The sequence below is a fragment of the Lutra lutra genome, chromosome 1, assembly GCF_902655055.1.
Source record: "Lutra lutra chromosome 1, mLutLut1.2, whole genome shotgun sequence".
NCBI lineage: Eukaryota > Metazoa > Chordata > Mammalia > Carnivora > Mustelidae > Lutra > Lutra lutra.
Genome location: NC_062278.1, coordinates 109,817,903 through 109,939,798, shown reverse-complemented (window position 1 = coordinate 109,939,798; position 121,896 = coordinate 109,817,903). Strand labels below are relative to the sequence as shown.

Sequence of the window (121,896 nt, the reverse complement as noted above, 5' to 3'; positions counted from 1 at the left end):
ATTTTTAAAAACATATAATGTATTATTAGCCCCAGGGGTACAGGTCTGTGAATTGCCAGGTTTACACTTCATAGCACTCACCATAACACATACCTTCCCCAATGTTCATAACCCAACCACCCTCTCCCTACCCCACTCCCCACAGCAACCCTCAGTTTGTTTTGTGAGATTAAGAGTCTCTTATGGTTTGTCTCCCTCCTGATCCAATCTTGTTCCATTTATTCCTTTCCTACCCCCCAAAACCCTCACGTTGCCTCTCAACTTCCTCATATCAGGGAGATCATATGATAATTGTCTTTCTCTGATTGACTTATTTCACTAAGCATAATACCCTCTAGTTCCATCCACATCATCACAAATGGCAAGATTTCATTTCTTTTGATGGCTGCATAGTATTCCATTGTGTATATATACCACATCTTCTTTATCCATTCATCTGTTGATGGACATCTAGGTTCTTTCCATAGTTTGGCTATTGTGGACATTGCTGCTATAAACATTCAGGTGCACGTGTCCCTTCAGATCACTACATTTGTATCTTTAGGGTAAATACCCAGCAGTGCGATTGCTGGGTCATAGGGCAGCTCTATTTTCAATTTTTTGAGGAACCTCCATACTGTTTTCCAGAGTGGTTGTACCAGCTTGCATTCCCACCAACAGTGTAGGAGGGTTCCCCTTTCTCCGCATCCTCGCTGGCATCTGTCGTTTCCTGACTTGTTAATCTTAGCCATTCTGACTGGTGTGAGGTGGTATCTCATTGTGGTTTTGATTTGTATTTCCCTGATGCCGAGTGATGTGGAGCACTTTTTCATGTGTCTGTTGGCCATCTGGATGTCTTCTTTGCAGAAATGTCTGTTCATTAGACAAAGAACTTCTAAATACTGACACTTACCTCTTTTTTTTTTTTTTTTAAGATTTTATTTATTTATTTGAGAGAGAAAGCGAGTAGAGGGCGGTGAGGAGCAGAGGGAGAGGGACAAGTAGACTCCGCCCTAAGCACGGGCCCAAAGCAGGGCTCAATCCCACCACCCTGACAACATGACCTGAGCCAAGATCAAAAGCCTTAACTGACTGAGCCACCCAGGTTCCCCCTGAGAGTAAAGGAACTCTTATAAAGCACAGATAACAAAAGAAGATGGGGAGTAAAGTGGGGATGGCAGCAGAGGACATAAGTCACCAAGAAGGAGAAACAGATGAAAAGAAGGAATACGTGTGGAGAAAAGACATCAGAAATACTAAACAAAAAGGAACCAACTCTGGGCCCAGGAGTCAGCGTGCCAAAGTCGGTCACCATGAGTTACACCATCATGTTTCACACTATAGCTATGGGGCCTGGGCCCCCAAGGACCTCCCTGTTCAACACAAGCTCCAAATTCCAGAATCATAGACTCCTAGAGCTAGAACAATTCCCTGCATGCATCTATCTGCCCCCACCCCCACCCCAGTCCCTTCACCGAGCCACTCAAGACATCCCAAAGTCCTGTCTCATGCTACACCAAGCTAATATCTGCTTCCCTGTGACATCAACCAGTTCTGTCCTCTACTATTTGGGGTTCAAATGATATTTCCTGGTGATTTGCTGATCAACTGAGACACATGCAATTTCTCCCACATAGGGACTCTGGAGCCTGCCAGCCTTAGAGCAGTGGATGTGGAGCTAATCTGGGCGGGGAGTCCTGAAGAGAAAAAGTCCTCAGAGCTGGTAGCAACTCAGTGGCAGCACAGGAGTGGGATAAAATCTCCATCCACCAAACAGAAATAGCATTACCTGGCAATGAATAGAGGTTCTAAGGGAAAAACTGTCCTTGAGCTGGGGTCAGAAGCAAAATACTCTATTGGAAAATTAAATATCATGGAACTGCTTGTTGAAAGATCAGAACACCTTCCCACCCATTAACTCGTGCTCCCCCCAAGTATCTTGCAGAACCAATAGCTCCCACAGGACCAGTGCTGGGTCCAGGACTCAAGCAGTGTACTCCAGTTTCCTTTGGTGTACCCTAACATTTCTTGGGCTATAAATGACAAAACAAGTGGCTTCTCTCTTTAAGATACACAACTAGAAACAGAAAAGAAGGTGGGCAAATTTTGACTTAAAAAAAATTTCCCCCCTAAAAATCCACATTGCATTCCCCAGGCAGGGGTGGGGGCAGCCCCACAGTTGGCTACCCTGAGACCCCCTTCACTAGGGGAGGGGCTCTCCTCTAACATTTGATGTTTTTCCTCCCTACCACGGTCACACGGGGTGAATGGCAGGGCACCCCAGCGTCCTGGGGAAGAGCAGAGAGCTGCCCAGCCTTCACAGAAGGGGGTAGAGGGAGCAGAGTGGGGAGAGAATTGCTTATTTATTTGTTTCCTGGAACACCCTGTTAAGAATCTCAGCAATTGCAGTTAGTGCCCGATCGTTTGGCAGGCAGAGTAGCTTCTCGCCGTTCCCAGCTGCACGGGATCTAATTCGCAAATGCACCATCTTGCATTCAATACTTAAATGGAAAACAAGCAGTCCCGGAAGGGAAGCAGGCGGTCTAACTCTGCAGGCCGGTTTCGGAGGGATTTACGTTTCTAGGTCGGTTGACTGGTTGGTGCCATCCCCGGAGAGGATTTCTTTGAGCTCCGACCCTCTCTCATCTCATCTCGGGTCCAGAACCCACTCTGGCGGACGTTGTAAACTGCAATTAAACAGGGGGAGCAAACGGAATTTGTTTGGGCCTTAGGCCTTGCCAGAATAAAATAGTAACTAAAATCTGTTTGAGAGCTCAGATTTTAAAGGGAGATACTGCTTATTCCTCCCCCAGTGGAAACCTGGTTAAAAGAAATTAAGGCCTCTCTTAAAGGTACCTAAGATTAGAGGGCTTGGTTTCCGTTTTCTGTGTTTCTGTGGGCCAAACGCCCAGGTCGGTCAGCGAGTTTCTTTCTGGGTGGAATGACGAATTTCTCTCGCCTGAATTCTAAAATGATAACTTTGCTTGGTACTGCAGCTGCGAACGTCTGGCGCCCAGTGGCCCATCCTGGCAGTGGCGTTGCGGGGCGGGGGTTGGGGGCGAGAAGCAGGGGTGAATGGAGACGTGGGAAGAGCCAAGCCTCGGTGAAAAGTTGGGAGAGCTGCGAGGAGGGAAGTAAACGCGACTCTTCGCGGCTTCGTCCCCTTTAAGTGCTTCACTGACTCAGCTAAGCTTCCCCCTCAGGTCGCGTTTTTTATGAATGAAAAACGTCCTTACATTCATTATATAAACAAGCCTGTGCTGATTGGCCAATGGCCCCCGGTGCATAAATTATGTAAAACAGACCCCTGAGGGGGTGGAGAGGGACGCGTTATTGACCAATGGGGGCTGGAGTTGATGGGGCGGCTTGGCTGGATTTGCCCGCAGACAGGGTAAACAAGACGTGATAGACAGGCGGAGGAGCTGCCTCGGGCCAATGAGAACCAGGCTGAGCTAGGACTGCTGGCCAATGGCGGCAGGCGGAGCAGCACGCCCCGGGGGGCCGGGCCAGCGCTCCAGCCTGGTTGGCAGCTGCGGCGCAGAGTCCAGCCGCTGGTGCGCAGAGCGGTTCAGCGTCCCCGGAGCGGTTCGGCCCAGCCATTCGCCCAGGCGCCCAGGCCCGGTGCGCGCGTGCGTGAGCGCGCCTGCGCCCCGGGGCCGCTGCAACGGGAGGAGAGCGGCTGCCTCAGGTGAGGGGGCGTCGAGGAGGCAGGGGGGCATCGAAGGGGGATGTCCAGTAACGGGTCCGAAGGGCCCAGCTGGCGAGAGTTCACTGGCTGATTCAGAATCCTCAAAGTCCGGGTGTACTTTCTATCTGGACTGAGCTCTCCACCCCCACCCCCGAGCGGGCTGCCCCCTCCTCTCGTGGCTCGCTTCGGTTCGGTTCTTGGGAGGCGTAGGGTGGGGGTGGCTAACGGTTCCGGAGCGCTCGGAGAGCGAGTTTCCGCACGTCGCGAGGAGGCGCGCCCGGGCGCGAGGTGCCGGGGCTCTCGGGTGGGGATGGGCGGGGGGGAGGGACGCTGAGTTGCGGGGCTTTACAATCTCTGGAGGTCTGAGAGCCCGGAGGAGACTTGGAGGCCCGCGAGAAGAGACGCCCGGCGAAGCTTTTCTGGTGGGGAGGAGGGGGCGGGAAGCAGCTTGAAGGGGAATATTTGAGAGGTGATGCCCCCACAAAGTACCAGGAAGGGTTAAGTGACACAGGCATGTGCAGCCTGAGGGTTTGAGGGTTGGCCAGGAACTTATGCAGGCCTTGCAAGTTTCAGATTGTGGAAAGTGGACACTCAATCCCCCAACTCCCACCCCCAGCAGCCTGAGGGCGTCAGGCTGCATCGCGATTCTCGAGAAATCGGGGAGCATCAGTGCAGCGGCCTGAGGATAGTGGGGGGAAAAGCGGGTGCGGGGTGGGGGTGGAGAGATGCTGGAGACTCTCGCTGGATTAGGCATCTGTCCGCATTTTCAGAGGAGAGGAGACCTCTGGGGGGAACCGAACTCCTGGTTGCGGAGGAGTGCCAAGGAGAGATGTTTGGATGTTTGGGGGTCGGGGGCCGGGGGCCGGGGGCCGGGGGCCGTTGCGGGTGGTTGGTAGCGCCCCGTGCCGCGGCTCGATTTTATGAATGTGGATGACTTTATGAATGAAGCGGGTTTCTTTCGTTGGCTCGCTGCTCCCTGCGGCTTTTTTTTTTTTTTTTCCTTTCCCTTTTTGTGAATGAAGCATTGAGCTTTCTTCCTAAATCGCTGGGGGTGAGGGGCCTGCGTCGGAGGCTGGGCGTGCGTTGGAAGTGGGGGCGGGGGCTCATCCAAAGGAGTTTTCATGAATGGGGAAGGCTGGGAATTGGGTGGAAGTGTGTCTTGTTTTGTGAATGGGGCCCAGCGCGAGGGATCCAGTTACAGACTTTACCTGATGTGGCGGCTGCGGCTCGCTCTTCCATTCATAAAACCAGGCCCGCTGCGCGCCGCGGGGGAGGGGCCTCTATCGCGCCGCTGCGCCGCGTTAAAGTTTTCCTGGGGGCACCGGGAAGGGGGGACCACAAAGGAAGTGGTTTAAACTCCTGTAAGGCTTTACAAAAAATTATACTTCGAACAAGATTTTCCTAGCCCTTGAACTCTGAGCGCTGCTTTAAAAATTCTCGATGCCCCTCCCTGGTTCGCTTATGGCAGCCTCTTTCTTTTATTTCATTTTTTAAAAAGGTATTATTGCTCTTCGTGGTGAAGTATCTTGCAACGTATTTCATCGTGAGATTCGGAAATATGTCCCCCTCCGATCTCTTCTCCGTTGTCCCTTTCCCCCTATAGACACTGACATAAATTCTAAGGTCACGATTTAATCTGACAGATTTTGAAGTCTACAGAGGACTCATTTTCATGGCCCTCAACTCACTGCCGACGTTTCTCAGATTTTGTGTACGGGTTAGTGACATTTGAGAAAGAGGCTTTATTCTGAACGTTTAGCGCTGTTTGGAAGGCATGCAGGCATGCCAGCGGGAGTGTTTTTCTAGGAAATTATGGACTGTGTACAGTTTTGCTCCTCTCCCTCTTTCTCTTTGACTTTGAAAATTTCTGACTAGTTGGGCCAGAGTGCTGAGAGGACCATGAAGGGTTTTCTTGTATCCTGCTCACTTAAGAAAAACAAGTTGCGTGGAATTGCCCACTGAGAAAAAGTTCCCTATTTAAAATTTGTATACAAGGTAAACAAAAGAATTATCTGCAAACATTTTGCTTTGTTTAGAGCTGCGTAAATGAAATTACTGTTTTCTCCATTTTGTTGATTTAACCGCATTTCTATTTGGAGAATGAAACAAAGGGTTCAGGAAGGTGGTACCTTCCTAAAATTGTTACTTATTCCTCTGAAATTAGAAAACGTTCCCTCCTGGGGCGCCTGGGTGGCTCAGTGGGTTAGGCCTCTGCCTTTGGCTCAGATCATGATCTCAGGGTCCTGGGATGGAGCCCCACATTGGCTCTCTGCTCAGCAGGGAGCCTGCTCCCCCTCCCCCGCCCCCACTCCATTTCTCTCTGCCTGCCTCTCTACCTACTTATGATCTCTGTTGGTCAAATAAATAAATAAAATCTTAAAAAAAAAAAAAAGAAAGAAAGAAAGAAAAGAAAAAAGAAAACATTCCCTCCTTTCCATTTTGACCTTCAACCTGTCTTCCCAGGCCCAAGACTTGACAGTGCTGAAATAAGTTTTAATATTTTTTTGCAAGTTTGGGGAAAATTGACTTCACTCTAAGAAACAAACTGAATTTTCTGTACATGGATCTTTTGCTTTTAATGCTTAAGATCTCTGGTAGAGATGCATTTAAAATCTGTGTGTTAGAATTTAGTTTCCTTGATTCATTACTTTTCATGGCTATTTTATTTATTTTAGAAGTTGGTGATATCACAGATAATCTCTGTAAGTTGCCATAGGAATATTTGTGACATTACAGACACTAGATCTGTTTGAACAGAAGAATTAGGTTTTAAAAGAGTGTTGTGTGAAAATTAGTATATCTCTGATCAATATATGCCTGGAACTATATATGGTATCTTACCACTGACCTACAAACTACTTTTAGAAACACTATGTATGTCAAATTTTTAATTGCCAATAATTTGGAAGGCTTAAACCCATTTTTCTACTTCCTGTCACTGTACTGTCAAAAATGAAATTATCTCTTAAAAAAAAAAGGAAGACCTAACATTATAAATGCCCTGGAGAATCTTCTATTGGAGAGAAACTTGAAATCACCCTTTTAAAATGACAAGAAGGAGTTTTGGTTTTGGTTTTTATAGGGAACAGACAATAACAAACTTACGATGTTAATGATTAGAGAGAGGGGGAAGGACAGCTAGGTAAATGGATTTGACACTAAGTACACTATGAACTTATGATGTCCTTAATCAGGCACACCTTTAGTCTGTAAATCTTACACTCTGAGTGGGCTTTAAGTACCTCAGAGAAAGGTAGTGATTTTGCACAGGCCCTAAAAAAAGAGCAGTAAAAATTATTTCATTTCTCCTTTTCCCCTCTCAGTTAAAATCTCCCAAATTCCTATTACAGGAGGACCCCTTTCCCCCCAGAAAGTACTCAATGCTGAAACCTTTCAAAGTGATATTCGAGGCATTGGAAACACCATGGATGGGTTTTATGATCAGCAAGTCCCTTTTATGGTCCCAGGGGTAAGTTTATGTGGCTTTGGTTTGTTTTGTTCTCCCTCTTCAAATATGAATCTTCTCATTGGTTTAGTAGCACAATCCCCTTTGGCCCCTTTATTACCCTTGAGCCTTCACTGTGTCTTGGCCTCTTTCAGAAATCTCGATCAGAGGAATGTAGAGGGCGGCCTGTGATTGACAGAAAGAGGAAGTTTTTGGACACGGATCTGGCCCATGATTCTGAAGGTAGTGAAGCTTTCCCTTTGGTCTGTGGCTTCTTCAAATGGTCCCCTGTGAGAGCCACATGTAGACTCACCCTCCCTGTTCTCCCCAGCACAGGAGTTCTCATTCTGGTGTCTTCTGTTTTCAATTCCAGAGCTGTTTCAGGATCTCAGTCAACTTCAAGAGGCTTGGTTAGCTGAAGGCAAGTTTCTTGGCTGTCCGATTTTCCATATAAAACATTTCACTGTGCTTTGTAATAAAACTTAAAGGTCTAAAATAAAAATCTCTTTTCCAGCACAAGTTCCTGATGATGAACAATTTGTCCCAGATTTCCAGTCTGATAACTGTAAGTACCTTTCTGGGGGTGGCACGTTTGTTCCGAAAACGTTTGGTCTTGGAACATCCATGTCTGGAAGACTCTTTTCAGCCATTGCCAGTGTATTTGGACAGTGGAATGCATTTAGTTTCTTTTAATAATTCAGAGTTAACCCCCAAAACTTTTGTTTCATTCCTTATTGGAGTTATTTCTAAAATGCTTTTATTCCTTTGCAGGTAAGATTTACTGAACATAATTTCATCCTAAATTTCTTTTTGCCTAAGAATATTGCAAGCCTTCAAGCTCAGAATTATCAATCAACTGACATCATATATATAAGATGTTGGACTTAACATCCATTAACCAGACATTATTTTATGGCATTTTTTTGGTTTGTTTTATAAATTAATTCCTTGATGCAGATCATGAGTCTGACATTTTTTTCTCTTTTAAAGGTGCAGAAAATAGTTAATGGAAGATTCCAGTTAATTGTGGCCTCACCCAACATGTTGTCAATTTTGTTTCTACTTCTAAGTTGACACAGGGTGGTCACCGTGTGACCTGATTGACTCTTATTTTTCGTATAGTTCAGGACTTATCTTTCAGAGAGGAGTCTAAACTTACTCTTCGAATGTTCGTGAAGGGCCCCTATCACTGTGTTAATAAACGCAGTGGGAAGCTCAAAAGATGGCTCTCGGTGCTGGCAAGGGCATGGTTAGCTTTGTGCTGATCTTTCCGGGCTGTCCTCAACAGGTTTGGGAGCTTCTATGGTCCAGGCAGAGCTATCAAGGACAAAGCTGGCTGATGAAATGTGAGCAGCACAGGGCAGCTCTAGAGAGCATTAGTCACTGGCGAGTGAGCAGGTTTAAAGAGAGGCCTGGAGAAAATGCTGCCTCTCTTGAGGGTTGCATCATAGAGAAATTCATGTCTCTTAGTCATAGTTTATAATAGCAAGCACCTGAGCCAGGCAAGGATTCGATTTCTCATTTTGCACCAACAAATTCTTCCCTGCTTTTAGTGTGGTGTGTGTGTGTGTTTATGTGTGTATATGTGTGTAAATGCCACGGGAGAGAGAGGGTTCTTTGTATCTAAGCTGGCTATTCGAAATTATTAGATAAAAGACCAGAGGTACCAGCTAAACATTCTTTAATGCACCCTGTTCAAGGCACAATGCCATGAAATTTAAAAGAGAGTAAACTCTAACCCGCAGATGCGTACTTACCTTAGCGATGTCAGAGCTCGCTATAGTTTTTCTATAGGAAGGGGCATGCATGTTAATTATTGCCCTTTGATTGCTTTCAAGTGTTTGGGAAGGTTGCCACTAAAAGGCTAAATAAAGATAACCCAAATATTGTGTGTGCGTGCGTGCGTGTGTGTATGTCCGTGTGTGTGTGTGTGTGTGTGTGTGTGTGTGTGTGTGTGTGTGTGTTGCAAGATAAAAGGATTTGTAATCCCACTTTGTTCTGTGTTGACAACTGGGCCCAGCCTTTCCCGTTTCTGCTCAGAGCAGCATAAACCGCAGTCTGCTTGGGAGGTGGCTTTCTTGGCAGAAGTTCTTTGAAATGCTTTTATGACACTTTTGTTTGTTTCTCTGTAACCCAAAGAGTTAAGAGGGAGTTGAGATGACTGCATTCAAATTGATTTCATGTGCTGAAGCAAAGGTATGCTCATTAGAGAAAGATGTCAGTAAACAAGATTTATATTTGAGATGAGAGATGTTTATCTGCAGGAATAGGCTAAAGTGAAGGAATCAATAAATGTGTTTTGGCTCCTTAGAAATAATTCCCACTCAGCCAATAGAATGTGCTAAATTCTTCAATTAAATTGCTATACCTACCTAAAATGGAGATGCTTTGAGAGGTTTCTGCTTACCAAGTGGGATGTGTTTTTTACTTTTGTTTGCTTTTTGCCTTAACTTCTTAAGGTTGAGCTTTTCTGTTCTTTAAGGATGAAACAGATGGTGGAGTAGCCTCAAAAGGTGTTTTAATAATTCTCTCCCCTTCTCTGACTCTTATTTCGGGAGATGGAGCTTTAAGAAGGAGGGCTTCAAGCAGATCAGCTTGCCTTAGAAGTTAAGTAAGAGTACAAGGTTGGGGTGGGATGTTCTTGAGCTGTTCGCCTTTCCTGTTGTTTGCGACTGGTTTGACTGCAGTTGTGACTGACAGTGGAGATGGAGGGGGTGCTGGGCAGACTTCTCTGGGAGCACCTCTCACAGCCTTGGATTGAGGATCAGCTTTGACTGCAGTCACCTTCTGGAAGAGCCCATGATTATTCTAGGGGAGGAGGAGAAACTCATTCAAATTTAATAAAACCTTATGAGTTGATTTGAATCAGCCAATCAGTGAACTGTAAACCAAACTGCACTTGCCCAGTAAAGTAAACCTTTTCCCTATAGTAGCAAAAGCATTTGTAACAAATATTCTTCTGTGGCCTGCCACACTGATTATACTTGGTCCTTTTAAGATGATTTGATTAATTTTCCTGTGTGTGTGTGTGTGTGTGTGTGTGTGTGTGTGTGAGGGAGGGTGCAAAGGCAGAGAGAGAGAGTGTGTGTGGGAGGGTGCAAAGGCAGAGAGAGTCTGTGTGTGTGTGTGTGTGTGTGTGTGTGTGTGTGTGTATGGGAGAAAAAGAAATACTAAGTGATGTGGTAATTTTTATTTTAGAATGTCAGTTTTGAAGATTATGGCTTACTTTTTTCAGTAAGTGCTATGAGCTCAGCTTCTAAAGAGATTATGTTTTGTAAGTTTTCCAGATTTGGGTTCCTACCCAGAGGCATCTATCCATAAGTGTGATTTGAATAAATGAAACCATTGTCCTTGTAAGTCTTAGAGAAATGTTCAGCTTACTTCTAGCTACATAGACTTCACCTTACCTCACAAATACAGACATTAGCAAAGTATCCCCCCATCTGGAAACTCTTAAAGATCAAATTCAAGGCAACAGAAAGTGCAACCTATAGACGATAGAGGTTCTGCCGATGCCCCCCATTGTCCTCTGATCCTGAGAAGTAACCTTGAAGTCCTAGATTGTTTGGGCTGCAGGTCCCTTGTAGACATAGCCTTCCTAACCCCTTCATTTTACAGAAGGGATAATATAAGGTCCAGATAACTGGAGAGACTGACTGGTAGTTTGGGGCAAAGGGGAGGGGTTAGGTGAAATGAGAAAAAGAAATTATAAAATATTATCCTTACAAAAGCTCTCACAGAGCTGCAGGGCTGGGGGGTATCGGCACATGCAGGTGTGGTCCAGGCTCTCCCTAACGATTCCAAAAACCTAGAGCCAGCCCTCAGAAAAGACTTAGGGAGACTATAGGCCACCCAATTTGACACCTCAGTTCTCTTCATTCCGTGATCCTGAAAAACTTATTAAATATCTTGGTGCTTTGAGTTTTTCCATCTAGGATTTGGAAGAGATCTATAAAACAGAAAAATTATAAAACTGACATCTTTCCTATAAGACACACTAGTGTACATACAGACAAGACTTATCTGTATACATCCTGTATAATATAAATAAGTTTGTGTACATATATATCCATATAAATGTGCGTATAGCTAAATACGTCTGTTAACACAGAGCTGCATACCTGGAATCTGGGTCAGTGGTTAGATGTGTATACGTTTTTACTGTACGTTTTCATAGAATTAACTATAAATCAAAACCATGGATAAGATTGGAACTCAAAGTGCTTAGGTTTGGGGAGGGGGAGCTTACATTAATTTTTCTGGACTGACTTGGCACTTAAGGGTATTACTAGATTTTAGGATATATCAATAGTATTTTTTAAATGCAAATTTCAGTTCTAATTTTCTTTTAATTACACTCATTTGTTTGAATTGTAATATTGTGAATGTTTACCTGTCAGCATCTTGAATAACAAAAATATTTTATAGTGGGGAAAAGGCTTGATAAAAATCTTATTTTAAAACCATGGCCTCCATAGCAAATATAATTTAGAGAACTGTTTGAAGATCCAAATGACCTCATTTTCCCCTTGAAGTGTTCTTTTTTAGATCTGTGTTTCAAAAAGAATGGACCGATCAGAGGAAGTACAAGTAATTTCCTAAGGACTGGCTAATTAACTGATAAAATCGACTTCTCATAAATACATTGTAGTAGGTAGCTCAGGAAAAAGGCAGCCCTTGAGCCTAAAACACATTGATCTTAATCCTGTTTTAATATGAAATTATTCAACTGGACTTTTTTTTTTTTTTTTTTTTTAACTACATGTGAAGTTGATAGAGTAGAGACAGAGCCTTCCTTTTGGAGAGTGAATGCACATCATTTGGGGCCCATTTGGAGCAAAACTCTTAAGTTTACTTGCTCTGTGGTCTTGGACCATTTCTACTTGAAAAGATGGTCCCTACGTCTTTTTGTTTGGAAGCTAAGAAAGTAACAGTAGGCACTTTAAGCACTTGGAAAATGAGAGATGTGGGGGACTCAAAGCTATCAGTTTGTCCTTTTTGGGAGCCAGAAGTTTGGAAGGTAGAAGACAGGAGTGTTGGGGGTGGGGGGATGTGGAGGGAAGAGGTCATGTGACTCCAGGCTACAGTGTATCTTTCAGAGTCTTTGTTCTAGCCCACTACCTTTCCACAGAGAGGGTGCTAAGCGACTGGAAATCCTTCCTGTTTTGATAGCCTCTAAGATCCTTAGACCAGACTCTTAAGGATCCAAGACCTAGAGTCCCCATTTATCTAAGAGAGCCATATGTTCACAAGAAATCTATTTTCTCTGACTTTAATTCAGTTAGGCTTATTAAAAACAATGACTTTTTCTCTTCCTCTTTGATGTCTTTCTGCTCTTAGCCCTCTAATAAAACCCAGTAACCTTTCCAGTCCTTTGTGTTTGGCAAGAACTTGGGACGGGGAATTACATGTGTGTCTGCCCCAGGCACATCACTTATGTAAATTCCAGAGCTAACAAAATCCTGGTATCCTTTGAGAAATTACCATCTACCCTGTTTTCAGCATTCTTCTAGTTTTATAAGATTAAGATATGGGCCGCACGACAGAGCTGCAGATTTGTATTATCTGCCATTTCTACCATCTAGGGGTATCATTGTTTTCATTCCAGTCTCAGGAAAACTGTTCGTGGTGGTAGGCTTGGGTGGGGTGTGTGATTCTCTACCAAGGGACTGTAGCCTCCACATGTGACTCGAGTTTTAATGGCGGTAAAGTAGAACCAGCCTCAGAGGCTGACAGCCCCCTCTCGGGCGCACGGCTGCCCTTGAGGCAGCTTGGGCCCCATCTGTGCCCTGGCACACAGTGCTTCTCCACTTGGAATCCAAGGAGCTCAGAGTCTTGTCATGTTGCAGCTCCCAGCTCTTGGACAAGTGCCAGGCTTGCTGCTGCCAGTACCGGATTAGGTTGCTTTTTTAAAAATTCATTTTGTGAACTCATCAAGCTCATTTAACAGAGGCTTTGGTCGTCAGTTTCTATCATTGTCCCAGCCCTCTAAGAGGCTAGGCTTAAAGGAGGGGCAAAATACTAGGTCCCCAGTGTATATGCGGGTGGGCGCAAATGAGAGAGAGAGAGAGAGAGAGAGAGAGTGTGTGTGTGTGTGTGTGTGTGTAACCACAATGTAAGTACTCCTTTAGGCTTGGCAAGGGAGTAGCAGCTCTTCTTAAGGGAAGAGCCCCCACAAAGCAAACAAAGGGGGGCTCCCCTGCCCAGAATGAGGAAACCTCAGGGGAAGGTTGCAGGATAGGGTGCAAAGACTCCAGGGAGCAGGGTAAGATCTAGCTCTTAAGAGACCAGGAGTTTGCCACTGGTCTGAAGAGCGGCCAAGGCATTGAATGGAGGTTCTGTGGTCAGAAAAGCTGTAGAGAAAAGCATCCCGTGTTGCCCTCCGAGTTCACTAGTGTGGGGGAGGGGGCTGGGAAGGCGAAGAGAAGAGGTAGAGAGGAGATATTTGAAAATAGCCAAATATGTTCTGAAAAAAGGAAACCACCCAAGAGCTGATTTATCTTGTGGATTTGATTTTCACAAAGTAGGATGCTTTTCTTGAAATAAACTCTGGCTGTCAGACTGGCTTCATCAGATCTTCAGGGTAATTATTGAAGATTTGGGGAAAAAAATCTCTAAGAAACCAAACTAGGTTTTAGCCTTGTACTTTGCGTTGTCCTTGGAGTGGATTGCACCCGCCAACCCCAAGATATCCGTGCTCTTCCCTTTTGATGTCTCTTGGGCATGGGCGGGGGTGGGGGGGGTGGGGAGGATTATAAACCTTTCAAGCCGGATGTGAAGCCAGGAAAGGAACTGTGAAGCTGTTCAATAGGTAGCTCGCACCCTACCCCCCCCCCCTGCAGCCAGAGAATCTAGTAGTGTCTCCGGAGACCCTCTCCCTTGAGGAGGATGCCAGGTGGCTCCCCATGTAGCTACTGGCAGTGAATGGAAAAGCAGAGTCTGGAAAGGCTGACTTCCATAGAGAGCTGTCCTCTAATGCTAACCAGCTTGTCTGGGGGCAGGAGAAATACCAGTGAAGTCTTTTCTCTCAGCTGGTAGCTACAGTCGGATTCCGAACGGGGCAACGCAAGGTAGTTCGCCTTTCCCTCTTTTGCCGGCGGGCACTTGCCGACCTTACTTGGAGCCCACTTGCCCATCCTTGCGGATTTCAGCCAGGGTCTTGGCCTTCTGAATCTCAGGGAGGGAGCAGAGCAGGCAGGCGCCTGCAGTGTCTGAATTTCTTACATAAACACAGCGCACTGGGCGAGCAAGCGTCCCTGCGGCGACAGCTGGGCTCTGCTCCGTCCGCCCCAGCGAGCTGAGCTGCCTAGTCCCCCTCTTGCCTGAATGGAGCATTCCAAATTGGTTGTGAATGGAGGGCGGGGCTCCCTTGCAGACTTTTTCAATGAATAACCAGACCCTATTGTGCAGCCTGTGGAAAAACAAGCAACTCAAACAACACTGGGACTGTTAGAAATATGCTTGTGATTGGCAGCTTGGAGAACCTCCAAAATTAGTTTCCTTTGGCTTCCCTGCTGCTCCCAGTTCTCCGAGCCTGGGCTTAATGAGCCTGGGCTTAATGGGGTTCCAGTTTTCTTTTAAGTGCTGGCTTTAACCCTGCAACTGCCGGATGGATGGTCTGGGCTTCAGAGGCAGAGCTGCGCCTGACCACGGAGGCCAGTCCCCTCTCTTTTCCTCCCGTTTTAACTGGAGCTGTCTGAAGGGGCTGCTAACAGAAGAGGGTGGTGTAGCTTTCCTGGATAGAGGGGTGTTGAGACTCGATCTGAGGATATTAGCCTTTTATCTCCCACTTGCTTGCCGCGGGGCTGGAGCTCTCGCTCCCAGTGAAGGTTCCGGTCTGCTCTTTGCGGCTCGCTCCAGCCTTGACTGTGGGCCTGGGGATCGGGTGTTCTCTGCAGCGCCGGGATCTCTTGGCGAGGCATACATTTTGACTCGGCAATGACAAAGCTGTAATTTCCCTACTCCTTGGCCTTCTCTGTCCTGTTTAATTTCCCACTGTGGTCGGATACATGTCATTTTAAAATGATACTTCCCAGACTTACTCAGCTACAGGGGAGCCTTGCTCTGGCTGTGACCCTTCTCCAGCACAGATGCCTGGCCCCCTCCAGTGAACATCCCAGGAAGTACCAGAAAGAACCCTGCCTCTGAACAAACCCAAAACCAGAGCGGCCTCCTCACCCCAGATGAGGCCAGGTTCTAGGGGGACTCTTGCCTCAGCCATATCCCCTCTAGACACCGTCCACCATCTTGGCCAACAGCTCAGAGAGCACCCCCAGAGGGCCGCATGGGCTAGACCAGGGCCATGGGATAAACATGAAAAGGACAATCCATTAAAAAAGTGAAACAAAACTTAATACTGATTCAGTGCAGCTTCCTCGGGGGTTTTAAAGAGCTCTTTCGAGTGCCTCCTCCTCCTCACACCTGGAATGAGGCTCTTTGCATTTGTGTTTCACTAGAAGGTGTTTTTATTCCCCTGAAATGTTTCCTTTGCTATAAATTGGGCCTGCAAGAATGTCTTCCTTTCCTTATTTAAAAAAACAAAAAACAAAAAACAGGCCTGGGCAGATTGTTCTTTTGTGAGAGAGTTTGAAGCCTCTCAGGAGGTGACCCTAGAGAGCAGCCCTGTAAGAGGATGCTGGCATTTGTGCTTTTTCAGAGGGGCTGAGGACAACTTCAGCTTCCCGAAACACTTTCAGTTGAGTGCCTGGAAAGGTTTTGTGACTCCCTGAAAGGGCACTTAATGAGGGTCCTTTATACTTTTCTCAGAGGAAAGGTAGATTCAAGGAAAGGATGTGTCTTCTATGGGGGCTGCCCTGCCCACAGTGAAGACCAGATCCTGGAATGCCTATCCCAAGTGTCCAAATCAGACTCTTAATGGGGGAGTAACTTAGTGATGGCTTCCCTGTGCCTGTGCCTGTGCCCAGGGAGTCCTCATGTCAGAAGATTTTTACCCTTCAACTCCCTTTTCCTTTTTTTCCCTCTTCATGGAATTTCTTGAGGATTGAGGAGAAAGCCGCAATGGGCTTTAATGTCATTTCTATTTTGATAAGTATTAAACTTTGCCCCTGCTTCCCAATGTACATTCTTGTTAAAACAGGAAACAATCTCTCGAAAAGCAGAGAACCCCCGTGTTCTGTTTCTTTATCTCTGCTGCAGCCCTAGCGCCGGGGCTCTGCAAACTGCCAGTACTTGGTGAGTATTTTGCATACATACCCCATTCTCTTGTCAGATTCCCTTCCCACCCCATCTTTCAGCAGCCCCCAGCAGCAGCTTCTAACTGCTCAGAGAAACAGAGGATCTCAAAAGCAGAGTTCTGAGAGTCCTTGGGATGACTTTAGAGATGCATAGGAAAAAACTAGGTAGGACTAGTTCTCATTTTCTGATTTCTCCTTTAAGCACATATACAAGCCAAGTGTTCCTAGGCTGCATTTAGACTTTGTGCAGCTAATGCTATGTTTCCCAGTCAGACTGCATGTGCTAGAGAACAAGTCACGGTGTAGACACCCTTGACACATTTGCCGAGTTTCTGCTTTTAGGAGAAGGAGGGCCAGAAATAGAGGAATGGTTCTCAGAGAAGCTGATTTCCCTAATTTCTCTAGAGTTTGGATTTTTCTCCTGTCAGATTTTAAGTTCGAAGATAAAATTTTCCACAGTGCTTAAGTCCTGTTTCAAGTATCATTAACACCTTTCTTTAATGCTAGTTCAGATGAAATCACATAAATTGGGAATAAATTATAGGAACGGTGTTAAAGAAGGCTTAGTTTTGCACTTTTTTTCCCCATTCAGGAAAAACGCCCTGTTTCCTCTTTTCTTGACAGTGTGTTCCCGCTGTGAGCAGCCCTTCACGGTATAATCTGTGGTTGACGTAAGGCCCACAGGAAAGGAAGCCATCCTGTCCTCTCTACCGCAGAGGCTCTCTTTTTAGACCTGTTTCTCACGAGTGGAAATCAAACAAATGGTTGTCTATCATATTGGTGAAAGTTGAATACTAAAATTCTTGGAGCAGCTGCCCCAGGAAAGGAATTAGTATGAATAATGCTCAGATTTTCCTTTTGGGGTAAGCAGGCCAGTCAGTCACCGTTTCATCCTCCTAGTCTCTTCAGCTTGAAAGTAACCAAACGCCCCAGGTAGAAACCTGCTTTCTGGGCTGTGGGTCTAAAAAGACCCACCTAGGGGTAGTCAAAATGGGGTGGTTCTTTCAAAGCCAGAAAGACCACTTATTTTTATCTTGACTCTCCTCTGAGTCAGCTCTCTGTACTCGCACAACCCTTTTCCTTCACTGTCCAAGGCTCTGGTTTCGCCAATAGCCCACAAATTTGGGGATATGACACACTGATGCAATTAGATATATTCGTTCTGTACAAAATATTTTGGTGGAAGAACCCCATCTCAGTTAATACACAAGCCCTACCTCAGTCAACATGGGACTGGTACTTTTCGAAGCTTGTCCTCTCTTAATTTCTACCTCTTCTAATCAAGGCCTCTGGGTTTCCATTTTCAAATTCTAAAGTAATAATCCTAAGTTGTTAGGATAAATGAGTCTTTGAAGAAAAGAAACTGCACAGATCCAAGCCATTTCAAAAATAATACTGAGGTGTGGAGAGTGTGAACTCAAACTAAATCTGAGACTAGTTTATCTGGGTCAAAAAAAAAAGAAAAAACAAAAAAAAACCTCTCTGCTGCCATTGGCATTAAATTATCTTCCTGATTTGATAACAGAGGTTTTCTGTTTGGAAATCACTACTCAAAAGATTTGCGATTTTGTGCTGAGAACAAGGAGGAGCTGTTCTGGGATAGACCCTTGTTCTTACCCACACTTCCCCATCTGTGAGTCAGGACATCCCTGATTCAGTACTTCCGTCCAAAGTGGGCTCCTTTTACCGACATGACCACTTCTTTTAAGGAGGATTCATACAAAGAATCTCTTTCCTTCTCTTTTAGCCAGACTTAGAATAGAACCCTTCAGAAATCATCTGTGTCATTATTGTTAGTACTGATGGAGTTTAAAGAAAGGGCAAGGTCAATATCCCAAATTCTATTTAGAAACTCTCTTCCTACTTGATGAACAAGAAAAGACAGGACTCGCCAACTTTTTTCCCCTGGCAGACTTGCTACTGGACAGCCCGTGAGGACTCTTGCTTCTAAGGCCTACCAACAGGCATGTTATTACCCTGAGTTCTCCCCAGGGCCCATGCAGCCTTTGGAGGTGGGCAACAGCTTCCAGCCCCTCACGACAGAAGAGGCAAATAGCCTTGAGGACCACTTTGGCTCATCCTAGCAAAAGCTGTTCCCTCACCCCCACCCCATCTCTCCTTTAGAGCCTGAATGTCATCCTTCACTTGGATCACATTTTCTCCTCTCTGGAGGGGGAGTAAAGAGGTAGGGAAAGCCTTGAGCCCCCCTGGAGGCAGAGGTACTCCCCCCACCCATATTCTGAGTGGTCAGCTTGTGTGGTACTAGCCCACCTCTTGGGTTACAGTTGTGTATTACACAATGACCTCCCAAACTGATATTCATGGGCAAAATTGAGTTTTTCATCTTTGACCAGCAGTATTTCAGCTGGTGATTTGATTCTGGGATACCATGTGCTGGTTCTGCCCGCCAGCTGCTGCCTTTGCTGGAGGAGACAGTGGAAGAGGGGAAAGGGGAGGGAGGAAATTGTTTGTGGGATGTTGTCATCACTGAGCTGAGCCTAGCAGAGGCAAACCTCCAAATCATCCCATTCCCGTCCTCATTACATGAAGTCACTAGATGATGCAAACATTATAGTTCAAATAATATGATCCTAGCAGTCTAAGAGAACTCCCAATAAAGCTCTTTCCTGTAAAGTATAACCCCTTGTCAGGTCAGTCACAGAGAAATGTCAGTCGTTTTGTAACTGGTTTTTCTCTTTTCCTGCTTTTACCCTTGTCAGAAGGGCTTTGTTGGAGGGGGCGGGGGCTGTCTACCAGAAGTTTCCACCAGGGGCCCCCTCGAGCTCGAACTACAGATGTGCTCTGGCATCTTTGAAGTTGGATTTCTCTGTTGTCAAATCTATCTCGTATCTATTCCACATTACAGGGAGCAGTAAGGGTATACAGTGTCCTAACACTGGCCCTATACAAGACAAAATTTAGAAACTCTACTTTCCCGAGCCAGTGTGAGCATTACGACACCTTGTCGTTGCTCCAGTGGCAATCCTAGATACAGCCGGCATCTCCCCAGAGAAGGCAAGTTTCTACGAGCTCAGTAAATATGGATGGCCCAGCCTAAACCCATGTCGCCGTAAGCTCCAGACCATAGCAAAGATTTAGGGTTATCCAAGGTAAACAGAAAATGGAAGAGGCTTCCAGAGCACGGCTTCAGGGTTTCAACTGCTTCATGCTATCAATTCCGTTGTCTAATTTAAAACCCAGGTGGGAGAAATTCTATCAATAACTCTCATTCCTGTATCCTGGGAGGAATTCTACTGCCTTTGCAGGTGGCCACTTAGAGATATTTCAGATACCACTTTTCACTAATGCTATTTATACATTTTCAGAGTTGGGCCAGTGCTTTTCTAAGCTCCTTTTCCTTCCCTTTAATTTCTAACTCTTGTATTCAAGGCCTTTGGGTTGCCATTTTCAGAAGTCTGAAGTAATCTGATGTCCCCACTAACCGTGTTTCTCTGCCACCCCAGTCACGAACTGAGAGTGGGCTCTCGAGACGTAGTCCTCACCCCATCTTGCAAGTAAGTGCCTTTCCCATGTAACAGGAGCTCACCAGCATGATCCCTGGGCCTGTGTCCTCGAAAACGTTGCCAGCTCTTGATTTCCAAATACTTAGTATAACCTCATCTATCCTACGGCAAAAAGAAGGTTATCTTCTTCCCTCACCTCTCTTCCTTTCCGAGACTCAGTTCCCTGGTTATTCTTTCAGTCTGGTATTCCCCAGGCCATGTTCATGCAGGGTCAGAAGACTTGAATCTCACTTTTGGATTGGTCCTTTCCGAATGCCAGCGTAACCCCAACCCTATTTGTTGGATCTGCCTTTTCCCATAGTCCACGTCTTGATAGCAAGGTCAAAGTCTTTTTTTCTTGAGCTTATTATATTACCCCAAGTTTCTAGCTCTAAATCATGAAAAATAAAGCGGGTTTTTGTTGTTGTTGTTGTTGTTGTTGTTGGGTTTTGTTTTGTTTTTGTTTTTGGCTTTTTTGGGTCCACACTCTGATTCCTGAAGCCTCTCTTTTGCTGACTATAGGTTTTTTCCTCTGCATAGAAGAAATCTGATTCCTGAAGCCAGATGTTCTGGGAACTAGCTTTATCAGTTCCTAATTTGGCTCTTGTGGTACTTATTGTAGAGAAGATAATATTGGCCGTCTAGGAAGGGCTTCTAGAATTGTTCATTGATGAATTCTGCTACCTCAGGGTTGATTCTGTACCCTGGGGCCCAGAAATATACCACCAGGGAGATGATACTCAGTCCCTTGGTCCCCGACTAGCAGCAAGATAAGTAGGAAAAAATAACCTGGAGTAAACAACACCGTAAACCCCCACCCCTACCACCGTGATTAATCACCAATCTAAAATCCTGAATATTGCCACCATGCCAATCCTAAAGAGAACTTTCCCTTTACCTTCTGATACCAAATCTATCCCAGGGAGGAAGCCTTGCATTCTCCATGTAGGACTCTGTCCAGGACAAATGAAGCTGTTCCTGCAGAGACTGCAGAAGGAGTCTGCCCTGAAATCCTAGTCCCTGTGTGCGTGTGCTCACCTAGGTGTTGGCCGTGCCGGCGTTTGTCATATCTCCCATGAGTTGTGTAGAGAACCTTGATTCCACACCAGAGTCCTGCTGACATCCTTGATTCCCAAAAACACAAATGCACAGGGGGTTCTCCAAGCCAGCATCCCTTTAAAACACAACTTAGGGCTTTCGTCTGCATTTCTAGCTGGTCCAGCTGGGTTAGCTGGTTTGGTCCATTGACACTGTCCTTTCAGACACTTTGTGCCTTTTTTCCCTAATGCTCTGAGCACCGAAAGCCAAGGCCACCCATTTCAAGCTGTTTCTCCTGGCTCTGCTCAGCCTTTATAGACAGAAGGAGCCAAACCAGCTGTGTAGAAAGAAAGAGAACAAAAGAGAACCTCAAGGAAGAGGACTTTAATTCTTTTTTATTCTGCCAATCTTCACAGATTGGTGATGACTACACTGTGTCCTCTTGAGGATTGGGGGGATAAAATCTAAGGAGTTGTCCAGCTGTTCTGGTAATGTTCTAAACCTGTTGCGCATTTATATTTACAAGGGTAGACATTCTCCATCTTTTCCCAAGAATGCTTTGTGGTCTTGAGTTGGGCATATGTTTTAGTTTCTGTTATGTGTGTATTGATATGTATGTGGAATTACTGATAGATTTTACTTTTGTTAACGTATTGTACTTGTGTAATTACTGTCTTTTTACCCAGACAATGGTGAAGGTGGCCATGGGCCATAGTCATGATGGTAGCAGTGGCGATTTTCATTTTGCCCTCTCTTGGGTGTTCCTTTCTCCTTTCTAAGTGGACCAGGGCCAAAAAGTATTTGAGAACCACTGGCTTAGATGTTAGAATGTGACCAACATTTGTCTTTGTGTAATTTTAGTTCCTGGAGCTGTATTATCCAAACATGGTAAAGGATAAACAGGATAGTACCCTTCCAATTTGGTAATGAGCCAGGGGTGACTTTTTACTTGTGTGAATGCATGGTTTTGAAGTTCTTAGCACATCTACTTTTGACCTGTTAGTTAACCATAAGTTAAAGGCATTTTTTCCCTCCAAGTATCTCAGAGGAGATGGAATATATCTGTCTGATTTATTTATTTATTTATTTAAGATTTACTTATTAGAGAGAGCACAGTGGGCAGGGGCAGAGGGGGGAGGGAAAGAGAGAATCCCAAACAGACTCCCTAGTGAGCACGGAGCCCAACATGGGGCTTGGTCTCCTGACCCTGAGATCATGACCTGAGCTGAAATCAAGAGTCAGACAGTCAACTGACTAACCCAGGCACCCCCTTATTGATTGATTTCTAAAACATATTCCTATATTTGCTTCATTTCTCTGTGTATAGATTATTTTTTTCTTTCTCAACCATTCAAAAGCAAGTTGCAGACATGAATTTCACCTCTAAGTACTTTAGTGTGTATCTCCAAAGATTAAGGATATTCTACATAGCCTAGGAAAATTAATTTTTATACAGTAATATTCAGAATTCCCCAGTTGTCCCCCAAATGTCTTTTATAGCTGATATTAATATTGTTTTTGATCTAGATTCAATTAAGAATCCCATTTGCATTTATTGTTACCTTTTATCTTCTTTACAACACTCTGTCCTTTTTTTCCCCCATAACATTGACCTTTTCTTGAAGGGTCCTAGACATTTGTTTTGGGAGGGTACTTTTTAAAAAGATTTTATTTATTTGAAAGGAAGAGAACAGAGGTGTGTGTGTGCATGGAGGGGGAGGGGGAGGGAGAAGGAGAGGGAATCTGAAGCAGACTCCATCCTAAGCATGGAGCCTAACGCAGGGCTTGATCTCACGAGAGATCAGGACCTGAGCCACCCAAGTGCCCCTGGGGCGCTACATTTTTAAAGGATACATAGAAATGCAAACAACACACAAAAATGCTGGCCTTAGGCCCAGAAATGTCCTATGTTGCTGATTCCCTTACTCTTCTATCCATGTTATTGCACTGACCTTAAAATACTAGTATAAAAGAACAGTGAGTCAGATGAGATATTTAGGTCAGAGATAGTTTGCGCATGTTTGAGGAGAGGGCTTTTGAGGGAATCATTAAAATTTTTTTAGCACAGCTTACTAAATAGTTGATTTTACTATTTATGGGTGATTTTTCACTATATTCAATGTTTTAAATTTACGCTTAGCAAGGTTAGCTGTGTCAGATATTAAAGAAAACAGCACATTCTCCCATACCTCCTCCAATTCTGCTTTTAGAACTTGTGCCCCCTAACTACATTTGATAACATTTCAAATTTTTATTTTTGGAAACTCTTGCCAGGCAGAATTAATGTTAACTGTTCAAATGGGTTTGAGCATGTTTCTTATTTGGTTTGGAAATCCAAGAGGCGTCTCCTTTTCCAGATGCTCTTTTAAGTGCCAGAACCTATCCACTTTATCTCCCTCGAACCTTCTTGGTTCCCAGAACAGAGTATTATCTCCTGTCCTTGTCATTCACTAGTAGTGCTATAGCAATTACAAAGAATATTGAAACATTAGGAATATATTTTATGCTTGAAATGAATTTTTAATCTACTCAGCCCTAAAATAAAGACCTATTTCTGACCTCTTCTGGTAATAAGGTAGAACTTAAAAAATAAGCCTCGTTCTCTCTACTTCTTTTTTCTTACTAACTGGCTGTTTGCACTTTTCTCAGAATTTGTCCAAAAAAGGCCAGAGCTAAGGAAAGGCAGCAGTACATTGGAAAGTAGGCCTGTTGGCTTTGTTGTGCTCTTCAAACCACAGGTCCCAAGGGATACTACATCTGGTGACTTAAAGCCCTCTGGTCTTTGCCTAGTGGGGCACTCTGACAAGTTAAGGGTACATGAGGAGAGAAGAGATTACACCTGCTCTTCCCGGTGACTTCTTTGGTTCATTTTACATCCTGTTTATATTCCCGTGTCCTTCTGCTTGATGGTTTCCCCCTGCCTTCTTTCCTCGTGCTCTACTCACTGCCATAACCAAAGAATAATACGGGCAGATGTCTCGGGCTCTCCCACCCCCCCACTCTTGAACTAAACAGTACGTATTTCCTTACTATGGAGGGACATGAGGTGAGATGGTAGTGGTCTAAGAAAGGAACAGTGCCTAAAGTTGGGGCAAAGGGAATAGTAAAGCTTAAGAATAGACCTTCACTGTAGGACTATCACTCCGGAATCTCGAGAAGTCTCTGGCCACGACTACCTACATTTCACATTCAGGAGTGCTATGAGAAGCTCTAGAGACATAGGCTGGCCACCTAAGACGTAGCCTCATGGACATGCCATTTGGAAGCAGGTGTTGGGGTTCTGGCCAACTTTGTCATGACACACAGCTTTCTGTGTAAAGTAAGAAGATCATGTCTGTCGAGTGTGACCACATAAGGTCCTCCCCCCCAGGGCAGGCCTGCACAACTCATTTGGAAAAGAGGAGTCTGCTCCAGATGAAGGTATTGAAACTGAGGAAGGGAGAGGAAAATCCCAAAACAAAACCTGAGCAATGACCATCGACAGGAAAGTAGGCAAATCCTGTGTGTGAAGTGGGAGAAATAATGATGGGCTTAGTCTTTCTCCCTCTCAGACTGCAGTATCACTGATCAGCAATTTCTTTAATGCTCAACAACTACATGAATGCTATATGTATTCACAACAAAGTTAGTGGCAAATTGAAACTCTGATGACTATGGGGACACCGAAGGAAAGCCTTATTAGAGGAGGTGGGTTTTGTCTTAGTAAAAAAAAAATCCTTTTAAATCAAACCGTCGTTCATCATAACATTCAACAAAAGTGTTTTCCTTTGTTTTGATCGTATGTGCTGTAATAGTGAGGTTCACTGCCAGCACTGGCATGGGGTACTGCCTTGGACAGAGTCCACAAGCCTGTACTTGTGGGCAGGAAACAGATTTTGTCAGCAGAGGGAATTATTACTTCTCTTGAATAGGCCAGTTTGTCTATTTTTTCTATTTCAAAACAATTGGGTTATTTCTTTGGAAGACTGTTTCTATACCATCAAAGAAGAAAGATTTTCTAAAATTTGAGAATTCTTAATAAGTATTAACTCAATGATGCTATTGAGCAGGGCTGCTTGCTTTAAAAATGAGAAACTTGGGCTCCCTTCAGCAGCACATATACTAAAATTGGAATGATACAGAGAAGATTAGCATGGCTCCTGCTCAAGGATGACACGCAAATTTGTGGAGTGTTCCATAGTTTTCCCAAAATAACCATGTATCTTAACGATACTGGAATTAAACTAAAAAACTTAATACAAAAACAGAGAAACTTGACTGATATGATGTATAGATCATAAAGCTTCACAAACTGTACAAGCATTTGGATCAAGACCCAGAACTTACCAGAGCACAAGAAGACTCCTTATGCCCCCTGAACAGGCACTACCCTCAGGGTAACCTCCATTCTGACTTTAAACACCATCTATTAGTTTCCTGTCCTTTTGAATGTTACATAAATGGACTTACACAGTATGTACTCTTTTGTGTCTGGCTTTTACTAAGCGTATTTGTGAGATTCCATGTTGGTCAATGTAATTGGGGTGTCTTTATTCTCATTTCTGTGTAGTGCTGAGATTTAGTTTGGGGTTGCAATGAGCCTGTAGATAAATTTGGGAAGAATTCATATCGCTATAATGTTAAGCTTTCTAAATGATGAACATGATATATCCTTCCATATATTGAGAGTTCTTTTATTTTCTTGTGTTTTATAGTTTTCAGTTTAGGCATCTTACGTGTCTTTTATTAGATGTGCTCCTAGGCATTTGATGTCATTTGTTGCTATTGTAAATTTATTTTTTAAATTTCACATGTATACAGAAATGGTTCTTTTTTGTATTAGGCTTATAGCCATTGGTCTTGGTAAGTTAGTTAACTGATTCCTATATTTGGAGGATACTTTTGTATTTTCTACATACCAAATCAGGCCATCTTTGAATAATGACAGTTATATTTCTCCTTTTCTAATCCATTTGCCTTGTATTTATTTTTCTTGCCTTATTGCATTGGCTAAGATCGGGGCTGATTTTAAATTATTTGTTTATTTATCTATCGGGGAGAGAGAGAGAGAGAGCACAAGCAGGGGGAGCAGCAAACAGAGGGAGAGGGAGAAGCAGGCTCCCTGCTGAGCAAGGAGCCTGATGTGGGACTTGATCCCAGGAACCTGGGATCATGCCCTGAGACAATAGTAGATGCTTAATCAACTGAGCCACCCAGGAGTCCCTCAGGCTTGATTTTTGTGTCAGATAGAAAAATCTCCCAAAGAGTTCCCTAATAAGAAAACCAACTATAAAGTTAAGTTGATTGATCTGTGAACATAATATCTAGATTTAAAATGGTGTTATGGTGGTCTACAAAGCAATATATTGTACTTTGTGGTACACATTCATAGATACAGACTTAAATCTGGTTAAACAGGAATTCTTGTCTTTCCTACCCCTGACAAGCAGAGACTCTCATAGTGTATGGATCCTTAACAGAGTTTTTGAAGTTCAGTAAGAGTCCACATAGCTCACTCAAAGTATTCTTGCCTCACAGGTGGCATTGAGAGGGAATTGTCTAGAAGCACTTTCAGGAGAGGCAGAGAGATGGTATCCATGGCCATAAGGTGGGATCTGGCCAGTCAGTGACCGGCTGTGGAAGATACCAGGTCTTCAAATTCCTATGGCTGTCTTAATAAGCAGAAAATATTGGTCAGCTGGATTATAGAAGGGAGGGGAGATCTTTTAGGTGGAATGGGTGGCAAGGACTGATAAGAAGTAAAGGCTACTGCAGTCAAGAGATGTTGGTTCGAGGTAGGGGTGAAAGAGGGATCTTGGGCATTTTGGTGGCCTAGGGACAAGAAAGGTATAAGTTGGGTGGATGCAGGTGTATCAGGTGTGTCTCCCGCTGGAGACTGCAGAGTAAACTTGAGGGTAGAGACCCTGAGAGCTGGCAAAAAGTATTCTTCTGCTCTCTTCTCTGGTGGTGTCTTTCTTCTCTCTCTTCCCCCATTTCTTTTAATACTTTTTGAATTTAGTCTTTTTCTTGCAGATTCTCTCACGAGGCAATATGGTAGAGTCACTAAGCACTGTTTAAGTAGGAATCTTGACCACTTACAGCTAAGAGACTATGCCAGATTACTTACCTTTTTGAGCCTGGGTTTTCTATCCTATGAAAAGGAGATACTAGAAGTAGCTTTTTCATTGTGTTGGGAAGATGGACTAAAATAATGTATGTAAGAGCAACTTATCACAAAGTAAATGCTAACGGGTGTGTCTGGCTGCCTCTTTCTTGTCTGGCTACCTTGTTCTTTTCCAGAGGTTTTAGTACTTAATTCATTTTTTTCTTTGTTCTAGAGTACTTTCTCTCCACCAGGTGTAATGTGATATTTTTGTTTTTGTTGGGAAAAAAAAAAGTTTCATGTCCTCTATTTTTAGTGTACAAAGTGGGTGAGCAAAATGTCTCCCATTTCTGTCAGTACCGTTGATTACTGAAATGACAGAAACACTTGCTTTCTTTCCCCTCTAATAGCAGCTCCAAGACCTTGAGCAATTACTTTAATTCCTTTGGGCCTCACAGTCCTTATAAATGTAGGGCTCTGAATGAAGAGGACTGTGGGGTCTTGGTCTAACTGTAAGTGCATCTAAGAGATGATGCTAGAAGTCAGATTCCTCACTAAATTGTGCATGCCATGAAAAAGGGGCCATGACTGTTGGGCATACATCCTGTCCCCAGCATCTCCAAGATGCCTGGCCCATTGAAGATGCTCAGTGAGTGGGTGAATGGATGAATGAATGAATGAATGGTATCTTTACGACAGCAAAGGTTGTCTGTATTCAGCGGGGATTATTGGGCCCATTTTCTGTAACTCTGAGCTTAAACTCAAAATTTCTAATTGTAGAAAATGTTTATCCGCTTACATAGTCAACTCTTTCAGCATTTCTTTGCCAACTTCCTCAGGAGTTCGTGACCTTTCTTCTTTCCAGTACGTCGCCATGCTTTGTAGTCCTAGGTCTCTGTCATCATTTAGGAAGTTGCCTGTGCGAAGTTAAATACTCTATTTTTGAAAGCACAGTGTGTAATTACACAACATCATAGCACCATCTGTAAGGTGCTGTGCCATTTTCTGTATTTCTCAAGGCAGCATCACATATCTCATTTTACAAAGGAGGGAGCAGACTGAAAGCAAGGAGCAGTCCTTGGGCTTCTAAGTCCCTGCTTTAAATACACCACTATCTCTGACTAATGCATGCCATAATTAGGTTCCTTCACACATCCTCTGGCCCAGCAGTCCCTTTGGAGAGCTGAGCCTCCTTCCTTACCACTCCAACGGCCCCTAATGATTGTCTTTTCACTGACCTGTGGAACTTTCAATTCTTCTTCTGGCCATGTTCTACTTTCTTCTCTCTCTTTGCAGTGTTTCATTCCTGGGGAAAACATATTTATGACTAACACTGCCTTGCCTTGTAGGGTAGAAGCGGTCCCAGCCTTCAAGGTTAAGAATTAATTGGAAACAATCAGTCACTCATTGTCTTAGTTCATTCAGGCTGCTGTAACAAAATACCACAGACAGGATAACATATAAACAACAGACACTTATTTTGAAAGTTTTGGAGGCTGGAAGTTTGAGATCAGGGTGCCAGTATGGGCAGGTGAAGGCTCTCTTCTCGTTTTGTCCTCACATATCTCTGCCCTCATAACCTAATCACCTCCCAAAGCACACACCCCCCCCCCCGCCAATACCATCACACTGGGGATTAGGATTTCAACATATAAATTTGGAGGGGGACACAAACATTCAGACCATAGCACTCACCAGATATTTCTTGAACTCCTCCTTTGTGTAGAGAACAGAAGATTCCAGGTATAAGACAGTTTGGGGGGTAGTAGAAGATGCCATTTTACTTTAGAGGCAAAATGATAGGTTACATACTAAGAGTACTGTGTAGATCTGAAGAAATCAGGACATCAGGCTTAGCTGTCAGTTTAGGTTCTCTTTCAAAATGGGTATATGCTCTTCCTGAAGCCATTAGAAAAGTGTTTCCTTCCGGACAACTTTGGCTTACCCTCTGGAGTTAGTCTTGTCAGCAGAACTGGTAACTTTTTAAATAATTCTGTGAAAATGTCAATACGTTTCCAAAACCTGAAATAGGAAAATTGAGTGATACCATAAATTTTTAACTTTCTAAATGTAGTTTAGTAAAGTCATGATGATAAAGGATTTTCTTTAGATAAAGAAAAGTAGACTTTTCAAGGACATGTAACTTGTGTTTACACCAGGGCATCTCAACCTTCCCTCATGATTTTTCCAAAACTTTTATGGCAGAAGGCTAATGAGAGGAGAGGCAATGACAAAGCGACCGTGCTGAGAACCACCAGAATACCACTGCATTGGAGAAGTGCTTTTCTGTGTCAAGTTGTCTGACTCTCCCTTTTCATGTACTAAAAACATTCTCACAACAACAAGCTTAGCCATTTTCTGTGTCTGAATGTCTGAAAACATTTGATAACAATTGAGGGTTGCTGCCATGATGTCACCATCAAAAAATCACGAGAGCGACTCTAATGACTTCTAAATATAGTCTTCCAGTTCCGAACTTATTGCATGTATTTAGGAAAAGCAGTTGGCATTATGTAGGAAAGGAATTATAAAAACCTGTCCTTTCCAGTCAGTCACTGGCAGGACTTTGCTTTATAAACTTGTCATCTGTGATAGAGTCATCTGTTGCATTTGTTCACTTTGGAGACCTGAACTTGGGGTTGTAGATGGCACCTGAGCAAGATTGTTCAGTCTTCTCAGCAGAAAACAGATGATCGTTTCATTAATTCTGCCTGGTATCATCACTAAGAATGAACTAAGCTCCTGAAAGTGTTCTAGGGGCGAGCACTGAGTCAGACCTCAATTTTGGTGGGATACCAGGGCAGTGATGGTGGTTAGCTATCTAATGAGACCTTTGATAGGGTGGAGAGTTGCTAGCACAAAACTTAACTCGCCTCTCTCCCACCCTTCATGAGAGCTGGACTGGGAGCAGCAATCCTAACTCATAAGGAACAAACAGCCCCCGTGGTGTAGCGTCTTTTAGAGTTTGTCCTTCTACTTTGGGTAAAATGCCCTCACTAAAATGAGTCAGCTCCTAGATGAGACAGAAAAGGCAAACCTGGTTTTATTTTGTTTCATTTTGCTACCCTGTAAGTCACCTTGATTTGAAAAACTTTGCCCTCTCGGAATCACATAAGGAATATGCACTTGATTTCCGAACGTTACGCAAGAGCTCTGTGTACTGTTTCATCAGTTTTGGAGAAGTAATTGGCACTTATATGAAACGATTGGTTATGAAAACCTACCCACAGGGGTTGGTCTGTAGGAAAGGCACAGAGCAGACATAAGCACAAAGGTTTCCAGGTCTTGTTCTTACGCAGTTAGCCTTAGCTAGGTTGAGGTTTGGTCCATTGTTGTATGTCTTTGCTCTTAAAATTTTTGAAATGCCTTTAAAGCTCAGTATTTCTTACTCAGAGCTGATATTTAGAGCTGCTTGAGGAAGGACTTTTAAAAAGTCAAATATTTAATTTATATGCCTCTGAATAAGAAATATACTTACCAGAGCAGTTTCAAGCCTTTGGTAAGTTAATGTGTACTGTCTCCCAGTGTATCTATGGCTGTTTTGTTCCTTTTGGAAACAGATTTCTTCCATCTCTGCAACCCTTGGTATTCTGTCGCACCTGCATTTTTCTGGACGAACCATCCCCTGCAGGAATTTTAAGGAAGTAGACCCAACACCACAGATATGGGGGAATAAAGACACGGCTAATTAAAAGTGTCAGATGATGACTTCCTACTTGAAAGAGCTTTTCATTGGTTTTAGATGGAAGGCTCTGTGTTTCAGCGTTTGGCTTTCCCCCGCATGTGACTTGATGTGACTTCCAAGAACCATCCACTGGTGACAGGGGTTACAGAAGGAAAGCATTGTGCTTGCTGTTAATCAGCTATCCTCTCTCTGCCTCCCCCCCACTCCTGGGCCCCAACCCTCTTCTGATTGCAGTGGTGCTTCACGCCCCACCTCCAACCAAGATCAAACGGGAGCTGCACAGCCCCTCCTCGGAGCTGTCATCCTGCAGCCACGAGCAGGCTCTCGGTGCTAACTATGGAGAAAAGTGCCTCTACAGCTATTGGTAAGTGGACCCAGAGAAGGGCCGGCCGGAAAGGAGCCCCCCGGCCAGCTACTTCAAGGACCCTTAGCAGACACTTAGAGTAGAGCTCAGAGTCGCCTCTCATGGCGATGTCGTCCTCTAGGTGGGGGCTGGTACAAACGGGGGCCTTTGTGCTGCACATGAAAAGCTAAACCGTGAAACAGGCTCTGCAGGGGAACTGAGCGCAGGGGGTGCTGAGCCCTCCTGAGGGAAAGAACCCTGAATACTGGGATATTTGATCTGGGGCTTCTAGGGAGGGAATATATACTTCTTCAAGTCTATCATATGTTAATGTGAACTTTAAGCACCAAAGAAGTAATCTTCAAATCAGAATATATGAAAAAGTCCCTGTGCCTGTGCCCTTTACTTAAGAATATCCAGGCCCCAGGAATGAAGCTTTAATTTTAAATCAGTCTTTGCTCTAGAAGATAAACACAGATCTGCCTGGGAAAGGGGGAGAAGAGTCGTTAACTCAAGCGATGTTATGGCAGAAATGTATCTTCCACAGAGAACCTAATTCCTGGGGACGCTGGAGTCCTCGGGAGAGGGGGCCAGAAACCCCCCAGGGCACAAACTCTGCCCCCCCCATCCATCCCTACACATGGCATATATGGAGAGTGCTTTTAGAAGGGGGAAAAAGGAAACCGGAAACAGAGGCTAAAATTATCGTTGAGAAGAATCACTAGAAGTGTTAAACAAGTCTCTGTGACGCAGTGTGTTTGTCACTTTTCAGAGGTACAAATATTCCCTGGGGGCTGCCAGCAATTTAACTATGTTAATGCTGTCATTTCCTGGCAATGTGGCCTGCCACCCAGCCTAGTTGTCCTGCCAGACCAGCGGCCAGGCTAATGCCTTCATCGTGGCTTAATGGTTCCTTCTCTCTTTCTGTTTACAGTGCCTATGATCGGAAGCCTCCCTCTGGGTTCAAGCCATTAACTCCTCCCACCACCCCCCTGTCACCTACCCATCAGAACTCCCTGTTCCCCCCACCCCAGGCAACTCTGCCCACCTCTGCACATGCCCCTGCAGCGGGCCCAGTACCAGGTGTGGGCCCCGCCCCCGCCCCTCACTCGCTTCCTGAACCTGGACCACAGCAGCAAACCTTTGCGGTCCCCCGGCCACCACATCAGCCCCTGCAGATGCCAAAGATGATGCCTGAAAACCAGTATCCATCAGAACAGAGGTGGGTGCTGATCTGGGCTTCTTTCACTGCCTTCATCCCCTCCCTTGCGCCAGGAGAAAGGAAGCAGTTAGTCGTGTTTCCCAGGGACCTATAACATTCTCATGGCATTGAGGCGTCTTGCGAGGTAAGACAAATGACAGGAATGTGACCCATCTATATAGCACCCTGTTCTTGAGGTACTCCAGGTGATTTATGAAGTAGATAAAGGAGAGATCGTTAGTACCATCCCCCCATTATGGAGGTTGAAGACTGACGGAACCAGGTTATACAATCTGTTGACCCTCACTGAGGGCTGTGGCTTCTCACTGGATACTCCTTGCTAGCACTGAACCCTGGTTTATGCTACCCACAAATACTTAATTAACATTTTACTCACGTACTAGGGAGGATTGCTAAATTACAAAACATATTATCACTCATCTGATTTTAACATATTTTAACAGGGAATTAACTAAAGACATTGTTTGTAATTACCTACTTTGGAGATAGAAATCTTATGGTTTCACTCCAGGTAGGTCCTATGTTCAATAAGGAAATTGAGACATCAGGAATAACTTGCCCAAAGTCTTTCATTCATCAAATAAACTGAAGTGGAAAGGGAACCTACTCGAAAAACACCAAACTTAACATCTTAGGTCCCAGCCTTGTAAATCCATTATCTGGGTATTCTAGAATTTTGGTTGCCTGTGGCCTTCCTTTATATAGGGTGTTCTGGAGACCCATCTTTTTATTTCAAGTCTCTCTAGACATATAGGTAGGGAGTTGTCAGTGATGTTACCAAGGGTCTCAAGATGGTGACTGGTATTTCCTTCCTCGCTTTCTTGTTCTGCCCTCCCTGGGTGTGGGGCCAAGGGGCGGGAGAGGGAGGATGTAGGAGTATACCTTCCTCAGGCTTGGTCCAACCCACATACATCCCAGGATTTACTCAGAGGTCACTTTATTTCTAGATGAAACTCTGAAAAGAAAGCAGACATTCTTGTCTGATTCTTTTTTTTTTTTTTAAGATTTTATTTATTTATTTGACAGACAGAGATTACAAATAGCCAGAGAGACAGACAGAGAGAGAGAGTAGGAAGCAGGCTCCCCGCTGAGCAGAGAGCCTGATGCGGGGCTTGATCCCAGGACCCTGAGATCATGACCTGAACCGAAGGCAGAGGCTTTAACTCACTGAGCCACCCAGGTGCCCCTCTTGTCTGATTCTGATTCCCTTTCCCCCTTGCTGTGAAAGTCACCATAAAGAACTACATAATTTGGCTGGTTAGTCGTTATTCCCCTAGTGAGGCCAAGAGCCATGAACACCAATGATACATAGGTCCCAAGAGGCAAACACTGACTCAAGTGTCTCAATAGCGGGCCTTGGTTTCAATAGGGAGCTCATCTGAAGGAGATAGCTACCACTAAGCTTTGCCAGTTTATTACCTTGTTAACAGCCTTGTACTTCTTCAGGAGAATTCAGAAATTGGATTTTCATGTGAAAATTCCAGGTTGGGAGACGCCTGGGTGGCTCAGTTGGTTAAGCAGCTGCCTTCGGCTTAGGTCATGATTCCCAGCATCCTGGGATCCTGTCCCACATTGGGCTCCTTGCTCGGTGGGGAGCCTGCTTCTCCCTCTGCCTCTGCCTGCCATTCTGTCTGCCTGTGCTCGCTCTCTCTCCTTCTCTCTGACAAATAAATAAAATCTTTAAAAAAAAAAAAAAAACAAAGAAAATTCCAGGTTGTGTGGGTTTTGTTTTGTTTTAAGTTGGCAACTAATTCAAATTGAAAACAACAGCAACATTTTGCAGACTAAACAAAACTTCTTGGGGCAAAATTACTCTGCAAGGCTGCCAGTTTGTGCACTTAGGCCTGGATAGCATTTTTATTTCTAAAGTTTTTTTAGTTTTGTGTTTTTTAAACAGTATCTTCCCGATTTTCTGCAGGCGTCATTAATTGAGGAGGAGGGATGAAGGAGGTCATATATTTGGTATTTGAAATACTTAACAAACCTTGTATTTGTTATATCATGTGTAAAGGAAAATTATTTCATGTTCAGTCTCTTTTATTCATAGTTCCCCCTCAATCCTGTTTCTTATCCAGAGGGCTTGTTTAAGGAGAATGTTTGTCCTCTCGCAGCCCTGGCAGACAGGAAGCCTTAGTCTCCATGGTGAAATAGGTTTGTCCCAGGCTACCCAGCCCTCTGTCCCCCAAAAGGGGAGGTTTGATCCCTGAGATACAGGAGTATCTGCCCTCAGGTGTCCAGAGAGAGAGAGAGAGGCAGGAACCAGAAACCAGGTATTTTTGGGGAGGATTCCTCCCTGATGTCTGCCTGTGTATCTTAGACTTACTTCCCCTACACTCTGCCATTGGGACTGTGGATCTAAAATAAAAAGACCCCACACACACTGGGCTGATACAGAGGTCCTTGGGAGAACTGGGGTGAAGGACAAAGTCCTAAATTGATAAAATAAGAGCAACACTGGGACATGCAGTCTTCTACCCTAAGGCACTGTAGCTACCAGGTTGCGAGTGTACAGGAGTTCCCACAGGGGCTCATTAAAAATGCAGATTCCTGGGGCGCCTGGGTGGCTCAGTGGGTTAAGCCGCTGCCTTCGGCTCAGGTCATGATCTCAGGGTCCTGGGATCGAGTCCCACATCGGGCTCTCTGCTCAGCAAGAAGCCTGCTTCCCTCTCTCTCTCTCTCTACCTTCCTCTCTGTCTACTTGTGATCTCTCTCTGTCAAATAAAAAAAAAAAAAAAAAAAAAAAAAGTTTAAAAAATGCAGATTCCTTCCTTGGCCCCAGATTTTGAGTTGGTGGGTCTGGGGCGTGGCCTGGATATTTTAGTGTCACACTTTGAGAAAACATGATCCAGCTGTTTCTTCTACCCCCATCCTTACTCCAGCCCCCGTTTTTCTTTTTTTTTTTTTTTTTTAATTTTTTTTTACTTATTTATTTGACAGAGATCACAAGTAGGCAAAGAGGCAGGCAGAGGGGCGGGGGGGAGCAGGCTCCCCGCCGAGCAGAGAGCCCGATGTGGGGCTCGATCTCAGGACCCTGAGATCATGACCTGGGCTGAAGGCAGAGGCTTAATCCACTGAGCCACCCGGGTGCCCCCAGCCCCCCTTTTTCTTAAGCATCAAATACCCAGTACTCTGAATTTTGTTTTTATTGCCCTTATCAGTTCTTAATGATGGTATCCGTGTGATATTTGGGTGATGTAAATTATATCAAAAACATGACAGGGGCGCCTGGGAGGCTCAGTTGGTTGGACGACTGCCTTCGGCTCAGGTCATGATCCTGGAGTCCCGGGATCAAGTCCCGCATCGGGCTCCCAGCTCCACGGGGAGTCTGCTTCTCTCTCTGACCTTCTCCTCGCTCATGCTCTCTCTCACTGTCTCTCTCTCAAATAAATAAATAAAATCTTTAAAAAAAAAATGACAAATTATTTTGCTTATAGATAATAGAGAGCACACAGAAAATGAGGCAAACTAAAATCCCTACTGATTTTGTAAAAGTCATAGTAATTGCACTTGTGTATGATAACAAACTTCATAATCCCACCTTTCATAACGATTATGCCTGCCTAAAATGGAGCAGATCATTTTTTTTGGTAACTGGAGTTTGTTCTTTGATTTATTTTTAAAAGAAAAATTAAATTTTTATTTAATTACAATCTAAGAATATTACTTCAAAAAATAACCCCCTAACAAAATATATGGTATTTTGTAAGATATGAGATATGAAGGAAATACATCCTTTTTTTTTTTTAAGATTTTACTTATTTATTTGAGAGAAAGACAGAGCATGAGCGGAGGAGGGGCAGAGGGAGAGAGATAAGCAGACTGTCTGGTGAGGGTGGGGCCTCACATGGTGCCCCGATCCTAGGAACCTGAGATCATCATCCTTAAGTTGGATGCTTAACCAACTGAGCCACCCAGGCACCTGGGCAAATAGTCTCGGTTGAGCTTTTTAACAATCCTCTAACCAAAGCAGAGTAAAAAAACCTATTCCACAGATAAGAGTATCAGGCCTCAGAACAGCTAAGGGACTTCCTAATGGTCACATAGCCAACTACAAGGGCCTACATTTAGAAACAAAGCACACACTGTTTGTTTTGGTTATGATTTGGTTGCGGGGAGGGGAGGTTGCTAACATTCTCTTAAACTACCAGAACTCTCTCCTTATTTTAAATTACAAAAGCCTACTAAATTCCTATTTTACTTGTCTAAACTCATGTTGTGACAGTTACCTTATTTGTATTGCTCACAGTATGCCTTATTTCTGCAGTTGAATAAACTTTCTGAGGTTTAAAAACCATGACTAGAACCTTCTCAGCCCAGTTTCTTACTTGTCCTCAGTGTATGTTTATTGACAGTGCTAGTAGTTTGTGAGGATTATGCTTTAAACAAATAAAATATAATCTATTCAAAAGTACATTCTTAATGTTCCATATAATCTTACTATATAATTTTTCACAACTCATAAGTTATTCTTAGAAGATAAATACTGTGTTTGGAAGCCATGATTTATATTCGTGATTTCCTCCCCCTCAAGGAGGGGGGGGAGAACTAACATGTAATTTGGCATGTTGAGACATGTTCCATTTATCCTTAAAGACCAGCTGTTCCTTAAAGAGGAGGCGTGTTTTTTCATCCAGCCATCCCAATCTCAAAAGATTTTTCATCATGTTGCTTATGTTTACATGGGCTGAGTGGAGGAATTTAGAAAATGTTCCTATGTTATATCCATCGTACTGGCTAGGTATGATTTTGTCTTTTGTTTTACCATTTCTCATTACATCTCGAGTTGAGGTAGTCCCCACAATTCAACTGAAGAGGCTCCACTAGGAAATTTTTCATCTAAAAATCTTGGAATACACTGCTCTCTCACTCAGCATCAAGAGGCAGATCGCAAGAAATGACAACATTTAAGACAGTACTTCTGGTGGAAAAAAATCCTCTGCTTCTTGATGTTCCCCGAGGGATCAGTATTGTCATAGGCTGTCCTGCTGAATTGATAGAATAGAATGTCGCAGAGTCATCAAGAAAGGGTCAGTTATGCGAATCACCTAACCTGTTTGAGAAAATTCTCTCCCTCAGTGGTTATGATCCAGTCTTCAAAGCTTAAAGGAATGAGCTTACGTTTTATGGAACTGGGATTTGATAGATAACTATTCATTCCCTAAAGATGCTGTACAGATTAAGAGATTTAATAAACTCAAGGCTTTTTGTTGTTTCTACTTCCTCCCTTAAAGTCCATCCCCAATAAATTGCTGTTCATTTTTGTCCTTCAGATTTTGTAGTTTTTAGAGAGGGAAGAACCTGACTGTGAGTCATATTTGTAGCCTGGCCTGGAATGAAGTGAATATGTCTGACGCATCTCCTCTCCACGCACTGCTGTTAATAGCATGTTACGTATGGCAGCACCAATTCACTTTGGGATCTGAGACTGAGTTTCGGAGATGCTTAATAGAACCTTCTTTGACAGACTGGCTGATGTACTTCTGATGGTTAGAGTGGGGGGTGTTTTAGTTTTTTGTTTTTTTTTTTTTAGATTTTTATTTATTTATTTGACAGACAGAGATCACAAGTAGGCAGAGAGGCAGGCAGAGAGAGAGGGGAAAGAGGCTCCCCTCTGAGCAGAGAGCCTGACGTGGGGCTCGATCCCAGGACCCTGAGATCATGACCTGAGCCGAAGGCAGAGGCTCACTGAGCCACCCAGGCACCCCAGTGTTTTAGTTTTGAATCTTAAGAGGGATCGTTTTTAGCATTTCACCATGTTTACCCTAGTTATTTTGTCACTTTGTGTCGAGTTAAAGGAAATTTCCTCCTATTCCTAGTATACTCAGAGTTTTTAATATGAATGGATATTGAATTTTATCAAACATTTTTTCTGTCCATGGACATCATCAACTGAATTTTCTCCTTCCATTTAATGTAGTGAGTTACATTGGTTTATATATGAAACCAGCCTTGTATTCGTGTGCTAAACCTAACTTACTTGGTATGTGTTACCTTTTCTGCATTGCTGGACTTTTTATTCTAATACATATTGAGGACTTTTGCATCTGTATTTATAATTTTTTTCTTTTTTTCTTATATTATCCTTGTTGGGTGTTAGCACTGAAGTTATTCTCATCAAAGGAGTTGGGGGGTGGGGTGTCCTCCTTTTTATGTATACCAGAATAGTTCATGTGAAATTGGAATTCTTTATTCCTTGAATTTTTGGAAGAATTTACCAGTAAAACCATTTGGGCCTGATATTTTCTTTGTGGGCAGATTTTTAATTACCGGTTAAGCATCTTCACTTCTCTGGTCTTGCTCTGAATTTCTATTTAGTTCAGTGAATTTAGTAAATTACTTTTTCTGGGAATTTTTCCATTCTGTCTGAGTTTTAAAATTAATTGCCATAAAATCTCTAGTTAGTCCTTGGCAGACAATATCATTTTTCTTTTCAACAAATTGACAATCGGTTTTGCTCATCCTCTCTATGAGATGTTTTCTTTTTCATTGATTTCTCCCAGCTCTTACTAAAATCTTTTATTCTTTCTACTTCCTTGCATTGTTTTTCATTTCCTAAGTGCTTTGGTTTGATTCACTTGTTACTTTTTTTAGCTTTTTTTTTCTTTCTAGTATAACATGTAAGCAAATAAAACTTCTCCTAAGGCTGGGGTCACCAGATACTCCATTTGTCCCAGGTCACTTACAGTTTATGCCTAATCAAAGTTATTGCTCGTGGCTTTCCTTTTTACTCCCCCAAATGTCCTGATTTGTACAATCAGTTACTTGATTTCCCTACCCAAGTCCTGCTTTAGCTGCATCCCTGAAGTTCTGATTTAAATTAAAATTCTGATTTGATTTAAAACCTCAGTTCTAAGTGTTTTCTATTTTTTCTCTCAATCCTGCAGTTCTTTAAAAATATAGTTCTTAATTTCCAAACATATGGGAGTTTTCTAGCTGTCTGGACTATATGATTTTTATTTAAATATCATCAAGAGAGTATAGTAGTTACAGAAACAGTATAGGCTCTGGAGTTGGGCCTGGGATTGAATCCCACCTCTGCTACTTCCTATCTACATGACCTCAGGCAGACACTTAACTTTGTCTAAGCTTTGGTTTCTTTGTCTGAAAACGGTAGAAGGGTAGTTCCTTGCCACATAGAATCATCGGGCGGATTAAATGACATCATACTGGCACAGAGAAGGGGCTCAGTAAATGCTAGCTCTTGTGACACTGTTTAAAGATAGTTTTCACATTCCATAAAGGAATATTCCTAAAATGATGCAGATACCACAGCTTAGAAACTTCTGTTGCTTCATTGGTTAAGGGTAAGTTCTTACCGTGTGAATCTCCCTTTATCCCTAATCTTTTCATCATCAGACGCATTAGTGTTGTACATATAAAGCTAACACTCTCACCACCTGATATTCTGAGGACATCCTGTATTTCCATCCTTGTCCTTCTTCTGTGTTTGATGTTAGGAAATCAGACAACATCTAGGCCTTTAAAGGACATATTTTGTTCCTCATCTATCAATGTTTTATCACAGTTTAGATGGGCCAAATTTGAGTTGCGGCAGTGCTGACAGACCTCGCAGAGCCTTGAGAGCTTTTTCAGAGTTCTGTGGTGTGCTTTTAGGGAGTGTTCAAGTTTTGTTTGGTAACAGCATCTGGCTCTTGGTATATGGCAGGAAAGTAAACGTTAGTATGAAATAAATGTGAATAAAAATCAGCATTTTTATTCTGAGTGAGTGGATATCGGGTAGGCAACTAGTGGACTCTTTTTATGTGTGCATGGTAGTTTTCTCCCGATTCTTTAAGATCTCCCCATACAGTTGTGTAACTTCTGAATTTTGCTTGTTGGGGGGAGAGGAGGTGGGGGAGGATTTGGGGCAGTTGATGGTGGTGTTTGAAAGTAATGTAAGGTGGGGCACCTGGGTGGCTCAGTGGGTTAAGCCTCTGCCTTCGGCTCAGATCATGATCTCAGGGTCCTGGGATCAAGTCCATATTGGGCACTCTGCTTGGCAGGGAGCCTGCTTCCTCCTCTCTCTCTCTCAGCCTGCCTCTCTGCCTACTTGTGATCTCTGTCTGTCAAATAAATTAAAAATTTTTAAAAATATTGTTTAAAAAAAAAAAAAAAGAAAGTAATGTAAGGAGAACTTAACAGCTAGCCGGGCCCTGTTTCATGCATTAGCTTTTGTAATCTTTACAACAAGACTTTGGATGGGTATCCTGGTCATCCTTACTTTATTGACAAGGAAAATGACGCTCAGAGCAGTTACATAACTCACCTAAGGTCACACAGCCAGTAAGTGGTAAAGATTGGATTTCAGCCCGGAATCTTCTGCCTTCACAGCCACAGCCTCTTATCCGGCTCTGCTGCTTCCCTGTTCTACCTTCTCTTAGCCTTAATGGAAACATTAAGGACATGGTGTTGGTTTCCTGGCCAATTTTATGTCTCATCTCCCAGCTGACCTCTGGACCACAGCTACTTTACCTGGTACCCATAGCCACTGTGTAGCCTTCGTCAAATCCACACTTTTCTCCTTTCGTCCTCCAAGCATTGTGTTTACTCTGTGTGTTGGCAGCAGAAACCGAAAAGGAAATGCAGAAAAAGCATCTAACGGTTTTCATAACGTAAACCAAATGTTGGTAGCGTGGGTGAGCTCTTGGGAGGAAAGGCGCTATATAAATCTGACAAATAAATAAATAACTGGTTCTTTAAATAAACTGGCACCGAAAGAGCCTTCATCCGTCACCTATGGAATTAAACTCACTCAAAAGTCAGAAATCTTTTGCTCCCCAGCTGTGAGTTCACTACGGCCACCACGGAGGAGTTCTGCTGGGATGGCGGTGTGGGAGGAAGAAGGGAGGGGGGTGAGCAGGAGAAGGGGCTTGTGAGGAACCAAGCAGCTCCTCCACTGAGCATGATTGCCTGCCTCAGTAAACAGGAGACATCCTTGTCAGAGCTGTATTATATATACAACACATTCTTAGATACTTCAAAAGGATTGCGGAAAGGGGAAAGGGGTTCAAATGAAGGTCAGTGAGTAAAGTTCACAGAATGTATTTTGAGGACAAGAACTTTACTAATCTCTGCGAATAAAACCCATTATCAGCAGCAAGCTCTGAGAGACTGTTTCTCCAAGTATGTTGGTTTTGTGACCTACCCTTAAGATCCCCCTTGCCATGCCACTCCCTCAAAACAAACCAGGACTGAACCATCCCAATTATAGACTCTCTCCTGCAGATCCCAGGCCTCTAAGCTCCATGCACCCTTGAAGTGGGGCTTGGGGGAGGGACAGGGGCTGCTGGCTGGTACCCATATGGAAGTACCTTTTCCTGAAGGGGCCACACCAGGCTGACTCTAGAGTTTCATCCTGGAAGGTGAGAAGCTAGGCACCCGGAGGAAGTGAAGGACTTGGGCCTGCCAGCTGCAGAGGCTCTGGTTACAGAACTAAGCAGTTCTGTGCCCTCTCAGAGCCATCAAAGGAAGTGATTTGTGGAGGTTACCTTTGAAGGTGCTAAGATGGTGGCGGAGCGGAGAGCGTGTGGAGGATGGGTGCCTTTGTTCCTGTTCCTTCCTGCGGGTGTAAGGCTTGGTACTTTATAAAAATAAGGCCTTGAGAATATCTTCGTCTTTCTTTTCTGCCCACTTCTTCAGAATTCTCTTCAAAAATTCAGGTTTGCAGTGTGCTGCTGCTGCCTGTATTCTAAATGTCAAGCCTAAACCCGGGTTTCAAATTTACACTTCTTCAAAGACCATGGAAGGGTTTCCTTAAATAACAGCAACCTTGAAAATCCGCATTCCTGATGAAGTTCCACTGTAATGCATTCAGCACCACAGTGAAAGGCTCTCAGCCCACCGAACCTTCTACAGTTGGTACAACTTGTGTAATACATTGACCAGGCAGATTCCAAGGCCTTTGGCGTCTGGGATAAAAGAATGAGCGTATGTAAAATTGTTTGGTGATCTTCATGTTGGGGCATGATCTTACTGCGCTGCTTTTGGTAAGGTAGTAAAGATTCCCACAGAGGGAGTGCCATGCTAAACTCTGATCTTAACAATGTTTTATCTGCATCCAACTCTTCAGTTAAAGATTTTAAATCTTGATATTCTAGAAATCTGTTGGCCACCTGTTGCCACAGATTGATTCAAATCAAATTCAAATTATTTTATGAAAACTATTCATAGGAGTCAAGCTATAATTAGAGTAAGACCTTAATATTACAGGATTCTGTTGTTGATTTTAAATAACCTATTGGAATTCGTTGTTGTGAACAGGTTATTTCTGAACCTGAACCTCAGCTCTTGCTTTCTGTCTGAGGGCATATATTCACAAATGCTTTTCCTTATACACAGAGATGAGTGCCTTACACATATTTCCTGGATGGAGACCTCACCTTGACGGTTACCATCTCTGACTTCTAAACCCATCCTCCTGAAGTCTGGTAGTGCTTACAGCGGGGGTGCAAACTGTACTTTGTAGGCATGATTTTTATTTCGTCATTCCAGTAGCATTATGATGCAGAATACACCCCCATGTTACAGGCGAGGAAACTGAAGCCAAGAAAATTTACCGTCTATCATTTTCCCTTTCACTATACTGCCCTTCCAAAAGAGAAAGGCAGTTGGCACACTTCCGGATTTTTCTGACAGCTCAAGGATATTAATGCTACTCAGTTAATAACAAAAGGCTTTTATTGCTCTGTCTTATCATAAAGTAGTGTATATTTATTAAACTGTAGATGAGCAAATCCCCTAATATCATAACCAACCAAAGATAAGCAGTATTCACATTTATATAAGTATGCAGATCTCCAAGGTTTGTATGACACCATACTTTTTTTTCATAATTTTTATTTTTGCCAAAATCTGATGCTCTTTGGAACTATTTCACAATACGTCAAAAATCTCTTTCCAGGTTCTTACATATTTGTGTATTGCATCATATTCGATTGTTGCTTTCAACTCAGTTGCTGTATCACAATGTGTTTATTAGCCAGTTTCCTTGTTGGAGGCTTGTACTGGTGGCTGTCCTTGTAGCTAGATCTCATCATATCTATGATTTCAGTGCTTTTTGTGTACCAGGCACAGTTCTGTTAACCACCTGTTCATCCTCCAAGTAATCAGGACAAACCTTTCTCTCTTAGTACTTTTTTGATCACTGATGAAATTGAACTGCTTTTTTGTTGACGATCATTAGTATTTCTTCTTTATTTATGTCTGTTACCAATTTTTTTCTACTGGGATAGTCATTCTCCACTGATTTTTAAAAACTGTTTGTTGTCAACAGTATTAACATTGCTGTACCTATGAGAGACTTTTCCCCAGCTTGTTTGGTTTTTGTTTTTGATGTTTTCTGACTGTTAGAGACATTCTCCTCAGTTTGTTTTCTTTTGATTTTGTTTCTGATGTTTTTTGACCTGTAGAAATTTATGCAATGAAGAATATCCATATTTATCTTGACGATTTCCATTGTTGGTATGATGCATAGAAAGCTTTTCCCTCACTCCAAGATCATATGTTTCCACATATATTTTCTCTGCCATTAAGATTTCACATTGAGGGGCTCCTGGGTGGCTCAGTGGGTTAAGCCTCTGCCTTTGGCTCAGGTCATGATCTCAGGGTCCTGGGATTGAGCCCTGCATTGGGCTCTCTGCTCAGCAGGGAGCCTGCATCCCCCTCTCTCTGTCTGCCTCTCTGCCTACTTATGATTTCTCTCTCTGTCAAATAAATAAATAAAATCTTTAAAAAAAAAAAGGTTTCACATCTTGAATCTTGAATCCATTTGAAATTTATTTTGACATGTGGTATAAAACAGGGACCTCTCTCCCCCCGCCCCTAAACACACACTAATTTGAAATGCTAACTTTACAAGTAGTAAATTTTGGATTATACCTCAGTTTTTTACTTTTCTTTCAATTCCTTTGATATGCCTATCTTTCATTCCTTGTATTGCTGTTTTCATTACTGCAGTTTTGGAAAATTTGTGAATATCTAATATATCATCATTTCTTTTAAAAAATTATTTAATATTTTAAATAAAATTTTAGAATCATTTTATCAAGTTTATTGGGAAGTCATTGCTTTAAAAAAATAATTGTTAACAAACGAATAGCTTCAAAGTCCTAAATATTTTCTCTTTAATTAAGTTTTCTTTCTTTTCCTCAGAAAATAGTTTTAAGGTTTTATTCTTATATGGCCTACACATTTCCTGATTATTTCTAGAGATTTTCTGTTTTTTATTGCTATTATGAGTGGTTTTCTTAAATTACATTTTCTAACTGATCAGTCTGTACTCTTTGGTCTTTAAAATTTAATTCAATCTACAGGTAAAAGAAGGAATGAACTAGTAAATATATGTATATGTTAGTCATATTTGCAAATAAGTGGTCGTATATATTTAGACACATAATCTGGCCCAACTGTACAGATGGACTGTGTGAAATAAATGTGTGTGGGAGACAAGAGGCTATGTGTCATTGCTTTGATTGTTTTGTTTTGTTTTGTTTTGTTTTTTGCCACTCCCTGACTCAAGAGGTCTGAACTATGCCATATAATTTGGGGAAGAGGGTAAAATGTTCAGATAAGCATTAATAAGTGCTTTGCAAATAATTTCATTTATCTGAACTTCTAATTCCTATGCTAAATCAGAGGAGGCATATATCATGTTCTTAGTTAAAAACTATAACTACTTTCTTCTTACAGATTTCAGAGACAACTGTCTGAACCCTGCCACCCCTTCCCTCCTCAATCAGGAGTTCCTGGAGATACTCGCCCCAATTACCACCGGCAAATGTCAGAACCTATTGTCCCTGCAGCTCCCCCACCCCCTCAGGGATTCAAACAAGAATACCATGATCCGCTCTATGAACATGGGGTCCCAGGCATGCCAGGCCCCCCAGCACATGGGTTCCAGTCACCAATGGGAATCAAGCAGGAGCCCCGCGATTACTGCGTTGATTCAGGTTAGCATAAAATCATGCCATTCCTTTCTTCGTTCTCTCATTTATCTGTCTGGCTGTTATTGTCTTCTGTGTGTGCAGCTTTAGGGAATAGCTTTACTAAAAATCGCCCTCAAAGAACTTAGGAGCTAGTAAAGCAGACTTTATGCACAACTGAGTATAAAACCAAACAGAAAAGCCATCCCATGGTAGGAAAGGCAGTAGGCGTTGAGAGGTGGTGGGGAGAACACCTCTGAATCCAAGCCTAAAGATCCAGTCATGGTGATGCCCTTTTTTAAGATCATAGGATCCCTGGACCTAGGAAATAACCATTTCTGCATTTTAGTCCTTGCCCCTAGCCTTATGGCTTTCCTTTTGAATACAGTAGACTCACCAACTCCCAATATGGGCATAAGGAAGAGAGTCTACACGTAGGATGGAATTCTTTCTATTATTGAAATGAATGGTATTTTGAGAAAGCACCTGGTATGTCATGACTATATAGGGTGCTGGGTACACCATGGAGAAGGCTGTCTTGTTGATTGCTTCTTGGGATTCACTGCCCTATTGCATTGCTTTCACCTGGGAAAGTTCCTGGTGTCCTTCAGAGGCTGTTGGTTTATGCAGGGAGAGGGCACCTGTTGTCTATTTGTGGGTTACCTCTTGTCTAGAAATGTAAGCACATCAAGAAGTTTAAGCTGTACTTGGGGGCTCTCCCCCCACCACCACACACACTCATTCACTAACTATGTATCTTCTAGGCCTGGCATATAAAGTGACATCATTAGGGGAAAGAAGAGTTGGAATTTTGCAGTTTGCACATTTTGAAACTGTTTCCTCCTCTTCTCTTCCTCTTCTTTCAGAAATTACTTAAACTTCTTTAGTCTTTTCTTGCAGTTGGTGCTAAAGGAGTTTGAGGGTGGTAGGTAGGCTTTCAGCCTTTTCTATGGGTGCTTTTCTTGAAGAACCTGGGGGAGAAGTGGGGCAGTACGTATTTGAACGACTTTTGCAAATGGAATAGGATATACAGTTTGTTCTTGGCCTTCTGGGAGATAATATATAGATTGCTCAATTCAGGCAGAAATGGATTATGGGAAAGGCTGGGAAGTAGACAGAAGGGAGACATCTGTTGCTTTATGATATTAAAAAAATTACCAAGTGTATGTATAGGTATTGATAGCTTGTAAAATTCCCACTGGCACTCCTCCTGAAGACTTTGATGTATTTTTCTCAGGAACAGGCATGACCAGCAACATTTTTCCTTTGGGATTGACATTTTAATCCATCCTGGCGAGTTTTTCACCCCACCCCACTCCCTTAAAGCAAGACACTCAGCAGATGTTACCATATCTGCAACTCATGTGCCCCACATGGGCACAACTCAACCTACCAGCCTTCCTCTCAGTGGACATCTTGGTAACCCGACGCTCGAAGAAGAGCTCACTTGAGCACAGGTTTCATTCCAACACTTCCAACATGGGGAAATGTACGTGCAAATGGCAGGTTCCCCCCTCCCCTCCTGCCAGCTCTTGTACTGGCTTCCTAACCTCCAATCCCCAAATCTCTTTGGCCCAGAAAGCACCCTCATACATTGGAGCAGAATTGGATGTGACTGTCAGCTGTAAAGGGGAGTAAATTGGGAAATATGTAAAGCACCCCTCATCCCAGTCTAACCCCTAGAGCCTCTGAGTCAGTAGAGACAGAAGGCCAAGCTTGGCCTTTTGAAAGCCAAGTTTCTTTTTCTACCATTAACTCTCTCCCCAGAGTTTGGTGCTAACTAATTTCTAAGATGAACAAGTTATGAGAATAAAGCATTATTTTTTCCTACTCATTCTTTTGATGAGGAGCCAAGAGTCCTACTTTCAGGTGGTGGGTGATGGTGTTGCCCATGTTGTCTGTTAGGGTGACAACTCTCTCCCAGGTCAAGACAAGAAGGACATGACCTGGGAGCAGGAGACGGTCTAGGGGGCTTTACCACAGGGCTGCAGGTCAAGAGATGTGCTGACTTACCTGCAGAAACTACTGACGGAGTGTATGTCTGTTTTTCTTTCAGAAGTGCCTAACTGCCAGTCGTCCTACATCAGAGGGGGGTATTTCTCCAGCAGCCATGAAGGTAAGTAACTTTTTAAAAAAGAATATTCAAGCAAGCTGAAAATTGTTCAGCTTCCACACTAAGATTTGGGATCATAGATAGGTTAAACCTTTCTTGAGTCATGAAAATGAGAACTCATTCACAGTAACCTTCAGTCATTCTGCAGCATGGTCCTGAACGCAGTGAAGGCCACCATCATTTTCAATAGTAATGACTCTAACTTTTCAGAGTTCATGAGATAATATGAAGAAAAAAATAAACCAATAAACCAAATAAAATTTCCATCCAAGGAGGTGTATCTAGCGGTATATAACATTACCAGCCTGAATGAGCACTTGGGAACTGTGTGACGACTTGAGATGGTAGGTTTAGGACTTCTTCTCTGAACACTGAAACAGGGAAGGGTTTTTTTTTCTTAGAACATTTTCCCCAGAAGTAGGTCTTATGTTTTGTCATATACATCTCTCCTTAAATACCCCAGAGACGTCTGATTCCCCAAAGCCATGGCATCAGCTTCACCTGGGATCTGTTGGAAAGGCAGGTTCTCAGGAACCCCCCCATCCACCTACTGCCTTAGAGGCTCCAGGAGCCCAGCACTCCGTGTGGTGACATACCTTCCACGTGGTCCTGATGCTTGCTCTGGTTTTAGAACTATTATAGCACTGAGAGTTGCAGCTTTGGCTGCACGTTAGGGAGCTTTCAAAACTTTTGGTGTCTGGGCTTCACCCAGATCAAGTAAATCAGAAATTCTGGGGTGGGTCTTAGGCAGTAGTTCTTCTTAAAGGTCCCCAGGTGATTCCAATGTGTATCCTAGGAGGATTGAAAAGCTAATGAGGCAGTACTAGGAAGCACCTGCTCGTTTGTGTCATGATTGGTTCACAAGCGTGTTCTCTATGGGGAGCTGCTTCCCACTGACCTGGAGAGAGGCGAGACCCAGTGGGGTTGCACGGGGTGCCCGAGAATAGTGCCCGAGAATATTCGGAGTGCATGTCCAGCCCTGGGAAGGAAGGGCCATCTACCGGACCTCTGACTGCGATAGATCGGCACAGCTGTGCGAGGTTTTCTTCCAGGTTCCTGAATGTTTCTGCAGCAGGCAAACTGGGAGGGGGTAGGGAAGAGAGGGAGGAAAACATTTTGCATAATTACAACATTTAGGAAGGAGCATGCTCTTAAAGGAAATATTTTTAGTAAAGCATTGGGCTGCTTACTACACACAGAATATCTGGCGAGTTTGTGTGTCTTCCCCCTACTCTCTTCCATTCCTCTCCCTGACCCCCCACGCGGCAGAGAAGCTAGTTTCAAAGAGACCCGAATTCTTAATTGCTCTAAATTACCGTGATGTGGCTTCTCCTTCCTTCTTCTAGAGGCTTGACCACGGATGCCAGTTAGTGAAACAAGTGCTTCTGATTGGCATCTGTGATTACTAAGATAGCCATCCTGCCTTAACATTCGTTCACCTGGAATCTCTGCACAGCGGGTGAATCTTTCATTTCCACTGGGCTCCTCAAATAGGTTCTTCCTTCCTGCCACCTTTGAGTGGTGGGATGGTTGTGGCCACAACTGCTGTAACTGCTGGGGCAAATTCAACTGACTTAATTTCACATAAGCCAACAACATCTTGCAGATGTTTAGAGAACCTCGTGGGGCAGCGACTAGAAACCGCAGATACACTGAAATGACACTCACTGGCAGGCCCTCATCTGATTGGTTTGAAAGCCAAACCTAGAATTTCATTTAGGTTTACCTTTTTTCTCCCTGTATACAGTGAATGTACTATCCTTACAGATAATACAAGTTTGACAGATGTGTAAATTTCGAAGAGTTTCCTCATAATGGCTTTATAATAAGGCCATTAAAACATCACTGGAGTATCAGAATCCAGAGGGAAAGTCAGGAAATTTATAGCTTCCTGGCAGCCAAGGCAGAAAGAAAGAAAGAAAGAGAGAAAGGAAAGAAAGGAAAGAAAGAAAAGAAAGAAAGGGAAAAATAGAAAGAAAGGAGGGAGGGAGAGAAAGCAGGGAGAGAAAGAAAAGAAGGAAGGAAGGGAGAAAGAAAAGGAAGAAAGAAAGGGAGAAGGAAGAAACATGAGGAGGGATTATGTAATTCTTATTGATAATAAAAAGTATAACAGTTTGTCATAAAAGTCAATTTCCTGGTACCAGATTGGAAAATAAATTTATCATAGGATTCACTGAAACCCTGACTTAAAAGCAAGTATTGTGTTCTTAAATCTTTTTTTAATGGAGATTCTTTCATATTTATTCAAATATTTGTTGAGCACTTATTATGTATAAGGCAATATGAGATTACAACGTTATTCAGGACATGTTCTTTATCCTCAAGGAATTTAGAACCCTTGAGAGATACTATGAGCTAAAGCTCTCACATTATCCAGTTAATTTCTTTTTTTCGGAGGGCGTGAGGGAGACAGAATCTTCAGGCCCAATCTCACAACCCTGAGATCATGACCTGAGCCAAAATGAAGAGTCGGACACTTAACCAACTGAGCCACTCGGGCCCCTCTACCGTTAATTTCTTAATAGTACTCATCACAATGTACAGTTACTATCTTTATCTTTTTAACTATCATTTATTGTACACTTATGTGCCAGGCACTACTCTTGACACCAAGGTAAAAAGATACACAGATCAATATAACAGAGTATATATTAATAACCCATATTCTCACACAACTAATTCTCATACAGTTAGCATCTTCCCCTGTCTGCAAATGAGGAAGCTGGAGCACAGAGAGGTCACACAGCGAATCCAGGTTCGTTAGTCCGGCTCCATGGCCGACGTTCTATAATGCTCCCCACTACCCCAAGTCTCACTTTTCTTTCCCAATAGTCTCCTGCCTTTGGGATACAAGCTCCATGAGAGCAAGCACCAAGTCTCTGTTCTTCTTGTTACCCACCCTCTTCTAGCACAGTGCCTGGCATAAATATTTATTGGATTAAATAATAAATAAATGTCAATAAAATATACTAATAAATAAATGTCAGTAAAATAGACTTCCTTTGATATCGTGCGGCAAACCAAGAAATAGTGCTTCGGGCTGAGAAAATATAAATGAGTAGCACACACCCTAAGATAATCTCAGTCTCTTCCAAGGTGGGCAGTGCTTTCCCAGTCCCAGGCCTTTTAAATACAGCACTGGTCCTGCCAAGAAGAACTTGATCTTGGCCGATTGTGAAGAAAGAACAGATTATTTTCTGGCGTCTTTACCCGTGAACTTTTCAAGTCCTAGCAAATCCTTCTCAAAATCTCATGCTAGTCATTCACCGCAGCGCAGGCTCGCAGCATCTCCCCACCGCACACCTGCCATGCACATACCCGACACACGCACACCCCCCCTGTACTGCCCACCCAGCTGGACAGAGCAGGGCACATGGCTGAGCTCACGGAAGCTGCCAGGACTCTCTGCAGAGGAGTGTGCTGGAAGGGGAGCAGGGCTGGCATGCTCACCCCTGAGAAACAGGCTTGGCCACAGGGGGGGAATGTGGTCCCATCAAGCCTATTAACTGACTTTGATTTGAACCACTGATCTTGTCAGGGTGCCTGGTGACGTGACTGGGTGGTCAGCACAGAAGGCGCACATTCTGGATTGAGAGTGCTGGCCATCCTTCCCTCTCCTTGACCCCTTTCACTTTTTGCCCTCCCTTCCTTTCATTTCCACTTACACTTGTTGAGCCCATCAGTTCCCCTTTTTTGACCTCTGGTTTGTTAACTCTATGATGAACAAGTTTTTATTGCTAGGAAGTCTCTTCAGATTTCTTCCATTATGTCTAGTGATAATACTTCCAGCTTGCTTTTAAATTTATTGCTGGTCACAATCCTCCACAGGCCCAAGTCTTTATTCATTTTGGCAGCGTTGTCCACCCTCCAAGCTCTTTCATAATTGAATGAGGTACACGGGCAGCCTCAACAAGTCCTGGGAAAGGTTGAAATTAATATTTGCTAAAAGGAAAATAGCAAGACTATGTACAGATCAACCAAATCCTCCCAGGTAGGCCAACTGAAATAGATGAGTTATCTTTTCAGATATAAAAGCTTAGTCACGGCAACACTGACCTGTACAGACCTTATAACAAGATGTGAAGGAACTTACTGGTGACTCAGCACTTCCCTGAAGTCTTAGCTCGAGTAGGAGGAATCGATGCTTCTCTGACTGAGGCATCAGAACACCAATGCCTAGTCCTTCTGAAGCCCTGTCAGATCTAGTCTGGCAAACATATGGCAATTAGTAGGGCTTAGGACCTGAAATAGCAGAATTCCATTTTAGTCCTTAAAACCAGAGTTTTAGTAGGATACAGATAGAATTTGTTAAGCAACATGTTCATTCTTTTTAAATTTTCCTTCAGGTTTTTCATATGAAAAAGATCCCCGGTTGTACTTTGACGACACTTGTGTTGTTCCTGAGAGACTGGAAGGTAAGTAGCTCCTCCAGTTTGTTGCTAAGCCAGAATGTCAACGATATCAGAGCCCCTCAATCTTGTGAATGCCAGGTTGGCATTCATAACTCCTTCATGCCCAAATTGTCCAAGAAACCTAAGACTAAACTATTGCATGTATATCCTCATCCCAAATAGGCAAAGTCAAACAAGAGCCCACCATGTATCGGGAGGGGCCCCCTTACCAGAGGCGAGGTTCTCTTCAGCTGTGGCAGTTCCTGGTTACCCTGCTTGATGACCCGGCCAATGCCCACTTCATTGCCTGGACGGGCCGTGGCATGGAGTTTAAGCTGATAGAACCTGAGGAGGTAAGCACCGGTGCCAGGCTTGGGTGATGTTTGATTGGTTGATGATGAAAACAATGATGATGATGTCTGCTCTTGTTCAGTTCTCAACGGAAGCTTCTTACTGTGTTAAGGATGCTCTTCTCATTCAGATTCTGATCCGGCCAGTGGATTTGGCAGTTCTTTTCCTGTTACTAGGACAAGTTACAATTCGGGGACAGGCAAAGTTCTCCACTGTAGAAAACACAAGAAGTATTAGTGACGTGTCTGTAAAATCGGAAGAGTGGGGCCACAAAGACTTGCATCCAGAGAGCATCTGTTTTCCATCTCGAAAAGTCTTTTTCAAGTGTTGTTTCAGTGATACCAATATGTTGGTGATACCAACTTGTGTTGGTGTGGGTCCTCATTTGTCACAGGCTATATTTGAGGTTACGTTAACATATTGTATGACTTTGTGGTAATATCAGATGCAACTACAATACAACAGATTGTATATTTCAAATGACTCTACCCTAGAGAAATAAAATGATCAGAAATGAGTCATTCTTGTGGGCTTAGATATTTCTTAAGTATATTATGTGGCATCACAATAGTTGAGAGGTAGCCCAAACCTTCATTATCCTAATAGAAAAAGAAACACTATTACTATTTGTTTGCCCAGAACTATTGACAGAAAGGCCTATAGACAGCATCAGTATCATTTCTTCAATGGGGAAAATCTACAGAACCCCTTTCCTGAATATCACATAGGGAAGTAAATTAAATCATGTTCTCAGTTTGGCATATTCCAAAGGGGTTGATTTTAAATTCTATTTGATTTAGACTCTAGAGAAATTATAAATGGGGGGGGGAAAAACTCCTGAAAATCTGATACAGGCTTCTTCTGGTAGCTTATACCTAGGCATTATACATTAAACCAGCAGAGCAAAAGCTATCTTTGGGTTGGATGTAAATGAAATGGCAACAGTCCTCTTAGCAGGCATTTGAGCAAGAATGGCGGTTTTAGATGTTGTTTAACTCCAGGGCTCACCTCGGCACACCAAAGGGATCAGTTGGCCTGGGGGTCAACAGCAGGAAATAGCCACTTGGCACTTGGTTTGAAAGAAGAAAATGGTCTGAAAGTTAAGATGAGAAAAGGAGACTATGTGGATTGGAAATGTCTCAAGAATCCTGGCTAGTAGGAGGGTAAGGAAGGCTTCACTGAAGGCAGTTATAGAAGAAGGATCTGTGGTGTTCCCTGTCTTGCGTCTTTCATAAAAATGAAAGAATGTCGCCATCTCCCGTTGTCACCCATTTCTGTTAAGACTGAGTCTCCCTTCAAAGCCGGAGTTTGGTACTCCTGTGTTTCTCGGAAGGTTTTCCTGGAGCAAGTCAGGTGGAAAATGGAGGCATGCCCAAGAGCCATCTGCCCTAAGGCTCTTCCTTCTAACCTGGACTGGTTGACTGGATGCTTGAAGAAAGCATGTTGCCTGGACTCACCGAGGCTTGGGACAAGCAAGTCTCTGTCTATCATGGGGGCTGTCCTTACTGATTTATCTCATTTCACAAACAGGAGCTTTTATTCCTTTATTGCCACTGCCTTGGGCCTGACCACAGGCTGTGCTGTTGAAGGTGAACCTGGCTATGACCCTCTGAAAGCCGTTATTGAATCTTTGGCTCTCCTACCAGCTGGAAAGACAATGATGAACCAATGGTAAAAGGCTCCTGCTTTCATACTTCTTAGAGAAACTAACAGTCCAAAATGCTCATAAATGCCAAGTAGCCAAGTCACACGAGAGGCCTCTTGTGGCTTTGCGCCTCCCTCAGCTGACAGGACGGCTTCGTTTCTGCAGGAATCCTTCTTTCCACCCCACCCTGAAATCCCCTGGTGCTCCACGAGCTCTGAGTGATCCACTTTCTGATGTTCCAGAACCACTTCTGTTCCGTGTGCACACTCTGGCCTCGGGACACGCAGCGAGCAGCGTTGGCTGAGCTCTTTCCCTCCCGGTTGTGTTAACTTCACCATCCCCACTCTTTGTTAAAGCCGGGAAGATACCAACTCCTCGAGAAAGCGGGAAGACGTTGTCATGGGGGGAGCTTGAAGGGTGAAGCGGAGGAGGAAGCTGTTTGGGACGTAATTGTAGGCAGCTGTGTGGCTGAGTAGTGCACTCTGGGTAATTATCCATAATATCCATTACACTGTGCATGGAAATTGTGGTTTTAGAGCTGCGTTTTGGCAGGCCCCCTAATCAAATGTCTTTTGATAGTCATCCAGCTTAGCACCCTCTCAATTATGACTGACTCGGCTTTAATCTGGAGCCATTTTAACTGTGAATCTGCATTAATGAATATTTTGGGGGGTAGGGTTGTTTGTTGAACATGTGGCAGATAACTGATGCCATGGGGAGGTTTAAAAGGATGGGCTTCGAGAAAGAGCTGCTCCCCGTGCTGTGGCTTGCTGTCTCTTGAAGAGGGAGGAAGAGAAATGTGAGGGGTTTTTTTAACTCTTTCGGCCTCTGTCCTCAAGATGTGTGTGATCAAAGTAATGAATGGGAAAATGACAGAAAGAGCTGCTAACAAGCTCTTGCCTGCTCCCCTTCCCCCAGAAATGGGGCAGCCCTCATTTCCAGCAGCTTGCCGTTGTGCTTCATCATGCATTACTGTAGAAGGAGCAACCCTGGGGAGGGCTCCTGAATCACAGGGCCCTGGCCCAAGAGGATGAGTCAGTAACTATGGCTACCAGAGCTGCTTGGAAGTCAGTGCGGATGCAGAACCGAGCTCCAGGAAGCCATTGCATATGCAAGTGACAGCCGAGAGAGGTCAGGGCCGAAGCTGAAGAATCTTCCAGAATTGATTTCCACCACTGAATACAGGAAGACAATGAGACTGGGCTTCCTTTTGGGTTCCCGGCAACTGGCGGGCTCACAGCAGTTCAAAGTCAGCTTCGAAGTCATTGCTTTTGAACAGGGTAGAAGGATGTGTATTGGTTGAGCAGGTCTCTCTTGCACCGCTGTTTCTGTTGGTTGAAAATGTTTATCTTCTGTAGCCAAGGGATGGATTTTTGGTGAACTGTGCCTTTTTGGCTATTTCAAAAGAGAGACTTGGATGGGTGCAGTATGGAGAAAGAAGGAAAGCCAGGGACTTCGTGCGTGCCATAGGGGCCCAAGGGAAACGAATGGAAACTTCACTTTCACACGGTCTGTTGCAAGGCAGAGAGGAATCAGAATCATGACTATTGAATTATTCTAATGTAATTAGGACAGATGCATTCTTCCTTGCTTATCAGATCATTTCTGGTATTTTTAAAGGTCATTTTAGAATCCTGATTTCAGAAGATGTTGCTTTCATTCTGCCCAGATGCTTTAAGTGAAATGCTTTTTTTTTTTTATCCACTTTCCCATTTGCAGTCTCCCTACTTCCCACTCCATGTGTAACATCTGTTTTTTTAAAGATCAAAGGAATATAGTTATTTTGTTTTTGTTTTTTCTTAAGTTTCCAAAAGTGACCTCAAATATTCAAAACATGACCCCTGGTTTCCATACATTTAAAGACCTCTGAGAAGACTCCCATTTCTAAAGTTACTCTTCTCCTATATTGATGGTCATCCTCACAAGTAGGATTTGGACATTGGGATTTTTGAGAACAGAAATTGCTTGGCTGTCCTGACAATTGAGTAAACTCTACTAGGAAGTTTTCTTGCTATCAGGCATCTTTGCCTAAAACTCCAATTACATCTCCCCATCACTGCACCTCAGGTGGACTGGGTTGGATATAATGCACTTCAGAACTGTTTGGGAAGCCCTGTTAATTTTTCATTAAGTGGATAATGGTGCTGCATGTTTTAATGTCCATTCTGCAAGTCTTCTGGGAGCAGGGGATTGGATGGCAGTGGGCTGGAATGATCTGGTTCCCCCTTACTCCATGAGCTGCAGTAAGTAAACAGCTCCCAGCCCCTCGCCAATCTTATTAGAATTGAACTTTTGCTCTGCTGGCCCATTAGCAACTCACTAGTGTGTTTCTAATGTTTCAGGAATGACCATTCTAATTATTCCTTATTGACTGCTACAGAAACCATAGCACTTAATGGCAACATGTTAATGGTCTATGGGTATTGGTCAATAATTCATATGTGGAGAAACAGTAGAGAGCCTGCTTCCTCTGGGCCATTAGCCAAGCCCTCTGTAATCTTAAAGTGCTAGGATCCTTCCACCCCTGGATCTCACCTCTCTTAGCAGTTGTGACTGACTCATCACCTTTGTTGAATATTGGGTCTTGAGGGAATTAAGTATTTTTGCTTCCAGGTCAGGGAAGCGGACCATTGGCCAAAGCAGTCAAGTCTCAGAACTGGCGCTCCCGGGATTTGGAGAATACCACTAGGCCCAAGGAACGAGTTTCCATTGCTCTCTACTTCCCTGTCTCTTTAGGTTGCTCGGCGCTGGGGTATCCAAAAGAACCGGCCAGCCATGAACTATGACAAGCTCAGCCGTTCTCTACGCTATTACTACGAAAAGGGCATCATGCAGAAGGTGAGCAGTTACGAGAGGCATCTAGACCACTCTGACCACTTTCAAACATGTCAAGGGCTTCTGTAATACGACTGTGTGTAATGGCTGGGAGAAAATGTTCGCCTCATAAGCGATTCTGTGGTAGGAAAAAACTTGGGAGAAAGAACTTAAGAGTGAAATGAGATGTAAAGAGTATTTCTAATGCTCTTGGGTACGCGAACACCAGAGGTTGCACATGGAACACACTACAGGAAAATTAGGCCCCCCAGCTTTACTTAAACTGCCTCTAATTACCAAAATGTCCAGAAACATAGGCCAACAGTTACATCTGTAAAGGAGTACATGGAGGAATCAGTTTGAAGGCCTCCACTCCCATAAGATCTGAGCTGAAGTCTTTAGTTGTCAAAATACCCAGACCTCTAAATCTCTTGGTTTCATAGTCTCAATAGTGTTAGAGGAGTAAGGAAATCCTATTTCTCTTTAAGAACCTATAGAAAAAACTAGAACTCAAATGTAAAAAACAACAACAAAACAAAACAAAAAACACAAGGTTTATAGAATGGCAGCAGAATCAACTAGTACCAGGTCACTCTTTGCAGAATGAAGGCTAAGGCATATTTTGAGGAAGCCGGTACAAAAATCCTCATTGGGATGGGTGGAAAGGGACCACGATCTGAAAATTCCATGGATAGGAAGAAGATGGGAATGGTTAATCATTGGTTCATCTTTCTTAGCCACTGTATTTTATGCCACGCTCTTACCCAGATTCTAACATTTACACATTTAGGCCATCTGTGGTGGGTAGCCAGTAAGATGCAGTGGCAGAAGTGTACGGCCATGGCTGCTGAAAACCTGTCTGTGCTGAAGCCAGGCTTACCTCTTTCATAGGCAGGTGGTAATGGGACCCCAGGTTCCTCTCACCACCTTCAAAAGTATTAAACAGTTTGCCATGGGCCTCTCGATAGAGAAGAAAGGTGAAGATAAAGATAAAGTCTTATAGACTTTATAGTGTTTCATACAGACTCTAAGGCTATTGCTGGTCTGGGTACTATCACCAACTCCTGTTTCCTCACCCACGCTTGACTGCTTTCACTAGCATGGCCATCTTCTCTTAATTCATGTAGTATTTGTTTACCAAAGAATATACACCACGTGCATGGAAGTCATCAAGCATATCAGAAAGTGGGGAAAAAAAAAAACAATTAAACTGTCATTCTATTTAAGAACTAGAACATTCCTAATGCCTTCATTACCTGGCCAGCCGATCATCACCTCATCACTCCCAAGAATCTGAAGTCCTGAGACTAGGTCTCCTTTCTTGCCCCCAGTAGCCCCCGCGCACCTCTCCATCATGGTCCTTCTCTCTGTACTGTACTGTGAGCTCCTCTGGGGCAGCGCTGAGGGTTTGACTATAGTCTTGGCACAGAGTTGATAGACAGTCTAAATGGGCAGTCTCTCGACTTCCCCTTTCTGTAAAGTATACAATTCAGTGGTTTTTAAAATATATTCACAGAGTTGTGCAATCATCACCACAATCAATTTTAGAAGATTTTATCACCCCAGAAAGAAACCCCAAACCCATTCGCAATCACTTTCCATTTTCCCCCAAACCTCTCTCACACACACACACACACACACACACACACACCTACACACACACTCCCCTTTTAATGTTAATACTATCAGGTGGAATCCTAAAATTCAGGAAGAAGAGCTATTATTCCTTTGCTATTCCCAACTCCAGATCCAATCTGAGGGAATGTGACCAAGACACAATAACTTAAACTACCAACAGTGAGTTGTCCCTGGGACTAGGTCCTCAGTTGTTTCAGGAAGTGGAAGAGAACTTCATTTCTGAGGACAAAACAGGCAAAGAGTACCAGGAGGCACAAGAATGAGGCTTGGATGGCTTCCAATCCTAACACTCCCATTTATTAGTTGGATGCTTTAGATTGACCTGCCAAAGCCTCTCTTTCCCAAAAAACAAAACAAATAAGCAAACAAAACAATAAAAAAAAACCCTACTGTAACTTCACAGGGTAATATATGTGAAAATGTCCCAGAGATAATACTGTGCTATGCCATGTAAGGAATTGTTATATTTATGACATGACCCATGAGTGAAAGAGAACTAATTAAGGGTGAATGATAGGATGCCCGCATGGGGAGAGATATAGAAAACCTGGGGTCCCATACTCTCAGCTTTTGAAAGGGAAAATTGAGGTGCACAGAGGTTAAGGCTCATTAGTGACTGAACGAGGATGGGAAGCCATCCATTCCTGGCCCCTGATCTCATATTATTTCCACTCTGCCTTTCTACCTCACTCTGCTGCATATATGTACTGGCTTTCGGGGTGGGCCATCAAGAGATTTAGCGTTAAGCCTGTAACTTAAAAAAACTAAATAGGGTTGATTGGGTATATCTGCTACCCTTACATCTTGTTTTGGTGAAGATGCTGCTTGTTCAGTTTCGCTCACACATCCCCTAATTCCTAGTGCTTGAGTTCCAAAGAACATTGGTGCAGACAGCCGTGTTCTGGTGACTAGACAGACATGTCACCATAAAATAAGCTTTCGGACCTATTAGGAGAATTCTACCGTTTCCTCTCTAAGCTGCCACCATAGCAACAGACTTTTTTAAACCCAAGATTTGGAAGCAAAGCCATATTTCTGCAATTGAAAAGAGATTCTAGAATCACAACATAATGACCAAAGGGCAGGGTAAGACTCGACCTTTTGAATTTTTTAGCTTAAACATGTTCATTTTATCAGTAATTTCAGTGGCCTTCCCTTGCCCCTTTGCATTACCCAAGCCAAGCACACTATCAGGCTTGATTTTCAATGGTGGAGGTCCTCTTGCACTGATGCTAACCAACCAACAGAGAATGGCTGATCCCATGGACCTGGATGGCTCATCAGCTACATCGTGAGGCCTTTGAATCGAGACCTTTGGTTCTAATAATAAGATAATGCATAAAATTCATAAAAAGGTAGTTAGCAGTTCTTCGATGTAGCAGAACCATGGAATGCAAAATTTAAAACCATAGGTAAGCCAAAAAGCAGTTCTGTTTGGCTTTGGAACACATTCAAATTTCCGCATAGGCTCTACTGATCAAATTCCTAGCCCTTTGAAATAACAAAGCTGTACCGTGAAGACTGTGAACTTTGGAGGTAACTGAAAACATGGCCTGACTTCTGCTTTTCATTTTTCAATCTTCCTTATAACACCAAGCACCAACCTCGGTATAACCTTTCTTTCTCACCTGTGAATATAACACAGTGAGAATTTTCCTCTAAAAGAACATAAATAAACAAACAAAAAAAGGTGAGCCTATCCCTCGTGAATTTGAAATTGGGGTGTCTTTCAGTCAGTCACATGACACCGCTGCTGAACGGTGGTGTCAACAAAACACTTGGCACATAAGAGGTCTCCCAGATTTCTCAAAATAAATCAGAATGGTTTGGGCCATCAGCTACTAATGAGCATCCTTTGGTCCCTGGCTCCTTGAGAACTTGTTGACATATGAATATCTCACCATTCTTCCCTTCCCTGGGTTTCCTCCCCCCACCCCTGCAGCCCCGTGCCCTGTGTCAGCTGGGCCTGAGAAGGTATGCTTTCTCTCTCAGGTGGCCGGGGAGCGATACGTCTATAAATTTGTCTGTGACCCGGATGCCCTTTTCTCCATGGCCTTCCCCGACAACCAGCGTCCGTTCCTGAAAGCAGAGTCTGAGTGTCACCTCAACGAGGAAGATACCCTGCCGCTGACCCACTTTGAAGACAACCCAGCTTACCTCCTGGACATGGATCGCTGCGGCAGCCTCCCCTATGCTGAGGGCTTTGCTTACTAAGTTTCTGAGTGGCTGAGCGGCCGAACCCTAGAGCTAGCAGTTCCCATTCAGGCAAACGAGGGCAGTGGTTTTGTGTGTGTTTTTGGCTGTTCCTAAAGCTTGCCCTTTGAGTATTATCTGGAGAACCCAAGCTGTCTCTGGATTGGCACCCTTAACGACAGATACCTTGGCTGGGGAGTGGGAACAGGGAAGGGACCGAAAAACCACCAAAAGGCTGGTGCCTCAGCTCTGATCCTGACAAGGTTTCTGGGAAGAGATTGCAAAGGAGCCGCCTTCCCACGGACAATATCTGCAAAGCAATACCTTGTTCAGGTTAGTGCCCACAAACCGGGACAGAGTGTGTGACAATCTGCATTGGTCATGGACTACTAATTGCCTTTACATCGAAGGGCTCTGATTTGCACAATTTATTGACAAAGAAATGACAAACCCATAGAACGTTCGGCGAAGAAGCTGGGGCAGCTCAGCCCATGAAGGGTTAAACGTAGATCTTAAAATTCGGAGAGCTCTTCAAGCTCAAGCTGAAAAGTTTCCCCCTGGGTCTAGAAAGAAGGGGGTGAAAGTCAGAACAGCTGTTACCCACTCCGTGGTTCTCAAATAATAAACCGTCGCTCCTCTTGGGAACCTTCTAGCCATGTGGTTACCACGTAGAACAAGCCCCCTTTCTCTCCCCAGTCACACGGCTGTGTGTGGACGGCTTTCATTGTAGAAGGGTGACTTACACTTTTGACAGTATTTTGTTTTGCTTCGATTCGGGGGATCGTTTTGTTTTGGTGGTTGTTTTGGGAAAACAGTTTATAAACTGATTTTTGTAGTTTTGGTATTTAAAGCAAAAAAAAAAAAACAAACCTTTTGGTAACTGTGCACTGCGTCCTTAGCACGGCGGTGCCGACTGATGAAGACGCTGCAGCTTGAAAGGGGCTTTGCTGGGGGCGCCCCCTTAGCCGCGCACAAGCCGACCCCATTGCCTGCTTTGTGCTTTCTGCACCAGACAGCCTGACGGAACATTTGCACCTGAGTTGTACACTTTTGAGGTGTGCAGGGCAGCCTGGACACACCGCTTAGATTCCATGTGTATAGTTCCCCGTGTCCTCTAACACACCCTCTCTGGAAAGCATATGTACATAATGCGCGTCATGTCCATTTGACACCTGGCCACCCGGTGGGAACCCTGGGGCTGTCTGCTGTCTCCCCAGGCATGACCGATGACAATTTCCATTTCATCAGTTCGTTTTCTTTTTTTTTTTTTTCTTTAATTCTTGGACTTTAAACCCTGCATAGGATTCAATAGGGTTTGAGATGTACGTGTGACACTGACAGGTAAAACAATGCTAGCAGTTTAGTTTCCCTTTACCTTATCAAAAAAAAAAAAAAAGTTTACTCCAGATGCTGTATGATATTGGAAAAGTTTTCCACCACCCAGCTAAAGCGATGTGCAAGTCGGCCTCAGAGTAGAGGAGAAGTTCTTAGGAAGTAAGTGGTAGTGCCTTGCTGCCTGCTCCGCTGATAGGATCCCTTGCTCCCCACCTCCCGCCCCCCGCGGCACTTAGCACGTTGATAATGACCCCTGGTCTGCACCTGCACCAGACAGTGCTGACCCGGTGAGGGGAAGAAACATGCTTTCCGTTGTTGCCTCTGAACAGGGTGCGCATCCATCTCCACGAGTCCCCCTTCTGACCAGCAGCAGCACGTTCGCAAAGAGGTTCACTAGGGAGAAGGGGCGCGTTTTACAGCTATGAACACGTGAGGTTCCCCCCTATTGGAAGCTAATTAGCCCGCCAAGGTATTGAACCTCTAGCTTGGGCCTTAATTAGCATTGTACTCTAATCAAAGGACTCTTCCCCAACCATATTTATAGCTCTCTAACCTACACATAGTCTATATATAGATGCATATCTCACCCCCAGCTGGCTAGAGATTTATTTGTTGTAAATGCTGTATAGGATTTGGTTTTTTTCTTCCTTCTCCTGGTTTGGGTTTTCTTTTCTTGATGGATTTACGCTGTCTTAGCAAGAATGAAACTAACCCTCTGTAGCCTGAGCTCTCCTCCCCGCCCCCCACCCCACGCTGTAACCACCGGGCCTGTGCTGTCACGGGACACAGGATGGCGTATCACCGTTGCATTCCCATTGGACTCATGCACCTCCCGGATGGTTTTGGGTTTTTTTTTTTTAATTTCTTTTGTTTTGTTTTATTTTTGCTTCTTTTCCAGAGTGTGGAAAGTCTACAGTGCAGAAAGGCTTTAACCTGCCAGTTGATTTGAAATACTTTCCCCCGCGCAGGGCCGTATGCAATCCTGCCAAGCTGCGTTATATTCTGTACTGTGTACAATAAAGAAGTTTGCTTTCAGTTTACCAAGTGCCTGAAACCTGCCTCTTTCTTGCCCTCTGTGGTCGCACTGGAAAGCAAGCAGAAGCCACCTGGCTTTCTCTCTCTCTCATTCTCTCTGATCTTCTCCCTTAACCTTAATTAACCTTAAATATTATTTAACCTTACCAGTGGACTGGAGTTGAGACTAATTACAGGAAGCTGGAAATAGAAGTGCCCTGTGCTCTTTGGCCTCACCTCTCAAACTCTGGTGAAAAATTGGGATCTGAAGCATGAGGAGGTAGAGAGGTCATCTCCCCAGCCAGTGGTGAGCTGAGACCACCCCATCCCCTTGTGCCCACCTACCTGCTCAAAATTTGTAACCATTTGCCAAAGCCTAGCTCCCGTTTGGACCCTGGATTTTGTGAAAGATTACTAACTAGGCTAGAACTGTGAGTCCCAGAGTGATTGGAGCTCAGCCCCTCAGATACATACTTACAAAACCAAGAGGCACCTAAGGAATTCTTCATTACTAATTTTCCCCCAACAAGCTTTGATCTCAACAAGTAAAATTTTTACCAATATCAGGCTGTTCCTTGAGAATGACAACAAAGACTTGGGGAAGTCTTGGCCTGTTTCTTTCCTGGCCATGCAGCAGAAGGACTTTTTCTTCCTGGGGTGTCTCCTCGTGGGCATGTATTGTTGGGGGTGGGGGCGTGGTGGAAGGAAATATTGGCTGGGTGCCGTGTTACTCTTTCACGCTTTTCTGCACCTTCCTTTGGGCTTTTCAAGACTCCCATTACAGGAGAGAAATAAGTAGAACCTTTTTCCAGGCCTCTTAACAGAAGGCTTTCTGTAAATTTATCTACTGTCTTTCTTTCACTGTTTTACAAGCCCGTAAGTGTACAAACATCTGAGACTGAATCCGTGCATAGCGGCTCGAATCGGAGCTTGTGGGGCCTGAATGCCTGCCACATAAACACATTAGCTTCGACAGATTAAGAGGAGATGCCTGGGGACAAGTCAGGGGAGCCCAGGACAAAACGAGCTCTGCCTCTCAGCTTCACCGTGATTGAGTCTGTGACAATCAGTTCCCCATTATTCACGGGCTCATTATCCAACCCGGGCCTGGACCCAGATCGTTAACCTAATGCCGGAGGTCACCAAACACTGGGCCGCCCTTCTAGTGTTGGGCGCTAGGATAAGGAAGCCCAGAAAATGTGAAGTTTACTCTTCATCGAGGTCCCCTTTCGTGAGCCAAGCCAGGCAGACAATGCTTACTCAGTTGTTAGATGACAAAGAGGTAGTGTGAGGGCAAAAGAATGCGGTCATGAGAGCCCGGGTATGTGCAGAATCTAAATTCTAACGCAGCTGGGACAAACGTAGACGAATGTGGAAGAAAAACACTCATGTACCCAGATGGTTGGACACCTTAGACAATCCATTGCCCGGTGGTGTAGGTGGCTGGAGCTCCATGTGTGGCCTCTGGAACACAAGCAAAAGGGTTCAGAAAAGGCCAGAAAAGCATCAGTTTCAGCACATATATTTATGTAAGCATTGATTTTATTTAGCATAAATGCGCTGTACTTAAAGTAGGTGGTGGGAGTGAGAGTGGTGGTCAGACCAGACGCTGGGTCCTGATCCCGGCAAATACACTGATGTCCCAGACGCTGGTCCTTGAGCCATCAGCCTTTCTTCTGCTCCTCCAGTTTAAGACCTGAATCCATACCCAAGCCTTGTTTGTTGACCTTGGCAGTGAACCTCAGAGAGCTCACCTTTGAATGGCACTTAACAGTTTACAGAGCACTTTTTCGTCCCCATTATCTTTTTGGCAGGCTTTCTTAAATGGTAACACTCTGTTGAAATCGAATCTGAAAATACGGCTGTTAAGCCTCCCAAAGTACTTTCTTGGAATGTTCACTGTGGCTGCTGTGGGGAGAGGACTAGACACGGGGATTCTGGCCCCAGCTCTGGGACTGACCGGATTAACTCGATGATCTCAGAGCCATCCTGACCCTACCTCCCAGGTCAGCGAGGGCATTGACAAGCCGATGCTTCTGGATCTCTTAGGAGGTATGGGAGAGAGAAGTTCCTTCGGGAGTTCAAGGTGTGTGTGTGTGTGTGTGTACACATGCGTGCAAAGGTTTAACAGTTAAAAACATTCTCAAGTCATTACTTCTGAGGAAGCTCTGAATATTGCTGAGTCCCACCATTAAAGGTATGTGCTTGTTCATTTCCCATGCCTCTGTGGGGCACCTGCTAGAAGCCAGGCACTGCTGGATGCTGAAGATAAATGACCTCGGATAGCCTTTTTCAAATAAAACCCTGTTCGTGGCACGGTAGTACCTTAGTATAGTACCTTAGTATGGTACCTTAGTATGTACCTTAGTATACCATAAACGGTATAGTCGCTAGCTCACGGCTGCTCTACTGACGCCGCCATCTTCGGACCACACTGACCAGAGGCTGAGGAGGGCGGGGATTTCCCCTCGAGGTACTTCCCACCAGGAAGAGCAGAGGGTAGGCCCGGGGGTCCGTGTGCTGGGAGCTGTTGGCAGAGACGGGAACGCCGGTGGGCTTAGGCAAAGCAGAGCAGGGATGTGGGGTGGCGACGCCCACTTCCCGCATTAGCAGGGCTCTCCTGGATGACCTTGGTTGTTCGGTCTCCATACTTAAGGTGGGTGATTCTTTGCTTCCGTCGTTCCGTTAACCAACATTTATCAAGCATCTCTTTTGTATAAGACAGTGCAATAGATGCTTCGAGGCGGGCGTGGGGGTCACACAGGGAAACCCACCCTCCCCTTAAACAGCTCACAGGCTAGTGGGAAAAATGGTTTTCTATGTGAAACTAGAATACAAGTTGTAACTATTACTCATCCAGTAAATTGTGCCTGTGCTATGCCAGGCACAGCTCTGCGATCAGTGGTGGGAGGACAAAAAGAGGTGCAAGTCTCTTGCTCTCAGGGATCTTACCTCTGGAGAAGGGGGTAAAAACCACATGACACACATAGTGATGGTGTTCTTTAGATGGTGTTCAGTACCGCGGCGAAAATAAAGCAGGGAAGGGAAATAGTGAACGGTGAGGTGTGGGGGTTGTGATTCTAAGCAGGGATGTCAGGGAAGACCTCACGGCTGGATAAAGACTTGAAAAAAGTAAAATACCCGGATGGATCGCTGAAAGAAAAGCATGTGGACCAAGGGAAGAGCAAGTGTGAGGCCCTGGAACTTTGAATACTGAGGAATATTGAGGAATAGCAAGGCCTGTGACTCAGAACAGAGGGAGCGAGATGCAGCGGGGCACACACAGAGAGAAAGGCAGAAAGAAGTTGTGGTTCTATTATCTAGGGACAGGCAGGCTCTTGAAAGACTCTTAATGTTTAGCTGTCAGAGGTTTTGAGAGACAAGGGACATAATCTGACCTGTATTTGAAAGGACCCTTCTGGCTGCAGAGTTGAAAATATATTATAGGGAACAGGGAAGGAAACCCAAGCCTGTATCATAGGCTCTACAGTAATGCAGGCGAGGTGACACGTGGTTTGGTCCAAGCCACAAAGAGGCCATAGTCTGGCTGTATTTCTAAGGTAGAGCCAAGGTTTTAGATGTGTAGAGTGAGAGAAAGAGAGGAATCTGTTATGGCTCCAAGGTTTTTTGGCCTGGGCACAAGGAAGTTGCAAAGCTGCCATTTACAGCTACTTACTGAGATAGAGGAGGAGAGATTGGGGGTGGGAGGGGGAGAAGAACAGGCCTCCTGTTTTGAATGCATTAACGTTGAGATGCCTATTAGAAATCCAAATGGGAACACTGATTTGGATATACAAGTCAGGAGTTCAGGGGAGAGACCCAGACCATAGAGACAAAGAAGTCATCAGTGTGGATTTAGAGCTGAAGCTGGTAAGATCACTAAGGGAATATGTCTAGATAGAAAAAAGAAGAGTTCCCAGGACTGAACCCTGAGGACTTCAAGATTAAGAGGTTGAGGCAACGGAGAAGAACCATTAGAGAAGGGGGAAAGTGGCTAGTCAGGAAGGGACGATCAGAACAGTATTTTCAGGAGAAAGGAGAAATCAATATGGCGGGTGCTTCTGATACCCTGTCAGTAGGGTGAGGAAAGAATTAGCAACATGGAGGTCATGGATTACTTGTGCATTTCTACAGTGAGAGAGAGAGACACGGCTGAATGATCCAAAGAAGGTTTTAGGCAGGGATCAGCCAAGGCTCCATGGATTCTGAATCCTGGGCTTGAGTTCAGCTCAGACTCTCTCACTAGCCCTTGGATTCCCTGACTCTCAAAGTCTGAAAGAGCCCTGGGCATCCCTGCCAGGTGCCCTGCCCAGGAGATATTAGGTGAGCGATTCAGGGATCAAGGAAGAGAGATTACATTGCTGTCATCACCATCTTTGCCATTCCTGTGGGACTCTTTTCTTGTTCTGTGCTCCTCAATTTCCTTTTTTGAAATGTTAAGTGTTTTTAAATAACCTTTCTTCATATTACACAATTAGCATATGTTCTTTGTAGAAAAACAGAAAAAAAGCCTTAGCCCAATTTAAAACTATTCTGAAAACTCCACCTAGAAATCACAGTTAACCCTCTATCATACATCCTTCCACATGGCTTTTCTTTTTTTTTTTTTAATTAGTTAATTTATTTGCGAGAGAGAGTGTGTGTGTGTGCATGCAAGTGGCAGTGGGGTGGGGCAGAGGGAGAGAAAGAGAGGATCCTCTAGCAGACTCCCCACTTAGGGGGAAGCCCAAAAGGGAGCTGGATCCCAGGACCCTGAGATCATGACCTGAGCCAAAATCAAGAGCTGGTTGCTTAACCAACTGAGCCACCCAGGAGCCCCATCCACATGCCTTTTCTCTGTACTATTATTTAATTATGAAAAAAAGGTCATGCTATACAGTGAACATAGTTTTGTAACTTATTTTTTAAACAATATATTTTGAATATCTTTCCAGATCAGGAAGTCTTTTTCCTACAGTATCATTTTTAGCGCCTGCATCATATTTCATAGTACATTTGTACTATAACATTTTTGAGCAGTCCCTTTGCTAAGGATTAAGGCACCACAAATATATATCCAAAACCAAGCCAAATGATCTCCATCCTCCAAAATCAAATATACAAAAACAAGAACTGGAGGTTTTTCTGGGGTTCCCAATTAACAACCAACTCTGACTAATTTTACCTCCCAGATATCTCTCAAATCCACACCCACCATCATTGCCATAACTTGACCACAACCACCTCTTACTGGACTATTGCCATCACTACCTAACCCACCTCACTTCATCCTTCCTTACCTCCCCCAACCCCTTCTCCCTACTCTAGTCAGAGTGATGATTTTTAAGCCCAAGTCACTCCCTCACTTGAGACTTCCCATTGACACCACTGAAGTACCTAAAATTTAAAAAGCCTAATGTCACCACATGTTGGCGAAAATACAGTGCTGAGGGTGTGTAAATGGGGTGACCCCTTTGGAAAATGGGTGGTTTCTTATGAAGGTAAACAGACATCGACCTGATGATCAAGCAAGTCCAATCATGAGTATTTAGCCCAGAGAGATACGGATATGTGTTCACCAAAAGACCTCTGCGAGAACATTAGAGAAGCCTCATTCACAAGAGCCACCAAAAGCAACCCAAGTGTCCATCCAGGGAGGATCCCATAAACAGGTTGTGGTATCCACAGAACAAAACACTACTCAGTAATTAAAAAAAGAAGGCGGCGGAGAAGGAGGAGGAGGAGGAAGAGAAGAAGAAGAGGAGGAGGGGCAGGGGTGGGTGAGGAGGAGGAGAAGAAGAGGAGGACGAGGAGGAAGGGGTGGGGGAGGAGGAGGAGGGAGGAGAAGGAGAATGGGCTGTGGTGATAGAAATGCTCTAGATGTTGGTTCCCATGGTTGTTAACGTGTCCATCTGTCAGCACTGGGCAAACTGAACACCTGAAGTCTGCATTTTAGATCATGTGAAGTAGTCCTCAAAAGAATATTTGTAGTCATTTCTTGGAATAAACCAAAGTCCTTAACTTGGCCTTACAGTGTGGGTCCTTGCTTAGCTCTTCGGCTCCATCTTGCCCCATTCTCTCTTATTGTAGATGTTCCAGCCCACTGGCCTCCTGGTGCTTCAACCCTGCCTCACCCCCTCCTGCTTCAGCCAGACACAAACTATTCCCGGGACCCGAAATGTGACACTGCCTTCAAAACCATCCCTCCAGCTTAACCTCAATAAGTGCTTAAATCTCAATTCAAAGGTCACCCCAGAGGAAAACAATCAACTGCTCTCACAAGTAAGTGAGTAATTTCAGTTTCCTCGCCTTCCTAGCTTTGCTCTCACCTCCCATTATCCACTTGTCCCACACTATCTTTTTTCCCATAGCACTTCTCACAATTCTTAATTATTCATTCATTTGCAAGATTAGTTGATTATCTTTCCCAATAGGCTATAAAGTCCATGAAAGCATGGAACTGTATACTTTGCTAAGAACTTTATCTCCAAGACAGAGTAGGTGATTAAGAAAGATCTATTAGGGGCACCTGGGTGGCTCAGTGGGTTAAGCCTCTGCCTTCTGCTCAGGTCGTGATTCCAGGGTCCTGGGATCGAGCCCCGAACTGTGCTCTCTGCTCAGCGGGGAGCCTACTTCCCCCTCTCTCTTTTCCTGCCTCTCTGCCTACTTGTGATCTCTGTCTGTCAAATAAATAAAATCTTAAAAAAAAAAAAAGATCTATTGAACAAGTATATACAGTAATCAGAGTCTTTGTTCTTTTATGCCTTTTGGATAAATTCCTACAAGATAGACATTTAAGCAAAAAGTAGGCATATTTTAAGATTATTTGTAGGAACTGCAAAAGGTTCACCAAAAAGACTGTGATTCATACTTGGTTCTTATACCCTTTGGCTACACTGGACATTACTTATGCTTATACCTCAATATGCCATTCCCTCTTTCTTTTCTTTAACTTGTTTATTCAAATATTTATTGAGCACCTATTACATACCATACACCAAGCCAGCTATCTAGAATTCAGTGATGAAGTGTATCAGTAGTATCAGCGAGGTACTAGAGAAGCTGGGATAACCTCTGGAGCCCGCACACAGCAACGAGGAAGTAAAACCCTTTCTCCTTCAGGGTCACTCCGGCACTTTCTACAAAGTGTCACTGCCCCCTGGGAAATAAAGAATGCATGTGGGGCCCAAGTTCATTTCACAGAGCAAACAAAAAGGATGAATTTGAGCTGAGTGACGATGTATTGATAATGGGGCACAGCAACAGCAAGGGATGCTGGGGAATATAGTTTAGCCAATGTTACTCCAGCAATCTTATTACCATGGGAGAAGAAGAAAATGAATTTGGTGGACAGCTAGCACTGTCTGTCCCACGGTGTATTTTTGCATTTACTCAAAATTGAAAATTAGGACTCAAACTGACATTAAAACCTATCTCCTTCATACAGTGAACTAATGGAAAAACAAGAGCACTGCCAACCCAGGGATCATGGACAGCTTCCTTTTTGATAAATTTTTACTTCTTAATTTTAATACATATCTACCAGATTTGCTATTTCATCACATTGTTTTGATCAAGCGTGAACTACTAATTTAGTAATCACTCAATATAGAATAGTTGTTTAACATGTAAAGCCTTATTGCCAAAGGAGATTATTTAAAACAATTTATTGTATACAAGTATAATAGAGTAAGATTAAAAGGCAGGATAAAGAAGCAGGATAAAGCATAAAAATAGATTGTATCAGCGTAAAACTCATTTGGGGGTGTACATGGAAATACGATTCGGGATTAAAGAAAGAATGACATGAGAGCATCTGGGTGGTCAATTGCTTACACTTACCCAACTCTTGATTTTGGTTCAAGACATGATTTCAGGGTCTTGAGATGGAGCCCTGTGTTAGGCTATGTGCTGGGTGTGAGCTTGCTCAGGATTCTCCCTCTCCCTCTGCTCCTCCTTCCCCTCTATAAAAAAAAAAGTGACATAAGTCTGTGAAAGAAGAGCTTATATAGTTTGGTGATAATCAATGATGAAAGTTTAGTGATGGTGGTGATTAAATTGGTAGCATATATAGAATCCATCGTTAAATTGGAATAATTATATTTTAAAATGTAAGAATTTACAATATATTGGAGATTACATCCTTTTCAACATCCCATGATATGATAGAAAATATTAAATGTTGACTTAAGGTAGTGCTAACATAACAGGTGTCTAGTTTTTTGTTGTTTTTTTTTTAATTTTTTTATTAACATATAATGTATTATTAGCCCCAGGGGTATAGGTCTGTGAATCGCCAGGTTTATACACTTCACAGCACTCATGATAGCACATACCTTCCCCAATGTCCGTAACCCCACCACCCTCTCCCTACCCCCCTCTGCCTGGCAACCTTCAGTTTGTTTTGCGAGATTATGTGGTGTATATATATACAATGCAATACTATGCAGCCATCAAAAGAAATTAAATCCTGCCATTTGCAATGACATAGATGGAACTAGAGGGTATTATGCTTAGCAAAATAAGTCAATCAGAGAAAGACAATTATCATATGATCTCCCTGATATAAGGAAGTTGAGAGGCAACATAGAGGGTTTGGGGGTAGGAAAAGAATAAATAAAACAAGTTGGGATCGGGAGGGAGACAAACCATAGGTGTCTAGTTTTTAAAAAATGTGAAAACTACTGATATAGTTCCTCACTGAATTCTAAATAGCTGGCTTGGTGTTGGTATATAATAAATGCTCAATAAATAATATTTGAATAAATAAATTAAAGAAGGAAGGAATGGCATAGTAAGACATAAGTGTAAGTAATGTCCAGCATAGACAAAGGGTATAAGAACCAAGTACGAATCACAGTCTTTTTGGTGAACCTTTTGCAGTTCATACAAGGAAACTTTTTTAAGTCTATCTGTAACAGCAGTTTAACTTCCCCTAATGTACGTTGTTCACTGAAACAAACCCTTAGGAATGGAATACTGTATGTGTGTGTGTGTGTGTGTGTGTAATAGAAACGGCACACTTCCTTATAGATTTGTCCATCCGTGTTACATGCCAAAGTGTCCACATACTGATCTTCATCAGAAATTATTCTAAATGATCTTTCAATTGACAATTCCGTTAGGTCCTCCTTCAATTCCCTTGAAAACGAAAGACTGGAATCAATTTAACTTATAAAACTGGAAGTTACCGGTTATTTCTGATAAGTATACCAGAAATGTTTTACCAAGACTTCGCTACCAAATGCTTCTACATCAGTGGCTCTCGAAGTGTGGATTCCAGACAAGTGCACCAGTGATCATCTGGCAACTTGTTAGAAATGCAAATTTTAGGCCCTACCCAGACCTACTGAATCGGAAATTCTGGGGATGAGACCAGCAGTCTGTGTTTTACCAAACAAGCCCTCTGGCTGATTCTGGTGCTCCAGTTTGAGAATCACTACTGTATGTTATATCTGTAATCCTTTTGCCTGGACCTTTATTTAATCTGATAGTTTCCAAGAGCACTCAAATATTGAAATATTAATTTCAACATATCTTTGCCACTTGTATTAGTTACCTATTAGTGCATGACAGTATTACCTGCAAACTTAGCAGCTTCAAACAGCACATATTTATTTTTTCCCAATTTCTGTGGGTCAGGAGTCCAGGCATGACTGACTGGGTCCTTTCTTAAGGATCTTATAAGGCTGCTGCAAAGTGCCAGCTGGGACAGCAGTCTCATCAGAAGCAGAGTCCCTTCTAAATTCACATGGCTGTTGGCAGCAGAAAGTTCTCCGCTGTCTACTAGCTAAAGGCCACCTTCAGCTCCTTGCCCTACTGACATCTGCCCAGTAGGGCCATTTACTACTGCTTCAGAGCCAACAAGGCAAAGTCTCTCCTGATAAAACTGGAGTTACGCTTTTATATAACCAAAATCACTTAAGTGTACTCACGTATATTCCATCATCTTTGCCATATTCCCTAAGTTAAAAGCAAGTTCTGGGTCCTGCCCATACAGAAGGGGAGGCTATTACATTGGGGCAAGAGTACCAGGGAGAAGGGATCATCGGAGCCGTCCTAAACTCTGCTGCATCACTCGGACTGTTTGTTTAAGGGCCCTTGTTTCATCACTTGCTTAAACTCTATTTGGTCAAACCTCAGAGGTTCCCTGTTGATCATTCAATAATAGTAAACATTCTGAAAAATATTTAGTAAAATAATTTTTTGTGAAGCTGGACCTCATGGCCAAACCCATCAGCCAAGCCAGACCACTTTCTGTCAGAAAAAGTCAGATGTCATTCTTCAGTTCAAATAAATGTGTTAATACAAAATTTAAGAAATACAAAAACCTTGAAATAATACATGGTATAACATGTATTGTAAGAAAGATTACTAAAAGCAGTCAAGATCAAACTGATGCGTATTTGATGTAACGGATCACGTCTGAATTACCAGAATAAAATGATAATGGTAGTACTCATTGCTTTATAATTATTCAGTGTGATGTGTAACTAAAGTTATCAATTACTATTAATGTGATAAGTGTTACTGAAAACAAGATACCCCTTCAGTAAATGTGTGTTCATGTGGGTATTGAACTCTGGCGGACAGCTTCTGGGGATAATGCAATAAAATAATGCATTAAAAAGGCCAAAATAGCTCCATTAATTTCATTAGACCTTATGATTAAATTTCCCATGTATTTAATGAAAAAGAAAGGTATATACTGCTAAAACTAATTGGTCCAGCAGCTAGCATATAATTTTATTTTTTGTTAATAAGAACTGGAAAATCTTATTATAAGCTGAAATAAGATGAGTATTGGCTATAATTGCAATGCACATTTCATAATATGATTTGACAAAAGAGGTTTGAACTATTTTATTGAACGAGGCATACCAAATTTGAAACCCCATGAGATTTTTATATAGAACCTATTTTTGTGTGCTTGCATGAAGGATACTTTGTTTGCAAATTCATCTTTTTTTAATTTCAAATCTATGACAAAATGAAAACATAATATAATCGACACCTGTAAACATTTCACTTAAATTCATCTAACCTTCTACCTATTTATAAAAATATATAAAATGGAAGTGCCTAAGTTGTAAGAATTTACCAAGCCTATTGTCTAGGAAAATACATCTCAAGCTGGCTTTGTCTGATGTTCTCTCATGATTAGAGTCAACGAAACATTTTTGGGCAGGAATACTACTTAAGTGTTAGTGTACTTTCCATCCCATCACCTTGAGAGGCACGTGATGTCAGCTTGCCCTTAGAGGACAGATCCTGAAGCTGATCACGTGGTTAAGGTGGTAACATCAGTTCCTTCTATTATAAAATTACTCTTTCCCTATGGGATTAATAAGTAGTCCATTCCCCAGTTAAATATTACCTGATGGTTTTATCAGGCTCTGATGATCTTGCCTGAGCAAATCAATATACATGTTGGTGATTGACAATGTTCATTTTTGGTATATCTTGAAAGGTGAGTAGGCCTCTTGGCTCACATCATAGAAAAGTCCAGGAGTGAGACAGAGTCGAACTGAGGTAAATTCACTGGTACCTAGTCTCCTTCTATCACACAAGGCTCTGCTTTTCACTTTGTTGGTTTTGTTCTTTGGTTACACATGGTGGCAGTCCCTGTAAACCCAAGCTTACACTTTTGTAGCTTCAAGTCCAATAGAAAAAGATGATGTATTCCGAAATAATACCAATAGAAGTCTTAGAGCTAAGTCTTCTTGACTCCAATGTCTTAGCTTAGCTCAGGCCCCATCACCAAGTCAATGACTGTGGCTGTGGAGAAGACACCAAGTTTGATTTATATGCCCAACCTTGTAGCAGGAGTTAGTGTCAGTTCCAGACAAACCATATGGACTGAGAGGTAGTTCCCCAGGGAAAACAGAGGGGCTGTTATTAAAGAGAGAGGCAAAGGATGCTGGGCAGAAGGCAGAAACAACAGATGTCTCCTATAACTGATTATCCAATAAAGATGTTTAGACATCTGATAAGCCATCTGAAAAGACCAACATTCAGGAGTAGGAAGCAAAGCTAGGCACCTATTCACTCTTTACATCAAAATAAATTCCAGATGATTTTTTTAAATTTTTATGTAAGAAACAAAACCACAAACGTACTGGAAGAAAGCATGACTGAATAATTTTAAAAACCGGGATTAGAGGTAGTATTTTTAAATACAACATAAAATACAGAAACCAAAAAGGATAATTTTGATGAAACTTGACTACATAAAACCTTAAAAGCTTTTATACATCAAAATGCGACACTGAGGGTGCCTGGATGACTCGGTGGGCTAAAGCCTCTGCCTTCGGCTCAGGTCATGATCCCAGGTCCTGGGATCGAGCCCTGAATTGGGCTCTCTACTCACCAGGGAGCCTGCTTCCCACCCTCCCCCCGACGCCCCTCTCTGCCTGCCTCTCTGCCTACTTGTGATCTCTGTCTGTCAAATAAACAAATAAACCTTTAACAAAATACTCACTAAATGAGGTAATGAAGATATAATAGTTATAAAAATCTATATACCAAGAAATGTAACAATGACCATCATGTAGCATAACTTAGAAATGATACAAAAAGAAATAAACAAATACCTCTCTCAGTCCCTGACAGGTCAAGTGGTTAAATGATAGATAAGCAATGACAGATAAGACCTTACATACATAATTGTCAGTGAGGAAGTTCTGATAGATAAAATTTCAACTCTGTACCCTGAAAATAAAGAATACATCCCGTTACCCCACAAGGGCCCCTGAAACATTCATGAGACTTGATCTGGGACCATAGGAAAGCATTCTCTGACCAATGTACAATATTACCAGAAAATACAAAGACCTTCCACCTTCAGAAATTTTTTTAATGAACTTTTTTTTTTTTTAAGATTTTGTGTAATTTATTTGACACACAGAGAGAACACAAGCAGGGGGAACAGCAGGCAGAGGGAGAAGCAGGCTCCCCGCAGAGCAGAGAGCCTGATGTGGGGCTCAGTCTCAAGGTCCCAGGACCATTACCCAAGCTGAAGGCAGACACTTAACCAAGCCACCCAGGCGCCCTGCACCTTCAGAAATTTTTAAAAAGTGTTAGAATTCTGTCTTAAACATTTCTTGGGTTTAAGGAAAGATAACTAAAGTTCTAGTCTACATAGAAGCAGTAACAATGAAAACAACATAGCAGCACCTGTGGGCTAAGGTTAAAACAGTGTTCAGGGAAAATTCCATAATTTTATTTAAACTGATAAAGAAGATAGAAGAAAAACCAATAATTGAGCATCTGACTCTGAAATTTAAAAAAAGAACAACATAAACTATAGAAAACTAGAAAGAAAAATAAATGTTGGAAAACAGAAAAAAATAGAAATAAGAATAAATTAAGACATAATAAATAAATAAGGGTAAGATAATAAAATAGATTAAAATTTCCAATCTTGGGGCGCCTGGGTGGCTCAGTGGGTTAAGCCGCTGCCTTTGGCTCAGGTCATGATCTCAGGGTCCTTGGATCGAGCCCCACACCGGGCTCTCTGCTCAGCAGGGAGCCTGCTTCCCACTCACTCTCTCTGCCTGCCTCTCTGCCTACTTGTGATCTCTCTCTGTCAAATAAATAAATAAAATCTTAAAAAAAAAAGGTTTAAAAAAATTTCCAATCTTATTAAGGAAAAAAATGGGTATGGTAGGCAGAATAATGCCCTCCCCCTACAAGGTGTCTACACTCTCATCTGCAGGACCTAGGAATATGGGACTTTGCAGATGTGATTAAGGTGAAGCACCTTGGGACAGAAGAGCATCCTGGATTATCCAGGTGGGCTCAACCTAATCATAGGAGTCTTTAAAATCAGAGAACCTTTCCCTGTTGAGGTCAGAAAGAAATGTTATGATGGGTGAAGTGTCCAAAAGATGTATGTGAGAATTTGGTGTGCTATTGCGTGCTTGAAGATGGAAGTAGAAGACCATAAGCCAAAGAATGTGGGCAGTTTTAGAAACTAGAAAAGGCAGAGAAAGAGCTTCTCTCCCTGAGCCTCTGGAAAGGAATGCAGCCCTGTCAACATCCTCATTTTAGCCTGGCAGTCCCCAAGTCAGACTTCCCACCTACTAAAATGTGAGATAATAGGCCACTATGTTTGTGGTAATTTGTTACAGCAACCAAAGAAAAGGAATACAATGAGGAAGTTCAATTCCACAAAATAAGAAATGACAAGGGAGAAATATACCCAGAATTAGAGGACACTAAAATGGCATGAGACTGATTTGGTAACTCTATGCAGATAACTTTGAAAACCTAAATGACCTTGACCAACTTCTAGGAAAATGTGATTCCCTAAGATCAACCCCAGAACAGGTGGAAAATAAAAATAGAACAATTTCCATAAAAGGGGGTGAGAAATTTATCAAAGAGCTACTCCCTCAAAAAGCAGTAAACTCAGAGAATTTCACGAGGAATCCCCCCCCCACACACAAAATTTTTACTAGACTTCTTGGCAGCTGCTAATGCCCATGTTATTTAAACTGTTCTACAGCTTTGGAAAAAACAAAAACCATGTAAATGTCTCTTGTAATGAGAAGTTAACACCCATACAGATAAATAAATATTGCATATGCAAAAGCTGCAGGTCAAGCTAATTTGTAAATATAGATACAAAAATCCTAAATGAAGTATTAACAAACAGACCTAGAAGAATTAAAAAAAAAAAAAAAAAAAAGACTACATGAAGATACTCAATGAATGCATGGATGGTTCAATACTAGGAAATCAACCAATATAGTTCATATTACTAGATCTAAGAAGAAAAATAATATCATTCCCATAGAGGTTGAAAAAGCATTTGACAAAATAAAAGAGCAAGCATTAGATTCACTAATAAATGTAAAAAGAATAAAGGAATTAGAAAATCATAATTCAGCAACCATTACAATAGTATAATTAATGCAAACTAAGAACCATCAGTGAATGCCAAAATTAGTAAAGGAAAAGTTTGAGGACTAAAAGATATTTGCACAGTCTCAGAGTATCTCCCCAAAGATACTTATTAATTGCAATGGAAAAAATGGTAACTTTACAGGGGAAAAACCTGGTCAACACCATCGAGTGATGAAGGTTAGTACCACCAGTAATAAGACAAATCAATATCCCGTGCCTCCTGATATGATGCACGGAAAAAACAGAGCATCCCTTCTGTAGTATTCCTACGAAGTAATATAACCTTATCCTCATCACGAAGAAACAACAGACAAATTAAAACTGAGGGATTTTCTACAAAAAAGACTGGCCTCTACTCTTTAAAAATGTCAGTGTCATGAAACAGAAAAAACTGAGGAACGGTTTCCGATGAAAAAAGAACAACTAAAGAAACATGACAAATGAATTTTCCTTCCTTCTAAAGGACGTTATTGGGATAATGGTTGAATCTGAATGAGATTTATAGATCAGATAACATTGCAGTAATGTTAAGTTCCTGTTTTTTTTTTTCAAAGATTTATTTATTTATTTTAGAGAGAAGGAGAGAGCGCACACATGCGAGTGGGGGTGAGGGAGGGGCAGAGGGAGAGTAAATCTCCAGCAGACTCCCTGATGAGCATGGAGTCCACAGTGGGGCTGGATCTCATGATGTAGAGATCATGACCTGAGCAGAAATCAAGAGTCTGACGCTCAACCCACTGAGCCACCCAGGTGCCCCAATTTCCTGATTTTGACAGTTGACTTATGTTCCTAGAAAATACACAACAAAGTATATAGGGGTAAGCAAGCATCCTGTGTGCAACAGTTCAGAAAAAATATATATATACAGGAATATATATATACAGGAAAATATATCAATGTGCGGAGCATTTGGGTGGCTCAGTGGGTTGAGCGTCAGACTCTTGATTTCGGCTCAGGTCATGATCTCAGGGTCCTGGGATTGAGCCCCACGTCATTTTTGGCACTGGGAGTGGAGACTGTTAGGGATTCTCTCTCTCCCTCTGCTCTGCCCAACCCCCCATAAAAAAAAAAGAATAAATCAATGTGTTAGAAAACAGAAAAGTATAAATAAGAATAAATCAAAACATAATGAATAAATTAAGGGGAAAATAATAAAATATATAAATACAAACATATCTATTTATATGTTTGGATGAAATTAGATCCAGAGGGAGAAAACAAATGTGGAAAAATGGAAACATTTGGGAAATCTGGGCCAAAAGTATGTGGGATGTCTTTGTACTGCTCTTGTTATTTCTTAAACAGCCTTGATTGTGATGAGGAAGGAGAGAGAAGTTGGTCAAAGGTTGGGAAGGTTGGGGGTATTTTTTTTAAGATTTTTTTAGTTTTAAGTAATCTCTACACCCAACGTGAGGCTCCAGCTCACAACCCTGAGATCAAGAGTCATAAGCTCCACCGACTAAGCCAGCCAGGCGCCCCCGGGAAGTATTTTTAATGAGAAATGTAAGCATACTGAAATACAGACAGCAGTAGTGGGGAGCAGGTGATAACTGGAGGAGAGAGTGTGCGTGAGAGTGAGGAAGAGCAAACAAGTGTGAGTGAGAACAGAAGATGAGGAATTGCTTGAGATTGTAAAAGAGAGTAAATGTTCAAGGTTGAAGGATGCCTGGGTGGCTCAGTCGCTTAAATGTCTGCCTTTGGCTGGGGTCATGATCTCAGGGTCGTGGGATTGAGGCCAGGGTCAGGGTCTCTGCTCAGTGGGGAGTCTGTTACTCCCTCTGTCTCTACCCCCCAACTGGTGCACTGCTCTCTCTCTGTCTCTCACTCTTTCTCTCAAATAAAGTTTAAAAAAATCTTTAAAAAAGCTTGCTCTCTCTGTCTCTCACTCTTTCTCTCAAATAAATTTTTTAAAATCTTAAAAAAAAAAAAAGATGACAGGATGCTGCTGTCATTCAGTGGATGGGAAGCAGAGATGTTAAACTTGCTACAGTGATCCAGGAAATCCTACACAATGGAGACAGTACTGTCCAAAATATTAGTGGGTTCAACGATCAGCCAACCCACCATTACTGAACCATGTGACTGGGCAAGGCACCAAGGCACTCATTCGTCTTGAAAAGGAGCATTTTATACCAGATGGGAACTCACATCCTTTAGCCTCTGATGTGCCCAGATTCTGTCATCACATTGGCTTAGCCCCCCAGAGGTGACCAACAGTGGTCACGGGCTGATCCTGACAATGATACACAGGTGTAGGCAGAGTTAATCCCCAAACCCTCCATTTTGTAACCTCCTCAGCCTGTGCGGGGTACTTACCAAGCTCCTCATCTAGAATTTAAATGGTAACTGTGCTTTCCATAAAAGTCTATAGTTACAAAGAATCTTCACCTGGGTTCTTTCATTCAGTGGCCCCATTAGTCCAGGGAAGTAGTTATTACAGCTCCAGGTTTATAAACAAGAGGAACTAGATTCCAGAGTACAAATGACTTTCTCAAATAACTGGGTCGGTAAGTGAAAGATGGCGCAGGGCTGAAGTCCTGCTTCTGAGGCCAGATCCCCTCCACCCCACCCCCACTCTCACCATTGCCCTCAGGGCAAATGCCAGTGTTCTGGTCCCTTTGGTCCAGGCTGGGCAAGGATCTCTGTCCGCCATGCTCCTGTCTCAGACGATTCTTTTCACTGGGATCAGAAATCACCTGAAGAGCAAGTAAGAGGGTCGCAAGCTTTCTCTCAGCTTCCTGAGCAAACAACAATAGATGGCCAACTGGTCTGAAAGGTAGTGAGCTCTCTGTCCCTAGAGGTGTTTAAGAAGACACTGAGTGACTATCTGGCCAAGATATAGTAGAGGAGATTCCTAATGTGCAGATTAAAAGGATCTCTGAGGTCCCTCCCAAATCTGAGAGCAGGACTCCATGCTTCAGGAGACAGCATGAGGTTCGGAAGCTGGCTGGGCAGAGGCCCAGGCCATGGAATAGAGACAAGTCTGCAGAGGGAAAGAAAGAAAGAGGAAAAAAATCTGAAAGTGATTGTGAAGACGAAAGCGGATTCTTCTCTTCCAAGAAAGAGAGACTGGAGCCCCGACAGGGATGGGGAGACAAACTGGGTTGATGCCTAAAGAGAAAAGTTAGAGGAAATGTCAGTATTTCTCAAATAGCCTTGCCCAGAAAATGTGTCAACAAACACGCAGCCAAACTCCACTGACTACAACTCAGACAACACAGACGAGAAAAAAGAGGAGCAGTCTCTTGAGAGAGAAGAACTTGAATTGAGTTAAAAATATATTAAATTCACAATCAATCAAAAATGCTAAAGGCCCAGAGAATGTCTCTGGACTAGACTTCTTCCATTTCCTTGAAAGGAGATGGTGTGGAATTCTTTTTAAAGAATTATCTGAATCAACTTTTGGGGGCGGAGAGTGGGAAGGACTGGCCTGTGGTGGGAAATCTGCATTTCATCTTGCAGCCAGAGCAGGACTTCAAGTTCAATTCCAGAGAGAATTCTGGGGCCTACTGCTCTCCTTACAATGGAAACCGGGTCCAGAATGTCTCTTTGCAGCCTGTCAGCCTGAAGTAATAAATAGTATCATGTGGAAGAAGGACTCACATTGATGGTATCCGACAGGACCACCCTTCCCCAAAATCCTTTAGGAATCTCGTTCAGCTCCTCTTTTCAACCAAGGATACAGAGACTTTAGTAAGTTTAGAGAAAAAATGTTTTTAAATAACTCCTTTTCTGACACATGAAAAACATTGAGAAAATGCAGATGCACTAAAAAGAAGGAAATAAACACATGTTTCTCTACCACCCAAAATTAGCATTTTGGTATGTCTACTCGATTTTTTTAATGTAACTTTCATTTTCTTGAATGGTTCAAAGCAAAGTGGTATTGAATTGATATTCCTTAAGAAGTGTTGTCCCCAAGCCCCCCTCCAGCTGTGTTTCCCACCCCCTCCCACCCCCTCAGGTCTAATCTTTTGGGTTGTTTGTGTATCCTGGTAAGGCTCCTGAACACAAGCACAAGTATAAACGGAACTTCTGTTCTACACCTTTCTTACTATAGGAGGCATCAGACCACATATACTGCATCTTGCTTTTTGCTCTTGATCGCATATCTTGGTTCAGATTTTTCCCTATGTTTCTACAAACATTTTAGTTTTTACTAAAATGGGATCACAGTTTTGTAACTGGCTTTTTTCACGGAAGAATGTTTTATGGACATGTTTGTATAGGATCGAACACTCCTCGGTGTGACTTTTAAAGGCTAGGATGTCAGGAAAAAGACTTGGGATACTAATATGGCTGGGTTTTGGCCCTCCCCCGCCTCCCCTCCCCATCAGATAATCTCCCGACCAGGAAAGAAGAATGCTTCGGCCCCCTAGTGTCAAAAGGCCTGTGGACGTGGATGAGTTTCAGCTCAGCCAGCTGGTTAGCGCTCTGTGCACCAAGGCAGGGTTGAGGCTTCTAGTGTGAGTTTGCCACATTGACATTAACCTACCCACAGTAATGCCGGCCTGGCCTCTAACCCAGGACTGCAGGGAAGGTTAAATGAGACAATGGTTAGGAAAATACCATTCAATGGGGACCAACAAGTTGTTAAAATAGTGATACATCTACGCCATATACACAAGCATGGACCCCTGCATGCAAACACACATGCACACACAGGGCTTTGCATTTCAACAGAGAATTCTTTTTGGTTACCGCTTTATGGTTTTTCAAGAAATTTTTATTTTTAAAGAGTTTATTTATTTATTTGACAGAGTTCACAAGTAGGCAGAGAGGAGACATAGAGAGAGAGGGGGAAGCAGGCTCCCTGCTGAGCAGAGACCCCCCCCCCCACGCAGACCCTGGACCCAGGACCCTGAGACCATGACCTGAGCCAAAGGCAGAGGTTTAACCCACTGAGCCACCCAGGTGCCCCTCAAGAAACATTTTTCCTCAAAATCTGAGTCTTCTGGAAACATTTTTCATATTACATATTTAACATAGATGCATTATAGAGAAATTAGGAAGAGTGGATAACCAAAAGGAGAAAACTGAAATAATCTGTAATTTGTAAAAATCCTTGCCCAAAATTCATATATACACCTATATGTATGTATGTGTGTCTCTATACACACACATACACACACACATAATTTACAAAACTGGGTTCATATTGTATATTTTGTTTTTGTAAACTCCTATCCCCACTCAACAACATGTTATAAGTACTGTTCCATATTCATAAATATTATGAATCATGGCTATACAGAATTCTATTGCATTAGTAAAGATACCATACTTGGTTTAACCAATCCACTTTTGTTGGGAATCTCAGTTCTTTTTTTTTTTTTTTTTAAGATTTTATTTATTTATTTGGCAGAGAGAGATATCACAAGTAGCAGAGCAGCAGGCAGAGAGAGAGGGGGAAGCAGGCTCCCTGCCGGGCAGAGAGCCCGATGCGGGACTCGATCCCGGGACCCTGAGATCACGACCTGAGCCGAAGGCAGAGGCTTCACCCACTGAGCCACCCAGGCTCCCTTGTTGGGAATCTCAGTTCTTTTGAGATTCTTATTATTACCTATAATGCTACACTGGACATCATAAAGCCAAATATTCATACTCGCTGAAGCAGTCAATTTACAGCGAGTGCCATGTGTTCTCATTTCTTCACTCAACCACACCCCTGAGCACCTACTCTTCACCATGAACCATCTAGGGGCTAGAGTTACAAAGGTGAATCTGGCACAGGGCCTGTTAATCGAGGCAAGGACACTGAAGGAATCAGTAATTACACTTTGGGCTCACTAGACTCCCCAAGGTTCCTAATGTGGCTGGAATCTATGTCTTATTGAGGCAGCCACCCTACTCCCTAACTGAAAGGACCCTTTCTTTGCCTGATAAACTTCTACCCATCTGTCCAAATATCCCTTGCTCTGTGGAGCCTTCCCCAACCCCTCAAGAGACAATAAGTCTCTCCTGGAGAATTTGATGGACCTAGAACACCTGTCACATTCCATTTGTAATTATTCATGTCTCTCCCATCCTTTGAGTTTGAGACTTTGTCGTCTTATCTCCAACTAGGCAGAAAGATGCCTAACACACAAATGTTCTCACTGGGCAGTTATTAAATGAGTCACTAGTACCATGTGCTTAGTAAAATAACAACTGAAATTATATTATTGGCAAAGAAGTGCTTTTAGCAAAGACCCATGGTCAGCAACCAGTTTAAGAGAAGGCTCAACTGTCCTGGCCCATGGGCTAGGCCAGCTTTTTCCCATGTTCATATTTTGTCATTCTCTCACTTGACCTTGACTGTCGAAGACTTCGATTTCATTCCTAAATGTCTTGGCTCACTTAAAAAACAAAGGCACACCTAGGGCTCCCCAGGGCCTAAAACTTCTCTAATTGGAGGGACTTTCTAAAAGAAAAACAAACAAAATCGTGAATACCGAATTAGGTATAAAGATAATATTTATTTTAGCCAAGGAAAGAAAGCATAGCAAATTACGAATTTTAAAAGCTGACCAACATCATAAAATCCCTAGCAGCCTGACACACTTATCTAATACTTTTTTAATTTTTCAATTATTCTGAGAAAAATATACATTAATCTTAAATTAAGGAGAACACAACAATATTAATACATTTCTAGATGGCTACAATCTAGGGCATGATGAGCCTGTAGCATGTTGTAGTTCTACAAGGTAAGGAAGTGTTTGAAAAAAAGAAAAAAACTGATGGTCATATGTCAGAGTGACACCTGAGCCAACTAAAAGCGCTCCCAATGGCCAAAGCCAGAACATTCTGAGAAACAAAATAGAGAAGTACTGGATTAGAACCCCCAAGTATAAAACAAATGTCCGAAGTATATCTATTATAAATTGTTATAAATATATGATTGACTAAATAAAAAGAAAGGCTAAAAGAAAGCAAAAGAGAAATCTCCCAAGTAGAAGAATTACAAATAATTTATGGAGATACTACCCCCTCAAGGAGAGTTACATAATTCCCCTTCCCTCAAGTGTGGGCTGCACAAAGTGATTGCCTTCCAAAGAACACAGTAGGGCAAGGGCAGGGATGGGAGGAATAACTGAACAGTGGAGAAACCAGACAAACACCACCTCAGCCAGGTGATGGAGGTCACCATCGACAGTGACAAGTCATGTCAATAGTCTATGCTCTTGATATGATGCAATGAGAATGGTCCTTTACCTCTGTGGCCTTCCTCCCCAAAACCCACAACCCTAGTCTATCCATGAGAAAAACAGACAAATTCCAATAGACAGAGGCTCTAAAAACCCTAACCAGCCCTCCTCAAAACTGGCCAAAGTCTTCAGAAAGAGGAAAATGTGAGAAATTGTCACAAGCAGGGAAAGTATAAGGGGCACATGACAACCAAATATAGCGTGGTGTCCTGGGTGGGATCCTGAGGCAGGAAAGGGACATTAGGTAAAAACAAAGGAAACTGGAATAAAGTATGAACTTTAGTTAATAGTAATGTATCAACATTGGTTCACGTGTTATAACCGATGTATATTACTAATGTAAGATATTAATCGTAAAGGAAACCTGGGCACAGGGTATATGGGAATTCTGAACTATCTCCACAACTCTTCTGTAAACCTAAAACCATTCTGAAAACTAAAGTCCATTCAGAAAAATGGCTATAAGTTTACAATGACCTCCACAAATGCGGGTGTTTTTTTTTTTTTTTTTTAAGATTTTATTTATTTGGGGGCGCCTGGGTGGCTCAGTGGGTTAAAGCCTCTGCCTTCAGCTCAGGTCATGATCCCAGGGTCCTGGGATCGAGCCCCACATCGGGCTCTCTGCTCAGCAGGGAGCCTGCTTCCTCCTCTCTCTCTGCCTGCCTCTCTGCCTACTTGTGATCTCTGTCAAATAAATAAATAAAATCTTTAAAAAAAAAAAGATTTTATTTATTTGGCAGAGAGAGACAGCAAGAGAAGGAACACAAACAGGGGGAGTAGGAGAGGGAGAAGCAGACTTCTGGCTGAGCAGGGAGCCCCATGTGGGGCCCAATCCCAGGACCCTGGGATCATAACCTGAACCAAAGGCAGACGCTTAACCACTGAGCCACCCAGGAGCCTCCACAAATGTGTTCTCAAATTATAAAACTTGTTAATGAGTATGTGTTGGAGTTGGATGAGAAAACTTGTTCTTGGGCTATTTTGCTGCAACAGGGGACATTGTCGCTATTCTTTTATGTAAAACATCCGGACTTCATCAGTAAATGAGGGGTTTCCATGTTTTATATGGAAGCATGTATTTAAAATTTAACAGATAAATGTGAGCGCTCCAGGTGAAGTAGGGTTGGGGGTCTGGAGCCCAGAAAATTTGCCCTCTGCTTCCCAGCACTCCGGGGCATCCAAGGAACGGCCCACGGCTCTGAGGAGTGTGGTTCATTCACTAATTCAACAAATATTTGCGCTGCTAGTGGATACTGCGATACACGAGAGACACGAGGTCTCTGCCTTCAGTCAGGGGTGGTCAGAAAACTCTGGACTGGCTCTCAATCCTGGCCGGACTTTAGAATCACCTGAGAAGATTTTTACTATTTTTTAAAGATTTTATTTTTAAGTAATCTCTCCATCCAACATGGCGTTGGAACCCACGAACCGGAGATCAAGAGTCGCGCACCCCACCCATGGAGCCAGCCAGGCAGCCCATCACCTGAGAAGCTTTTTTCAAACATACCAGTGTCTGGGCTTCTCCCCAGAATCTCTGAAGGTGAGACCCCGGAATCTGTATGCTTCGAAGTCGCCACCAAGAGATTCTAAAGTGTTGCCAGGATTGCGAAACAGAGCCTAACTGCTGTCAGAACAACCTGCTCTAAAATCCCGATTCGGTGATCCTTGTCATCGAGGGGAAAAAGGAGACAAGGGCTGAAGTCCAGACCCTGGAGGGTGCCCCTCCCCCCCTGAGGGAGTCTGGAGAGAAAGGCGCGGGGGTGGCAGAGGTTCCTCCGCTGAAGGCAAGGCTGGCGTCGCAGAAGTGGGGGCGAGGGGCGGGTGCTGAGGAGCAATGGTGCGTAGCATCCCACGCACTTGCTAGTTTTAGAACAAATCAGTTCTTCTCCGACATATGTACTGAAGAAGCCTCCTCCTGGAATTTTCCAGACAGAGCTGAGGACTACTCACAGCATAAAAGCAACAAGCCTAGATTCTGCTTCTTTTGATACAAAGAATCCTAAGACTGGAAGGTCCTTAAGGGGTCACCAACCCAGCCACCAACCCACTCCTACCTTCCCCCCCTCAACACACACACACACACACACACACACACACACACACACACACACACACCCCTCAATAATGTTAGTGTCACAAGCTGTATGTTTTGGAGCAAGTTTTCACAGTGGGTGCATCTGAACATTCCATGCAGATATTTGAGCTGCATTTTGGCATTTTTGCAACTGTAACCAAGAACTCTGCTTAAGGAAAAGCCTAGGAAACCTGGCTGAGGGACAAAGAAAGGGAAGAACAAATGACCAGGTGGCCTAGAATTGAACAACCTCTCACCCCCCTTATAACCTTAGAGAAAAGACAGGGCTCTCCCACTTTACAGAGGAGGATACGGTGCATCTGGGGGTCGAGTATTTTCTCGGAGCTCCTTTAGCTAGCACAGGGCAGAGCCGTGATCTGTTTTACCTTCACAACTCTGTCAGTAGCTTTCTTGCCCCTGTCCTCCCATGAGCAAAGTGAAGGAGGCAGGAAGATGGTGGGCAGCAAAGTGAGGCTTTCACGTGGGTCTCCTGCTCCAAGGTCAGTGTTCTCTCCTAGACATCCCAGCCACCTGTCCTCTGGCAGGCCCGGTCTGTGCCCCCACCCCCAGCCACAACAGGAAAGTGTCTGGCCAACTCTCTGCACCATCTTTGCAACTTTTCTGTACCTGTAAAATTGTTCCAAGTGAAGTTTATTTTAAAAGGGCAAATACTCAGTACCATTGCTTTCTTAGGCCAAACTCTTTGCAAACAGTAAGTAAGTTGCAATTCTTTTTAAAATGCTAGTTTATTCAGGGCAGGGGGCTGGCCGTCAGTAGAGCCTGCAACTATTGATCTCCTGGTCCTGTGTTGGAAGCCCACCCTGGATGTAGGGATTACTTTAAAAAAAGAAAGAAAGAAAGAAAGAAAGAAAGAAAGAAAGAAAGAAAGAAAAAACTTTTTTTTAAAATGTTAGTTTTTTCATCTTCACACATTCTTCAATATCTGTTTCTGTGTACATTTTGTAATGTGCGTAATATACCCATACAGGAGCCTATGTACAAATTATATTAGTTTCTTAGGGCTGTTGTAACAAAGTATCACTAACTGCCCCACTGAAAACCTCAGAAAGGTATTGTCTCACATTTCTGAAGGTTGGAAGTCTTAAGGCAAAGTGTGGGCAAGGGTCATCATCTCTCTCAAAAGGCTCTAGGGGAGAATCCATTCCATGCCTTTCTCTTTGGTTCTGGTATTAATGGCAGTCCTTGCTCTTCCTTCCTCTGCCCCTGTCTCGTGGCCTTCTCCCTGCGTCTCTCTCTATGTATATTCCCTTCTTATAAAGACACCAGTCATATTGGATTACCACTCCAACATGACCTTGTCTTAACTTAGATCTTACATCTTCAACGACCCTATTTCCAAATAAGGTCAAATTCTGTGGTTCCAGGAAGGGATTGAATTTGGGGGAGGACGGAGACACCAGTCAACCTAGTATAGTCTGCCCTCTTGCCCCCCAAATTTCACATCTGTCCCATGTACTAAATATCCCCAAATGTCCCCAAAAGTTTCAGGTCATTCCAGAATCAGCTCCAAATCCAAAATCTCATCTGAATATCACCAACTCCAAAAAGCCCAAATTTCATCATCTAAGTCATTTATGGCGTGAAACTTGGGATATGGTACATCCTGATGCAAAGTTCCACTCTATCTGTGGAGCTGTGAAACCAGAAAGCAACTCATCTAGTTCCAAAATACAGTGGTGGGAGAGACATGGGATAGGTATTCTCAGTCCAAAAGGGAGAAAGAAGAGGGCAAAAGCATAAAGGGGCTATGGGTCCCAAGCGAGTCTGAAATGCACAGCACAACTCTAGGTGACAGTCTAGCTTTTTTGTCTAGTCTAAAATTTTCCAAAACTAAAGAAAAGGAAAAATAGCTCCCTTTTCTCTGATGGAAGAACTTCAGGTTTAATGCAGAAAAAAATAGGAACAAACAAGCAAAAAATAAATATGACTCCTAATTCCATGACATAGAGTAACCCACTCTTCACACTCCACAGATACATAATTTATTTCTTTATTTTATCACTTTTTTTACATTATGCCTGTACTACATATGTAAAAAAGGAAAACAATGTATGTATATGTATGTATATATATTATATATACTATATATAGAATAATATACATATATGACTCTACTTTGTCTAAGCAGTGTCCCATAATATACGTATAATATATATTATATGTTATAATTATATATAGAATAAAATATATGTATATATAGGATTTTATATATATATACACACACACACATATATATATGATTCTAATTACTTTGTCTAAACAGTGTCCCATACCACATATTTCTTAGTCTCGTTACAAACGGCCTCGTTGGAAGAGGCAGGTGCAATTGCAGGTGATCTCCAGCCACCAGCCGCCAATCACCACGGAGATCCCCTGGAATGGGGAAGTTTTCTAAGACTGGAATGCGAAGTTACCTTCACATTCAAGATAGCTCATAAAATTCCATCTACGTATTTATAGTTCTAAATACTTGCTTAGTAAATTCACTTTTTTGAGTTCAGTTTTGATAATACTGTTGAAGTTCAACTATTTAATAAACTGGTCTTTTTTCAATTTAAAAATAAATAAAATTCCAGTGACATGCAACAATCCCCCCCAGCCTAGCATCAATCAGCTTCCCTTCCATCAGACCATGCATCCTTCGCCCACAAGTGTTTTTATTAGCTGGGATACCATCCATCTCTGTGCAACTTTATGAAATGTGTTTTGGCTTGGAGCACAGAAAATCCATTTAGACATTAATAGTCTAGTTGCGAGTTATGTTATTCACTCACAAGAGTAACAACAGTGTGCTGTGATTTTTTTCCAGCATTTCCCCCTTAATTTTACTGGCTAATAAAATCCAAACACTGGAAACTTTTGCCCAGAAAGTGGCGCCAAAAGAAAGCAGCTGCCCACCCAGACCCCCCAGGGGCTCTGCAAGTAAGACCTGAGTCTTGGGTGAGGCCCCAGGGGAGAGAGGAAGACCTGCTCTCCAACCTCTAGCCCTCCCCACAGGGTCAGCCAGAGGTTTTCCTTTACTCTTCCTGACTGAAGGAAGAAAACTTGTTTCTCCTTGTAGTTCTAGAAATTCAAAATGGTAGGATCTCTGCAAAGCATTCTTCCTTTACTTCTTTCAATCAAGCGTTCTTTTTCTTCCAAACCCAACAAGCAATTTTAAGCAAATAATTATGTGCCAGATTCTATGTAATGTGGGCATATGTAAAGACGCTCATGGTTCAGTAGGGGAGAGAGGTACGTAAACCAATAATTGCAACAGAACCTGGTAAGAACCGTAATGAGACAGGATCAAATTACATGAAAGCCCAGCAGATATTTGGCACAAATACAGTCACACTAAGATTTAAAAAGTATAACTATTTGTAAAAATAATGACCAAAGAGCTATTATCTGTCCTAGCATCAAATATATACAAGAACATCACCTTGACCCCATTTGACAATGGTGAGGGACTGAAGCAATTAACACAAGAAAAAAAGGAGTAACAAGCAAAAAGTTTTCAAAGGCCCTCTATTTCATTAGTCTTCAAAACACAAAAATCAGAACAATGAAACCAAAAATTTATAAAATCCATTTCTCAGAAGTCTACAGAAAAATTAAAAACGCCACTTCATCTGGTAGCAATGTAAATTTATACAAGCTTCCAGGTAGGCAGTGGGGCCATATGACACAATTCAAAACAATAGTTATCTTTCTAAATCTAGGATACCAATTCCATGGAATGCATCCTAAGGAAATAATTGTAATGACAAAAAAAAGCTACGTGTATAAAGGTATTTGTCACCAAGTGTCATTTATATTAGTGATAAACAGAATATAACATACATACCTAATACAAGGGGAGGTTTCAGTGGATTACAAAAAATAATTAGAAAGTCTCTGTAGCAACATGAGAAATTATTTACTTGTAAATATAAAATTTAATAAGAGGAAAACACAAAACTGTACGTGATAATAAATACAATTCTAGCCCCCAGATCTCAGGGATTCCAGCATCAGAAACCTTCAGCTAGAACAAGTTTCAAAGTGATTTGGCAAACATGAGTCTAGGTAATCCCACAGGCGGCATTAAGCAGCTCTTCTAGCCGTCCTTCTCCCTGGCCACCTCCCACCCTTGTCACCCTCTGCTTCGTTTATTCTATTTTTAAGATTTTTTTTTTTTACCTCTTCATCTCCCTCCCTTTGAGGTAGAAACTATGACCTACTCACTTTTATAAACCACCTATCCCTTCCCCAGCAGCTAAGAGATTCAATACAGTCATGATTCTTCAATTTACTTAACAATGTACAAATATGTGATGAGGGGAATGCAGAGAAATGACAATAGTTTTGTTAGGCTGGTGAAACTGAGAGAATATTTTTTTTAAATATTTTTCATATCTGTTTTGTTTTACCATTTTTTTTTTTTTTTAAAGGCAGAATCTCAATTGCCTGGACAGGATTTCACTGTGATATCAGTGGGTATTTATGTCCCATATGCGTAAGCAAAGTTTATCTGGAAAAATAAATTTATAAGCTGAAAAGACAAGCCAAGACATTTTTGGAAAAAAGTAAGGAAGAGGGCCTTATTCTATAGATATTATAACTTCTTTTAAAGCTATCGTTATTATGTGAGTGAGAGAGAAGCCAAGAACCCCAACACCTCACAGAGTGTGACTGTGTTGTTTCATTATCACTGGAATAGGTCTGACTTGAAAACACACACAGAGCAAAGACATCCAAGTCTTTAATAGTGCTGGACACCCACACATTTTTCCCTGTGAGCCATGATGAGTCTAAAGGACCACACTTGGCAGAACAGTGTAGGACCTATGTTGGACATGACTCAAGTTCATAGTGAGGCATCTTTTACTGCCTTTCTCCTCTTGTCAGTAATTCTCCAAAATGCTCGTTTTGTGATAAGGCTTTTAAAGGACTTAAACTTGAATAGCACGGAATTGTATAATTATGTTACAATTCCACTGCAATTATTAAGAGATCCCAGTCTGCTACATCATTATTAGGTAATGAAGATGATGATAATAGTAATGATAGCTAACATCCAAAGTCTGTGTACTGTGTGCCAGTTACAGTGCTAAACAGTTAGGAAGATGATCTGGCCACTACCTGCGAGTTCACATGCGCTACTTAATTAGCGTGAAAAATTCTAAGGTCTTCAGGTGGCCGCAGTCCAGAGACAGATGAGTCATATTTTGCTTCCAGAAATCATATTGGATGCATAGGTCAGTGTCCACATCCCTGCATGGCAACAATGGGCAGGAGCTGAATTGCTGAGATTCTCTTTAGAAAAGGGATGCACTTCCTACTTTTCCACAGTCCTCACTGCTCCCTGTTGGGCTTATACTCCAGCCTTCTTAATAGGTTGCTTGTCTCCTATCCATTTGAATTTTCTACCCCTCCCCCTAGACTTCGTGACAGCAAGTCAGGCATCTGCCACTAAATGGTACCATGCCAATAAGTAGACATAAATCTAAAAGGAACATTGGCAATCATGTAGACTGATAGATAGCTTCTCCAAACCTTTTATAGCAGTGAAGTATTTCTTCTAATGAAATCTTACACAAAGCCTGATCTCTAAATACAAAGGGAAGCTGATCCGGCTGGAGTGGGGAAAATGCTAAGAAGGACCCAATCTTCTCCCCGTCCTTCTCCCTTTCACCCTCTGTGAGACCCCTCGACACTCTAGGGGCGTTGGTAACAGTCCAATCTCCTGATTACAAAGCAGAAGACACAAACAAGTCACCTGTCCTCAGTCACACAACTAGTTAGTGGTAGAGAACCCAGGTCTCTGATAAATGATTCAGGGTTTGCAGCTTCCTCCATTAAAAAGTTGTTGAATTTGTAGAATGGAAAAGAAAAATTGTAAGAATAATGATTCTCTATTGGCTACTTTTCTCAAGCCCTCGTTACTCCATGTTACATACCTTTATTAGAAAAGTTTTAAACTAAGTAGTCAAGCATAGAATTATGAAACCACATAGTCTTAGAGCAGAAAGGAATATCGGAAGTTTTTTTCATCCCACCCCCTCACTTTACAGGCCAGGAAGATGAGGAATTTCTTAAAACCAATTTCCCCTCTTAGGTGTTCCTGGTTACCATCCCATTCAATATATCAAGTACTGTTACATTTTGACCGGACAGTCAGAAGCCAGAGCTTTTTATTTTAACCAGTTTCTCTCTGAAAATCATAAAGTTAACATATAAATTAAAGTTGTGATTTCTTTCTTTTCATGATTTTCTTCAATCTTAAACGCACTCTCCCAGGTGGGAATTCAAACATCTCTTTACTCCAAAAAGGGTGTTTACACTCTTAAAGGAAGATTGTTTGTTTCAGACTAAACTTTCCAGAATTCGACTCTAACTATCTGTGATCAAGAGCTTTTATTTTAAAATTTCCAATTAATCTTCTGATAGACCAAGTATTTGAAAAAGACAATAAAATCCAAGTAATAGGCAAATTGAATTTTTAAAAGCCTCACAAAATACAACTTTTTAATTATTAGATTCCAAACAGAAAATTACTCTATCAAATTGCTGGAACAGTTTTTAACCACGTACTTTCTATTCTTGTCCTCACCCCATTATGAACCAGTAATATACACTTCCTGAGCAAATCCTGGAGCTACTTTGAGTAGCTCCAGATAAAGCACCAGGGTTGGTCAGGATACAGGGCATGATAGTGAGACCAGTCATGTGAACAAGGTAGTGCTTCCATCTAGTATCTGGCAGCCCAGCCAGCCATTTTGAGAATGTGGTTGTGGTCCTCAAAGGTCTGGGTCATTGTCTCTGCTCAGAAGGAAGGAGATGTGCATAACCTTCTAACTGCACCACCTGAAAAAGAGTAGGGCAGGGTTCAGAACAAGGAGGCCATGCAAATGAACTAAGAAATGTTGGTAATTCATCCTGAAAGTAATGGGAAGTTGTTAAACTTGACTTCAGTCATATTTGGATAGGAGAACAATAGGTCAGCCTGCAAGGTAGAAGCGTGGCCGAGAAGGGAACAAGACCCATCAGAAGCCTTCTGCGATCATTTTTGGAAAGAGATGATATAGCCTGAACTCAAGTAGTAGCAGTAGGGTTTCAAGAGCATTTCAGAGGACTATCGATCGAATGCAGGTGATGAAGAGCAGGGAGAAGTCACTAATGACACCCAGGCTTTGGCTTGAATGACTACATGCTAGGGGTACCAGTTACTAAGATGGGGAACCCAGAAGGAGGAAGGAAGGAAGGAGGAAGGTGCTGAGAACGAGTCCAGTCCCTGACAGGCTGTCTTTGAGCTGCCTGACCCTGCACGCTGGCTCATGGTGGTCTCTAAACTGGAGTCCCCTCCACTAAAATCAAACCTAAACCATAAAAAAGACATTGCAACCATAAAAGAACACATTAAGAACACTAAGGCAACATGGCAAGACATTTATTAAGTAACATTAGGTAAAGTAATAAAAATGCAAATTAAAACAAGGTGAAGTTCTTCGCCTGTTAAATTGGCAAAAAAAAAAAAATTTTTTTTAATTAAAATGCCCCAAACTGCCAAGGATGTCGGAAAACTGGCACTGTCACACATTGCTGGTGGCAATGTAAATTGGTACAAACCTTTTGGAAGGAATTTGGCCACATGCATGAAGAACTATAAAAGAGTTTGTTCCTGTGACCTTGTAATTCCACTTCTGGAAATCTATTCTAAGGAAATAACTCAAAATGTGGGAGGAAGTATTTCACTCACAAAAATGTTTATCATAGCAGAAACTGGAAACAACCAAAATGTTCAATACTAGGAGGTTGGTGAAATAGGTTATGATACGTTGATTTGCTAGCATCTCGTGCAGAGCGAAGCAGCTCAGTAACGAAGAAGAATGCTCATGCTAGGATGTAAAGTACGTGTGGATAATACTTCTCTGCTTCCATCCTTCTTGTGTAAACAATTTCCACGGGAAAAGGACTAGAAGGAAATGATCATGATGATTAGGTTACAGTGATGAGCCCGTAGATAATTTCTAAAGTTGTTTTAAATGAATTTCCCCAAAGTCATTCATTGTGAGTGGTCAAAACACTTATATAAGAAAAACTACAGTGTATCAGGAAGAAAACTGGTAATTAAAAAAGTAAACTAGAAAATTGTATTGGTGTTAGTTATTTAAAAAAAAAAAAAAGTGTAGGTTTTCTCATGGACCAGGAATGGAAAAGATCGGTGGTTAAAAAAATAAAATTAAATTTAAAAGGTCATGTTTTGGGGTAAGAGATTTTTATATTTACAGTATTACAATTAATTATAATATTATGTGTGAACTTGTAGTCATTTCAAGCCACCTGCCCAATCTTCAAGACCCACCTCAAAGAACTTTTCTTTTCTCTCCTTTTTTTGAGTATTGAAGTATAATTGCCAGGCAATACCATATTAGTTCAGGTGTACAACATAGTAATTTGACGATTCTATACATTACCCCATGCTCACCAGAGTAAATGTAGTCTCCATTCATTGCCACTCACTGTTATTCCAATATTGTTGACTATAGTCCCTGTGTGGACTATATATTGACTCTATTTCCTATTCCCTATTTCTTCTCCATGACCTACTTATTTTATAACTAGAAGTTCGTGTCTCTTAATTCCCTTCATCTACACTGCCCATCCCCCTATCCACCTTCCCTCTGACAACCTTCAGTCTGTCCTCTGTACTTATGAGTCTGTTTCTGCTTTTTTTTGTTTACTTTTTTAGATTCCACATATAAGTGAAATCATATGATATTGCCTTTCTCTGTCTGCTTTATTTCACTTAGCATAATACCCTCTTGGTCCATCCGTGTTGTCACAAGTGGCCAGATTTCCTTCTCTTCAATGGCTGAGTACTATTCCATTGTAGATATATGCCACCTCTTCTTTATCCACTTATCTATCGATGGCCACTTAGGTTGCTCCATATTTTGATTATTGTAAGTAATGCTGCCATGAACATAGGGATGCATCTATCTTTTTGAATTAGCGTTTTCATTTTCTTTGGGTAAATACCCAGTAGAGGAATCCCTAGATCAAGGGTAGTTCTATTTTTAATTTTTTGAAGGACCTCCATCCTGTTTCCCACAGTGGCTGCCCCAGTCTGCATTCCCAGCCACAGTGCACCAGGGTTTCCTTTTCTCCGTATTCTCATTGGCACCTGTCATTTCTCAAAAGACCTCTTAAGGCTTTCCTTATCCTCTGATCAAACATTGCTCCTTCCTTCAGCCACTATGGAATTGTTTTCATTCTTGTGGGAATGGGGGCCCAGTGGTTCTCGGACATCAGTGCACATCAGAATACCTGGTGGCCATTGCCAGGGCTCACACCCCGAGCTTCCGATTCAGGGTATCTGGGGTAGGGTCTTAAAATGTGCATTTCTGGCCACTTTCCTGGGCTATCTACTGCTAACCTGGGGATCACACTTTGGAAACCAGAGTAGTGGGGCCCCTGGGTGGTTCAGTAGGTTAAGCATCTGTCTGCCTTCGGCTCGGGTCATGATTCCGGGGTCCTGGGATTGAGCCCCGCATCGGGCTCTCTGCTCAGCAGGGAGCCTGCTTCCCCCTCTTTCTCTGCCTGCCTCTCTGCCTGCTTGTGATCTCTCTCTCTGTGTCAAATAAATAAATTAAATTAAAAGAAAGAAAGAAAGAAAAAAAGAAAGGAAGAAAACCAGAGTAAGATAGCTGCTGTTGCTCCTCCCTATCGCATCATGGGAGTTTGTCCCATCAGCTTTCGAAAGTTCAAATAAAGTAGTATCCACTGAACGAGGCACTAGGCGGGGATGGGGAAGACATAAATAAAGCTTAGTCCTGTCCCCAAAGTCACGGGTGGCACGCGTAAACAAATGCAGTACACAGCCCCACGGAGGAGAGAGGAGGCGGCCTCGGCATTGCCTGGAGGAAGAGAGAAAGGCTTCCCAGAAAGAATCGTATCAGAACTATGATCTCGAGGGTGAGGAGGGATCCAGCTGGCAAAGGTGGGGACCAGGTGAGAGCAGTCCAGGCAGAGGGGCCAGCCAGGGCAAAGGGTCCAAGACAGGACCGTACTGCCCCACGGTGGGGTAGCACGGACCTACCTGGAGGTTTGAGAGATTTGTGCCCAGTAAGGCATGTGATGGGGGCAGATGGGAGTCTGGGGTCACCCAGATAACACTGGGGAGCTTTGGATGATCTTAAGTAGAAAAAAAACTAACAGCCGTGTTTAAGAAGAACCAGAGGAACGGGAAGGCAGATTGGAAAGTATCACTGTCATTAGTGAGGGTGACGAGGGCCAGGACAGGGGGCAGTGCTAGAGGAGGACAGGAAGGGACGGCTTAAGAGATGTTATGGGGGTGGAAGCACAAGGAGCCAAACCTGTTCAGTATTGTGAATCCTTCCAATCCCTTTTACACACCTACCCCCTCAGACCCCAGCCCCCCAGCCCCCCAGCTCCCCGACGCATCCTTCTTCCCTCCTTGGCTGTTAAATTCTAAGGCAAGGAGATTCCAAATGCTGACTACATCTTCCTTGGCCCATCTCAGCTTTTGGCAAATAAACTGGTGCTGTTCCCCAGAAAGCTTTTCTTGAACTTCATAAAGTTAGCAAAGAGAAGAAGTGTTAACAGTATGATCTGTTGAGTCTCAAATTCTAATCCCAGCCCTCACACTAACCCAGCTTTTTCACTCCCTGAAGTTCTGCCAAAATCAAAAGAGAAGGTCTGTGCCAGACACAAGTAATTCCAGCTGAACAAGCACTCGGAGGGTCACAGAGCACTGCTGTGCTCACAAAATGTCCTGCCGCTGGGGAACGGGCTTGGGGCAGCTGCTGGTGCGTGTGGTGGTGCATGTGTGTGAGGGCAAGAGGAGAGGGAAAAGGGGTTTTCTTTGCTAAGTAAATATTCCGCTGTTTATGCCGAATTACATGAGGCTGAGAGAAGACAGGTGTCATTCGTTTATTTTTAAAATGGAGAAAGAGAGAGGCATGATTCTAGATGGCTTTTCAGTGAGAGACAAAAACAATTTATCCCCAGCAGCTTGAGAAAAGTCAAGGTTTGGGAGGCATGCGATGCACATTCTCATGTGGCTATCAGTTGTGTAATCCTTTAGAAAAAACCATTGCATTTAATCCCACGAATCACTCTAGAAGGCAAATGGTATTGTGCCCATCTCACAGATGACAGAGCTGAGGTTTAGAAAGATGAAGGCATGCGGGAATGTGCAAGCAAACTTCATCATACTTCATTCATACAGACTGTATGGAAGAAATATTCTGACCAACTTGGGGACACAAAAGGCAAAAATGATGCTGATTACCTCACCTCTGTATACAATTCTCCAGTTTGCGGACCACACTCATATCCGTTATTCTCACGGCGTGCTCAGGACAGTGACAGTCCCGTTGCAGAGGTGGGGGAACTGAGAGTCAGGGAGAAGGGAGTTGAACACAGAACTGAGTCCAGACCCAGCTCCTCCCTCAAAGAGGGAGGCTTTGTAAAAGGCATAGGGTGTGCTAAGAAAGGAGAAGAGGGGGCGCCTGGGTAGCTCAGTTGGTTAAGAGTCCAAATCTTGGCTTGGCTCAGTCATGATCTCAGGATCATGAGATCGAGCCCTGAGTCAGGCTCTACAGTGGGTGTGGAATCTGCTTGAGATATTCTCTCCCTCTGCTTCCCCACCCCCCCACTCTCGAAAGAAAGAAAGAAAGAAAGAAAGAAGCATAAGAGCATTCCCAGGAGACAGAGGACAGGAAAAAAATATTTTATGGGGTATGATAAAGAGCCCAAGATCCACATGGCCATGGTGGTATGGTCATATGTGTCGGGTCTGGAGCCATGCCACCAGGTTTTGAAACCAGAGTCTACCATTTAGTCCACATGCCTCAGTTTCTTCCTGTGTCAGCGCTGACAGTAACAGTCCCTTCTCTGCAGAGAATGCTGTGAAGAGTGAGAAGGGGGAGAAGCCCTGAGAAGGGGGCGCTGGGGCCTGGATGACCTTCATGCCGCTTTACTGCTATGGCCATTTTTCCTGTTCCTACCACTACTACCACCATCAGCGAGTTCTGAGGACAGGGCTGACCTGATGAGAGAAAGGTTGGAGTCTCAGGTTTTAAAGTTTGAGCCTCATCTCAGCCTCTTCACGGAGCTATAACGAAGCGCCACAGACAGGACGGCTTATAAACACTGGAAGTGGACCCCGCACAGTTCTGGAGGCTGGAAGTCTGGGGTCAAGGGGCCAGCTTGGTCTGGTTCTGGCTTCTTCTGGGTTGCAGACTGCTGACTTCTTGTGAGATCCTCAAATGGCAGAAAGGGTGAGAGGGCTGTCTAGGGTCCCTTCAACAAGGGCATTAATCCCATTCTTGATGGCTCCACCCCCATGACCTCATGACCTCCAAAAGCACCGCCACCTAACAACATCACATTAGGGATTAGGGTTTCAACATATGAATTTTTTTTAAGATTTTATTTATTTATTTGACAGAGAGAGAGAGAGAGTTAGAGAGAGAGAGATCACAAGCAGGCAGAGAGGCAGGCAGAAGGAGAGGGGGAAGCAGGCTCCCCGCCAAGCAGAGAGCCCAACCTGGGGCTCAATCCGAGGTCCCTGAGATCATGATCCCAGTCAAAGACAGAGGTTTAGCCCACTGAGCCAACCAGGTGCCCTCAACATATGAATTTTGATGTGACACATTTGGCTCATTGCAAACCTGAAGGAGCAAAAGGAATAGAAGGCCAATTTTCGTTAAAACAGGAAGAAGGGTCTGTGGGATGACAATGAGCATGGCCAGCGTTTGCGGGGCTCCCCTCACACAGTTCCCTGCGTGGACGAGGACCCCACCCGTGGGCTTCCCCAACTGCCTGCACTTCTTCCGTCACCACACTCACCCCAAATCACCATACGTGTCTGATGACTGCCTTCCCCCCCGGCTGTTTGTCTTCCTCACCGTGCATCGGGTGTCTAGTACGCTGTGGGGCACCTAGTGGGTCCTCAGTGAATGCCCTCCTGATGAATGAATAATAAATGACACCCAGTGGAATGACAGTTTGGAGAGGAAAGAGTCTATGTGGAGACCAGCCAAGAAGCAGATGCGAGAGGCAGGTGTGAGACTCTGGGTTAGGACAGGAGAGGGAGTGAGGAAAAAATAAGAAACATAGGAGGCATGCGCAAGAAAAGACAGATAGAGCTTTGCAAATGACGGACTGTGGGAATTCAGGGGAAAGGAAGGGCAAACTGGACTCCAGCCCCGGGGTCCCGGACACTGGCAATGACCCTCTAAAAATGGGAAGAAAGAAGGAGACGTTGGTTTGTGAGAGAAGATCCAGCCATCACTTCGCCTTGTTGAGCTTCGTAGAAGTTGCTGGTGATGCAAAGGGAGTCACAGAGGGCAGTGTGGAGTGAGAGGTGCCAGCTGGAAGTGGGGGTTCGATGAGTGACTCTTCTGTGAATGGGGCAGCAGCAGGCGTGGGTAGGGACTGCCCAGTCTAAGAAGGCATAGAGCAGAGAGGAAACAGGTAGATGGCGAGGAGAGCTGGATGGAACAATGGGACAGTCATTCCCAGGCTTTATGGCCCCATTTTTGCCCCAGGCGGCCCAATCCATCTGGGGGAGGTGGCTTTAAAGCCAACCCTGGTCCTGCCCGGATGTCCTCTTTCACTCTCCCTCCTCTCCCTGCCCTTCTCTGCTCCTCCCTTCCCTCCAGCAGTCACTCCATCTTTTCTCTGCTCTACCAAAAAAATCCTAAAATACAAGCAGGGGAAGGCACATTCACCAAGTGTCCTAGAGAAAGGCGGTGCTTAGCTCTTGGGACCGCTGACTCTCCTCTTCCTTTTCTCCAGTCTGTACCTGCCCAAGACCCGCCAATGAAAGAACTGAATCCGAAAGGAAAGCCATTTATACAGGAAAACCAATTTTGCTTAAAGTAAGCACACGAAAAGAAGAACGCGCCATTTATTATTTATTTTTCTTCCTTGAAACATTTTATTTCAATCGTGGCTGCTGCGAACCCACAACTTCTCATTGCCTCGTTTCTGCAGGAAAACTGCGGCCGCTGGGGTTCTCCCGAGAGAGAAAGCACAGAGCCACTTCCGCATGTTTCCGCCTCCCTGTGGCAGGTGGAAAACCCGCGGAGAGAAGGCTAATGTTCATCCACGCTATGAGACAATGCGAGAAGACGAACTCTGGAATCAGCTACACGTAGGTGTGCTCTATAACTAGGGGACTGACTCGTTGTGTTTTAGAGCTGCTGGGTTCCTCACCGATCAAACACAGTGAGAATGACTCAGGCCTTGGGAGGGGACATGAGGGTGACATAACATGGTCAGTGACTTTGCCCACCTAGGTGTTCCCAGAAGACTGGCCCGGTGGGCCTAGCTGCTTCTCACCAGAACCACCAATCCTCTAGGAGAGCCCCACAGGAGGCACAAGCTAGGGACCCACTCCCATGAGCTTTCTACCTAATGGCTTCCAAGAATTTTAACTTTGTGATACATTTATTCAGGCTTCAGTCTGATTTGACTAAAATGTAGAGAGTCCTCACAAATCTGGGGCAGCCAGACCAGCATGCCTTCCTAAGCTTATCACACTGTGTGGGCCCAAGTTTAACACCATCTCCAAACAAAACATCTCTTTCTGGCCAAAAGAAGGCCCTAGAAGGCCTGAACGGTCGACTTCATCAAGTGGAGAGCACTTGCCTTGGAAGGAGGCCAAGTGTGTGGGAGTCCTGGCCAGCCAAAGGACCCCAGCCACTTTTGGAGAGGCAGGCGGAAGTGAGGGCTCTGATTTTCATGTTAATCCCCATTTGGCCTCGGAAATGTTAAAAATAAACTTTCACCTGCCATCTGATTTTCCTCTTTGTATTGCCAACCCATGTCTGTTTGAACAAGAGGTAGCAAGAGCCTCTTGAGCAGTTCACAGAGTTCAAGCCAGAGCCCAAATTGGAGGGACACAGATGTTAATGAACAAGGGAACCAAGCAAGAGTGCCACTGGGAATCGAAACTCTTCCCCAGGACTGTCAGGCCACACTCTGCTCTGTCAGCGGCCCCTCTTGGCTCTCAGGAGAAAGACCTGGGAGCCACCTCTGCAAGTCACCCTCTACAAGGAGGTACTGAAGGGAGGTGATCCAGCCCACCCCCAGGCCCTCATTTTTCTGTCCACTTGCTTGCATTTTTGAAGGCACCCATCAAATTTGGAGGTGGGTAGGTTTGTTATAATAGAATGAGAAACCACAAATTAAACACTACAGAATTTATTGGCTACCTTAGAAGCAGTATGTTGTTACAGACAGAGCTTGGGTTTGGCAGCTGGATAAACCTGGGTTCAAATTCATTTATTTTCCGTAGTGTGACCTTGGGCAAATTACTTGACCCTCTCTGAGCCTCAGTTTTCTCTGCTATAAATGGGCATAAAAACACCATATTGGTTCAGGCAATGCTAGCTGCTGTAATAAACACACACACACAAAGTTACTTGGCTCTAACATTGTTGAAGTTCATTTCCAATTCACATAAAGTACAAAACAGGTATTCCTAATCTGCAGGCTGTTCTCCTGCAGGAGAGGAGTTACATGCCTGGGTCCTTTGTCCGGTTTCCTCATTTTCTAAACATGGCTTTCCAGATCATCAGGCTCTTTAGGTGTCAAAGCAAAGGTGGGAGGAAGATGATGGAGGACTGTGGGCAGTGGAAGACTTTTATACTAAGCTTACAAACATCGCACAGCACTTCCATTCATGGGCTAGTGTCTGTAGCACAGGTACGTGGCTGCAATTAATTGCAAAGAACACTTAGAACCGAGGTCCACCCAGGAAGGTGAGGAAACAAGTTTAATGACCATCTACCTAGTCTTGGCCACATACACCAACTTTTCAGGGCAATGATGGGGCTAAAGGAAATAATGTCTACGAAATAGGGCAGCTTTCAACACAGGTTGTTTCCTCTCCTCTTTCTCTTTCTCCAGGGCCAAACTTTTGCAAGAAGCAGTGAGAGAATCTTCGTTTGTAATGATGCACAAGGAGCAGCTGGTGCCAACAAGCTCCTGACCTCCACAAGCCCTCACCCGACATTTCCCCATTGCTGACGTAGGGGACCCTGGATCCATGTTTGTGCTCCTTCCCTGCATCTTCCAGCACTCTCCCCACAGCCCTGACAGCTTCACCAGGTCCCTACCCTTCCGTGACATTGGAACTTGGAGCTGTTAAACCCGGGTCAGAAAATCATCACTTAAGGAAAAGGTGAGGTCAGTTACCCAGTGGTGTTCCTGTATTTCTGTTAAATGTTATTCTTCATGCCTGCAGGTGGGGTATACGGTCTCTCACTTCCATAGTCCCCACACTTTCCTGTTGATGATATCCCTTCTGCTTCATTCATTGACCTGCCTGGTTCTTGGAAACCCTGGATTTGATGCCCCCAAGACCTCTTGGGGGCTCCCTGGGTCTCTACGCAGGGCTGCCACTCTCAAGCCCAGCCCTCCTTTTCTTGGGTGCATTCCCAGTCGGCCATTCAGACCTCATGGGTTTTGCCTGTACCCTGAGTCACACCTTGGCTCTGCTTTCTCTCTCTGTACACATACACAGCTTCAGGGATACCCTCCTCGTGACTCCCCCAAGTACTGCCTTGTCCTCACCTTAGCATCAATTTCATTATTCATCTGGGTGAAAGGGTCGGCGACATCTTACTGAACCTTGTGGTTTCGGAGCGTAGGACTGGACGAGGTGTCCCTGGCTTCTGGACGGTTGATTTATATACAGTGTGGCGGGCTAGCACTTCCGCCTTGTTTCTAAGAGCAAATGGGTCCCAAATGCCAAACAAATGAATTCAGGATGAACATTATGATCCAAACCTTCCATAACTTGAGAATTGCGTTGGTCAAAGTTCTGATATGGTGGAAAGCTCATGGACTTCAGAGACGGACAGACTTCAATTTAAATCCTGGCTCTGTCACCTTCAAAGTGTATGAGTTTGGGCAAAATATCTGAACTCTCTGACCTGGTGTCTCTTTCTCTGTAAATTGAGGAGATGAGAGCGTTGAGAGCGTTGGTACAAAGACTTTGTGAAATCACATATATGCAGTTTCAGAGCACAGTGATGATATCAAGTGAACAATCTTAAATATTATAGCTTGCCATGATGTAAGGAAGCATTAGGTTGATCTATGCTCTTCATTAAATTTTACTTTTTACTTATTTCTTATTGATGTTTAATTGACATAGAATGTTACGTTAGTTTTAGGTGTACAACATAGTGATTTGACCTTTATATATATTATGAAATGATCCCCACAATAAGTGTAGTTACCGTCTGTCACCATACATAGTCATTACGGTATTATTGACTATATTCTCTATGCTGTACGTTGCATCTTTATTTTATAAATATGTGACTTATTTATTTTATAACTGGAAGTTTGTACCTCTTAACCCCCTTCACCAATTTGCCCCTCCCCCCACCCTCTGCTCTGGAAAGCACCCATTCTCTGTATTTACGATTCTGTTTCTGTTTTGTTGTTTGTTCATTTGTTTTGTTTTTTTTAGATTATTTGTTAAATTTTTAAAGTTACCTTTTTTTCCTCACAAAGTTTCAACATATAATTAACATATTTTTACTAAGAAAAATGGGAGGAAAGGAGAAGCTTAAAAGAGGAAAAAAGGAGTCAACCAAAAACCTCACTATTCAGTAAAAACCACTATTACCATCTTGGTGGTTTTCCCCTCAGGATTTTACTATGTACGTGTATAATTTACACCACTGGAATTAAGCTCACTATAATGTTTCACATCTAACATTTTCCACTTAAAACATAATAAGCTTTTTTTCAGTAAAAATTCTTTACAAATACTCGTTTTTGGGTTTTTTTTTAAAGATTTTATTTACTTATTTGAAAGAGAGAGCATGTGTGAGTGAGGGGAGGGATAGAGGGAGTGCAGAGCCTGCAGGGTCCTAAGACCCTGAGATGGAGACCTGAGTAGAAGTAGAGGCTTAACCCACTGAGCTAGCCAGGCACCCCACAAATGCTAGTTTTAAAGAACTTGAAATTCAAGGAAATTTTAAAACTATCCAATTATTTATTTATCCATTCCTTTGTGCTGAACATTTAGATTATTTCCATTTTCTTACTCTCATGAACAATACTTCCATATAAAATGCTGCAACTTTTATTTGTATCAGGACTTGTGTTTACTTACTTAAAATAGCTTCCTAGAAGTGATATTGCCAAGTCAAAAGGGATGTACATTTCTAATCCTCCTGCAACAGGCCGCTCAGTATTTCCTTCAGAAATTCGATTACAACTTATTCTCTGGAGTGTTTTAAAATCCATGCTGTTGTTTTCTTATTCACTTCTGCAGGGAGCCCATGAGCTGATTCTATTACAGGGGACAGTGACTTTGGAGAGTGCACAGTTTGGAGGGTGGGGGGGGGGTGAGGGGAGGGGCTGCCCAGCATGCACTTTCTTTTCCTAACAATGCCCTGAATTCCTTTGGGGGAATTGTCTCTGCCCCTTGTACAGTTCTGGTGTACAGAGTTGGAAGGGTCCCTGGGCAGGAGATAGAATGACACTGAAGCCAACTGCTGGAGCACCCAGACCCAGGCTCTGCTCCCCTCACCACTGGGCTAGAGAGCAGTGCTTTGTGCTCCTGGGGCAGGAGCCCTCTTTCCGTGAAAGGTTCACCCTCCACCCGAAAGCCTCTCTCCATGCTGGGTCAGGCCAGTTCTGGAGCCTTTGGAAAATACCCTGGCTCTTCCTTTCCTTTCCTTAATCCCAAAGTAGGCACAGAGGAGGCACTTAATCCCACAGTGCCAGGTGCAAAGACAGTGTCTAGCACATGTTTGTTGAAATGACCTTGGAAGGGGACTGAGACAGCCTAAAAGAGAGAGACCAAAGGGCTGTACTATGCACCATCTTAAGTGTCTCCTGGAGCCTCGTTCTCAGTGAAAACCCCTGGAGAAATCCAAGTGGGTCAAGGCCAATGTCAACCTTTCTAATGGAAGGCTCATCCTGCCATCTAGTGGTGGGCACAGGGAGCTGGGCAGGGACAAGACCCCAGCAGAGGGCAGTGAGGATAGGAGGAACATGCAGTACAGAAGGCCACAAGTGGGTGGTCAGGTCAGGGGAGACCCAGAGCGCTCTGGGGATACCACAGAAGTTGGGGTGCCATGTGATGGAGATAAGAGCAGGAATTATTCCCAATAATATTTACAGCTACTCTTCACTGAGCGCTTACGGTCTGCCAAGGACTATCCAAATTGTTCTTCGTGCTTTCAATCTTTTGGTCCTCCCAGCAGCCCCTTGGGAGGATGGGAACCAGTGCCCAGAGAAGTCAAGTGACTTGCCCAAGTACCCACAATTAGTTAGTGCCATAGGGAGGGATGAAATCCAGCATTATCTGACTTCATAGCTTGGGTTTCTAGGAACGTTTCCAAAATTGAGAGAGAGAGAGAGAGATCTCCTGTGTCCCTTCTGTTTCATCACCCCAGCCCGCCTTACCCTCAACCAACCCATCCCCTGGGCAACAGAGGGCAGTTTTGTTCACGGTGGTACACAGCCCTATGTTCACTTCGGGACCTCTCTTGGCTCCCCATGTCTCTACTCGGAGCAAATCCAAAGGGAAGTTTTCCTCTCCTAAGCCCAGAGATTGTTGAAGGGGGAGTACAGGCTGATAGTGGGCTCCTTTGTCTACTGTCAACAAATATTAAAATATTGTAGACTTTCTGTCACAGTTCTTTTCCTTTATTGATTATGGGAGAGGAAGACGCAAAGGAGGCCCCTACAAGCACAATCTCCTTTCCAATGAGCCACTGTAAAGTTCGCTTCTAAGCCCAGAAGAGGCTTCATGCACCTTCCAAGAACAATGGTGGGGCTGGCCCAGGGCTACCCCAGCCTTGTCCCAATGCCCGAAAGGACCACCCAGCAAATACATGAGGGGGCCAGGAAACCCACCAGCCTGCAAACACTCCCCGTTAGAGGATACTGAGATTTACCTAGGAAAGAGCAGCCATTTTTTTCCTGCCTGGCCCACCCAGATGAGTAATAAACTGCCTATTTTTAGTTTAGGGTTTTGTTTTCCTTTTCCCTTTTTAGAGATCTATCCAGACCCATTTCCCAGGGTTGAGAGCTTCAATGGCCTTAAGTTTGTTGTTCAGGGAATAAGGAAAGTGCTCTTTGAGAAGGAGAGTGGTCCTCAAATGCACTGTGACTGTGACTTCCCCCCAAGAACTAAGATTACCTGCAATAGCCTGGACCACCCCGTCAGTGCTGGGGCTAAACATCAAGCTTATGGAATGGATAAATGAGAGATCGATAATAAATCGACGAAGAGCTGAATGATGAGTCAATAGATGGTTTAACGAACGAACCAGGAAATGAAATTCCATCCTTGAAGCAAAACTGAATTTTAGAGTTTCCAACACTCGTGCTTGCTCACTGAAGGTGGTGCTCCCCAGAAAATTCCCTACAAAGATTTTTTTAAAATATTTTATTTATTTATTTGACAGAGAGAGAGAAAGAGGGGGCACAAGCAGGGGGGAGCAGCAGGCAGAGGGAGAGGGAGAAGCAGACTCCCTGCCTAGCAGAGAGTCATGACCCTGGGATCATGACCTGAGCCAAAGGCAGATGCTTAGCCAGCTGAGCCACCCAGGCACCCCACTATGATGAATTTTTAATTTAAGAAATTCAAGTTACGTAAAAGTTTATTGAGAATGTGACAATCCTCTCGGAGAGGCTACAGCTGCGGAGAGAGAATTTCAGAACCAAGGTTCAGAGTCACTTATGCAGGAGAACGTTGAATGGCCCCCAACTCATGTGAGAGAAGAAGCTTCAAATTCCTCAGGACAGAGCCTTTTGAGGCAATTTGACAGCTGGGGGGCGGGGGAGCAGCTACAAAAGGTGATAGGTTTGGGGCTTCTCACTTAACCAAATGGGGGTACCACTCTGAACGCTGGCTGGAAATTTATGTGTGAGTGAAAGTGCCGTGTCAGATCACCACAGCCTTGTTCCCACTGAGAAGAGAACCACAGGGACATCTCTGACATTCCAGCAACCACGTTTTGACATTATCTCTTCCATAAATGTAGATGCTGTTCTATAAAGAGGACCAGGACCAGGGAGAAAGAGGGTTTTGTGGTCAGGGGCCTGTCTGAACAGTTTAAATGCCCTCCAAGGCTCCCTGGTTCTCTGAGATAAGCTGGCTGAAGCTTTTGACTTTGGGGTTTAGTCGGTGGGGGAGCCTGACATCACGATCTGGCTTCGTTTGAGAGACGCGACAGATGTTGGCCATTTCCTCCGCTGCAGGAAATCCCAGCTTCCCGTAAGCTTCGGGGGGTGATCTTTTAAGAACAAGTTAAAAGACAAGGAATGCTGTAGCCCACATTTAAAGTAGTTTGAAATGAATTATTCCCCTTAGTAATGAGACAGGTCCACAATGCTTTAGCCCAACTCTAAAACCCAAGATACTCTGAACATTCTTCATGAGCAACTGGGCAGCACAGTGACTTTTCTCAGTTCATTTGGTGGCAGAACCTGATCTGAACTTACGTGAAGCCATTTGTGGTGTTCAGTAATCCCATTCAATCGAAATAGTCATATATTTTTCTGCAGAGACATTGATGTGTTGATTACAGTTTCCTGCTCTGGTCCCTACTGGTGATCTTACATAATACACGTGGACCATAACCTATCTTAAATGGCTGGAAGATCCTAAAAGCTACATTATTCCTGCCCCAGGTGTTTCGAATAAGGTGCTGAGGACCTGTACCCCCCTTCACCTGACTGGCTTCCATAGACATGTCTTCATGGAATTCATCAGGCAGCCCATTAACCCCTTGCACACCAAGACTCCTTCACTCTGGCACCAGGCTCTCTCCCCTTCCCTTCTGCCTGACACCCTTTCCATCATCACTCCCCTCCTTGGTTAAAAATGAGCATTTTGAGCATCCCAGCCTCTGTCAGGGAGGGCCAGGCCCCCACAGAAATGCTACTGATCACATACCAACTGAGCCACCTTCTGTCACCTTCCACAAAATCCACCCACTTGAGTCCCTTCGGACCTTTACTAGACCAACAGTTGCCCACCTGAATCAGCAAAGACCATTTCTAACCTTTGGGTCCAGTGTGATCTGTCTTTAGTCTCCAGAGATAAACTCTCACCTTGTTATACCACTTGGCTTTAAAAAATGTGGCAGACACAAAAAATGTACATAAAACAGTGATCATCATGTGCCATTTATAGTTATGAAAAATCAATAACAAATTACATGTCCCCAAAAAAGAATGGCAAAATAAATGTGGGTACATTTTCCCTAAGAATATTATGCTGCTATTAAAAGTAATGTTTCTGAAGAAGTTTAACAGAATAGAAAAATGCTCATAATATAACGTTAAACAAAAAGCCAGACACAAAATGGTACATATAGTGCTATTTGAATTTTATTGCATAAATACACTGGGAAAAGACCAGAAGAAAATGTGCCAAATCTTAACAGTTGCTATCTCTGATAAATTGAATTATGTGATTTTTATTTTCTTTTTTGTAATTTTCTTTATTTTCTGAGTTGTCTGCAGAAAGCACTGTTACTTTTGAAAACAGAAAAAAAATTAAAATTTTAGTGAGTTTGCAACTAGAACACTATATGAGAAGCATGAAGCATGATTTTTTGTCTCCTTCGGTCACTCTTTCATCCTGTAATTTGGATTACTAATATCTCTCGGTCAAATAAGAGATTCTTTTCTGTAGATTTTTGAAGGAAGAAGATTTGTTCTGTTGTGTCTCAACTCCTGAGAGAATCGTGTTCCTTTTGGGATTAGACAGTTTCAACCAGACCAGAGTTGTGGTTTGTTTTGTTTTGTTTTTAAGATTTTATTTATTTATTTGACACAGAGAGAAATCACAAGCAGGCAGAGAGGCAGGCAGGGTGGGGTTGCGGGGGAAGCATGCTCCCCGCTGAGCAGAGAGCCAACCCAGGGCTGGATCCCAGGACCCTGAGATCATGGCCTGAGCCGAAGGCAGAAGATTAACCTAGACTACATTTCTTGATGGGAGTTTGCTCCGAGCCGCGCATTCCCTGAAGTGATTAAGCCCATGGCCTCGGTCTGACCAGACTCGGAGGAAAGTCAGACTTCCAGGGCTGGAGCGCCACCTCGTGGCCACATGCATCCTTCCCCAGAGTAGCGTGGTGCCAAAGCCCTTCCCCACTTAGACCGTGGAGAGCACGTTCAGGTTACTAAGACACAGGATCAACCACTCTGTAGAACACCCAACCTCTAAAGCCCTTGAACTTTTGGTGCCAGAGAAGTTTCCGCTGCATTGTGGAACAACTCGGTGTACCAAGAATAGTCAAGCACCAGGTATATGATTGAAAGATACTTGGAAGGTCCTGAGCCCTCCAAAATAATGTCTACTCAGTCCACTGAGAATGAACACACACACACACACACACTGCATGTTCACACTCATTCGCTTTTCTCCACCTCTCCCTTACAGAACTCAAACCCCACACCTCAAACCGAATATAAGACCCAAATGCAAATTCCCTGGGAGAGAGGTTGGTCACGGAGAAGTAAATTTGTACCCAGGTGCAAGTGACTTGGCAGGACTTCTCAGAGGTCCATTTTTTTGCATGGGGTTGGGAGTAACATATTCTCTCCATGAAACTGTGTGTAGTTTTTAGTGAGATTCCCCAGATGGATTTTGTGGCTAGATTGAAAGCTACAATGGCTCCCACTCCTCAAAACAAAACAAAAACCAAACCAAAACAAAACAAAAATCCTGTGGTTCCAGTACCTGAGGCAGCATGAGGAATCTAGATAGCCCTGCAAGACTCTGCTTGGACCAAGAGTTGCAGATAAAAACAAAAGTAACGTCTATCCCTAACCTCAGGAAGTATTTTACCGCAGGGATCATCAAGCTTTCTCTTAAAGGGTGAGATATAAATATTTTAGGCTTTGAGGGCCGTATGGTCTCTAACTATACAGCCCTGTCACTGAATCATGAACAGAGCCACAGGCAATACACAAACAATGGTGTGTCTGTGTTCCAATAAATCATTATTTACATAAAGCAGGCTTGGACTCAGTACAGAAGAAGGGGGCCCCTCCTCTGAAGAGATGTTAGTGCTGGATTGGACTTTAGAAATCATCCAAACAACAGTTTTGTTTCACAGCTGGGAGAACCACAGCCAAGAGAGGCAAAGAGCGGATTAGTTAATGCTTGCCAGCCTGAGAGAAGGCCTGGGCCCCTCTTCGGCTCTGACAGACTCGGTGTGGGGCACACACAGACACACACTTCTTTCTCAGAACCCTCGTTCTCTTTCCCCTTCCTTGGAGAAATGGCTAGAAGTGCTCAATACCATCAGTTTCTCTCGATTTTCTGTGAAAGGGCCGTCTTTGGGGCGCCTGGGTGGCTCAGTTGGTTAAGCATCTGCCTTTGGCTCACGTCATGACCTCAGGGTCCTGGAATCGAGTCCCACATCGGGCTCCTTGCTCACTGGGAAATCTGCTTCTCCCCCTTCCTCTGCCTGCCACTCCCCCTGCTTGTGTACCTGCTCTCTCTCTTTCTCTCTCTCTCTTTGTCAAATAAATAAATAAAATCTTAGAAAGAAAGAGAGAAAGGAAGGAAGGAAGGAAGAAAGAGAAGGAAAGAAACAGAAAGAAAGAAAGAAAGAAAGAAAGAAAGAAAGAAAGAAAGAAAGAAAGAAAGAGGAAGAAAGAAAGAAAAAGTCTGTCCTAGCCACACTCTAGGCCAGGCCATTCCTGCTTGATCAGCTCCCGAGGGCTTACTGAGCACCAGACCCCATGCCAGGCCCCTCCCATGTGTTCCTCATTTCAACCTTGCAACAGTCCCAGGAGAGAGAGACGTGACAATCTTTTTAAACATATGAATAAACTGAGGCTGGAGGGGCTACCTATCTTGCCAAGATTCCACAGATAGGTGGAGGATTTGCTACTTCCAGGATTTGCTTACTTCCCCCAAAGAGCCTTTGGTTCACTCATGTTGATTCTAGAATTTAACCAGACCAGCTGTATCACTCCCTCCACCCAGACACAGTCTTGCCCACGTTCAAGGACCACCTCCTGGCCTCTTTCTTCTCCAGGAAGCTTCTCCTGCTTGTCTTTAGTTACGTCCAGCACAGATCGTGTGAGCAGCACAGCTGAGCACCTTTGGCCTTCTGTTCAGTACTGAGCACTGTGACTTCAGGTGCATTAACATTTTTACCGCACCCCTCCCCCTGTAAACTCCTCAAAAATACCACTGGGACGTAACAGGGGCCTGACATGTATGTATTGCCTGCCAAACACTTCTCCTGTCTTCACTGCTACCACACTGGTCCCAGCCACCACCACCTTTGACTTGAGTTATTGCCAAGTTGGTCTCCCTGTTTCCACTCTTGCCCTTCCATGGTCTCCCTTCAACACAAGTGGGAATGATTCTGTAAAAACTGAAATCAGCTCACGTCCTATCTGCTTATACCTCCAATGGCTCTCTGTGTCTCTCAGAAAACAACAAACAAACAAACAAACAAACAAAAATATGGCTTATAGGCCCAGCCCCTCTGTTAGCTCTGGCCTTATGTCCTACTTTCCCCTGAATTTCCTCTGATCCAGCCATATTGGCTGTTCTCTTTGCCCAAAAACCTCTTGCCCTGAATATTCACAAAGCCCATTATTTACCTCCACGAAAAGGTGCTCTGACAGTCACCTTCTCCAGGAAGCCCGCCAGTTGTCTCATTTAAATCTCACATCCTCTCCTTCCTGCTATCTTTCCACATATACTGACCCTGCCCTGCGTTTTCTATAGCACTGTCACCTTCTGACATACACTGTGTTTTACTTCTCTGGTGTGTTTGTTATCTGTCATCTTCATGAACATGAGCTTCACGATGGCAGAGCATTGTCTGTTTTGAACTGTTTATTACGGATTCCTCAATAAGGGACTGGCAAACAGACAAACATGTGGCTAGTTTGATCCTCAAAACAGCCTTGAAACACAGGAACATCAGGTACTTGCCTGAAGGGACTCAGCCAGCAAGCAGAGGAAGTGGGTTCAAACCTTCCTCTGTTACTCCCAACACAATGCCCTGCCTACAGGGTGGTACAGCCTCTCACAGATTCCCAGAATCCCAGACCAGAACCCAGTGCAGACATGACTTAACCCCAGCACTCTTTTTCTTTTACATGAAGAAACTAAGTCTATTTACTCGCCCAGTGCCTCACGGCTAGAGGGCGGCCAGCAGAGACAAGCGTCATGGCCCCTGTCATTCCAGGAAAAGTGACCTCAGGCTTAGCAGACAGGGACTAATAACCACATTTAGTCTTTTATAGCAAAATTTGCTTCCTTGATTAGATCTAGGCAAAATGTCTGCTCATTCCTTGAATTAAATTGTATTTTGTGTTTGTCAAGCAGTTAGAGCCTTTTGAGGCACTCTGAGTCAAGTCTGTTCTGACTTTGAGAACTCTTTTTACTTCAGGGTTGACGTTCTTGGGCCAAGCTCGAACCAGCTGTTCTTACTGTGTTCTTTACTGTGGTAAAGACTATGGCTCTGGAACCAAAGTGCCTGGGTTTAAGTCCTGGTTCTACCTTCGTGATCTTGGGGAAGTTACTTGGTAAATCTGTCCCTCGGCTTCCTCATCTGTAAAATGCAGACAATTAGCACAGTGCCAAGCACCTAGTAAGTGCTTAGTAAATGTTACTTATTCCTATAGTGTGGGGGGGTGAGATGTGGGGATATCTGACGTTGGGTTTTACAGACTTTGTGGCCCCTAATGGGACTGGGTATCAGCAGAAGTGAAAGGCATCATCTTTTCACCGAGGCCCGATCTGGGAACTGTCGGACGAGCTGGCCTCTGAAACCTGGTAGAGGCGTGGGAAGAAAGGGGGGTGGGTGAAGAGATGTGCCACATTTATACATTTATCTAGTCCTTTGTTGAGCTATGACTAGAGTCACCTGTGGGGCAGAGGATGTGCTCCTGGCTCTAGCTCAGGTCTACTCTGCCTGCCCCAAGTTATGCCTCTGAAGAGTCTTAATAGTACACCAAGGAAGAAAGGTTAAGTTGCTGCTGTTGATACAGCAGTGTTCCTTCCACACCCCAGAACCAGCCTGGACTCTGGGTAAAGAAAACAGCCCCAAAGGGTAAGGGGACGCTGACCAGTGGACTGACAGCATTGGAGTTCCCAGGCGTCCTCGTTAACACTACAGTTTTTCAGGCCTCAGCCCAGACTGATGGAATCAGGCTCCGCAGGCAGAGCTGGGAACCTGTCCCTGGGGAGCCAGGGTCCCTCGGGGGATTCTGACCACAGGACCCACCCAGGTCAAGAGGAGAATGCTTTCCCCCACTGCCCCAGAAGGTCAGGTGGATGAGCTAGAAGAAGTCATATTGTCCAGCTTTCCCATCAGACATGAGAAACTGAGGCTCGAGGTCACGAAGCTAACCACTTAAAGAAGGAGCGTCAGAATGTTGAGACTGGAAGCGTAACCCTTGTGTTCCCAGTCCAAGACCCCGTTCTCTGTGAATTCTGGGACAGTCTGCTATCCCTTTCAGCTCTTCACACAGAACTAAGCACAGAGTAGGCACCCAAATGTCCACTGAGGAGAAGACGCCAGGGAAAGAGGGAGGAGGAAAGGGGAGGACAGCAGCTATCTGGCACCTTCCAGGGGTGCCTGGCTGGCTTGGTGGGTACAGTGTGTGACCCTTGATCTCAGAGTCGTGAGTTTGAGCCCCACGTAGGACACAGAGTTTACTTAAAAAGAGAGAGCATTGCAACCTTCCATTTACCTAAGGTGTAGCAATCGCGGGCTTCCACATGGTGAGAAAGTTTTCAGAGACTGCCATGCAGACACTAGTCATGGGGATGCCAATGGACCAGAAATACCCCTCTACCTCTCCCTCCCCATCAAACTGTGGCACCTCCAACTTGCCACCTCCCCAGGCACTTTCCCTTCTCCAGGCAGCTCTGTATCACCTGCTTCCCACCCAGGGGCTTGGCAGCCTTTGCCATGAGCTTTCCTTAAGGGACAAATTCTTTCTATAGATGACTAGATTTGCATAGAGACTGGAGGACAGGTGCTGCGTCCCCTCCACTCCCTCCTTTTCTTACCACTCTCCTTGGAAAGGTTAAAATATATTTAAGGTTAAAAATATATTTAAGGTAAAAAATATATTTAAGGTATCAAACGAGGGGCCACCAGAATTAGCAAGCAGAGACTCCACTGCTCAAAATGCTGAAGCCAGCGGCCTGCTCCCACTAGAGCTGGAAGACCCTGGGACACTGAGGAGGTGGTGGGGAGTTGAACAGGAAAGAGGGAGGAGGAGCAGAGAAGAAAGGAATTCCAGGGATCTCTGGGAAGCTGAGAGGCAACCTGGTGGAAGAGTCCACATTGGCCCCTCCTTCTGGGCTTTCAGAGTCTTCGTGGTGGATGGTCACATTTATGTATATATATAAATATGGTTTTCCACTAATGGAGTCTATCTGCACATCATTCAGACATGGGGGGCATAACTGAGGAAGATATAGATATATTACACACTGACAGTTTGCTTATACAATTTATAAAATATGTAAATTTGTATGTATAAAATAAATACTTACAGCAAATATATCTATCCCCTCTTTTTTCGTGTTTTTAATTCCAAATTTTCCAAAGCACCTTCATTTCTCTCTCTCTCTCTCTTTTCCATCTTTTCTCTTTTCTTTCTTACAAAACCCATGGAGCAGGCAGAGAAGACATCATTAACCTGAAATAGTAGATGCAGAAAGTAGAACAGAGAAGTGACTTGCACTCCTCAGCTCCACAGTGAGTGGAGATCTGAATTAGAACCCAGAGTTCCTAAAACAAGCCCGCCTAAAGTTTATCATTAGAAGACAAGCTGTAAATGGTAGAATTGGTAGAATTCATTTAACAGACATTCCTTAAACGGTTCAATCTTGCTTTTAATTTTTTGAATTGTGCCACTTCTGCAAGAGGTTGACCCCATCTATTGCATTTTTAAAATCCAATTTTCATAATTTTTTCTAATTTATACATATATATCATTTTCAAATAGTGCTGTCAGGAGGGAAAACGTAGATCTTATAATGACAAAGCCATTCTCTGAGCCCCAGTGCTGATAACTGCTCTCCAGAAGTAACTATTTTCATCTCTTAGCTGTTTCATTATTTCTAAATAACATATTAACTCTGCTAACTCTTGATTTTTTCCAGTTTACGGTGTCATATCCTAAATTCCTACTATGAAAGATGAGCTCTCATTTTAGTGTTCTCTCTCAATTCTCTCTTATACACATAGTCCACTGCTGCCACCGCCACACGTATACACAATTTCCTCCAGTTCATCCTCCCAACACCGTATCTGTGGGTTAGATCAGGAATCAGGACTTACACACAGCTGAGGCTGAGCCAAAAGACATTTTATGGTTTCATTTGCTTTTTCTACAAACTCTTGTTTTCTCAGGAGTTAATCGCTGTGGGTTTATTTGCTTGTTTATTTCTTTTTCTGTGTATCCGTTACTAATTCATCCCCAAATTCTAGACCAGAAGTGTGAATATACTCATTGCACTTGTGTTCTTCCCTTTCCACTATCAGGGTAACCTTAATGTGTGGGGTGTCCTTCCTGCCACCCTCCTATGCCATCTACGTGTAAATGGGAAGCCAAGAATCTAATGACTGGCTCCATTACTCAGTCCCTCTCAGGTATCCTAGGTCTGGAGATTTGGACAAGTGACACATAACACTGATTTCACAATCAAAGACACTCTACTAGGCACTGAAAGTACATCTATTTTTTAAATGCCAGAGGGATGTTGTGGAGTGAGATCTATATTTTTGCCCAGACTGAAGGCCTACCCTCTTCTAAGGAGGGTAGAGCAGCCAAGGAGGATGAAAGGAAAGGGCTCAGAGGTCATTGCCACCTGACATGCTTCTTTCTCTCGGTCCCTTGGCTGAGATGGTCCCAGAAGTTGGTTCCCACAGAAGCCCCCTAGGCCCCTTTTAAGGCGGCATCTGCATCATAACTCAGGTCTCCTTTTACCACCAGGGCACCAAAGCTCTGGAGCACCAGTGCATTTGGTGGAATCACAAACCTGGTCAGTCGTCTCCCAGCCAACATTTTGCTCCAAAATAGCCCTGGTCATAGAACCATCCTGAGTTCCTGCAGGATCAGGGAGAGGAGAAACACAGAAAGGATCAGAAAGAAAGTTCACTAAAGGAAGTTGAGCTCCACTTTTCAGAGTCGAGCTGCCAAAGTAGCTGCATCAGAAGGTGTCCCCCTACCCTACCATATTGATTTTCAAACTAGTTTGAGTCATTTGTTGAACTATGACCAGAGTCACCTAAGGGGCAGGGGAGGTGCTCCTGGCACCTTTGCAGAAGTCATGGGGAGGAAGGATGGGAGAGGCTCGAGGCAAAAGGTCGCCAAATTAGCAGGGTGCCAGAGCCTGCCCCAGATTCAACTGAGCAACCCTTCTCTTAGCAGGTTAAAGATTTTATTTTGAGACTATTCAGAAGTTTTATTTTCCAAAGAGGCTCCTAGCCTGATCTCTTTTCTAAGATAAATATACTCATGGAATACAGTCAGATATATCACAAGAAAGACACTCGATGCCTCTGCTGCCCTACAGTACACACAGTCCTGTGCTCTAGCTGGTTGGAGAATTCTCAGGACCATTCCAAGCCAACAGGCAAAAGAGACAAAGATTTATATTCAGAGCAGTTTATCCATAGCATTTTTTGAATTGTAACATAATCTAAATGTTTGCCACTAAGGAATCAGTTAAATTATGGCATAGCCATAGGAAAGAATGGTATATCTCCATTAAAAATTACATTTTCTAAGACTTTTCGTACTATGGGAAAATACAACATAAAGTGATGTGCTATCAGTAGAATTGAGAACTCCATATAGGGTGTGATTCTGGGTTGTAAGGAAAAATAATTATATACGCATACACTATTGAAGGCTTTTATGCAATACGTTGGTGGTGGGGCCCAAGGACTGGGCATAACATGACAGTGTCACACTCACACTTTTCTTGCAGCTATGACATGTGGAGTGGAAGGGTAGAGGAACACCTAGCGTATGATTCAGTTAACATTAAATTTAAAAGGAAAAACTGATCTACGGTGATAAAAGTCAGAATCATAGGGGCGCCTGGGTGGCTCAGTGGGTTAAGCCTCTGCCTTCGGCTCAGGTCATGATCCCAGGGTCCTGGGATTGAGCCCCACATCGGGCTTTCTGCTCAGCAGGGAGCCTCCTTCCCTTCCTCTTTCTCTGCCTGCGTCTCTGCCTACTTGTGATCTCTCTCTGTCAAATAAATAAATAAAATCTTTAAAAAAAAAAAGTCAGAATCATGGTTACTCTGGGGGATAGTGACCCAAAGGAGCTTAACAAGGCCTTTATATATACACACACACAAATACATATATACAAATACACAAAAATATACAAATATTTGTGTATATACAAACATATACAAATCTTATATATAGATATATAATATATAATATATAATTATTAATATAAAATATATTTTAAATTATTAATATAAAAATATTTTAAATTAATGTAAAATCACATATCATTATTATAAATAATTTATGTATTATAATATATAGGTATATGTTATATAAAATATATTATATTATATATTATAAAGTTATATGTAGGGACGCCTGGGTGACTCAGTCGTTAAGCATCTGCCTTTGGCTCAGGTCATGATCCCAGGGTCCTGGAATCGAGCCCCGCATCAGGCTCCCTGCTCAGTGGGAAACCTGCTTCTCCCTCTCCCACTCCCTTTGTTCCTGTTCCCTCTCTCACTGTGTCTCTCTCTGTCAAATAAATAAATATAATCTTTTAAAAATACATTTTTTTAAAAAGTTATAAATATATATAAGAAGTTATATATATATATATAGATAGATAGATGTATATATATCTTACATATAAATGTATATATATCTTACACCTCATTGGAAAGTTTACTTCAAGGAAAAATAAGAAGTTTAAAGTGACCCAACAGGAGAAGCTAAAGTGGGCATCCTGTAAGCATATACACTGGGTGGAAACAAAAACCTGTGGCTTTTTTTGTTGTTGTTGTATATTTTCTGCAATTTATTGCAGTTTCTATGACTTTTTTTTTTTTAATTAATTTCTTTTCAGCGTAACAAAATTCATTGTTTAAGCTAATCCCCACCAGGGTAAGTAGTGACCCTTTAAGACCATGTGCTCACAGAGAACAGTCAATGCCTTTTTCTTTGTAGTTTGAAGGCATACTGAGTTGATGTCCAAGTGTTAATTTAGGGTTCCCTGGATGAAAGGAGTCTGTGTTTTTGGTCCACCCAGTGGAGAGAACAGGCAGGATTCTCAGCTCTTAAGGTTCAGCAGCACACTGCCTTGCCTGCCTTTGCCTCTCACTTGGAGTGTAATTACCTCCAGGTCGTCAATGCTCAGCTGAAAGGCTGCGTAACATGATTCGAGCTGCGGAGCAAGACCATCCTGGGTTCAACACCCAGCTCCAACCCTTACTAGCTGCGTGAGCTGAGACAAGTTTCACACTTCCCCCGAGCTTCGATTTCCTCATTTACAGGCTGGGCGTTAGAGTAGTATCTACTGCATATCGGCGTAGTGAAGATTAAATGAAATTAAACCACTTAACCTATGTGGTGCGGTCAAAAGAAGTGAACTGCTATTATTTCTCAACCCACTTTGCACTCTCAGGCTAGCTTCCTCACCGCAACCAGCCTCTTACCTCACATTGCCATTCATCTTCTCCCCTGCACTAAGCTGATATGTGCTCAAAGAGCGGCAGTTAGCTTATCAAAAAGGAAAATATGGAAATAAATCTGGCTGAGAGTGGGGGAGGCATGAAGCACGTTCAAATCCAAACAGAAGATGTAGTAGTTAGGCCAGGTTGGAGAGTTTCTGGTCTCCCACTCTCCACCGCAGTTTCTCTTGAAGAATGAATGGCACCTTGGCTCTAACATTTTCCTTGGGTCTTAATGACACCATCCAAGGAGACAGAGAAGCTTTGGGGGATCTGGGGAGGTTGCCCTGAGGAGGATTTGACAAGTGAGGCACTCAACTCAGTACACGATTTAAGAGATTGCCAAGGACTCCTGGGTAGCTCAGTTGGTTAAGTGACCACCTTTGGCTCAGATCATAAGAGACTGCCAAAAAATCCATGATGAAGATAAAGATCTTAATGCAAGATTTTTAAAAATCAAAATGAATCCCCAACATCCATGGTGGACATATTTCAAAACGTTCAGTAAAGACAGGATCCAGCAAGGCCAGGATTGGGGGAGGGAGGTGAGACTAAGTCTCCTTAGCATGGACAGGACTCCTAGGCATCTTAAATTCTAGATTTTACCCAAGAGAAACACCGCTGTCTGGTAAAACATACATTTGTGTAATTATCTTTTAAACTAGATAGTTCCCTTTCTGTAGGAACCTGGCCCAGGATCCTGCATCCTCTTGATTCCCTTTGGAGCAGACCAAGACTTGTTATATACCTGCATTTCCCAGAGCAGCAGCAAGAGTGTGTGTGTGTGTGTGTGTTCTCTCCCCTGAGAATGGAGGTAAATTCTCAGGGGAAAGTATTGACCTGCCTAACTTGGGTTAAGTATCCACCCACAGTCCACTCAGCTGAGACATGCTATGCCTAGTCTGTCCCAGTCACTCTGTCAGGTATTAACAAAATACCTACTCCTTATACCAACCCTGTGATGGCTTTTCAGAGGAGGAAAGTGAGTTAAGCTAAATCCACAGAACTAGGAAGGGGCAGAGCCAAGGTTAGATTCAGTTTCTTTCTGTCTGGATGCAAAGCCCATGCTGTTTTCAATAAATACACTGCCTCCCTTTCTATATAAGAAGGACATGGTAACTGTCCAATAATTTCTCCATATTATAGTAAATATAAGCTAAATTATTGGTGTTCTAAAGAGGGGAAAAAATCATTTATCACTTGGAGAGAAGAGTAAAGGGGAAAAGTCAGGGAAAGGACTTAGGAAAGGCCTCATATTCTAGTTCAGGTAAGAATTCGGACTGTAGAACTGGCTAAGAAAGTTATTCCTGCCAAAGGATAAAGCTTTACAAGCCCATAACAGTTTTTTTTTCCAAGGAGTTTATTTTTGTTTTTTTATTTTTATTTTTATTTTTTTATAAACATATAATGTATTATTAGACCCAGGGGTACAGGTCTGTGAATTGCCAGGTTTACACACTTCACAGCACTCACCATAGCACATACCTTCCCCAGTGTTCATAACCCCACCACCATAACAGCTTAAGCATTAAAAAGTTTAGGGCACCTGGGTGGCTCAGTCTGTTTATCCTCTGCCTGTGGCTCAGGTCATGATCCCAGGACCTGGGGATCAAGTCCCACATCAGGCTCCCTGCTCACTAGGGAGTCTGCTTCTCCCTCTACCCTTGTCCCCTGTTCATGATATCTCTCTCTTGTTCTCTCTCTCTCTATCTCAAAAAATAAAGAAATAAAATATTTAAAAAAATTTTTAAAAAGTTTAGATGAAGTTCTTTCCTTGTGTTTATGTTTCTCAGAGTTGAATGGATTTTTCTAATTTATCAGATAATGTTTTCCCCTCCAGAAGATTTGGAAAATTCTAGTACGTGTAGATTAGGATCACTTTCCTCATAATATCACTACCTTCCTTGAGGGAATGCCATTTAACATATTTGGTCTCATATTTTTTTATTCATTTTTGTCTTTATATAGTTGAGATCATTCTTTACATACTGGTGGGTAGCTCTAAGGTAAAATAAAGGTGAACAAAATATAATAAAATCATGTTATTATATTGAAGATTTTACTAGTGAGGACTCTCATTTGCAAACAATAGACACTGATTGTGGAAATTATTCAAAAGATACGAGTCAATTTTAGAAACTTCAGAAATTCTGAGGACAAATCTCAGAGGCTGAATGGTAAGGACATGCCTCAAAATGATGTCACAGAGCTGGTCTGGCAAAGATACCAGGGCTGCTGTCCCCTGTCCCCACCACAACTTAGTCACCAACACTGCTGACCCTGGGTGAGGGACAATGGCAACTTCAAGATAAATCTGTATACAAATGGGAACATAATTTACAATGAAAATAGAACCACACAGGAAAGGACAAGTTATTTACTACCCCATGTTGAAGAAGCTGGTGATCCCTCTATGGGGAAAAAAATA

The 121,896-nt window shown here is 43.3% G+C and overlaps 1 protein-coding gene, 1 long non-coding RNA gene and 1 other non-coding gene across 3 annotated transcripts; 2 read left to right on the top strand and 1 right to left on the bottom strand.

Annotated features, from left to right (window-relative positions):
* The first annotated feature begins 3,490 nt into the window (after positions 1 to 3,490).
* On the top strand, positions 3,491 to 62,619 carry ETV5 (ETS variant transcription factor 5). The gene is made up of 13 exons (XM_047732316.1): positions 3,491 to 3,667; positions 7,018 to 7,136; positions 7,268 to 7,355; positions 7,486 to 7,533; positions 7,627 to 7,677; positions 30,849 to 30,978; positions 31,892 to 32,179; positions 44,867 to 45,126; positions 47,156 to 47,215; positions 51,559 to 51,627; positions 51,787 to 51,956; positions 56,336 to 56,437; positions 60,044 to 62,619. The coding sequence occupies exons 2-13, from the start codon at positions 7,092 to 7,094 to the stop codon at positions 60,263 to 60,265; spliced, it is 1,533 nt and encodes a 510-aa protein (XP_047588272.1). The 5' UTR covers positions 3,491 to 3,667; positions 7,018 to 7,091; the 3' UTR covers positions 60,266 to 62,619.
* Positions 9,545 to 32,814, bottom strand: LOC125101818 (uncharacterized). The gene is made up of 6 exons (XR_007127932.1): positions 32,658 to 32,814; positions 28,625 to 28,951; positions 28,168 to 28,358; positions 27,729 to 27,846; positions 10,839 to 11,061; positions 9,545 to 9,920 (listed from the first exon to the last, which is right to left on the bottom strand). It is a non-coding gene; the product is annotated as an uncharacterized LOC125101818 (long non-coding RNA).
* LOC125089623 (U6 spliceosomal RNA) lies at positions 24,925 to 25,031 on the top strand. The gene has a single exon (XR_007123998.1). It is a non-coding gene; the product is annotated as a U6 spliceosomal RNA (small nuclear RNA).
* Positions 62,620 to 121,896: the final 59,277 nt, after the last annotated feature.

Bases quoted from the DNA above. Each gene is read 5' to 3' on its own strand.
- ETV5 (XM_047732316.1), top strand. From the start codon at position 7,092: ATGGATGGGTTTTATGATCAGCAAGTCCCTTTTATGGTCCCAGGG. The intron at 7,356-7,485 runs GTAGTGAAGCTT...TTTCAATTCCAG, and splicing joins TCTGGCCCATGATTCTGAAG to AGCTGTTTCAGGATCTCAGT. The intron at 51,957-56,335 runs GTAAGCACCGGT...CTGTCTCTTTAG, and splicing joins AGCTGATAGAACCTGAGGAG to GTTGCTCGGCGCTGGGGTAT.